The sequence below is a fragment of the Myodes glareolus genome, chromosome 14 (assembly GCF_982192425.1).
Source record: "Myodes glareolus chromosome 14, mMyoGla1.1, whole genome shotgun sequence".
Classification (NCBI taxonomy): Eukaryota; Metazoa; Chordata; class Mammalia; order Rodentia; family Cricetidae; genus Myodes; species Myodes glareolus.
The window spans coordinates 26,456,865-26,601,043 of NC_142039.1; the positions used below are offsets into that span (position 1 = coordinate 26,456,865).

The following is a 144,179-nucleotide window of genomic DNA, read 5'->3' on the forward strand; positions in this document are numbered from 1 at the left end:
AAAAGTTTCTTACAATGCACTTCCAGTTTACTTAGTAATATTATATCCTTGTGGAGTCTTTGATAGAGCTGAAGTCTAGATAGTTAAAATTACAACTTTCCTTAGTTATAATAAAAGATAAATTTGATATAAAAGTTTAGATTAACAAAGATAAAATAGATGATAGAGTATTTTCTTTAATTTTTTCAAATATAAGTAGACTAGATATTGTAACTGTAATTCTTGCTTGATACCTACTTTGTTATATATAACTTGTCTATGTTAAAGTTAAAACCTTCCTTTTTAATAAAACAGAAAAGAGGAGATGAGGTAGGATGTTTATCTATACGCTGTGAATATATGCCTTTCTCATTGATTACCAGTGGCCAGGTAAAATAAAACCAGGCGGGAAAATCCAAACAATGATACAGAGAAAAAGAAGACAGAATCAGGGAGATGCTATGTAGCCACAGAAGGGGTAAAATTCCAGGGAATCACTGATAAGCCATGGCCACATGATGATGCACAGATTAATAGAAATGGGTTAATTTAATTGTGAGAGCTTCAAACAACTACAATTAATATTAAACCTCTGAGTGGTTATCTTATAAGTGGCTGCAGGGATAGGCAGGAGGAAAGAAACAAGTTCAGTGGGATCAAACAAGACAGAGAAAATTCTTCATTTACACACTAATTTAAAGACATACATTTTGAAGCCTTTATAAAAATGCAAAATCAAACTCTGTTAAATAGAATTCGGTAAAGTGATGAAATATACTAACAAAAGCAACTCGGGGAAGGAAGTGTTTCTTTTAGCTCACAGTTCGAGGTCCAGTCCATCACAGCAGGGCATCAGGACAGCAAGAACTAGAAGAAGCTGGCCATATTATGCCAGTCAAAAGAAGAAAGCAATGAATGCATGCATTTCTAATGTTCAGTTTATACAGTTCAAGATTACTGCCAGGGAAATGATGCCATCCATAGTAGGTAGGGTTTGTATCTCAAATAACATAATCACATTCATGATAAGAAATTCATTTACCTAATAGTTCCAGATTCTGTCAGGTTGACAATTAACATTAATTAATCAAAAGAGTAGTGCCTATTTGGCCTTTCCCTCTGAGCAACTGTAAAGCAGTTGTATTATTCAATTCAAATGTCTTTGAATTTTAAAAATATTTGTATAAGTGGATGGAGAAGTGACTCAGGGGTTAAGAACACTGGCTGCTCTCTCAGAGGACCCACACATAATTCCCAGAGCCTACACAGTGTATCTCTCAACTCTATAACTCTAGCTCAATGGGATCCAATGCCTTCTTCAGACCTTCACAGGCACCAGGCATACACATGGAGTACAGACATTCAGGCAAAATCTCCATACACACAAAGTAATAACGTAAAAATTAATTTCAAAATGTAAAAAGAATTCTAGAAAACTTTAAAGTGTGTAAAGTAAATAATTAACTTTTTCCAAAGAGAAGCCTTGATTCTGCTCTTGGGTGCTGGAAGATCTCCTTTCAGCAGGGATCTTTGAAAGTCCCATGTGGCGCAGGTGTCTTGAGTAGCAGAGTCTAGTTCTATAATATGCCATGGGGCTTTGTGTTAGGCAGCTAATGGTCTTCTCCTAAACTCATATTGAATCACAGCCCTGAAGGCCATAGAATAAAAAGGTGTGGGTTGAGGGAGAGTTTAACCCTCACAAATGGATGTGAAGCTGGTTCTCACTCTTCCTTCCCTTCCGCCTTTTGAGGAAACAGCATTCTCCTCTCTAAAGAATGGAGTCACGAAGTGTCATCATGGAAGCAGAGACCAGCTCTCTCTGGACACTAAACTTGCTGATGCTTTGATCATGGATGTCACAGTCTTAATAAGAAATCAGTTTTTATATAGTCAGTCTTATTCAACACAAATAGACTTAGAGATTTGGGTAAGGAAGGACAGCCAAACAGGCTGTCAGCCATATATAAGTGACCACATCCCAAATAACAATCTCTGGACACAATGATCTAGAAGTGTCTCTGTCTGGCAAGACTCCATGCATACTGTCATACATCATCTCTGGGAAAAGTTAGGGTTGTCCTTGACTCTAATGAGAGCTGCCAGTTGGAAGCTCTAACCATGGGATTCTCCACACTCTACTCTCTCTATCTTTTCCTACGGCTGGTTTCATACCTACCCTTCATCTGCAATAATCTCGAACTATGCAACAGGCATTTTCAGTGACTTCTGTGAGGTCTTCCAGTGATTTTATCAAACATGATGGTGGCTTCAGGAATTTGCAGACTCAACAAAGTGTTGTCACCTTGTTGAATATTTTATCCTTTGAAAAATTGTCTTGGGAATAATTTTAAGAATTAGCTAAACAACTTGGTTTTGTGTATTCAAAAAGCTATCAAAGTACATTTCTAGAATTCTCTTCCAGTTTATATCACAAATTTCAGCAGTCTTTGGGGAAAGACTGAGAGAGCATTCTGCATACTGGCATCAACTTATCAACTTTCTTATAAATCCTTTTTTCTCCACCCTGTGAGTCTGTATGGAAGTCATCAATATGTTAGTTAGCTTCTTTGTCTGAAGCTGGTGTGTGTGTGTGTGTGCGTGTGTGTGTGTGTGTGTGTGTGTGTGTGTCCGTGTGTGCTATGACTTTTGGGGTTGTGTTGTTGCTGTTTTGAGAGCCACTTTTTGGTAACTGCCTTTTCTAACTTCGCACTGACCATGAATGTCATTCACAGTGGGACCTCTTACATCAAACTGTAAATGCTGCATTTCCTCACCCCCCAAGAGCCAACCACCAAACATTCAGCCACTCTGTGCTCATACCTAATAATTCGGTTTCCATATTCGTTTGTTAAGTTTGGTCTCCAATGTGAACATTAAGCTCAAATGGCCACCCACCTAGTCAGGATCCATCTTGGCACCTCATCAGATCTCTGTATTTTTGTCATCCCTGCTGCGCCTCTCAGCTCACACTTTGGGGAAGAAATACATAGTCCTTGTCTTTCAGTGGAGCCAAGAGAACTTGCTGGGTGAGCATCCCTTTTTGATGACCGAGAAACCACTTGAAAAAGTAAGTGTCTCTTGCTACAAAGGAAGTCTGTTTACGAATACAAACTTCCAATATATCTGTGAGCATTTCCTAATTACTCAAGTATTTAAAACACCTTAAAAACAGGATGAGTATTTCATTTCTCTAGAAACACATTTTGAAAAGACATAATGTACAGCTTATGATTTAAATGCCCTAAACTCAGGCATCTGTTTCAAACTTGGGTATAAAATCTAGTCTTGTACTTGAGACCCACATGCCTGCTTTGGGGTCCAGATGGAGGGCTGGTGAATGAATATGCCCAAGTGGGTTTGTTCCTTGCTTGCTTTAATTTCTAATTCTCATGAGGTGGTGCTTTTTCAAAATATAGTAATTACTAGGAAAAGAGAATAAATTAAAGTTTATAAAAATAAAGGAAATAAATTTAAAAAATAAAAATAAGTATAAAAACCTTAACTTTTAGATTTAAAGAATATGATAGGAGCTTAGTGATTATGTGCACTTGCAGAGGACCCAAGTTCAGTTCCCAGCAATTACATGGCAGCCAAATATTGTCTATAACTCTAGTTCTAGATATTATGAAACCCTCTTCTGGCCTCTACATGGCACACATGCACATAACACACATGCATACATACAGGCAAACACCTACGTACATGAATAAAGAAAGGGAAAGTAAATGAGGTTCTTTAAAATGCAAATGTTTTCATATTTTGCAAATTTTGCTTCTGTGTGAGGTTTTCCCTGTTCCTCAATTTATAAAGTCTTACTTTCAGCACTCTCACTTCTTTTTCAGAGTTCTTTATTGTAGATCTTGCATTGCACAAATCTGGTCCACCTCTGCACAGCAACACAAATACAGTCTCGTCCACGTGAGGCTTCCTGGATAGTGTGGAGTGCTCCTTTTATAACGTTTGCATATTTATATTGCATATCATTAGAGACCAGGTCTATTGAAAGAAGAGCAATCAAAACTTTTGAAATCCAGGTTCATCTCACGTAATGATGGATGATGAACAAGCAATTGAATCCAGCATTCAAATTAAGTACATTTTATCTCTAAGCCCAGACCATACTTATTGAGCAGTTTAATATCTACCACACAGTAAATGAACTCTGTTGGAATGACTTTAGAAGAACATTATCCTTATGAGCAATTAATTAGATCACCAATTAGTTGATCCAAATCAATTACAATAATAACCAAGAAAGTACATCCACAATCACTCATGGCGTATGTATTTCCTCTAAATATTGGGTTTACATGTACCTCCTTTCAAGTTCCTAAGAATTCAGGTATCCAAACTACCCCCTCAATACAAGAATAAGCTTTCATTTGTCTACAAATATATTTGAAAAGAAACAATTTAGAGGATTGTTCATGAGTCAAAGTATCCTGAACTTCAGGTATATGTTTTAAAATCTAGTACTCCACCTGGCTACCATATGCTTGCTTTTGGGATAAGAAGAGGGTTGAGGAATGAATACACAAAAGCGGTTTGTAGAAATCACACAAAAGCTACTAAAGTTAGTTCTTGCCTTGTTTCTCTGTCCTCTTTGAACTCAGATTTTATATTTGACTTTAGGTCTTCTCACCTCCAAATCAGCCATCACCACACTCACATCCTTGACTAGCTTGGTACATACAACATAGGATTCTTCTTCCTCTTACTACTTCAGAGCGGAAATAGAAGGATAAGAAGTTTATATCCTTTGCTTTATTCTTTGACACAAAATTATTAGGCTCAAACCCAATATTTTCTTAGTGTTTCCTCAACAGGTCATTTCAATATTGTCAGGAAGGCATTGATTTAACAAGAACCGTCTTGGGAGGGGTATTGGTATGAATCTATTACAATGGTGTGTATCCTGAGTCAATAAAAGAGTCTTCTAAGAAGTAACAAAAACTGCTCTTCTCCCATTGGGCTTCATGTTCTGTAAGGATGATGTTGCCTTGTTTGTACTAAAAGGACTTTGCACTACCTACTCTTTATCTCACCGAACAATAATGCAGAAACAGTGCATAAATGCCATTAGAGGCATTTCTTTTCTTCCTCTGTCCTCTTGCATATACACATTTCCCCTTATTACAGACAGAACTTGAGTGTCAGAACTCCAAAATTTAGTGTCTAAGTATTAAATTATCACATTCATTTTTCTCTTCGCATCTAGCACATCAGATTTTCTCCTTCATACAAATAAGCTAGAATACTATAGTTTTTTTTCTGAAAATACCAACAACTTGCACATTTGGCCAGTACACTAGATAAAACTGGACAAGGAAAATTGGGGGGAAATCTGAAAAAAAAATGATCAATTGATAACAGAGAACTAACTTTTCAAAATTATGCGTGTGTTTGTGTGTGTGTGTGTGTGTGTGTGTGTGTGTGTGTGTGTGATGGTAGGGACACATATGTTCCATGGTTCCATGGTGTGATAGTGGGAGACACAGTAGACACAGGAAAACTTTGTTCAGGCTTTCTCCTGCCACCTTATCGAGAAGGGTTTCTCTTGTTTCTGCAATGCTGCAGACTCCAGAAGAGCTGACTAACCAGATTCCTGGGTATTCTCTTATCTGTGGAGGGCCGGACCACATTCTCCATTGCTTCAAGGGACAAAGGTAGAGATTGACCTCTGTGACCCCAAGGTGTGGCAGTACACGCCTTTAGTCCTGATGTCTGGGCAGCAGAGGCAGATTGACCTCTGTGACCTCAAGGCGTGGTAGTACATGCCTTTGGCCCCAATGCCTGGGAGGCAGAGACAGGCAGATCTCTGTGAGTTCAAGGTGATGTAGCACACGCCTTTAATCCCAGCACATGTGCTTGGTAACTCTCTACTGCTGCGTCCCTGCCTACTCCCGAGGCATCATCTGGGATAATGGGCAGTGGACCAATCCAAGAATGACATGTCAGAAGCGAGGACTGTTTTTTTTATAAGGGCTGGGTTCCCCTCATTCGGAGTCTCCGCCATGTAAGCTTATGCTCTCCCTCTCAAGACGCATAAAGCTTTACTGCAAAAGAATCCTAAGTGTCCCGCATCATTCTTGCTGGCGAGACGGTAGCGCGGGACAACTGGTGCCGAAATCCGGGACGCTGAGGGACCCTGACAACTGCTTGCACCACCGAAAACCCCTTGGACACAAGGAGGATTCAAAACTACAGGGTGTTTGCTCAGAGAGATATGACTATTCCTAGACTTTTTGATTTTGGGCTTGACTTGTCTCCACCTTGAAAAGATTTTGTAGAGGCCTTGGTACTTCTTAGCAATTCTCTTATCACTTTAAAATTACTTAGAAGATAAATCCTGCCAGGCTGTTGTTACAGACGGACAAAATGTATTGGAAAAAGTCCAGGATAGCATATCAAAAACTAAATACAATGAGAGGTTAGGCGTGCCTGTAAAAAAAAAAATAAAAAAAAAACCCCAATGGTTCAAAAAATGGGGGAGACTAAAAAAAAAATAAAAAAAAAAACCCCGATGGTTCTAAGAATGGGGGAGACTGACCTACAAGGTCAAAAGCTTTATGTTATGTTGTTTATGTTGTCTTTTATATACCGGACAAAAAAAAGATATTTAAATTTGCCTAAGGATATGATATTTTAAAAAAGAGGTTCTGTTTTTGTCTCCACAAAAAATGAGAGCCTAAGGATATACTTGGGATTTATATGGTTTAAATCACCGAGACCTCCTAAAATGTTATAATATATACCCCCAAAATACAACGGCCCAATTCAACAAAAAATAGTCAAAGAGAGACTAACGACGCCCATATTCCCTAAAAGATTATTTAAATGAGGTCCTTACAATGGTTTCAGAACAGCAAGACTGCTTCTGAGTTCTGCTTTACTCCATACACCAAATTTGGACTCAGAATGAATGCAGCTGCGGCTGGAGGATGGCTGGAGCGGAGCTTTGCTGGATGGCTATGATGGGGGGCACATCACACTGGCTCAATTGATGCCTGGCCTGGAGGATATCACAACAATACTAAAAATGAGAGAGATGCCACAAGCTGCCAGGCCAAAAGGCTTACAATGTGCCTAAAACTATGAGGGGCTCTGAGGCTGAAATGGCTTCTGTTCCGCTTGGCTGAGCTGAGCTATGCTGATCCTAGATAACAAAGGCGGACCAATAGCCTGGGGCAATGGGCGGGACAAACAATGCCGGCTACTAGCCCGAGAGATTTTCCATCTAAATAAGAAACTAAAGAGATAGCTTAGGGGTTAAAAATGCTGCCTGCTCTTCCAAGGGTCATGAGTTCAATTCCCCAATGACCACATGGCAACTTACAACTATTTGGTTTTAAATCTAATGTTTCAGGATCCACAGGGAGATAGATACAAAAAGCCCTTAGATTTTTAAGATGATTAGGTCATTGGCTAAATCTATGACTATGGCAAAAAAGCCCATAGTTTCCAACACGCCTCTGATAGACTTCTTGATACAGCTGGAGAATTGCGCCCCTGCGATCCCAGATACAATGACTAATTATTAAACAATTATCTAGTTATCTTATAAAAAATTAAACTAAAAAACTTAATAAAAAAATAACAAGGATGACCCTCTAAACAATGACAAGGACATGGCCTATACTGATACCAGTTCTTATTAAAAACAAAAAAGGGGGAATAATAAAGGAGCTACCCCCAACGCCAAAAATGGCCATTGCCATGGCTCTGTTCATTATAAATTTTTTAAATCTGGATGATAATGGCCAAAATGCTCCAACACGACATTGTTCGGATCCGCAGCGGCCCAAAGATTTGGTTAAATGGAAAGATGTGCTTTCTAATGAATGGAAAGGCCCGGATCCCATCTTATTGAGATCCAGGGGAGCTGTTTGTGTCTTCCCACAGGATCAAGAAAGCCCACTCTGGCTGCCAGAGCGATTGACCCAAACAGTGAAGAGTGATCCACAACACACGGATTCGCCTGAGGACCTGGCTGCTGTTCCTCCTGCCATTTTGCGGATGGATGACAGAGTACCGATGGAGGACACTCTCAGCTTTCCCGAAGCTGTTACCAGTCAGCCATAGGATGGCGGTGTCTCCTCGATTTTTTACAACCAATAAGACTCTGGGCCTCCTCCCTACCATCCTAGAGATGATTTATAAGCTTGGCCATAGGACTCCAGTCCTGGGCCATGTCTCTCATTCCCCTACTTCAAAGAATGGGTGGGGATGGAAATGTTTTAAAACAGTCCTATGCTATGGATTAATGTTTCTCCTCTGGATGGTCTGCTGACTCAAATCCCAAAATCATAGGGACAAAGTGGTTATTGCACAAGCGTTGGCTGCCCTGAAACAGGGGCCTCTACCGATATATGGTTATCTATGCCAAAGCAATAAGGTTTATGCCAACCAGCTCCTGCACCCCTAGGACAATGGTCCATTACACAGGGTGGAATGCTTGGCTTAGCTAGCCCTGAAGGTTGTCGAGCTAAAGAACATCACACAGAGAATGGCCCTCTCTGAGAGATATGTCGTCCTGCATAAGGATTTCCTGTCATATATTCCCTTTCCCAGAAAAATGGCAGAGGGCAGGCCGGATAGGTTCCAGATGTCATGAACCTAGGGGCAGATTCCGTGCAAGCCCATCGTAATATTTTCGCTCCGGGAAGTGCGACCTCTATCTTTGCCTTCTGAGGGAGCTGCCTTTCTGCAAAGTAAAAAAAGGGGGATATGTGGAGGGCCGGACCACATTCTCCATTGCTTCAAGGAACAAAGGTAGAGATTGACCTCTGTGACCCCAAGGTGTGGCAGTACACGCCTTTAGTCCTGATGCCTGGGTGGCAGAGGCAGATTGACCTCTGTGACCTCAAGGCGTGGTAGTACACGCCTTTGGTCCCAATGCCTGGGAGGCAGAGACAGGCAGATCTCTGTGAGTTCAAGGTGATGTAGCACACGCCTTTAATCCCAGCACATGTGCTTGGTAACTCTCTACTGCTGCGTCCCTGCCTACTCCCGAGGCATCATCTGGGATAATGGGCAGTGGACCAATCCAAGAATGACACGTCAGAAGCGAGGACTGTTTCCTTTATAAGGGCTGGGTTCCCCTCATTCGGAGTCTCCGCCATGTAAGCTTATGCTCTCCCTCTCAAGACGCATAAAGCTTTACTGCAAAAGAATCCTAAGTGTCCCGCGTCATTCTTGCTGGCGAGACGGTAGCACGGGACACTTATCGTCATATACAACCTCAGCATCAAAGTTGTGGGATCACAGATGTTTGGTGTGGGAAGACCTTCTGTTATGTGTTGCTTTTATTGGTTAATGAATAAAGCTTCTTTGCCCTAAGGCAGGGCAGAATATAATAAGGCAGGAATTCCAAGCATATAAAAGAGGAAAGAAGGCTGAGTCAGAGAGATACCATGTAGCCACCAAAGGAGACAGATGCTCAGGGAACTTACCAGTAAATCAAGAGCCTCGTGGTAAAGTATAAAATAATAGAAATGTGTTAATTTGAGGTGTAAGAGATAGCTAGAAATATGCTGAAGTTACTGACCAAACGGTATTGCAATTAATATAGTTTCTGCATGATTATTTCAGGTCTGGGCAGTCGGGAAACGAAGAAGCAGACTCCGCCTACAGAATGGTGCACCAATGTGGGCTGACTACATTCACATAAAACCTAATAGAGCTTGCAAGGGAACTCTAGACACACACACACAAACAACAGTTTAGTGGCATTTTTTTTTCTGGCAGTGAGCAGGGGCCACACAGCTCCTTTAAGAGGGGTCTTCCTGACTCAGCATTGGCAGTGAAGGATGCAGCAGTTTCTTTAGAGGAGGGCTTCCTGGTTCGTGCTAGTTGGAGGAACAACTCTGGCTCTTTTAGGAGACCAAGCACTTAAATGAGGCCTGTGAGCAGCATGTTACACATTGTTTAATGGTGACATGGCCCCACTACAATCCTGAAGCTGGGGCAATGTGCATGACTCTCAGAGAAAATGAACATACCTCTGCCATGTTGGACTGGGCAGAATCAACAAGCAGGACAACAGAGTTGGTCCTAGTTATGCCCGCTTAACTTTTTTTTTAAAAAAGTGCTCCTGGTCAGAAAATAATTACAGATGTGTACACAGTAAAGACAGATTCAGAACAAAAAGACCTCTAAATGGTTCATGGTGTTGGATAAATATACATAGGCTTGGGAGAGAAAAATCGTTATAAAAAGAAGTAATTTTTTTAAAACAAAAAAAGCAAAGTCTTTAAAGAAAAAGAGTACATACAGTCATAGATTAAAGGAGTAAAAAAATAAGCCACATAAAGATAGAATATACAGAGAATATGTTTTATGTATACTGTTGTGGTTTCTTTAAATTTTTTGACTTTGAATGAACTAAGTACAGAGACATTTTATTGTACAGGCTATTAAGCTAAACCAACATACATACTTTAAAAGTATCTTGACTTCAAAATTTGGGTCTAAGCATATGTTGTTTTGGAAAAGAGGTTCGGCTTTTGTTTCCACAGAGGATGAAATCCTGTGTATTCCTTCCAGGCTAATATGGCTTGATCAAAGAAGACACCCTGAAGCAATGGACCAGACAGTCCAACATCCATGACAGCACAGGACTGCTGGCTGAGATGGGTCAGCCACACAGGATACCCCATGAAAGACCTGATTAACAGTGCACCAAATAAGCAGGAAGCAGTCTAGAGAACAATGCCCAAATTCTCTAAATGGTTATTTATAAATGTTTGTTTACATTTAAAGGGGGATATGCTATAGAGATGAATACTTTGCATTGGTATGGATCTTGGTTTATTGATACAAATTTAAGGTCAATTTTATTATATGTATGTTTCTGCTTTTGGTTGAGGAATTGTGTTTGTGTAGTTCATTTAAAAATTTAATGTAGATCCCGGAAGCACGAGCCAGGCCGCCAGATGTGCAGGTTTGAGTCACCTGGAACTCAAGAGATCCACTTGCCTCTGCTTCCAGAATGCTGGGATTAAAGGCATCGGAGGTGGAGGAGAAAGAGATGGACCCCCCGAACTTGGCCTTGAGGGTCTTCTGTGGATGCTTCCTCAGCATGGTGAACACTGATGATGTCAATGCCATAATCCTGGCCCAGAAGAACATGCTGAACCGCTTCGAGAAGACCAATGAGATGCTTCTGAACTTCAACAATCTGTCCAGCGTGCGGCTGCAGCAGATGAGCAAGCGCTTCCAGCACCATACTTGCACCTTGATGGACATGAAACGGGACCTGGACAGCATCTTCTGAAGGATCAGGACGCTGAAGGCAAAGCTGGCCTGGCAGCAGAGGCTTTCAGTCACATCCCAGAGGGCTCATTCCTAGAGGATGAAGATGAAGATCCCATTCCACCCAGTATTACCACGACCATCACCACCTTGGAGCAGAGCACAGGCTCCTGTGACATCAGCCCTGACACTGTCTTACCATCTCTCAGTCCTGGCTTGGAGGACCTAGCACATATTTGACCTGGTTCCTCTGTCATAAACGGCCACAGCCAGACAGATGATGAGGAAGAGACGCATGGAGAATAGCCCCCTTCCCGCCATCCCTTATGAAGTTGGTTAGCCATTTGGGCAAGAAATTGTTCTTGCCTAGACTGCTTGATGGTACGCTGTATAAACTGGACATGCAGGACCCACAGAAAAATGACTGCTGAAGTTGCCTAATGAAGACGAGACTGTCCTTCAGTGTTCCTACTTCATGAAAGAATCTTCCAGACATTAGAAGAAAGTGGCTGACAAACTACCAATAGAGGCAAAACAGTCTTTCAAATTTCCTGCTTCATGGAAAAGTCTGCCAGGCACTATGGGCCTGTAGGCTGAATATGGATGCTTCAACGCTACAAATGAACTTTGGGTAACTGTCCAGCCAGCAGACTATCTCTGACAATTCAAGAATTTTGGAAGTTTCTTTCATTGTACTTCCTATTAATTTAGGTAATATTATATCCTTCTGGGGTCTTTGGTGAAACTGAAGACTAGACAATTATAGTTTCCTTAGTTATGACAAAAGAAAAAGGAGATATAAATATTATAACTGTAATTCTTGCTTGATAACTGTTTTGTTGTATGTAATCTTACTTATTATGTTAAAGTTAAAACCTTCCTTTTTATTTGGACAGAAAAGGGGAAATGGTATGGGAAGTCCTGTATATGTGTTGCTTTTATTGGTTAATGAAAAATTCTGCTTTGGTCTAAGGCAGGGTAGAGTAGAGTAAGGCAGGAATTCCAAGCAGATAGAGAAGGAAGGAAGGAAAGTCAGAGAGACATCATGTAGCCATTGAAGGAGTCAAATGCCTGGGAAACTTACCACTAAACAAAGAGTTTCAAGGTAAAATATAAAATAATATACATGGGTTAATTTAAGATGTAAGAGCTAGTTAGAAATACGCTTATGCTATTGGCCAAACAGTATTGCAATTAATATAGTTTCTGTTTGATTATTGCGGGTCTGGGCAGCCAGGAAACAAACGAGCTGCCTCCACCACCTACAGATGCCCACCATCTTATGAGGCTTTTTATGTCATGGGAGTCAAACTCAGTGGAGCCATCTCCATAACTCCCCAAAGACTACTTTTTTAGAATATTAATCTGTTTCACAACAAATGAACAATACATTACTGTTGTTGCATTAACAAACCTCGAACTTCTAAGAGCTAGAATTACAAGCGTACTACAACACGCCTAGAATCTAATATTTGTTTATAAAGGATCTTCCTGTATTTCATAAGAAACAGATTTTATTTTAGCTTTGCAGAATAGTACCCAAATAAGTCTGCATCCTTATCCCAAGAACCCATGATTACAAAGCCAGGGCAAGTTAAGATTGCAATGATGGTTGTTAGAAATATAGTTCAGTGGGACAGTACTTGTTTAACATGTCCTAGGTCCCAGGTTTCATTCTCAGTACTGGAGAGGAGGAGAACAGAAAAGAGAAAAAAGAGAGGGATGATAGGAAGGGGCAGGGAGGGAGAGGGTGGGGATGTTTTAGATAGAATTAAGGTTGATGATCTGATACTCTTAAAATAAAATTAGCCTTGAAATGTTTGGTCCTGAAATAGAATGAGGCACAGTGATCTCTGGAGGTAGAGCCCCGAGGATGCCTAGGGATTGCTAGCCTTCTAGTCTGGCCAAATTCATGAGCTGCAGGTTCAGTGAGAGGCTCTGTCTCAAAAAATAAATAACAAGTGAGAAAGACATACAGCAGCAACCTCTAGCCTCCACAAATAACACAAATACACACACACATGAATATGTGCACACATACATTATATGCAAACAGATATCATGAACATATTTAGAAACAATAAGAAAATTTAATCAACCAAACTAATTTATATTTCTCTTCCATTTCCTCCCTTTATTTATATGGTCTCATTTAGTGTCTCAGGATGACTTCAAACTCACAATATTCTGCCTCTTCAGTGCTGGGCTTACATGGGTGTGTAAGTTCAAATTAACTTATTTGGGGCAGGTTTAGCACCAGGGTCTCATGTGGTGCAGAATGGCCTCAAACTCACCATCTAGTTGAGGCTGTCCTTAAATCCTGATCTTCCTGCTTCCACCTCTTAAGTTCTGAGACAATTGGTGTGGTGTGTCCTGCCACACTGTGCTGCTCCTAATTTCCATGTCTTCATGGACAATATTCAACAGACAGAAAATAACACTGGAAGTTGGACTTAGTGTCGTCATCAACGCTGCAAGTTTCTTTGTTATGTCGTTCCGTCTCATAATACTACAAAGTAAAACAAAACCAGTGAGCATGGGGAGTGTGTCAAACATGTATAAATATGAGGACACAGTTTTGGTAAGAAAGGTTAACAAGGAAAGAAAGCATATTTCAGGTAAGAAACAATTTTATATAATAAAATCGATTTTGACCTGAGATAAAATTGCTGGACTTTTTCAAAATGGAAAAAGAGGAGTGCACACCCAGAAAGCTTAAGCATATTACAAAGGTCACAAAAGGTCGGCCAAAGATAAATCAAAGATGTTTCACGTGTCGGGAGTAAATGTTATTAAAATTCCTCAGGTCAAAATCCAGGTCACTCACATAAAACTCAAATCTGCCTTTTGTTGAAAACAATAAAGTTTGCCCAAGGTCTGCTCACGGTAACATTTACAAGAATAGACCCAAAGAACAAAGATTTTAGGTTTTTTTTTTTCAAGGTAATTATGTGTGTTTATTCTAGATTTGTTAAACTTTTATCTACTTAAAAGACTGAGACTCAGCTGGATGGTGGTGGCACATGCCTTTAATCCCAGCACTCAGGAGGCAGAGGCAGGTCTCTGTAAGTTCAAGGCCAGCCTAGTCTAGAGTGAGTTCCAGGAAAGCCAAGGCTACACAGAGAAACTCTTGTCTCGAAAGAAAAAAAGAAAGAAAGAAGAGAAATAAAAAAAAACTGGGTCTTACTAAAATAGGTGTTTATTCAGAAATCTGTTGGCTTTTATTTAAACTTTACTTAAATGTTATCCCCAAACGTTAAACTAAAAACCCATTACTCCTCTGTTAAATTGGTTACTGAGTGTTCACCAACAAAAGCTTACAGGCCAAATCCAAAAGAGAGGAGAGAGCTAAAACTAAAGTCAATATTTTGGCATTTGCTCTCCAAGCTCAGGCCAGACGCAAAGAGTAATGAGACCCCTCTCCAGCGGCCCTCCATCTCCAGTAAGCCACTTGTCCTCTTGACCAGAGAGGCTATGGAATCTCCGGATGATGATCTCTAACCACCAAATGCTCAATACCAAAGGATGGCTCTCAAGTCAAAGTGTCTGCAGTTGGTCACTTCTGAGGCTAAGCCAGAACACTTGGGCCTGTGCTAGCTTCTGGTGGCTGGCTGGAAATTTTTGACATTCCTGGCTTATAGAAGCATCATTCTAACTGTCATATTTATCTTCACATTATTTTTCTTTTGAGTGTCTGCCTGCCTACGTGTGTGCGTGCATGCATGTGTTTGTGTGGGTAAAACACAGAGACATAACATAAAGAAGTAGAGCCTACCCCTAATGCCTCCTTTTGGGGATTGATTATCTGTCAAAATCATTTTCTCCCAGTATTTGGAGTCAGGATTCCCATACCTTCTGGTGGCATCACAAACAAACTTCTAGAACCCCAATACTCACTTGATTATCCCCCTAGGTTACAACCGATAATGCTAAAAATAACTTACTGCTAGCCTTAAAAATAACGATTTGCACTGTGATATAGAACTTGCATTTTATAATATTGAAAATTAGAGTTCATGGTTTTCATTTCTACCCGGCAATTGTTTTTGTTAATAATAATTTAGCTTACACACATCTTAATATTAGGTCAAATGCTGCTCGGGATAAGTATTTGTAAATTCTGACTGTGTGTGCATCTAGGTTATCCTCGGTGAGGTTGTGTCCTGTGGGAACAGACTAGCAAGTGGTAATTACTGGATTTATATAGTATCTATTCCATAGAGAGAGGAAAACACCATAATACCCCAGAGCCTCTGATTCCCGAGCCTTCACAACAGGGTTAATAATACCCAGCTGTCTCCCTGGAGATCACAGAGTCGATGTGAAGCCTCATTAAGATGCATCACTCCACTTCTCCTTAGAAGAAAGGAACACAGTGTGTTTGTAGGCACCCATAGCTTCCTATTCTCACCTTTAGTCAAGGTTCATTTGGGTTCGTCAGCAAGAAGGTACTTGAGCTGCAGTCTATGGCTGTTGAGCACAGTATATCACCTTCCATGTTTAAGCTGGAGGCTTTACATGTTTAAATAGAGTCTACACATCTGTTAGCAGCTGTCTTTAGATGAGTAGCTTAAGGTGGGAGTCTTCGTGAATGGGCCAAGGGGCAAGAAGAAGAGTGAAGGCAAGAATGAAAGCTTAAGAAACTGAGGTCTGGAAGTCGGGCGGTGGTGGTGCGCCATTAATCCCAGCATTTGGGAGGCAAAGACAGGCGCGTCTCAGTGAATTCGAGGCCAGCCTGGTCTACAAAGCGAGTTCCAGGACAGCCAGGTCTGTTACAGAGAGAAACCTTGTCTCGAAAAACTAGAAATATATAGAGAGATTGAGATCTGAAGTGTCATGTCATTTTCCTAGTCCCACCCAAACACTTCTTAAGTGTAGTGAACCCCGAATGTCTCTTCCAAATCACGGGAGAGAACCTTGCCCACTCAGGCACTGAACTCCTTAGGTTTCTTGGTTCTGAGAGGGGCCTATGGGGACTTTGCACACCCTAAGACACCAGTGTCTTCTTTCTAAACTCGAAAAAGAGCAGAGAAATGAGAAGAGACACAGTGGACCACGTTCCCCTGCTGGAGCTCTGAGCTGTCTAAGGGTTTGCTGGAGAATATCTGAGAGGAGACCATTCCTAATGGTAACATCGTGGAGTTAGGGACCTGGCTAACGTCCAATGTAGCATCCTTGAAGCCACTACTCCAAGAGGCTGATACACTGTATGAGTACCCATCTGGACCTTTTTCACCAGTCACTCTGGTGAGTGAAGCGACATCGCAGCTTCATTTGAGTAGGCCAAAGAGAATTTCAGGGTTCACACCACCTTGCTCCAGACAGTCCGGCACCATGCTCCGCCCCCTCATGTGCTAAAGCGCAGTGCTTCGCTAGGACTGCTCACCAGCACACGCCCCATCCCTTATCTGCACCTACTTGGTCCATAAACTGCAAAAGCGAGGTCCTTCCTTTGCGACGTCCCAACTCTCACATGCACCTGACCCACACCTTATCTGTCTAGGACTTGTTCCTCATTACCAAAATTCCACCCCCTCATCAGCACGTTTTCCCCCCAGTACCTCCTCTAGCCAGGCGCAAACTCGCCCAAGTACCATTCGCCAGCACACGCTCCGCCCCTACTTGCCTACGCTGTGTTCCATACCCACAGCACGCCCTTCATTAGCTAATGCCCCGCTTTTATTGCTTGGGATTGGTCTTTTCAGCAAAGCCCCCTATCACTTGCCACGCCAAGTCCCTTCCCAGCTCTGCTTCCTTCTCGTCCTCCTCCCACCGGTCCTCCTCTACGGCCCGCCCATCACCCGCCCCCAACCTCGCTCCGACCCACGGCAGGAGGAACCGCCTTCTTCCCCTCCAGCCTATTACAGACGACATTTCCATTCCGCTTGTCCAATAAGAGTCTCGAGGTCGCTCCCCGCCCCGCGCCGTGCGTCAGGTTAAAGGCAGTCCCCACACTGGACCCACGCTGGTCACATGCCATGTGGCGCTTCAGTGGTCGTCGGGGATTGTGCGCGGTACAGCGACTGAGCTGCGGGTGAGACACTGCGGGTGGCAACAGCGGATAGGGAGGGGCGGGACCGGTACAAGAGGTTTCGGGGTGTCTGCCTTCCCTGGGTACGGGTGACAGCCCTCTCTGGAGTGCCTGCATCCCAAAATTTCTTGCAGGTGCCTCAGGTACCCAAAAACCCTCTTCTGGGCTCCCCAAACCATGCACCCCTACTTCCTACGTCCATCAGAGCCTTCTCCGGCACGGGGAAGAACACGCTCTCCCTAAGAAGCTGTTGTCCTAAGAGTTGGGGGTGACACCGGTACTCCAAAGGGGAACCAGGTCCAGGGCACTGTCCTGACCCACTTTCCCTTCTTGGACCTTTGGTGTTCCGAGAGCGAGTGGGTGGTCCTGAGTGTAGTTACCAAGGCTGTTTGAAGTAAAGATAGGCTTTGATGTGGATTTTAACTGTGTAATAATAGAGACAGTTTATGGCTCTCATTAATAGATTTGCGCCCATCTCATTTTTGTTACGAGGTAGAGTCCTTTAGGGCTCCACGAGAAGCTGCAGTTTCCATAAAGTTGTGCCTCCTGGAGTCGAACATTTTGTAGTGAGTCGATTTATAGAAAAGTAAAGATGTATTTAAAAAGTGTCTGACTTTTATTCTGATCCAAACTCTTATTTTATAGTGCTGCCAAAGTCCTGTTAGTCCAGATGAGAAAACGTGGGGGTGTGGGTTTCTGTGAGGGTGTGGGCGTTAAGAGTGTTTGAACTTGATAGCAGCAGTTTTATTTGTGAGTGCAGTTACCAGAATATAAAGAGAGTGGGCTATCCTACCTAGCCTTTTGTCTCTCAGCGTTGTCTTGCAGATCCTGTTCTGATGACCAACTGATTCTCCCAATGACTGAATTGGTGGAGTTTAGGGGTTTGGTTTGTTTGGTTTTTTTTTTTTTTTGGTTTTTAATTGTTGTTTTCTTTTTCTTCTGTACATATAACCTTTAAAAGGGATGTATCAGAAATTTTAATATTGAAAACTTCATAAAACATACAGTTTGATAGAAGAACTATTTTAAATGATGTTATCATTCCTTGTCAAAATTGCCCTGACAAGACTGTAACCCTTTATCTATTTGGGGGTAGTCATTTCTCCCAGGCTTAAAATTTATTTGCTTTTTTTTCTTTTGATTATCCATGTACATTCCTACACTAAATGTCCGCCTGCTCACATGATAGCTGTGTGCTGTCTTTTTTAAAGTCCTTGTGCTTTTGTTAAAACAGAAGGAGCATAGTTAGAAACTAGTCTTTTGGAAATGTCCAAGATCTTGGAAGATTCAGGGTACAAGTTCCCTTTACTTATTTATCTTTATCCTGAGGGGTTATTTATATATGTCACGGCGGTACTTAACCAAACAACTTTCCAGGTTGTTCACTAACTCTGAGACCCTTCCTTTAAACTCCGCAGAGCACACCACAAAGTTTGGAGGGGGAAGAGTGATCAAGCCTGTGAACGAGCTCTGCAGTATAAAGTGGGCGAAAAGATCCACGGCTTCACCGTAAAGCAGGTACCCACCCACCCATCTGCCTTGCCACATTCTTTATGAATCGAGGTTGGTGTACTTTTGCCGGCCGATGAGCGCTCTCAGAGTAGAGACTGCGGTTTCTGTCCTTGCCTCGCCAGGACCTGGCAAGCTTCCTGACTCATGGCAGGTGCTCCAGGTGGCTTCCACATGAAATGATGGCCAGACCTTAATTGTACCCTTTAAAGCCTCAATCATTTCAGATATTAGAAAATGACCCCCATTCCCACTACCAGAGGAGGGCCTTTGTAGTCAGACACACTGACATTTCTGCAGCCAAGCCTGATCCTTCCCTGTGATGAGAACAGATGCTGGTTGCTCTTCCCTTCGTCTCCTCCTTCACACTCTGCCGTCAAGTATTCTTGCCTCTAGACTTGCATAGAACCCTTTGTAGCTGTTTTGTCTTGGAATTACAGAGCAGAGATGGTACACCAGTATTTACTTGATTTACATTAAAAATAGGTTTCGCTGGTTCTTTTTCTTGTCTTTATTTTTTACTTTTAGGTTAAAACCTTCATATTACTTTTTTATTTATTGTAATTATTGAAAAATTGGGGCTGGTCATGTCACTCAGTTGGTAGAATGCTTGTCAAGCATCCAGTAAGCCATGGGTTTGATCACTAGCACCAAATGAAACCCTGTTTGGTGACATATGCTTATAAGTGAATGGCAGAGGCAGGAGAGTTCAGGGTCATTTTTGGATATTTAGCAAGTTCACAGCAACCTGGAATAACCTATCTTGTATATATCCTGTCTTAAACACACACACATATGAAAGAAAATTCCACATATCAAGTTTTTGGTCCCAGGCTTTGTGCTGTGCTTGTATTTAGCAAGTACAAGAAGGCAGAGCCTTTAAACTAGAAAGCCGCATGCAGCGGCAGCACAAACCAGAATTTGGTAAGCAGGAGGAAATAAGCAAGGCCAGGGAAACTGGAGCACTGGTTCCGGGATAGGCCTTGGCGTGATGAGTCACACCGATGGGGTAAGCGCACTGTGAGCTCCCTGAAAGGCCACAGGAGGAATCTGGTGTTGTAGTGTAAGTTGCTGGTAATGAAGACCTGGTTCAGAATGCTGTGGTCTTTTCCTTACGTTTCAAACGAAAGAGAAGCACGGAAGAACTGGTAATTCTTGTTTGAAAATAGTTCCCCTGAGCTGTGGTTGGGCAGGCATCACAGAATCTCCTGGTTTTAAGTACACTGATCATCTATTTGGGTAAATTCGGAAACCTGAAATCAGCTGGAATTACACAAGTGTCAAGAGCCGACTTTATTCATGTCAGCTGTGTATCTGGGCCCCGAAGTTTTCATTAAGAGACTTGGTTCTGAGTATATATAGTACTGCTGGGAACTTCCTGTAGGGAAGTGGACAGGTTACCCTCTGAGAAAAGAGGATAATGGTATAGCTATCATAGTATGGATGGTTTGTGGCTGCATGAAAGAGGACCAGCTGATATGAATGTGTGACAGGGTGCTGTATGTGTGCGTGTGCGCTTGTGAGTGTGGATGCGCGCATGTGCGTCTCTCTCTCTCTCTCTCTCTCACACACACACACACACACACACACACACACACGAGAACAGAAGCTGGCTCTCCTCGCATGTTGAAGCAGCCGTGCTGCATCAGTGTCCTCACTGCCCTTCTCTTCTCAGGTCACTCCTGTCCCTGAACTATTCCTGACGGCGGTAAAGCTCAACCATGACAACACGGGCGCCAGATACCTGCACCTGGCGAGGGAGGACAAGAACAACTTATTCAGGTGTGTGCTCCTTGGAAGAGCGTGCTCTTGAATGTCTCTGTCTAACACATCTGCCATCTGTCCTGAAATGCTACGGAACAGTGTCCCTTTCTGGGCATAGTGGCTTATCAGTAAACCTAGTACTAGGGAGGCAGAAGCAGGAGGATTCCTGTAAGTTCCAGGTGGGGCTAAGCTACATAGTGAGTTCCAAGCCAGGTTGGGCTGTACAGTGAGAATCTATTTCTACCTCCTCTCAAAAAGGAAGAGTGTATGAATTCATCTAAAGATTCTATCATCTAGATACAGTGCAATTCTACAACATGACTCAGTGATTCATACATTATGGTCTTTAGCAAAAGACTAAAATATGAGCATGATTTTTTTAATAATGCAAGGTGGCCACAGATTCCGGAATTCTGTTAGAGAATCTTAGGCTAAGCCTTCACCTGTTTGTCGTCTTTCCTTTCCCTCAGTGTCCAGTTCCGGACGACCCCAATGGACAGCACGGGAGTCCCCCATGTTCTTGAGCATACAGTCCTCTGTGGTTCTCAGAAGTATCCATGCAGAGATCCTTTCTTCAAAATGCTCAACAGGTCACTGTCCACATTTATGAATGCCTTCACAGGTAAGACTGATGTCCTGAATCAAAACCACGTTTGGGCTGTCAGATTTTAGTAGGCGAATTAAATTATTTTCCAAGAGAAAAAGAGGCCTTAATATAGTAGAGTAATTTTTATTACTCCCTGGTCTAGGTGGAAGATGCTAGAAGCTCAGTTGTTTTAGGAAAGCTACATCTTGGTTTAATTATAAAAATGGGAGTACTAGCTACTGGGGAGGTGGCTCGGTTGATAAAGTGCTTGCCATAAAGCATGAGGACAAGGACCCAAGTTCAAAACTCCAGCACCCATGTGAAAGCCAGGTGCAGTGATGTGTACCCACAATCCTACTGCAGGAGAGGTGGAGGCAGGAGGAGCTTTTGTCTTTTCTAGCCAATCAATCTAGCTGAATTGGTGAGCTCCGGGTTCAGTGTTAAGAACCTTTGTCATAATGTAAGGTGCAGAGTGATTGACAAAAGTACCTGCCTTAACCTCTGGCCTCCTTAGTCACACAAGCACATGTGTACATACACCTAGACACACAAGCACATATATACACATGTATGTACACACACAATTAACAAGTAAGTAAATGAAAATTGGAGTTTTAGAACAGTGCGATGGGAGGGATTTTTTTTTTTTTGATAAAGTTCAAAACAAATTTGGAGGTAGCCCTATAGCATCTGCAAGATTGTGTAGTTAAATCAGTCAATCAGTCTTATCAGTTAAACCAGTGGAGCATCCCAGGTCAAGCAGTAAATCAAAGCAAAGCAAAAGGAAGATCACTGAAGAATTTGCTAGTGTCTGTTCAGAGAAGACATTGGGGTTCAGGAAAGGTTAAGGCTCCAAGTGATGAGCTGGGTGGGAATGTCAAGTGTGGAGTTTTCCCTTCTGTTTCCACGGGAGTTAAGAAGTGACGCTTCACAGTCGTGCATTTCCAGAGGCATTTCATATGTTTTAAAATCTGTCTCTTCTTTTTTCCCCAGCTAGCGATTATACGATGTATCCATTCTCCACACAAAATCCCAAAGATTTTCAGAACCTCCTCTCAGTGTATCTGGATGCAACTTTCTTCCCATGCTTGAGGGAACTGGACTTCTGGTATGCAAGGATTATTGTTTGATTTAGACATTAATATTCTGCTCACCACCGTTTTTTATTTATCCACTTACTGTTTATTTAGGCAGGAAGGATGGCGTCTAGAACATGAGAATCCAAGTGACCCTCAGTCTCCCTTGATCTTTAAAGGAGTCGTCTTTAATGAGATGAAAGGGGTGTTTGTAAGTGTTCTTCCTCATTTCTGCTGTATTATAATTATCTCTATAATATTTGTATGATCTCTATAATAATTGTATGTAGCTTGTTCGTGTGTGAGTTCAAGCTCTAACATGCCACGGTGCATGTGGAGGGCCAAGGGCAGCATAAGGTGTTGGTGCTCACCTTCCGCCTTGTTTAAGGTGGGCTCTCTTGTTTTTCACACCAGACAGTCTGGCCCATGGACATCTGCATAGTTTCCTTTTCTCACATCTCATCTTGCAATGGGAGTTCTACATTTACAGTGGGTCACTAACACATTCAGCTTTATGTGTGTTCTGGGATTTGAACTCAAGTCATAAATCTTTTGCACCAAGTTGTTTAAACACTCAACACCCCTCCCCGCCACCACCATCCCACCTTTCTAAAATTTTGAAATGTGTATGCACATGAAATATGGGAGACGTATGGTTATTTATTATTCTTCTAACACCTTCAGTTGTGTGGCGTCAGTACTGAGAGCAGAACCCTTTGGTGGTGGGAGGGCCAGGTGTCATTACCAGCGACCTAGAATGTGAAGGCCTGCCCTGGCCAGCTTACTCTTTCGGAAGCATATGGGATGTTTATATATACCAGGACCATCTCTGATTCTTGCGGCCTCTGTTTTTATACTCCAGTTGGTATCATTTTATTCATGATATCCATGGTAGTACCATCCTTGGGTCTGTATAGTTTGCGGACCAGCGAATTCTTGTACATCCATCAGTTGCTCACCATTCCCTTCTCTCTGACTTCAAACTGCGCTTCTAAGAGAGCCAGCCCTAGGGTCCACAGTTTATGAAGAACTTGAATGCTAACTTAAACTGCACCCATGCGGCTCGTAGGTGGCGTTTGATTTACATTACATTTTCATTAACTTACTTCTTTTCAATTTCAAGACAGACAATGAGAGGATATTCTCCCAGCACCTCCAGAACAAGCTTCTTCCTGACCATACGTACTCTGTGGTCTCGGGCGGGGACCCGCTGTGCATCCCGGAGCTCACGTGGGAGCAGCTGAAAGAGTTCCATGCGACTCACTATCACCCAAGCAATGCCAGGTAGTGTGGGGTGTAGAGATTGGATGGTGGACCAATAGTTGCCTTGCTTGCTTTCCTACAGTTCTTACATTAAGTAATGCAGCTTCTCATTGAAGGACGAAGTGTTTGCTGAACAGATTCATAACTCTGGGTAAGACCGTGTCACTTTAGTTCTCCTATGGGCCCTACTGGGGCATCACTGTCAACATCTACAGCCGTAACTGTCAGTCGGCAGCATTTAGTGCCTACAAACCACCTTTAGAGTCACCTCTGCCGGAGTCCCAACTCCTGGCCCAGGACCGGGTTACATATAGACTGTGAGTCATAGTGTCCACTCCGGGACTGATGTTCGCCTTACTCAGGAAGACTTCTGTCTGTTGTCTTTGGCAGACGGAAGTGCTCTGTCTGGTGAATAAATGATAGGAATTGAACTTTATTTTTTGTTGTGCTTTTGCTCATTTGATTAGTTATGTATACATTTGTGCATATTGATTGTTTGGTTTGGTTTGGCTTTTGAGACCAGGTCTCACTGTGTAGCTCTGGCAGGCCTGAGATTCGCTATGTAGAACAGGTGGCCTCAGACTCACAGAGATCCACCTGCTTCTGCCTACTAAGTGCTGGGATTAAAGGCTTGTGCCACCGTACCAGGCTAATAATTGAACTTTAAATGGCAGCTTTTATTAGAAAAGAAAGATTGCCACTATCGTTTGTAGCCTTTTCTCATGATGATTACATAACATTATATTAAAAACATGCAGTTTGGTAATTGTAGCCTAATGCTGAATTTTATGAGTTTCTTATTTTGAACTGCCAGTCTTAAATACATTCTAATACACTTTGCGTGCCATAGCAGCTTATTTGGTTTTTGCAATGCCTTTATAGCAGGTGCAACATAAAATTAAATAATTTTTGTTGCATTTCACCAAGTCCTCCTGTGTGCTGTGTGGTTAGACTATCTCAAAGTGAAAATTAATCCCTCTATGTGGTTACCATTCATGGGAAGGTTGCCTGTTATTATTACAAGGTATATACCTTGCATCCTCCGTCTCATGCAAAATTCTTCCACGTTGATTCCTGTTCATTTCAAGCAAATAAGATGCTGTGCTCCTTGGAATTTCCAGGTTCTTCACGTACGGCAACTTTCCACTGGAACAGCACCTGAAGCAAATTCATGATGAGGCCCTGAGTAAATTTCAGAAAATGGAGCCAAGTACAGCCGTGCCGGCCCAGCAGCACTGGGACAAGCCTGTGAGTGCCCCGGCCGCTCTTTGTCAGTGTTCTTATCTTTCCTGTTAAATGTACTGAAACGAAGACGTGGATGGCGTCGTACTAAGATTTTGAGAGTTGCCTTGGGGTCTGCAGTGTTTCTACGCTTTCCAAGGCTGAGATTATGGTTATTTGTTAGAAGCTAACTTACTGCCAAGGGTTTGGCCTGTCCAGATGACCAATGGCTGGTCCGTGCTCAGTGCCTGCCTAAAGTATCACGTCATTTTGCAGAGAGAATTCCATATAACGTGCGGCCCAGACTCGTTAGCTACGGACGCCTCTAAGCAAACAACTGTCAGCGTTAGCTTCCTCTTACCAGAGTAAGTACGTGTTGTAAAATGTATACTGGCAGACAGTAAGAAAATAGGCGGATTAGAAGGTTTGATATGATAGTTCACTAATTGGGAGTGATTTAATGGACAGGTGGGAGGATCCAGGAATCCAGCATGTTTTAGCAATAGAGAACAAATGCCAAGTTTTTAATAATATCAGAAATGGGGTTGGGACAATTAATTCTGCCAGACAATCAAGGAAAAATTATGTTTCTATTATATATAATGTTCCTATATATAATGTTATATTATACATGTTCACACAGGGTTTCTGTAGTTCAGTCTGTCTTGGAACTGGCTAAGTAGCTAAGGATGACCTTGAAGTACAGCTCTTCTTGCTTCCTAAATATCTGCCACCACTGCTGGTTTTGAATGCAGTACAGGGAAATGCACCCAGGGTTTCGTGCATGCTAGGCAAGCACTCTACCAGCCGACCCACCTTCCCCTCCCTGCTAGTCTATATTAATGTGAATTGATTCATTAAAATTAAATGCTTCCACAAAAGAGGCTGTTTTCAATTGTTAGCTTTTGGGGGTTCACTGGTCCGCTCCAGGTTTAAGTGCCCGGTGAATGTTATCCTCAGGAGAATGTGCCACAAACAAGACTTTGTAGCTAGAGATTTGCTGAAGAGCAGCATCAGATTCATGCCCTTCAGAGCTCTCGGAAAGGAAGAACGGAGCTCTTCTACGCCACCCCACCCGAGCTCTGGCCGCTGCTTGTGGCTCCCGTCTCTTAACGGTGCTGACATGGTCCTGTTGCCAAACCTGCAGTATGTCAAAAGACACGGCAGGCCATCTTGTGGTAACATTTGTTGTGACACCAAATCAATTTTATGGTTCTGAGCTCCCCCACCTCATATAATTATTAAAGTAAAGTAAAAATTCAAGAATCTTCAGTAGAAATTAGGCTTGATTGGAGATGCAGGTGCTAATTTAAGAGTGGTTTCGAGTGACTTTGAAAGCTCTTAGGGCTATAGAGATGACTCCATCACAAAAATGCTTGCTATTCAGGCATGGGGACCTAAGTTCAGTTCCAGAACGTTAAAATTGGGTATAGTTACACAAACTTGTAATCTAAGTGCGGGAGGTGAAAATAGACAGATCCTCAGGTCGCTGTCCAGCCAGCCTAGCAGAATCAGAAATTTCTAGTAAAAATAAGAGAGCCTGTCTGCGAAAGCAAGCTGAATTACACCCAATGATTGACATGTGAGGTTGTGTCGTGTGTACGTGAACAGCTACAAACACGCATAAGTATGTTTACACACACATCTTAAAAAAGAAAATGTGGGTCAGGTGGTGGTGGTTCATGCCTTTAATTCCAGCACTCAGTGAGCAGAGGCTATAGTATCTCTATGAGTTCAAAGCCGTCCTGGTTTAACTCGTTTAGAGCGAGTTCCAGAATAGATTCCAAAGATACACAGAGAAACCGTGTCTTAAACAAAAAGAAAGAAAGAAAGAAAGAAAGGAAGGAAGGAAGGAAGGAAGGAAGGAAGGAAGGAAGGAAGGAAGGAAGGAAGGAAGAAAGGAAGGAAGGAAGAAAGGAAAGAGTATGTGTGTATCCACCAGCAATTTCCTCTTGTGTTCCCTTCTTACCCACCCTCACTTATTCTTCCCCCATGAAGCATCACTGACACCTTTGAAGCCTTCACGTTGAACCTTCTGTCTTCCCTCCTGATTTCTGGGCCCAATTCCCCCTTTTACAAAGCTTTGATTGAATCTGGACTCGGCACAGACTTTTCTCCTGACGTTGGGTAAGTTGCATTTCTTCGGTTGGATTTGATTGACTTGATTGGGTCATTGGTTTGGCTTATTGTTATGGATAGGATTTGATGTTGTTGAGGGGCAGGTGATTTGTTGGCTTGGTGGAAACTGACATGATTGATACAGTTAATTTGATTGGTTGACCTGATAGTTTGATTGATTGACTGATTTGCCCAGGTTGGCCTTGCATTTTCAGTCCTCCTGTCTCAGTCTCTGGAGTAGCTGGCATTACAGGCTTCTCTGTGTTCCAAGGCCTGGATTTATTGGCATTTTACCTCAATACTTCTTACTTTGTGTCTTAAAATTCATTATTATTAAGTGTTCCTTAAAATTCTAAGTTATTGTAAAACTCAACAGTTTACTGATTCTAGGATTATTTTATTATACCGCAGATAGGCTATGATTGTGCATTTGACTATCTACTAGAAGTGTCTGAGAGCATTGCTTTGGTTCATTGCTTTAATGCATTCTTCAGTGGGATCCTGAGTCAGATGTCTTTAGGTGATATGTCAGGAAGGTACATCACAAACGAAAGTACTTGCCTAATGCATTGTTTGCTTTTGTGTTCTAGATACAATGGCTACACAAGGGAGGCTTACTTCAATGTTGGCCTCCAAGGGATTACCGAGAAAGACGTCAAGACCGTCAGAGAGATCATAGACAGGACAATCGAAGAAGTTATTGAGTACGTGCGAGGGTCCTGGTGACCTGCTTCTGTCCTTTCTTCATGCATGTCCTGCGGGAAGGAGACTGAGCCATCCCCACTGCTAGCACTGACAATCTCCTCTCAATATAACATGTGACATGTGTTGCTTCCATTTAGTTATTTGTATATTTGATTTTTATTCTGGATCTTTTTAGCGTACAAAGTAATGGATGGTCTGACATTTTCATGGGTGTGTATGTGTGCATATGATTTGTTCTTGCTGTCCCCCATCTTTATGTCCCTCCCACCCCTTGCTCCTTCCTTCCCTATATAGTCTATCCTTATATATCACCTGTTTGATTGTTTCAGTATTACCGCTGCCACTGTGTGCTTCCGAGACCTCTTTTTTCACAGCATCTCACTTGTTAATTTGGGTGTTTTTAGGAAAGGATTTGAAGATGATCGGATTGAAGCTTTACTTCATAAAATCGAAATCCAAATGAAGCATCAGTCTACCAGCTTTGGCCTGGCCCTGACATCAGTATGTGATCTTGTTGCTACCTCTGTTTTCCCTTTTCGTTTTGATTTTTCTTCATGAGTTTTTTTTAATTGATATATTTTATTTTTATTTTTATTTGAAACAAGGTCGTGCCATGTAGCCCAAGCTCAGTTCTGTTTCAGCATCCTGGATGGCAGGGTTACAGGTGTGCACCATGATGTTCCCCAGAACTGTAGTTCTTAACAGTACTGAATATATTGATGAACATTGATAATTAATTTTTTATTTGAGCTTTGAAACTTCTGCTATCCTGAATCAAATGGAAATATGTTTATGATTTAGTTTCAAATCATTTACAAATATACTTATAATTTAGCTTTTCTTTCTTTTTAAGTATGTTTTTAAATATACATGTAGGGGTGAATGCCTATGAAAATTTATGTGCGCTGTGTGCATGCAGGAGCCACTGGAGGCCAGGGATGGCACTGGATCCCCTGGGAACTGAACGTGTGTCTTCTGCAAGAGCAGTAGTTGTCTTTACCACTGAGCTGCCTTGCCAGTTCTTTTCATTGTTCTTTAATTACCTTGCTTAATTGGCTGTTAGTTTTGTTCTCTTTTGTTTGCCTGTGCATATGTATGTAAGTGTGCAAGTATATGTGTGTCAAGGTGTGTGTCTGTGAATCTAGATGCCTGTGTTATGTCGAAACCAGGGGGGCAATATCAGAGGTTGTTCCTCAGCTACTGTCCACCATTTCTTTCTTAAGACAGGATCTCTCTCTGACTTCTCACCAGAAGGTGAGGTGGCTTGGCAATGAGCCATAGGGACCCACCTATCTCCGCCTTCCCAACATGTAGCACCATGCTTGGCTTCTGTCTTTTTCATATGGGTCCTGGAGCTCAAGTACAAATGGGTGCACTTGCACAGCAAGTACTTCATCATCTAAGCTATCTCCCCAGCCCCTTGATTGGCTGTTTAGGAATATTCGGCTCTTACATGAAATAGATTTGGGATACTAGGGATTGAACCCAGGGCCTTGAACATACCAGACAAGGACTGCACAATCTGAACTATGTCCCCACTCCTCACCATGGTGTGTCTAAGTAGACACTGGTATTATAATAGACTGTCAACCTTTGGTGCTTACTGGGGTCGCCTAGTTTTTCTGAGGTGCTAACACTGCCTGGATATTTAAATTTCTTTGTTGTAGTATATAGCCTCTTGCTGGAATCATGACGGGGACCCCGTGGAGCTCCTGCAGATGGGAAATCAGTTGACTAAATTTAGGCAGTGCCTTAAGGAAAATCCAAAATTTTTACAAGAAAAAGTAGGGCAGTATTTTAAGGTAAGAAAACTGGAGACACTTTTGTTTATAACTTGGTAGTTAGAGTTCAAGATATTGAAAAATATGAAGTTATTGAAAATGTGAAATTAAGATCACGATTTTTGTAAGTTTCTGTTAATGAATTATATGTGTATGTGAATGTATGCATATGTAATAAGAAATACATGTGCTTACATGCCTTAAATTCTGTTTTCTAGATTATAGTGCATGTTCAGGACTTAGTTCGTTACAGTAATAGGCAAGTATAGAGTGAATTATCAATGCCTGATTTCTTCTTTCTAACAAATTGTACTAGGCTGTGTATTTTCTGTTGTACTCTACTTAATTACTGAGAGTCACACTGTTACCTGTTTTGAAGGATAGCTTTCTCATAAGAATTGCCATTGTTTGGGACAAGGAATATGATCATTTGACCTATGATTTCTGTGTCCTGTATATACCCCTCATAAACACTTCAGGTCTTGGCATACACATCCAGGCTAGGTTCTCAGCCTTTCTGTCTCTTCCTCCTGAGTGTTGGGATAACAGGCAAGTCCACCGCATCCAACTCTTGGTAGTTCTTACTGTATGCTAATCCACAGGCCTCCCTTTGCTGACCATCATATACCCATGCTTCACTGAGGTAAATAACAGAGCATGCTAAGAGCGTCTGCTATTTTTCCTGTATATTTGGTCAACATCTGTTTTGTTCACTTACTTTATAAACTGATGAATTGTTCAGTATTGTGGACATGGTAGCACGTGCCTGTCATCCCAGCACTGGGAAACAGAGGCAAGAGGATCAGGAGTCCAGGGTCATCCCTGGCTGCTTAGAAAGTTTGAGGGCAGCCCGGGCTACCTGAGACCCTGTCTCAAAGCAAACAAAAGATTATATAGTTCTAACCCTTCAGAAATTCATAGTATTAGATAAAAATTAAATTTGAGTTCTCTTATCTCTAAAATAATTTATATTAGAAACTCCAGGTTTTCTTTACAACCAAGATGTACACTTTGGGAAAGACAGTGGTTACAGTTGGCCCAGTGGTAGTAATAGCACCTATGGCTCCTATGCTGACCATATAGTAGATATGGTTGCAAGTGTTTTAGATGGCCTCTGTGCTCATAGCTGCCTGGCAGCCCTAGTGAAATTCTCGTTATCTGAGAGGTGGATAAACAGAACTGTAGACCCAGGTGCATGCTGCTCTTGGATGTTCTAATTCATTTGGATTTAATTTCACTCAATTGTGTTTTAATCTGGGTTGTTGTTGCCATGGTTCCGGCAGAACAATCAGCACAAGATGACTTTATCCATGAAACCGGATGACAAATATTATGAGAAACAAACGCAAATGGAGACGGAGAAGCTTGCGCAAAAGGTGAATTCTCTCTCCCAGGCGGACAAGCAGCAGATCTATCAGAAAGGTCAGCGGGGTTGGGGTGATGCGGCTTACTTGATTTGATGTGATGCATCTGCTTCTCATGATTGGCCTGATATTTCTAGAGCATGAACTTGGGGCGCTGTGTGAACTGGCAATGCATTCCCGCTAAGCTCTGTCTCTAACCTCTTCACTGTTTATTTTGAGATAAAAACTCAACACTGCCTCTGGGTAACTGGGATTATAGGCTTGTGCCTGCAGGCCTGGGAATGTAGTTCATTACATCAGTAGTTCTCAAATGAAAGCCACTGTGCCTGTCTTCCCCTACACCCATTCCCCCAAAAAAGGAACCCAATACTTGATTGACAACAGGACAGTTTTGCTTGTTTTAAATGCCATACATCTGTCTTAATGCTTGCACGTTCTCCACCCTCCATACAATCTAGTGAACCTTTCCTTTCCTCCTAATAGTAGTTAGAGGCAAGGTATTTTTTTGACACCTATAGACTTACAGATATGTCGTGATGGGTTCTAACCATGACATTTGGCCATATCAGAAAATTCGCATGATGGTTCATTCGTTTCAGTTCCCAGTTTCAGGCCATCCATTATAGGGAAGTTCAGGTGGCAGGAACGTGAGCAGCTATCACAGCGTATCCCAGATCAGAGTGCAGAGACTACGCGCGTGCCCGCTTGCCTGCTTGCTTGTGCGCAGCTAGCTTTCTTCATTATAATTCAGAGCCCAGCTCATGAAGTGGCATTCAGGGCAGGTCTTCCTATCGCCATTAGGTCTTTGAAGTCAATCCCTCTCAGATATAGCCCAGTACAACCTGAATCGATGGTTCTTCATTGCGACTCTCTTTCCGATGATTCCAAGTTGTGTCAAGTTGAAACTTAACAGTAGAGCTAATGATGCTCATGTCCAGAGGAGTCTCCGCAGAGCTCTCCTGTAGGCAGGGCTGGTGCCTTTCATGGTTGTTTCCTGCTGTGGGTTTTAAGGCGTGAGCTTCAGTATTCGGCACCTCTAGGTTAAAGTCCAGTCAGAAGATGCCCGGCCATGGGAAAAGGTTTATTAAGTTTACATCAGTATTTTTGGTGTCTGACTGCCATGAGAGACTGCAGTCCTTACCATGGGAGACCTTTTGATTAGAGGAAAGGAAAAAGAAAAATAGCTGAGTGTTTCATATGTCGCCCTGAGTACACACCAGCAAGGGCAGTTGGGGTGCTGGGGTAGTTGCAGACTGTTGCAGTGACGTCAGGTGGCCTAGACACGGTGTGGCAGGCAGGCTATGTGCTTTGATGATCAGGTCCTCTCTCCCTTTGGCCTTGTTGGCTCGCTTTGGATCTTATAGAATGAAGAATGATAGACCAAGAGCATAAAACCCTAAAACTTTTTCAGTCAGCGTTGTTTGGTTTTCATTTTCACTTTTTTTTTTTTTCCTCTTTAGGTTTAGAATTACGGACCCAGCAAAGTAAACCTCAAGACGCCTCCTGTCTCCCAGCACTGAAAGTCTCTGACATTGAGCCCGTCATGCCTTTCACCAACTTTGACATCGCCCTCGCAGGTCACCATCAAGTCCTTCTCATGGGTGCCTGGGTTCTTTGACTGTATTAAGAAGCAGTTTGCAAACAGGCTGGGTCACAGTTGAAATGTTTGCCAGAAAACATCTGAGTGGACAACGTGTTTATATAGCCCTGCTGTTTATACACCTTGTAAATTATTATGGTTTGGTTTGTGCATGTGTGTGTGTGTATACATGTATGTGTGTGCGTATTGCGTGTGCATGCCCATGTGCATGCTCACCCATGTGCATATGTATGCGCATGTCTGTATGCTTGTGTGTGCATGCTTGCTTGTATATGTGGTGTGCGTGTGTGTATACTTGTGTCTGCGTGCTTGATTGTGTATGTGCATGCATATGCATATATGTGCGTGTATGTACGTGTATGTGTGGGGGCCAAAGTTTAAGCTTCTGTCTGCTCAGGTACAATCTACCTGTTTTTCAAGACACTGTCACCACAGTGTCGCTCACTGGGACTTGGAATTTTGCAGTTCAGCCAGGCTTGGGGTTCTCCCAGCTTGGGGTTCGCCAGTGTGCACCACCACTCCTGGCTCCTTTGGTTTTTTTTTGTTGTTGTTGTTGTTGTTTTGTTTTGTTTTGTTTTTTAAAAAAAAAGTGGATTGTGAGGATCAAACTCAGGCCCTTGTTTTCACCAACTGAACTTTTCTCCAGTCCTAGCAAATTATTTTGACTTGAATGATGATAGAGTTCTTCATTCAGTAAGAAGCTTTGTTTCTTCCTGTAAGTAGATTTGATGGTGTCAAGGAAATTCACTGCTGCTGGAATTGGGAGGATATGTTAGCCCCATAGTTGAATTCGGACAGGCTTTTGAAGACTGTAGGAACCCTCTGCCCTTCACTCACTCTAGTTCTTTAGCTTGCCTGTCACCATGGGAGAGGATGTGTGGGGAAAAATTAGCACCTGGCAAGGTTAGGCACTGCGGAGTTACAGAGAAAGGACAGAGTCTGGGGGTGCTCTTGGCCTCCTGTCTCACTGCTAGAGATCTCAGAGTTGCTGTTTTCCTTTGATTGTGTTTGATAGCATGAGAGACAATTGTCTCTCGAATAGCATTTCCCCGGAAGGTGTTGCCATGTGACCTTGTGAGTAGCCATAAGTAGTTTCTTATTGATTGAGAGGTTGGGCTTTACTGTGCACTGTGGATGATGAGATGGGTTTCATCTGGTTTGATTTTTGAACTGGGAGCCTCCCATATGCTGGGCAAGCACTGCCTGCCAACCCCGGGGTAGAAGTGCTGTTCCCTGTGAGGCATCTCTAACCTGCCTTGCATATTTTAACAGTGATTGTCTCACTTTCCATATCTGATTTATTGGCTTAGGTTTGTGTATATAGCTGAGAGGGGCGGAGGGAGGGAATGAGTACTCCTGGAAATCGTTTTAATGTGTGGGTATGGGTGTGTGTGTGAGTGACTCTGGATGTACATGTATGTGGTTGAGTGAACATGTGGGGGGCATGTGCATGTGGAGCTTGACATTGGAAATAATTCTCCATTGACTTTGTAACTTATTTATTGAGGCAGGGTCTCTTAGTCAAACCCAGAGCTGACTGATATGACTAGTCTTGCTAGACAGCCCCTTCCGTGGAGTCCCATCTCTGACTTTCAGAGCTAAAATTGCAGGTGGGCTGCCATGCCTGGATGACATTTTACATGGATGTCTGGAGATGCACACTCTGATCCTGACGCCTGGGAGGCAGCCACTTTAACTACTGAGTAATCCCTTCAGTCCCTCTTGCATTTTTATTTAGAAGTGAATCTCAAGAAGTAGAGACAATAAATCAATCATCCACAAAAGTTTTCATTCCTCTTCAGTGTTAGGTACTGTGCTCGGAGACAGGGGGATATAAAACAGACTCCAGAAAACCTGCCCCAAGAGATGAGGAGATGCCCTGAGGTCACAGTGTCCTGTGACATCGTGAGGGCTTGTAGAGGACAGGGCAGTATGCACTGTTTCTGAAGGGTGGGAGGCCTCACTGGAAAGGGGGACCAGCAGCATTTACAGATGCAGCAATGGAGTCAGGTGCTATGGGAATGACCATCAACACGGACTTAAGCATGCTGATGAAACAAAGCTTTCTTTATAGGGCTCAGATGCAGGTGAAGCTGACACAGATGCTGCTGGAGTCGGCTGTGAAATCAGAAAGCATGATTCTTTTCCATCCCAGTGTTTCAGCAAGCAGGGGCTCCCTTCCTCTGCAGTCTTTCCGTCCCATACTGTAAGGAAGGTGCGGGAAGGAAGCGCGGATCAGCTGTAGGAAACAGTCTGTGTCTGTTCTCTTACAAGCTCTAAGCCTTCATCCTGGAATAGCAGCGGCATGGTTTCTTACAGAATGATGAGGGGCTGGAGATGTAGCTCAGTTGGTAGAGAGCTCACCCAGCATGCACAGAGTTCTGCGTTCCATCCCAACATTGCTTAAACCAGACATGAAAGCCGCCTTACCTCTAATCCCAGCAGGAGAAATCAAGAACACCGGTAAACATCTAGTTCGAGGACAGCTTTCTCTACATGAGACCCTGCTTCAATAACAACAACAAACCCGTTCAAATTTTAGTAATTAAACTAAAAGGATTGCTTTTATCTTTTCTAGCTGGAGACGTTCCCGTGCAGTACTGCCCCCAGCCCACCAATGGCATGGTGTATTTCCGAGCCTTTTCCAGCCTAAACACCCTTCCAGAGGAGTTGAGGCCCTATGTGCCTCTCTTCTGCAATGTGCTGACCAAGTGAGTTTTGGATCATAATAGATGCACATCCATGCTGCTCCGCATATTTTTATGATGTTTATCTGTGTGTGTGCACATGCACGCACATGTGTGTGAGTATTTGTGTTATTTTCATGCCCTGATGGTGTCACCTCCCAGGGAATTATCTTGTTTTTAAAACTCAGTGTTGTCACAGCACGTGCAATGCTATTTGCTTTCTTCTGGTATACTTTCTTACTGTAAATATATTGCAATAATATACGCATCCAGAAAAGCAGGTAACACTTAGGAAGGCATCTGTCCAGATGGATCACCGAAACTCTTGAAGCCAGGGCAGTGCACTTTGTCAGGAAATAGAGCAGTTCCGTGTAAGGAATAGTATAGCTTGAGAGCCGTCTGTGCAGGTGGCCCAGCCTCCTCCTCGTCTCTGCTTTTCTTCTGAGCTAACTCTGCAGTGCCTGTTTTCCCCCACAGGCCAGTGTGTGGATAGATTAGAAATGGCACCTGGAGTTTTTCTTGACAGCTACGGGAAGAGAATAACAGCTGCAGACTTCCTCTCCTGTTATGGGAAAGTAAGGCCGGAGAGATGACCCAGCAGCACTTGCTGATGTTGCAGACGCCCTGGTTCTATTCCCAGCACCCACATGGTGACTCGCGGCTATCTATAAATTCAGTTTCAGGGATTCTGACATCTTCCTCTGATCTCTGTGCACACCAAGACACATATAGTACACAGACATCCATGCAGGCAAATACGTAAACATATAAAACAATAGGATGTAAGAAAAAGTGTAGGAATCCTAGACCACCGGGCACAGTGGCTGGTCCTGCTCCTTAGTCCAATGCGCACTTCATGGACTTAAAGTTGCTTTGTGTGTTTTAAATGCTGCCTGACTCTGGAGCCAGTATGCTAGCTGAGGATTGGATTGCATGGAAAATGTGTCTTTGACTTTTAGGAAGTTCTGTCCCAGTTCTCAACCATGTTAATAGCTCCCAGTATTTGTCCTTTTAAAGCGGTTTTCAGTAACACCTCACAGTAGTGCTCTGGGCTCAGACTGGTAATGTTTTTTCTGAATACATCAGCACACGGGGAATTTCTGCAGATACTTCTCCGTTCCCTCCCACTCCATCACCAAATATTTGAGCAAATGGCGCATGTTTGAAAATATTTAAGGGGAGGAGAGCACTCACGAAAGCTGTCCAAGCTAAAGGCTGTAAAAGCATATTCATCCTGTTATCTTTAGCTGCGGGCACTAACCGCTGAAGGATCTAGTGTCCTGGATGCTGGGCATGAGTTTCCAAATGGAGAAGTGGATTGGTACCTCAGTGAGTGGGCACGTGAGCTGTGTAGAGCTTTATGCAAACACATATTCAGGAACCATGATTTGTACAGGAGATGTGGAAAGTTGTGGTTATGGACTAGCACATGTAACCTGTACGGTCTTTGAAAATAATGGGCAGCTCTGGTAACTCAGCTCCTTCTTGGCTCATCAGGCTGGGTTGTGGCATCCTGGACTACAGAGAGCAAGCCCAGCAGATTGAGCTGAAGACGGGAGGCATGACTGTTTCACCCCACGTGCTCCCCGATGACTCCCAGCTGGACACCTACGAGCAGGTAGCCTTTCCCTCCCCGTCATGGCTATAGTCAAAGGCGTGTCTCTGCAGTGCCCTTGTGTTTATTGGTACCATAATTAATGTCATCCTCTGCGTTTCTTCCTGCTGATGTAGGGTGTGCTGTTTTCATCTCTCTGCCTGGAACGGAACCTGCCAGACATGATGCATCTGTGGAGTGAAATATTTAACAAGTAACTTTACTTGTGCCATGAATTTATACGTGGGAGATGGGCATACCTGATTCTGAAATGCTTTCCCGAGGGATTTTCTTCCATTTGTCAGATTCTAGTCTGATTTTACCTGTAATTAATTCCCAAGCACGCTGCAAATTTTGAAAGGTTTTCTGGGTTACCCTGTAGTAACTTCGCTGCAGTATCAAAGTGAAACCAGGTCAGTCTCCAAGACTTCGCTGTGTTTTTGCAGCCCGTGCTTTGAAGAAGAAGAGCACTTCAAAGTGTTGGTGAAGATGACTGCTCAGGAGCTCTCCAATGGCATTCCCGACTCGGGGCATCTCTATGCATCCCTCAGAGCAAGCAAGACACTCACGCCTTCAGGGGACTTAAAGGAGACCTTCAGTGGAATGGATCAGGTGAGCACTGGCAAGGACAGGTGTGTGTTCTCGATGAGCAAGGCTTCCGGGAATTGGTAGTGTTCTGTAGTAATGAATGACTTTATCTCAGAAAGCTAGCTTTCTAAAAGCCGGGTTTGGTGGCTTCTGCTTGTCATACCAGTGCCAGAGGCAGGTGGATCCCTGAGGACTGCTGGTCAGCCAGCCTAGCCTACTTCAGGAGTCCCAGGCCAGTGAGAGACTGAGTCTCATAAAAATGGTGGGTGGACCCTAAGGAATGATAGCTGAAGTTGGCCTCTGACCTCCACATAAACATGTTTGCATGCATGGCCATGAAAATACATGGCCATGCACACACGCTGAAACCAGAAGGCTAGCTTTCTAACTTAATTCTGTGTTTGTGTTTTTTTTGTTTTGTTTTGTTTTTTTCTCCTGATTTTGGATACACAGACAGGCTTTCTCTGTGTATCCCTGACTGTCCTGGAACTCATTTCTGTAAGCCAGACTGGCCTCGAACTCAGAGATTTACCTGTCTCTGCCTCTGGAGTGCTGGGATTAAAGACATTTGCCACCACTGCCTGGCTTAATTCTGATTCCTGATTCCCAGACTCCATGGATGATAGTATCTGTTTGAGCTCCCTTCCTCTATGTGCCACATACTCCCTCGGCACCACCCAAGTGATGCTGCAGTAAACACACATGTGCACACAAAACCAGGACACATCCAGTGGTCCGGCAGGACCAGTGTTGGGGCTGTTTGCATTTCAGACCTGTCCAGAGAATAAAGAGACAGCTCAAAACTAAAACATGACTACGTTAGTGTAGTAATGTAGTGTAGACAAGGTGCCAAGAAGGTCGCTGTGCTCTGCAACATGCCTTTCTAGGACTCCCAGTTCGAGAGAATCACAAATAGTTTGGTGATAGGTGTTTTCCCGCTACTGTAATAAAGCATCATAGCCAAAGGCTATTTAAGGAAGAAGAGATCTGTTTTAGCTTGTGGTTCCACAGGGCTAGAGTCCATGATGGTGGAAAAGGCATGTCAACAGGAGGCAGAAGCAGAGGAGACATTCTCCTGCATACTCAGGAAGCAGAGAGAGAGAACAGGAAGTGGGTGACGCTATAAACCCTCAAAGCCCACTCCTGGGAACTTACCCCCTCCAGCAAGACTGAACTTCAAGGGGTTCTATAATCTCCCCAAACAGCACTACCATCAGGGTACCAAGTGTTGAAATGCCTGAGTCTACGGAGGGCTTTTCTCATCCCAACCACCACGACTATCACCTAAAATTTGTTTGAATTGTGCAGTGTATTGACTGTCAGTGTGGTCTGACTCAGTGTCTGCCTCCTTTGGATCAGGTAAGATTGATGAAAAGAATTGCAGAAATGACAGACATCAAGCCCATCCTGAGAAAGCTCCCCCGGATCAAGAAATACCTACTAAATTGTGATAACATGAGGTGGGTGCCCCAATTGTTCCCAAACAGATCTTAGGATTCATACCATTTCAGGGCATGCCATTTTTCAATATTTTTTACGTGATGATGTAATTACCTGAATTTATCTTCAAAACAGAAAGTATACCGGTGTAGGTGTAAAGTTACAGGATTGCTTCAGACATCAAAATAATGTTTTGTGAAAATCAAAGGATAGCATTTTTAATTTAATAAAAGTTGGGTGAAGTGGAGAAGAAAGCAACTAATTTTAAGTCTAGAACTACAAAGTAGACTTAGGGCACCAGCTTAAAAGTTTTTTTTTTCTTTTAAAAGTATATATTTCATAAACAAGGAACCAGTGAGACCTAGAGAAGGTTATCTTGCTCAAGACCAGTGTTTTAGTAGGTTTCTGTTGCTGCGATGAAACACCATGACCAAAAGCAACTTGGGGAGGAAAGGGTTTATTTTTCTTACATATCCAGAATCACATTCCACTGAAGGACGTCAAGACAGGAACTCAAGCATGGCAGGAACCTGGAGGCAGGAGATGATGTAGATGCCATGGAGGGATGCTGCTTACTGACTTGCTCCTCACGGCTTGCTCAGCCTGTTTTCTTGTAGAACCCAGGACCACCAGCCCAAGGATGGCACCACCTACCATGGACTAGGCCCTGCCTCTAAATCACAATTAAATAATGCCTTACAGCTGGGTCTCATGGAGGCATTTTTCTCAACTAAGGTTTTCTCAGTTTGGTTGACTCTAGCTTGTGTCAAGTTGACATAAAACTAGCCAGGGCAACCAGTGTCTTCTATCAGTTTGTGCACATTAAATTAGCTTTATGCACTCAGGCTTGAGCGTGAATAAAATTGAAGTATCCATAGATTATATGCAGTGTCTGTTGCTACCACTAATATTGATTTAGTAGTCGCTGATGATTAACAAGAAAACTCATTATTAAAGCTACTGTTTTGCATAGATTTCTGGTTCCTGTCTTTTTCTGCTCTCCCCCTCTCCTGGTACCCTTCTCTAATCAGTTCTTGAAAATCATTAACGGATGCCACAGGGCAGACTACCTGGCAGGAGTGGGCCTCATGTTATCAGTGCTCCTCCTGCCTTGATGTCTTGTGGGCCAGCTTGCATTTCCTTCCCTTCCACTACAGGCCAACAGAATTCATCGCTTACCCTTCCACCCCAGGCTTTATTCACCATGATGCCCCAGGCCAGACTGGCCCAGCATTCACTCTTCCATTCTAGGCTAACCCTCCCCAGGAGTCATACACCCTAGCACTCACCTGTTCCCTAGGCTGGCTCCTTCTGTGTTCACCCTCACACCCTAGACTAACTTAGCCAGCACTCTCTGTAAATATCCAAGACCAGCCTGGGGAGCTTAGAATGTCTGTTTCCTTCTCTACAAAACTGTCTTTGCCAGTTTCTTATATGCAATAAAATCAGTAATATGTACAAGCAGTGAGTACAGAGCCCATACATGGTATTTATTCAATAGTGACTGCTGTGAATTTAACACCGGAAGGAGGAAACCTGCATCAGCTCTGTGAGTTTCTCAAGTCTGGAGGAGTTTTGTAAAAGGGTGTTTTAAAATGTTTTTGGCATCTTAAATTTCTGACTTACTGGAGCTGGAGGGATGACTCAGCAGTTAAGGACATTTGCTGCTCTTGCGGAAGACTTGAGTTCAGTTCCCAGCACCCACACTGAGCAGCTGTAAGTCCAACTGTAGAGAATCTAATGTGTTCTGGCCTCCGTGGGCACCTGCACATGGACATCTGCACATATGTGCCTATACATAGTACATGTAGGCCATGCATACATAAGTTTTGTTTTTAATTCTCTACTTTGCAACAAGTTTGTGGTTTCAAATTGGCCAATGCTTTTGTGGATCGTCACATTCGTGAAGTTTTCTGCTTTTTGTTATAAACCTGAAGGCACCGGTAGAAGCTGATAGAGTTCATGCTCTTCTCTTTGCTCTTCAGAAACTGTGTTAACAGCCGTGAGGCGTGACACGTACGTCACATCGACCACACTGATCCTAAAGCCACTCTAGAGAATGAGACAGCTGCATGATTTCTACATCTGGATAGTGTTTCTTTTGAACATTTATTTAGTATTTTTATAGCAAAAACAAAGTTAATTCACATTTCTATGTCATTTATACAAAATGTGATGAGTTAGTAAAATAAAGGTTTTAGGTTTTTTTTTTTTTTGAGATCGTTTTTACACTTACAGTTCTTCTCCGCAGATGCTCAGTCAATGCCACCCCTCAGCAGATGCCTCAGGCAGAGAAAGAGGTGGAAAACTTCCTTAGAAATGTTGGCCGCAGCAAAAAGGAACGGAAACCTGTCCGCCCACATATTGTCGAGGTAACAGAACCATGTCACTGTTCTCAATAGCATGACATATGTAGGGATTAATATCCTTATGGTTATATTTGGAGAGACAAGTACATGGGAGGATTAAATGACTTAATCAGCCTAGCTAAGTGAATTCAGACTCTATCCCATGTACTTTTGTTCATGCTTGTAGGTAAGCTTTCTCCCGATAAGGAAGAGCAGATTTGGGCCTAGGATGTAATAACATAAAAAAAGAGCCCAAAACCTTGATCTGATGAAAGTGTCCCCTGCATTTTGTCAGGCTTGGAATCAGACACAAGTTGGTAAGAGCCATTCCCCTGTGGCTCATTATTTCACAGATTTTATCCTTGGGCACAATACTTGTCAGTGATAATCTTATCAGTGCGATTGATTTGCAAAGGTTTGTGTTGTTTTTAAGTTTGAGTCCCTAGAAGCCTCACCTGCACTGCAGAAGGCTGACACTTTGCAGGTCTTGTAGGAATTATTTTAGTGCCTTCTCTGCTGGTTCACGTGTTCCTTCTTCCATTTGTTGTTTGGTTTCCCTGTCTGTTTGACATCTTTACCACCCGGTAAAGAGAGACCACACGGAAGTGACTCGCTGCTCCTTTGGCCTCTGTCTGTAGCCTGTGATAGCCCACTGCTCCTTTGACCCTCTGTCTGTAGTCTGTGATAGCCCACTGCTCCTTTGACCTTCTGTCTGTAGCCTGTGATAGCCCACTGCTCCTTTGACCCTCTGTCTATAGCCTATGATAGCCCACTGCTCCTTTGACCCTCTGTCTGTAGCCTGTGATAACCCACTGCTCCTTTGGCCCTCTGTCTGTAGCCTGTGATAGGCTGTTTGTGCTTTGGACGATAGTTAGATACAGGGATACTTTGGTCATTGTTTTTGTTGTTGTTGCTGTTACATTTATTTCTGTGTTTGTATGTGGGGGGCATGGATGTGCCACAGTGTACGTGTGAAGGTCATAGACAACTTGTAGGAATTGGTGGTTTCTTTCCACCTTGCAAGTCTAGGCCCATTGAGTCATCTCACTGGCTCTGAAAGACAGTTTTATGACCAGAAAGTAGCTGATTTTCATCGTCTGTTTAAAATTTCACTTCTTTACATCATGAAGCCTGTCTTCCTTAACTAACCTGTGGAAGGAGCTCTGGGGACTTTTTAACGGCCATATCTTCCTGTTTCAAGGAAGTTTCTCTTGACTCTTGGACACTTTTTCTTTTCAGAAACCTACACACAGTGGCCCCCGTGGCAGTGCGCATGTTAGCGGCTCCCAGATCATCAGAAAGCTGATAACAGTGAGTGACCACGGGCTGTCGGGCTCCTTGCTGCGTGTTTGAGCACACTCTGGTTGTCAGCATTCTACTAGGACTCAGCTGCAGCCATAGACTCGGGGAGTCACTGTCTCTTGCCATGTCCACCCTGAGCCTTTTCCCTTGGGACAGCCCAGAATGGATATCATATTTCTTAGTAAGCCTCTACTTACCCTACCAAATAGTCTCATCACTTTACAGTCTACCCACATTTTAACGTAGTGTATGCTCCTTAAGCCCCAGCAGCTGCCTCCAGTTAGGCCGTGGCATCCATCCCTGTATAATCCCTTTGTACTCATTGGTTTCCATAATGATGTCGCTTGGTCTGGGTCTTTGTAGAGTACGGTGGTTTAATGTATTCCTGGAAAGTCAGCCACAATCAGGAATGCTTTTAATTTAATAGTAATTACCTTTTAATGCATCTCACCAAATGTGGGGTGTTTCTTGTTAGTTCGTAAGTATACTGTTACATGAGTTTCCAATGTGCCGGATTAGCAGAGCCTGTCTCGTGACTCCCTTGGAGATGGAGAGGCTGGGGAGGTGCCGACTGGGTTTACTACCTGTGGACCACATTTGGTTTTGCAGCCCAGTCTGAAAAATAGGTCTCTGCCCCTCAGGACCCCACCTTCAAACCCTGCCAGATGAAGACGCATTTCGTGCTGCCCTTCCCTGTGAACTATGTTGGCGAGTGTGTCAGAACCGTCCCCTATGCCGATCCAGATCATGCCAGGTAGGAGCAGGGGTACAAGCGCGTCCCCTCTCTCACATCTGGACTTCAATGAGAGTGTTTGTCAGCATGATAGAAGCGAGGGAGGGGACCGACTGGGGAGCTGGCTTTGTTGTTAGAGTGTGAAGAGCTGAGTTGAGATTCCCTGTACCCACAGAAAAGCCAGATGTGGTGGCATTGATAACCCCAGTGCCACAGAGGCAGAGACAGGCCAACTCCTGGGGCTTATTGAGCAATCAGTCTGGCTAAATCAGTGGACTCCAGACGCAGTGAGAAATACTGTGTCCAGCAATAAAACATTCTGTCAGTAGAATGGCCATGATAGCTGAACATCCACCTACAAACGAATTAGTTTACTGAGTAGCACACAGCAGCTAGAAGTAAAAGAACAAACAGCAAACAAGGAAGCAGTTGATATCAGAATATCAAATCCTGCACTTACAGTACCCAGCAGAAGTGACTGGATGAACACTGCCCAAGCTGCCAGCCAGCATCCAGATTCAAAGTCTGGGCGGTGTTGTCCCCTTGGGAGGCTTCCAGCTTCTAGAACTACTATGCTTTCCTGCTGTTCTTAGGGCACAATGTTTTTAAAGCCCTTTGGACTGTTTTCTTTTCTCCTTGTCACAGGGAGATAGGGTCAGCCTATCCCAGGACACTAAGTCTCAGGACACTTGAGATAAACACTCTAGTCTGAGAAGAGGGACCCTACTCTGTACCCAGAGTCAGTACTCAGCTAACACAAGCAACACATGACAGTTAAGCGATGTGATTTATAATAGAGACTGAGCGAGGAAGATACTCACCATTCTGTCCCCTATACATGCACGCATGCACACATGCATGTCTACACACACACACACACACACACACACACACACACACACACACACACACGAGGTCCACCTGTGAGTGCGACAGGAGTGAAGGATGCTTTGTACTCACAAAATTTCTGCACTAGCTTCACACACTGGACCCTGTGATACATTGTACCTGTCTATCACCTACATGTTCTGACTATACCAGTCAGCAAGAGTTCATATGCAGAACGCACAGCCCCACCAGTAGTCAATAAACTGCAGCTTTATGGATAAAATGCCCAGTGTTGTATACAGTGTTATTCTTGTGAACTAAGCAGTCCTGTATACAGCAACATTCTTATTCCCCTAAATGCAAATGTCCTTCAAATTGATTGACTTAATCTCCTATTTATTTAACAATTGTTAATTACATCTTAAAACTGTCTGATGAATGTAGAATGAACACATATGCTTACATTTGAGATACACACGCTCTCTCTTGCATGTGTGCACACAAACACACACATATACACAGACACTCACATCCATCAATCACCCTGAAGAATATTAGCAAGAATATCAGCAAGGATCAACAAGGGCATAAAGCCACCAAGAAGAAAAGGCAAAATAGTGTATTAGTCACTGCCAAAGGGAGGATTTATTATGGTTCATGGCTGGAAGCTACATTCTGTCAGGATGAGGAAGCCATGGCAGCAAGACCCTGAGACAGCTCGTACTGTGCCCACAGCCGTGAAGCAGAGAGCAGTGGATGCCAGTGATCAGTTCACACTCTCCTCTTTGTACAGTCTGGGACCTCAGCCCGTGGATGGTGCCGCCCACATTCAGGCTCAGTCTTCTCACTTCAGTAAACTCAGTCTAGAAACTCCTTCACATATGTGCCCCCTCAAGTTAACAGTCAGCATCCGCCATCCTGACAGCTTGGTGTGCAGTATGGGAGAGTTGCAGGGAAACTTTGAAAGTGGCAGATAGAGGTCCTTGGATAGTGTACCCTAGGAGTCCTGCAGAGGGACAGATCCACAAGGAGAAAGACAGGCTGGCCTCTGAAGTGGCAGCCACTGAGACTGATGCATCTCTGAAAGTAAGCGCATCTGAAAATGAAGGGCAGCTCTGGATTCCTCTGAGGAATGGTTAGGCTCTGTGCTCTGCCATCCCTCAGAAGGTCAGAAAGGCGCTCACTGATAGATGTTCGAGGAGGGAGCTGCTTGTTGGTTTCCAGCCGCTGGCTGGCTTAGACCCAAAGTAATCACACAGAAACCATATTATTTAAATCACTGCTTGGCCCATTAGCTCTAGCTTCTTATTGGCTAACTCTGACATCTTAATTTAACCCATCTCCATTAATCTGTGCATCACCACGAGGTCATGGCCTACTGACAAAGTTTCAGCATGTCTGACTCTGGTGGTGGCTCCATGGCTTCTCTCTGACTCCGCTCTTCTCCTCCCATGCCATAGACCAAGCAGGTTCTTTATTCATTAATCAATAAAGGCAACACTTAGACAGAAGGACCTCCCACACCAGATAGAGAAGTCAGAGAGCCTTGGAAGAAGGCCCGCTGCCTGTGGCCTTACAGCCTAACCAGACTTTAGTTTTCTTTGTCAGTTATCCACCCCATTTCTTGGCGTTGCTTCTAATGTTATACTTTCTGTGAATCATGCCCTAACTTGTTTTTTGCTTTCTTCTTTTCAGTCTTAAGATCCTTGCCCGTTTAATGACGGCGAAATTCTTGCATACAGAAATTCGAGAAAAGGGGGGTGCCTATGGTGGAGGTGCTAAACTCAGCCACAGCGGGATTTTCACGCTTTACTCTTACAGGTGAGTCTCTGAGTGGTCCTGTTTCCTGTGTGAAAGCACCCACATTCCAGCCGCTGGCTCTGTTCACTCAAAGTGTCACTATTCCATGTGAACACTGGTTCAGTGAAGGTTACATCTGTTCATTTGGTCCCTGTCTTGAGCAACTAACCTCCAAACTGTGTCCTTCTTGCAGCAAGGATCAGACACAGTGGTGTAAGGGTTGTGTTGTTGCACCGTTTACATTAGACAAAATTCTCGCTTCCTAATCAGATTGTTTTTGTAGAATGCAATCAGCGGCTTCTGAAGGTACTTCTGTTGTAGAAACCTAATCAGGATATGGTTCATTGGGTTTTCACAGGTGCGAGACTGTTGTTACACTAAGATTTTCTGTAAATGTCAGTCTCTCAGGCACTATTTCCTGAAGCCTTGTATGCCAACGTGCTAAAAACAAGGCCTTGCCACTGATGTCGTTTTCCTTGTCCTAACTGGACCACAGAACTGCAGGCAGGGAGAGGCTCAGTGACAAGTCCTCAGTCCTTGGTGGTGAGCTTAAAGGGCTAAGAGGAGATTTAGACACAAGAAAGTACTGCAGAAATCCCCCAGCTCCCACTCATTTCTGGACGTTCTGGGTTTGTCCTGGGGAAACAGGGACTGGTTGAATGTGTTTCTTTTCCACGGCTTTTCTATAAAGTCTCGGTATTCCTGACACCCAGCCATCCATGTGACTTCCTCTCTAGATGAAGTCACAGTCGAGCAGTGGGGTGAGCAAGTGACTGGGGTATTAAATGGAGTGTGTGCTGTGAATTGTTATTTTTATCAGATTTCAATTCCCCAGAGACATTGCTCTGTCAGTGGGCTGTGTAGAGTGTAGACTATCAGATTAAAAACAAAAACTAAAGCTGTTAAGTCCACGTGATTATCATAGATTCCCCCACCCCCATCCCCAATATAATGCTTCAGTATTGGCTCTTTCGGGTTCCCAGGGATCCAAACTCCATAGAAACACTGCAGTCTTTTGGGAAGGCTGTAGACTGGGCTAAGTCTGGAAAGTTCACCCAGCAAGACATCGATGAAGCCAAGCTTTCTGTTTTCTCTGCTGTGGATTCTCCTGTTGCCCCATCGGAAAAAGGTACTTCACGTGCCGGTAACCTGGGTGCATGGTGTCCTGGGGCAGAATTCCAGACAGTTTTCTTAGTCATGGGTCTGACTGACATGAATGAAACACAGTAGCAGCTATGTTCTTTCAGAGTCTCCCATCTCTGTCCTTTGTGTTATGACTTTCACACTTGACCTCCTGAACACTGACCTTAAAAACACCTCCACCAGTAAAGTACTTGTTAAGCCGGAGTTCAGACCTGAGCTGAATCCATGTAAAACTTCAGGCAGGTGAAAACACAGGGAAGTTGAGGACAGGTAGATCCTTGAGGCTCACTGGTCAGCCAGCCAGCATACGTACCCTACTTGGTGAGCTCCCGGCTAGTGAGGGAGACGCTGTCCCAAAAACCAAAGTGGGCGGAGCTGACTGGATGGCTCAGCAGTTAAGTGTGGTTATTGCTCTTGTAGAAGATCTGGGTTTGGGTCTTAGCATCTGACTCTGGCAGTTCACACCCACTTGTAACTTAGCTCCCTGGGGATCTGATAGCTAGTTTGAGTAAAGGAAGGCATGTTGACACAGCACAAGACTGGCCACATTGTTATTCAATGCTGCTTTTCTTGGTAGTATTGTTACCCATGTGACCTATACTGACTCTTCATCGGTACTCTGAGGTGGATGTCAAGTTGAATCTCTCTTGCACACGTAACCTTTTGGATTGAGGAGCACACCGTAAAGTGACATGAGTGTCCCCACTATATTTTGAGCACAAAGGCCCCTGTGCAAGCCATTTCCCCACCCATACTTCGGGTTTTAATTTTCAGGAATGGACCACTTCTTGTATGGCCTCTCCGATGAGATGAAGCAGGCACACCGGGAACAGCTCTTCGCTGTCAGCCATGACCAACTGACCTCTGTGAGCCATAAGTGAGTATGTGTGCCCTGGCTTCCTATGTTAGCTGGGGGAGGGGAACTCGGAAAGGCGAAGGCTTCCTGTTGATCACTGAAAAACTACAAAACGGTCCGATGTGCCATCTTCCTTGCAGGTACCTTGGCATCGGGAAGAGCACACACAGCCTGGCTATACTTGGACCAGAGAACCCAAAAATTGCCAAAGACCCATCGTGGATCGTAAGATAATGAGTTTCACATATTTCTGAGTCTCTGTAAGAAGCCAGAGGCTCTTAAAAACTAAGCCTCTGAACCAAATTTAATTTGAATGATCACAAGGGTTGCTGGTTTTGTTTTCATTGTTGTTCCAAACATCATAGTTATATGAAAAATCTGACCAAAGATGTTTATCAACTTGCAAGTTGGGCAAAAACTCTTCAGAAAATACTGTGACGAAGAAATTCGTTGACACTATCATGCATTAAATGGCAAAAGTGAAAAATTAAAATTCTGAAATGTTACTAAGCCTAGAACATTTATTTTAAAAATAAAAGTCACCTCTGACTTACCTGGGCTTTAGTCATTATTTTAAACATCTTACTACTTTAAAAATAGTTTTTGGGTCTTCATTCTTAAAAAAAAAAAGAAGAATGAATGAATGAATGAATGTTCCTTTGGAGAAATAGCTCAGCAGCTAAGAGCACTTGCTGCTCTTTCCGGAGACCAGAGGTGGGTTCCCAGAGCCCATGGAGCATCTCATATCAATCATCTCTAACTTGTTTCTGGGCGTCTGGTGTCCCGCTGCATGAATTTGGCAAAGCATTCATACACATAGAATAAACCATCTTTTACAAGGACTATATGAAGAGATGTAGAGGCCAGCATGGTGCCTGTGTGATCACGCCATAGACCAGAGGGAAAGTGCAGGCTGTCCAGTGAGCATCCACCCTCCAGAGCTAGTTGCGCTAAAGTCAACTCAAGCTTTTGACCTGTCTTTACTGAGACAGGAAGAAAGTTTCTTTATTGTTTTATCCTCAAACACAATTGACTTTTAATCACCCCTCTTCTCTGTACAATTTTCCTCATTGCTGCTGTATTGATATCTAGAGGGTGCCTTTAGGTAGGAGAACAGCTAGACTAGGGACAAGAGGCAGGGGTGCTTTACCCTGCAGACAGCTCATCTTTTTGGAGCTTAATGGCGTGGAGTGGAGGGGCTATTGCTTAGGACCCCATCATTAACCCTGAACAGTGAGTAGCATCTTTCACAGAGTGAGAGCCTGGCTTCCACTCAGCCCCAGTGCTTTGGAAGAAGCTGCTTTTCATATTGCCCTTCTAAACCCCCTAGTGGCCGCGGTGTACACCTGGGGCTGAAACTGAGAACGTAAGATATCTCACTCTTAATTGTGGGTTCATAGCTGTCATTTTAAAATTCTATGCATGACCTCATTTTAAAAGAACATCTAAGAGTAGCGATGTACGTGTAAATAACTGAAATCATAAACCTGGAGTTAATAATGTTCTCCACCTGTATGATCATCACTGTCAAAGTCCCAGACCAGCACGGTGTGTGTGTGTGTGTGTGTGTGTGTGTGTGTGGCGGGGGGATAATCTGCACACGTATGCATGTGGAGGTCAGGAGAAGACTTCCCGTGGTGGCCTTCATTAAGCATCATCTACCATGTTTTGTTCTGTATTTTGAGACAGGGTCTCTCACAGGCCTGGAGCTTACTAAGCAGGCTAGGACTGCACACCAGCGACATGTCTGTCTCTGTTAGTACATGCTACTACACCTAGTTTTTTGAAATGTGTCCTGGGGATCTAACTCCGGCTCTGACCCATCCCTTTCAGTACAGCCCACAGGAGTGCCCAGTGTGCGCTTAATGGCACACAGCTGGGGTTGATCACAGCGTCTCTTTCCTCTCAAGACTCTGTTTGCTTAGTCCCTATCTGTACCTGCCCCTGGGATATCTAAGGAGACTTTTCTAACCTCTGTCCAGAAAACTGCCGAGGAAACTGTCAGCAAGAAAAAAGCATCCTGAAGTTTTAGCCTCCTACTTAGAACAATGAACTACTGAAAAAAAAAAATAAACAAGAAACAATAAAGGACCATGGGAGTTGTAGCCAAATGTTTAATTCCACAAGACACACATGGTAAAGCACAAGACAGTACCCCGTACAGTAGAAAACAGACACTGGATCAAGCACATGGGGGACTGGGTTTCCTTTCTCTGGCTCTGACGGGTTGGTGGTTATGGCAAGTGGTGCTCTCTGATTATCATTGCTGACAATACCCGGTCAACAATACTTGCATAAAGTGCTGATAAATAACTATGTTACAAAAAGCATGGTCCCTGGGGAACGTTACGGGCTTCCCTAGACAAGTGTGTAGGTCAGGGGATAGCATGCTGGATCAGATGGCTGCCGGTTCTCCCTGGGAGGTGGCCTGGTGGTGTCCCAAGGACTCCAGCTTGCCTGCATCCGACACATCATAGCTCGCCTTGTACTTGGCCAAGATCTTCATGAGAGGCCGCAGTTTCAGCCACCACTGCTCCCTGGGGATCCGGTGCCTGGCAGGAAGATAAGTCAGCCGTCAGGTATTCCATTTGTACTGAAGACAACTCCCAACTGCTACAGGTTGCAGGGAGTTGTTTGAAAAGCCTCCCCCTAAAAAGATGGGCTTGGCTTTGTGGTGCAGTCATCTGAATAAACTCGGGGTGATATGGCAACTCTTTCTCATTTCTAAACAAGGTCTTATTATGTAGCCCAGGCTTTAAACTTGTAATCCTTCAGTTTGTCAATCAAATACTAGGATGAAAAGTATCACACCATACCTAGTATATGTGTGTTTGTGTGTGTGTGTGTGTGTGTGAGACTGTACATGAATGTCTGTGTCTTTGCATGTGTGTTTGTATATGTATCTGTATATGTATATATGCATGTATGTCACTAGAGATTGAACCTAGGGCCCTATACAGCTAGGTACAATTGCTCCACCACCAAGTTATGTCCTCAGCCCTTTATATGTTTAGTGTTTCCAAGTAAGGTCTCACCATGTTGTCCGATCTGAACTTGAATTTAGGATTCTCCTAAAACAGCCTTTCAGTCCTGAGATTGTAGGCCTGTTCTACCACACCAGAAAAGCTCATAGATTACCTAAAGCAGGTCAGTAAGTGAGCTGCATACAGTAGCCAGGGCAGCACTGGGGATCTGTCCTCACAGCTCCTATTTCTCATTCCTTCTCATGAGATTCAGGTAAGGCACATTTTTGACTTACTCAAAATCAGTTTCTTTCCTCAATTCCGCCACTGGTTGAAACAGAAGGTCTCTTTTGCTTATTCCCAGGACACAAATGGAGTCATCGCTAACAAATTTTTTCCCTGTGGAAAGTTAAAAAAAGAAATCTAAGAGCCACTCAGCATACTGGGTGAGCACATCTCACAGCCTAGGAGAGACGAGACAGCGAAGGGAGAGAAACCACCAGAGAACATATCTGGGTATTGAGAGAGACCTACTCAGGAGTACTTCAGAGACCTTCCCAGGAGTGCTCACTCGGTGCCAAGCCTGGGGGAATGTGGAGTACCCCTGAGAAACAGCCGTCCAGTCTCTCGAGGGGCCCTATACGACCAGGGTCCTTCCCAGACTGCCAACACAGCACTGGTCTTTGAGCTCTGCCTCCTTAGGTCCCTTCAGGGTTCCTCCAGGATGAAGTACAAAGAGGGCTAGATTGTGCTGGGGTCTTCTTTATGGCACACACCCAAAGAGGAGCCCTTTACCTGCCTCCCATCTATAGTACACCTACTGAATATCGGCCACTAGTGGGAGAGGTTCCTGGAAAGGAACATTTTCTAGAATGCTGGTCAAGTATTTCATTCACTAAATAGTGTAATAAGAAAATATGCGCAAATTGCAAGAAGATTTCGCTTTAATAATAAACGCTCAGGGACAAACTGGAAAAGGAAATCTAGGAAGAAAGAAAGAATACAAGAGTATGAAGTGATGTAGAAAAATTATCAGGAGAAAAGAAAGCCAGAGTCAGGATTTCAAAAATACTGAAAGCCGGTTGGAACTATATATCCACTTTGTAGATTGCCACTTTGTAACTCACACGTTGATCACCGTGTGGGTCTGTTCTGATGAAGACACACCTAGACGACTGACAGAGAAACCTGAGGGGAGAGGAGGCCAAAAGCCTGGCGCAAACAGCCATTCTGAAAAGCGAATTGGATCTAGGACTGCAGGCCTCAAAAGGGAACGGTGCGAAAAGATTCCTGCCAAGTTTTGATAATGTAAACGATTTTTTTAAAGTGTCCTAGAAAACGTAAGTCACAAAAGTTTTCAGAGAAAGTGTGTTGCTCCATTGAGCAAGAATGAAATCCATGTCACACTCAAATCTTTCCACAAAGGAAACTGGAGGTTTTGACAGATGGTTTCACAGGAAGGGTCTACTAAACATCCTGCAAGCTCAACTCCCATGTCACACAGACTGTAAAGGAAACTGCCCCCCCCCTCTTCAGTTTCAAACATGACCCTATGGAAGATACCAGAGGGGAAACAGCTGGCAGATGGTTTCCATCACCAAAACAAGTGTTCTACCCCATAGGATTGTAATGTCTGAGACGTCTCGGTGTCAGTCACGGGCCAGGTGGCCACAGAGGAAACCAGGGTGCCTGTGAGTGAGCAAAGGACTGCTGAGACTTGCTGGCAGCCTGCGCTGAGCATGCATCTGGGCTGGGTGTGGGGGAGGGACAGACCCCAGACACTACAGCATATTGAGTCCAGCAATCTGGAGACACCTGAAGGGTTAGTTGGTCTGAGCAGTTCAGTTCCATCGTGTGTGTTCATCGGTGTGTGAGCAAGACCATCCCAGAAGTAGAGACAGAAGCACACCTTCATGCAACCTAGAAAGCCGAGTCAAATTACACTGTGAAGGTGTATTCGCTTCATAGTGACATTCTAGAATTCTTGAAGAGATCATAGGAATGGTTCTTATAAAATCCCAGGGTTACCTCTGAAGGAGAGAATTAAGTATTGAAGAAAGACAATATTTAGGACCCACAGCCAGATATTAGTAGAGAGAGAGCCCAGGTCAGAAGTCTCCGTCAGGTCCTTCCCCTTAGAGCTTGGGGAATCCTGAAGAGGAGGGGGAGGAGCCTGTGTGAGTCTGCGCTAGGTCCTCTGCGTATACATTATGGTTGTTAGCTTAGCTTTTGTGGGACTTCTAACAGTAGGAATGGGGACATCTCTGATCCTTGCCTACACTTGGGACTCTTACTGGGCTCCTCACCTAGCCTTGATATGAGGGTCTGTGCCTAGTTTGCTGTATCTCGTTAAGCCACATTCAGTTGATATCCCTGGGAGACCTGCTCTTTTCTGAAGGGAAATGGAGGAGGAGTGGATCTGGGGGAGAGGGAAGGAGAGCCTGAGAGAGGTGAGAGGGGTGGAGGAAAGGAAAACTGTCATCAGGAAGTACTGTATGACAGAATAAAGACATCAAAAACTAATATTTAGAGTTTGAAGAAGGAAAGTAGGACAGCCTTCCCAGTCAGTTGCGCACATTTCCCAGCCCTACTAGAAAGTTACCTGTGAATCAAATCAATGAACAACTGTTAGAGAGCCTAAGTAAAGAGATCCTGAATGTGCCTCATGACACCACAGAAATAAATAGAAGTTACATTTTACAGTCTTGCTAATGGCAAGCAGTGTGTGCCTGACAATCTTCTGGATAACAAGAAAGCTACCGAACTACTTGTCACCCATTGCTAACAACAGAAATAAAACATTTATTTTTATTAATTATGTTTCATTATAACCTTGGGAAGTCATAAATGGTATTCAGTACTCACAGGCAAGGAAGGATAAGACAGTACGCCGGGCATCTCGATGGCAGATTTAAAGGAGAGGGAAAGACACCATAGCTTTTACAACACAGGGTTCTCAGTGAGGAAGCCGAGGCACCTCATGCTGTGCATCCATTCTCCCGACAGACTCCTACCTGTTCCCTGGGACCCCTTCAGTTTGTCTGTGATCCACTCCATAGCTCTCGCAGAGATTTTGGTCCCAAAGTTTCTATCGAATGGAGAAGGTGCTCCCCCCTGTGGTGGGCAAGTTATGTGAAATGTAAATCATACAGCAATTTCTCTAAATTTTTTAAAAATAAATAAATAAATAATACCATAACTTAGCAAGATCCATGTGCTGTTCAGAACTACAAATATGCAAATGTGGCCTGGTTTTGCATATAGAGGACAACAGAATTGCAAGTCCTGGAGCCTCACCTCAGCCTGCCATACAACCTTGCAGTGTTCTCAACTAAACAAGTAAGCCATCATTCTTCCTGCCTCTGTCTCTCTGGGTGGTGCAGGCATGTGCGAATGCAGCTGTGCTCACCTGTATGTCAGCATGCAGTGGGCAGACAAGACACCAGGTGGCTCCCTCTGGCTTTCCACCGATTGCCTTGACGGGGTCTCTCACACGATGAGAGGCTCCCCATTTCGGCAAGGCAGCCTCGCCAGTTAGTTTTCTCCATTTGTCTATCTCACTTCCCAGTGTTGGGGTTACAGGCATGTGCAGCCATGCCTGGCTTATTATGCAGGTGCTGGAGGTTCAAATCCTGGTCCTCATTCTTGCAGAGCAAGGGCTTTTACCTTACCGAGTCATCTTCCCAGCCCACTAAGATCTGGGATGAATCGAAACTTTCTTTACTGATAAAAATTGGTGGACTCACAGAAATGAGAGGGTACATATTTTCTACTCAACTTCAGGAGTTCACCTTTTAAAGGAAGTTAGTGTGGCTCCTAGCTTCAAAGTTCCCTCAAGTGGGCATCTTCACTGACTAGCAAATAGCAATTATCAGCGATCGCTGAATTTGACTGAGGCTCTTCCTCAATGAATAATGTGGGAGAGTCATCATGGCTGACTTCTGCTGTCAACCTTAGGCCTCCACATATAGTAGACAAACATGCACATACATTCCAAAAAAAGGGAAAGGGTGCATGTCTCAGTCAATGTTCTATGCTGTGAAGAGACACCATGGCCACAGAAAACTCTTATAAATGAAAACATTTAATTGTGGGCTAGCTAGCAGTTCAGAGGTGTAGTCCATTATCATCATGGAGAGAAGCATGCAGGCAGATACGGTACAGGAGAAAGGGCTGAGGGTTCTACATCTTACTTCGTAGGCAACAGGAAGTGAACTAACTTACTGGGTGTGGCTTGAGCATATATAAGAACTCAAAGGCCATCCTCACAGTGACTCACTTCCTGCATTCAGACCATGCCTCCTAATATTGATACTCTATTGAATGGCAGGCCAGTCATTCAAACTTGAGTCTGTGGGGGTCATGCCCAAACCACCACAATACATAAACATACATGAGTAAAACACACACACACACACACACACACACACACACAGAAATGAAGATACAGAAAGTTCCCTACAGTGCACACAGGTCAGCAAATAAGGAACAACGGAGCTACTGAGTCCCAGGCTGATTTCCAGTGTCACCTAGGCACACTCATTTTTCATAAATCAAGAGTATTTTAAAAAAGACAAAAAAATGACATTATACTGGAGGCACAGAAGTACTTCTGTATTACCAAATGATCTTGATTTGGCAAAAGTCTCAAATAAATGCTACGGTCTCACATCCAACCTTAATGAAATGCTGATATTTACTTCAACAAAGTAATGAGAGTATTTCTTGTCAAATGGAAGCTGATCGTTTTTCCCTTAAAACTCCTGCTGTGGTTTGAGTATGGAATCTCCCGCAAAGGCGCATGCCTTAGAACATATGGTCCCTTACTGGGGGTGGAGCTTGAGATAGACTAACTGGAGGAAGTATGTCACTGAGGAAGCTCAGCTGATGTCTCTTCGCCCAGCCCCACTTCCTGCTTGCCCTCTGCCTCCAGACTGTAATTCAAAGTGAGCAGCTGCCTCACACTCCTACCTCTATCTATTGCGATTGGCTCTAGCACCTTTAACTACTGGCCCACATAAATCCTTCCTCCACTAAGTTGTTTTTTCTCTGCTGTTTGAGAAGAGCAACTGAGAATTTCCCATAAACCCCGGATATCACAGAAGACAGAGAATCCTAAAGATGATGGCATTTGATATGACTTAAGATGTTGAGTTCGAGGCCAGCCTGGTCTACAAAGGCTAGTTTCAGAACAAGCTCCGAAGCTACAGAGAAACCCTGTCTTGAAAAAAATAAAAGAAAGAAAAGGAAAGGAAAGAAAGAAAGGAAGAAAGAAAGAAGAAAGATTTTAGATATTTAAAATATCTTAGAATTTACTTATGCTCACTTCCACAGAACAGCACCATCTAAAGGGGACCCCTGAGGCGCAGGGATCACAGAAGGCCTCAACCTACCTGCTGCATGTGGCCCAGCACGTTTTTCCTGCAGTCAAACACCCCTTTGCCTTCCTCTGAGTAGAGCTGGTAAATGAAGTCAGTGGTGTAATTTACACTGCAGCTTTCATTTCTGAAATGAAGGTGAAGGATTCAAGTTCACTCAGGGCCAGAGAGGCTGAAGGCTTTCCAAAGAACAGCTCCATCCAGCCAGATGACTCAAGGCTCAGGGTGCCCAGTCACTCCCACACCAGCCCTCTGCCCCTCTGCCCCTCTGCCCCTCCTCTGACTCCGTGTATATTTCTCTTTCTTCCTAAAGGCCAGGAGGGCTTAAGTAGATGGTTGTCTTGAAAACAACAACTTGTAGATTATAGAGAAAAAAGAAACTATAAATAATTGTACCCGTGTTCCTTTAGCATTCATAGAATCAGCAGCAAAGGAAAGCTACTGCTGGGGTTTAGAGCATATGACAGCTTCTGCCCAAGAACCCTCACCTAAAATGGAAGAACACAAATCCTTCCCATTACCTGAGTACCAGGCCCCTCTGGATGGTGGTCTTCATTTTCTCTGTCAAGTGCTCCACGTTGGACTAGAAAAGAATGTCATATTAGTCCATTAAACTGGGTACCTGCTGTAATACCATTTATGCTAGAATGTAACACCAGTTTGAACATGTCAGCTGTTTCCATGGCTTTAATGTTTGGGGGGTATTACAGTACAGAAGAGTATAGTGAGCAATGGGAAATACAATGGTATTGATAGTAATCCAGATAAGCATGGAATGTGTAAGAGGTGGGGTTACGCTAGTGGGTGTATCTATTAGTGAATGAATACGGCCCCCATCCCCAGCTAAGTTTCCCGCTTAAAATACTTACTCTATACATTTGCCTAACACATGCATTCCTTTTTTTAATGTTCATGAGTTCGATGCGAAGTTTTCATGGTCAACCTGTCACAATCCACAACCACCCAAGAGTCTCTGGACTATCAGGCTGGGTCTGTGGGTGTGGCTATGAAGGATTATCTTGATTATGTTAGCTGAGGAGGGAAGACACACTCACCGTGGGTGGCACCACTCCTTAGGAAGGGGATTCTGAACTATGTACAAGAGATGCCTAGCGGATGGCTAGGACACATGCATTTGCTCTCTGTGTTCTTGACTGAGCACGTGACCAGCAGTTTCAAGTTCCAGGTGCTTTGGCCTCCCTGGACTGCTAGACCATACCCTGGAACTAGGAGCAAAATAAACCCTTTCTCCCTAAGTTGCTTTTGCCTGAGAATTTTATCATAAGAATGGTAAACAAAACTAGGACAGAGACAATGTTTCAATAGGTCTACGGGATGTTATTTAAAACACCAGGTCCCAGTAAGCAAGTGATTTATACTAAACATTGGGAAAGCATTTCATCTTTCTCAAATGAATGACCGTTTAAAAATACATACACATACATAGAGGGGGGGGGGAGAGAGAGAGAGAGAGAGAGAGAGAGAGAGAGAGAGAGAGGAGGTTAAGACCCCATAAGAGCACTTTCAGATCTTGAGAGGACCCAGCCTTTGTTCTCAGCTTCAATGAACCATATAGTGGCTCACAACCATCCTTCACTCCAGTTCCAGGGGATCCAGCACCCTCTTCTAGCCCATGAAGTGTGCACATACACACATACTGGCAAAATATTCATTATGTATAAAATATCACACACAGGAAGGACCCTCAACCCTTTCTAGTGTTGGCCACCCAGCCAAAGAGCTCCTAAGACTCAAGTCCAAACATTTGGATTTGGAGATGACAATTGAAACGCAAACAGCGTGCCATGTTTTCCAACACCATCTCCAGCCTTAGGAAATAAGGCTTCTTTACTCGGCACTGTTAAACGAGGTACTCTCAGAGTCACGCACGGATTGACGTACCTGTAAATCTCTGATGTCAAATGGCTCTTCAAAGATGTAGGCGGCATCGGCTCCCGCTGCGAGTCCCCCCATGTTGGCCAGGTAGCCACAGTATCCGCCCATGGTTTCAATGATGAACACCCGACGCTTGGTCCCACTGGCCGACTGTTTGATTCGGTCACACGTCTGGCCACAGACAAGGAGATCCGTCATTTGAATCCAGGATCTTAGCCAGTGCCGCACGTGCACTAGCCCAGGGCCTGCTCTCCCCACAAGCTGCTGGTCCCTCCACCAAACCTGAGCGTGCAGTAGCAAGCATTGGGTACAGAGAGGAGCGGTAGAAAAAAGTGCTTAGCTGCAGCCTGGGAGTCAGAATCTCTGTGATCACCTGCGGTGGAGCCTGGCTGGGCCATTACCCTGGAGACCCAAGTCAGTGTTCGCTTGCTTTTCTGTCTGAATATGTCCTCGCTGAGAAAGGATTTTTGCAAAGCAGTATTTAGCAGGTAGAATTTATATTCCCAAGAAAATGTTGATTACCTGGTTTTTTAGATGCCATCTTTGCTTTTCTGATCTTGCTTTGTTGTGAAAAGCTCTTTGTAATATTAGGTTTAGTTTACCTTAGGTATATGCTTGGGTACCTCTGTCCACAGAGAACAGCGTCTTGGACAAAGGCATCCAGAGACATCTTCAGGCCACTGGCACCAGGTTTCACACGGAAACACAACCCACTGCCTTACACCCGTGGCACCAGTGTAGATGCCACTCATTTCTGCTCCGTATCTGTTCTGTACCCAAGAAACTGACATCCATGTATGCAATCCAACCAGATTGTGTTCTTGCCCTCTTCAAAACCCTGTGGCACTGAACTTTTAAGTATGCATTAAAGCCTTTTTTTTTTTTTTGAAACAGGGTTTCTCTGTAGCTTTGGAGCCTATCCTGGAACTAGCTCTTGTAGACCAGGCTGGCCTCGAACTCACAGACATCTGCCGGCCTCTGCCTACCGAGTGCTGGGGTTAAAGGCTTGCATTAAAGCCTTTCTATGGAATGCACAACCCTGCCAATTCCCATCACCATGTCCAACTCCCAGCTCCAGTTGCTGTCCTAACACAGGGATATGCTGTTCTCTGAGCCTCCATGGAACTGTCATACACAGGGACAGTGAAGAACTGCACATAGAAGCCCCCAAAGGGATTCCATTCATATGCCCTGGAATGCCATGAGCCATCTCTTATACAAGTTAAGTAAACAATCTTGAGATGGGATTATTCCAGATTATCCAAGAGAGCCTTGAGTGTCATTGTAAAGGGAGCAAAGGAAGCCAGGGCACAGGCTACTAGACAAAGGAGCGAGAAACGTCATGCTGGCTCAGAGGACGCAAGAGTCAGGGGTCATGGCCTGCCAAGGATGCAGGTCAGGAAATTAGAAGACATAACAACAGCCTCTGTCCTGGAGCTCGCACCTTGACTTCCCTGACCTCTGCCCCAGACAGCCATGAGCAAATGGTACTCTGGCAACACAACACGTGTGCAGCCATAGGAAACTCACTCAGACTGTGTCCTGCTCTTAGGTGCAAACTGTGACCCAGTTAAAAAGTCATTTCCTCAGGAAGACACTACGTGACCTCCAGGACTGGATAGTCCCTGTGGTAGGGATCCTCGTGACTCTGTGTCCTCACTCTCTTCACCCAGTATTCTTCCTGCAATGTGTGTGTATTAGATTTGGGTATTTCCTCCTCTCTGGATACCATTCCTTTAAGAACAGGAACCCCGGGATGGGATAATGCCACTCCACTACCCTTCACAGCCAGCTGTGCCTGCAACGCAGCAGATGCTCAGCATTGAATAAAAGGGCATGAGCTACTTGCCCTGCCTGTCAGTAGTCCAGAGTTAAGAGGACAGTGACAGCATGTTGGAAGACAAGACACTGGGACTGTAACAGCCACAGATCTATAGGAGGAGCAGAAAGTGAGTCTTCGCACCAAAATCTAATAACTCTCTGGTCATTCTTACATGATCACTTTGAGTTACATTTAACAGACTGTGCTTAAGAACAAACACAGCTTTTATGAAAAGCATTCCAATCTTCAGTTTCTCTTGTAGATCTCCCTGCCCAAGAGTATTTACTATATGCTTCGGTGGGTGGGAAGCTCTCAATCCCTAGGCAACAGAGATGATGCAAGGTGAAGGAAAGCTGCAGATCTGCATGGCTGAGCTAAGGCAGGTGGCCAGTCAGGGAGCAAAATCACACGGGCTACCTTTCCAATTTAATCTTTCCCAATATGCCCAATCTATTGCCCACTAATCCATAGAACTAGTCACTTGATGATACAAGAATATTACTAAGAAAGATGCCTTTGGACACAAGGCCCATTTATACAAATGTCTTAGCTCTGATCCAAATGGATTGTTGACGAAACAAAAAGAAACTGATTGGACTATATCTGACATGGAATAAAAGTCCAGGCTTTCTGTGTGCCACCGGCTGGAAGAACAAGGAGATGGGTTTGGGATGGTATGCTCTTCCTATACGCTCTCATTACCCAGATTGAATCTGAGGACTTCAATTAGCTTCTTCTGAAAATAGGAAGACATCGTAGCCATGTCTCATTCAATTATTAAAAGTAGTACTGACATGAAAAGGGCCAGCCTACCAATGCCATCTGCCATGTGCTAAGGGGCCGCCCTGACTTTTGGCTGAGAACAGGAACCATTTGTGGTTCTCATCTCTTACGCTACAGCAAAAGCCTCATAGCCAAGTTCAAGGAGTTCCGAGAGCACAGAGTAGCATATCCTCTGGGTGAACCTCTGGGAGGAAGGTTCTTGGACGAAGAAGGTCAAGTCGCAGTTCAAACATCATGACCACTCTGCCACACATACTGTCCCTCCAAAATGTAAATAAAAGGTAAGACAGTAAGGCTGAGTTAATCACAGAGCTCCTTTTTTTTAAAAGAAAATCAATAGACATTAATGTGGGAGGAATCATGTCTTACATGTTAAGAGGTTCCCTCTCCACTTGGCCCCTGACTCAAGGGAAGGTATTTCTTCTGAATACTCACTGAAGAACTTAGGTACCCAGATAGGGAAGGAGGTAGGGAATGGGTCAGGGAAAATCCTGTCCTGCTGTGTGCCAGCAGAGAAATGACTGATCCTCATTTTCCTGTCAGTGAAGCCAGTGTCCAAGACAAAAGGCTAATGTATGTTGGATCATCTAGGACTTCTGCCTGTGATAGCATCTGTCCATGGAGGTATTTAGAAGGGAAAGCTCAGGGCTGTGCCTGGGCACTAAGGCATTCAATGACTAGGGTTCAATTTATAGGCTTGTTTGTGAGTCTGTTTAACACACAAAGAAATTAAACTCCAAAGAAGTCTGAATACAGGCCAGGGGAGCTTCCACACTGGTCATGAGCTATATCAACAGAAAGGCTCCAAGGGAGATCCCAAGGGTATGGCAATCTGTTAAGTCCCATGCTAAGATCTTAGTGGAGAATTCAGATGCTTGACCCAACTGGGCATCTCCCCTTTTCCTGCAATTTAACTTAGAAGAAAGAACTTGGGATCTAAGAAATCTCTCCAACAGCTGTAAAATCAATGCAAACTCTAGAGCAGTGCTTCTCAACCTTCCTAAGGCTGCAATCCTTTAATACAGGGCCTCATGTTGTGGTGATCCTCCCAAGCATAAAACTATTTCCATTGCTACTTCATAACTGTAATTTTGCTAGTTATGAATCATAATGTAAATGTCTGATATGCAGGATATCTGATATGTGATTCCTGAGAACCACTGCTCTAGCACCAGCTTGGATGTGAACGTCTTTAGTCAGAGGTCTGCTTGCCGCTCTTGGGTCGGGGTAGGAGGAGCTGAGCACGATGAGACACTAACTCCACATGCTTGACCACCATCTCTGATGCGGGAGAATTGTCTGTATTCTGTCCATCATATTTTAAATAAATGCTGATTGGCCGATAGCCAGGCAGGAAGAAGAGGCGGGAAAACCAGACAGGAAGTAGAGGTAGGGCAATAAGAACAGGAATATCCTGGGAAGAAGGAAGCTCTTTCCACTGTCCTGCCCAGATCACAGAAGAAACAGAATATGACCTGCCCTACTGAAAAAGGTAGTGAGCCATGTGGCTAACATAGATAAGGATAATGGGTTAATATATGTTATAAGAGCCAACACGAAGCCTGAGCTAATGGGCCATTCAGTTCATAACTTATGGAGACCTCTGTGTGATTTTCTTTGGGACTTGCCAGCTGTGGGAACTGAGCAAAACAGTAACCCCAACAAGTAAGCCCACATGTTATACATCCCTTCTGCTGCTGTATAACCACTACCTGCGGCAAAGGACTTGGGAGCAAGCAGACATCTTCCTGTCTCAACAGCACCGAGTATGTTAAGTTCTTTACCTGTGTTACAATGTGGAAACTAGCACCAGCTGGTCCATCTCCCCACAGTGTGTGGCAGGTAAAGCCACTTTCCTCTCAGAGAGTGACTTTGTCTCCTGGAGTGTCTCTCATCACACCAGGAAGTCTTTCCAAGCAATGGCCTGGGTCTGCCTTTGTTTGAGCAGCTTTATTGACCATGCTTAATTCTGAGAGCTATTATACTTACTTGCAGGGCATCTAGATCCAATCTACTGTGCTCTCTCCTTTGACCTGTTCTCTCACCCTCCTCCAACATCACAACTCTAACAATGGAACTTTGGATAGAAGCAGTTGACCTTACCAGCAGGGATGTCCACAGCTCTCCTATTCAGATGGTACAGAAACACTATGGAGAGGCCCGCATAGAGCATTTTATCTTGAGTTAATGGAGAAAAGGTGCTCACCATGAAAAACAAGGAGACACTACCCTGTTATCAAAAACGTGGCCAAAAGGTAAACATACATTTTGGCTTATTCCTTCTGAAAAACATGAAAGGGTTTCTGTCTCAGTTTCCAATTAAGCTCAGACAGGAAAATGTTAAAGACCTTACGTGGAAAGTTGGAGCTGACAGGCAGGCTTAGGGCAGAAGAAAAACTCATTAAGGCTAAAGAAGCAAAATGTAAGCAGAAGCAGAATGTCTCTTACCTCGATAATCACACCCAGGCCAGTATCAGCACCGATAGAAAAATCTGTGCCCGGGACATTGTTACTAATAGTGGCAGGCAAAACGCATATCGGGATGCAAAACTCCTCATGGCTGTTTCGAACATCAGCCATCATGACCGCAGCTTGGAAAGCCTGAAGCAGCAGGGCCATGACAGTTAGAGGGGTGCCAGTCCATCACTGGCCAAGGCACCGGGCAAAGGCAGTAACTTCAGGAATATGACAGGGAGGAGGGAACCAAGTAACCAGCAGGAAGTTTGTCCGCTTGGGTCAACAGAGGCCACGAGAGGCCTGGATTGGTGTCTGAGCAGGTGGAGGGCAAGCCGCAACTATTCCCGGGCTACTAGGTGTATCCCTCCGCCTTGTTCTTCTTGTCCCACAGGAAGAAGACACAAGTGGCAGAGTCAAGGTGGTGCAAAGCAGGCAGCAAAGCAGGCATCAGGCCGAGGGGAAAGAGGTGCATCGTGGGTTAGTCATTAGATGAAACAGCTGCTCCTTTCTCGGCATTACAGTGGAGGTGGAGAAAGAAAATGAAGGCGGGGGGAGGGGGTGTTTAAGCATAAAGCCAGTCCCAACACTTCTTTAGGTGAGGGTTGAGTGTTGGGAGGAGCATATGGCTGCAAGGATGACATCAAATGACTGTTATCACCAATGCAGAGCTGGGTCACTGCACCACCGCCAACCGCTGACAGGAAAAGAGACATGCATTTGACGTTACCTGCAGGTCCATCACAGAACCCACACTGGCTTCTGTGTGTCCCTCTGCTCCCCATTGGAAATACCTGTTTCCCTCCTGGAGGGAGCAACCTTTCTGGGCCTTTGATAGTGCTTATATGAAGCGAGACAGCTCATTTGGAACCTCAGTCACTGCTTCAGAAGGATAACTAGAAATGTCTGACTCGGTTGTACAGAAGCCTCCTAGCTGCTGTACAGAGGTTTCAAATGCCTACCTCAGGTAGTAAAGCCAGGTTAGTGGTAGGATTCAGGTCTACTCACCCACAGTTCCTAAATCCAGGCAGCCCCCAGAGTAAGGCAGTGTATTTTTAGACCAGTGTGGGTGGCAAGTCTGACCCATAAATCTTATTTACCCTCCTTAGTATAATCATCCACACAGGTTGCTGTATAATTATTGCTAGACTGTAGCATGGGACTCTGTCTCCCCACAAGGCAGCTGTAATGAATGCTGTATGTTTTTTTCTGCAACCAAATCATCCTCAGATTTAAAACCTGTATGCTCCAAGGATTCTGAACAGTGGGTCAAGGACCTATAGTAAATTAGTCCATAGAGTGTTCAGCCTAAAGGTCAGACAGGGTCGCCAGCACAGGCCAGGGCTCAGCTTTCCCTTATTCCCAACACAACCAACCCTCCACCTCCACCCCTAGTTGGCTTTGAGCCTTTTCACTGCTCTCCAGTGCTCAGCCATTTCTTGCTAAGGTTGTGGTTGTTATAATTGATTGAATTAAAAATCATCTGTTATGACAAAGCAATCTGGGTTAACCCACTGGTCAGTGCCCCCACACATTTTCTAGACCCCTCAGAATTTTCTAAGAAATAGTTCTCATTTGCTGAGAACTATTTTAGCTAGATGTTTATTAGGAGTAAATTATACAGAAAGAAGCTGTGTCATTAAAAAGCCTCCCACTGGAAATCAGAGTGCCTGGCAGCCCAGTCTTCCCTGTGAGTGGGGTAGGGCCAGGGATATATGAGGAGGGCAGGTGCCAACGGAGAGAGTTAGTGCTAAATTCCATTCTGACATTTGTAGTGATAGTTTTATTGCTGCAAGAGCTTTCTTCCCAGCATTCCTCTTTTGTTTCTGTTCCTCTCTAATCAACTGAAAGGAAAATGCCAGGAGGCCAGCCCTACCCAGGAAAAGCAGCAAACTGAGGAAACCATCCAAACAGTCTTGCTTCTAGATCCTGCAGCAAGCAACAGCAATTTTTAAAACACCAATAAAGCCGCAGTAGACATTTTGACTGTACACACTTCAGAAGACGATGATGCTACACAGTTATGAGGACCTAGAGTCAATTTTCTATATCCCAGTGTTCACTATTGGAGGAGGGCTATCCTCAGGGCTATGTCATGTCACCTTTGTGGCCATTTGCTGGCAGTTCACACTTAACTTGCTTTGGTTGTATTTTTTGACTAAAACAACGCTTGGTGTCAATGGTAAGGAATAAAAACAAGTCCCATTGTAAAGCCAACACTGCAACACCAGACTTCTGAAGTGCCTGCTTTGAGATGTTACCCAGAGGACTTATCCATTACCTTGCAGATACTGAAAACCATTCAAGGAATGCCCCTATACCTGAGTATCATTGCTGGCAATGGGGCGAGCGATTAGCCAAGACAAGGATCAGTTCTCAAGGGCAATGATGTTGTTTAATCCAACTGGAGAGGCTCGGGTTTGCTCACCTCAACAAGCCAGACATTCTGAGACTAATATGTCCCTGTTGTGAGGACTGTCCCCAAGACTGTAAAGCAATTAACAGCATGCCTGACCTCCACTCACTACATGTTAGGAATTCCTCTCTCCTACCTCTGATGACATAAAATGTCCTTCATCACTGCAGCTGTCTACTAGATATATAATCACCCAAAGCTGAGAACTGCCTGACTTTCCAAACCTAAAGAAACAGTTGGTTCTGGGAGACAGCCATGGATGGTAAGCTTGGATGTTCTCCAGGGCCCCGGAAGGCTACTATCCCCTAGAAACAGACAAGTGTAGAGAAACAAGTGACTTAGTGCATAGTTGTTTTTTAGACATCTGCTTAAGTTACCCAGTGAGGTTAGGCAACTACTCTCAGCTTCCTGCCCGCTCTATACAGGGGCTTCCTAGATGCAGCAGCAGGAGGCATGGGCGCTTTGGGTAGAGTCTCCTCAAGTCCTCTTTTCCTAGACACAGTGCCAACCTCCCCTCATTTTTGTGGTCAACCTAGACTAATTCTGGTCCAACTTCCAACTATTAGAATAAACCTTCATTTGTCTTCGCGCCTCTTCACATTCTAGTCCCTTTACCTTCGGGACACATGACTGAACTCTGGCATGTTTTCTCATCCTCACTCGGCTATTAGCTCTCCAGAGCGACGGTAACATTCACTAAGGTTATGTTTCCTGGCCCAGCTTCAGTCACCCACCTTGAGATCACAGAACCAAGACGACCCAGCTCCCTGGAACCTCAGAAGCAAGGAGCAACAGTGACCACACATCCACACCCACCAAGCCTGTAGACCTCAGCAATGGCTACCTACCCACAACTCGGATTTCCTTCTCACGCACTACCACTAGCTTTGAAAAACTCAAATGAATAAAAAAGAAAGAAAGAAAGAAATTAAAGAAAAAACATTACAAAATCTCTTTAAGGCAAGTAAGAGGGAATAGATAACTTTTCTCCCTCCTTCCTATTTTGAGTTTCAAATTTTCAACAGTATGTATATATTAAATATTCAAGTCTGGGACAAAACAATTATTAGTACAAGAGCTAAGAATCATAAATTATAATTATGGGGAAACTATAATAAAAAGAGAATCTTTCCTTCATGCCTGACAGTGCACACTGGTATCCACAAGGAGATAAATACCCACCTTGGATGGCATCTGCAGAGGCTCCCACTAACTGTGACTGACAGTATGCAGGAGTGTCCAACCTTTCACCGTTTTGGCAGGATGCTGCCATCTCCAAAGTTCACACTCAAGAACCATGCAATACCGTTTCCAAAAATAATTGGCAGAAATAATTCTCATAATATTTCAAATGCCTTCATGATTGTTCTTGGCTAGGCCACATTCATAGCTGCTCTAGGGCACAGGCCATCCACAGGCTACTGGCCAGAAGCACCTGCAAGCGGACTTCTAATTAGATGACCAGGAGCTTGTGAAGAAGAAACTCTAATTGCTTCCCCTGCAAATTCCTCCTATGTAAACTGTAGGCTGTAATTCAGCATCTGGGATGCACAGAGCCCTGGGTTTCAATCCATTTTGTGACAGATACCCTTCTTTCCATTCACAGAGGAAGATCCATCAAGAGCCCGAGTCCAGCAACAGCAACAGCAAAAGCAATAGCAGCAGTCACCAGACAGCACATGCAACACAGAAGGAGAAGTTAGTGACCGAAAATAAATAAAACGGACATTGCTTCCGAGACACACCAGGCACGAGCCTCATTAAACAGAAAGAGAAACGTTTCCGAAATTGAGAAAAGCAAGAAAGCAGCGCTAAGCGTTACTTACCATTCTGTGATATATCATAAAAGCATCGGGGCGTTTTATCTACCAGTACTAGAAATGAGTTTGGTGTCAAGAGCTTAAGAAAAATCAAAACCCTACACAAATATGTATAAGAATTAGTTCTCCCGTAAATAAAAAAGGCTTAAGAGTTAATGAAAACTGTTGGAATTCTGACTTAGTGATCTTCAACTCCCCAAAAAATGAACAAGTATAATTTACTAATGTAACGCTGAAATGCATGTATTTTGTTACTTGCTTTCTACAAAGAGACAAACAATAAAAAAGCATCAGTACTTTTGACTTAAGATTGCCAATTTATAAAAGAGGGAAACAACAATAACAAACGTAGCCCAAAATCCAGTGAAGTGCCAACAGGCGCTTCAGAAAATAGCATTATGAATTATTTAGCTCAATCTCTACCCTTAAGCATAGAGTAGAGAATGTTGGACACGGGATTTCAGTGCAATAAGAGGCTTACAGACTGAAAGGAAATTATATTCACCCAAAACTTAGAAAACACTACACTGAGTATCAGATCAGAAAACACAGTGGTTTAGCACTGCTTGAGCTCAAGCGAGCTGTCTATCCACAGGTCTTGGCAACAGAGTGACACCGGGCTAGCAACTGCTTGGGAGGACTTTTGGAAAGAATTGGAGTGGGAGTAAAGATCAAGGACTTTCAGAGTCCTAAAGAACTTTTAAAATGTGCTTTCCTGAAACAAAAATATTTAGGTGCCCAGCTGGTAGCTGGTAAAAGGCTACTTCTAGTGCCCTGGTAGATAAAAGGGTCGAGGCCTTGGGTTAGCATCAGCTGCACCTGCTTTGCTGGCACACGCGCACTTACGTCTGTGATAGTGTTCAGAGCCGTGTCTGCCCCGATGCTGAAATCGGAACCCGGCACATTGTTGGAGACAGTAGCAGGAACCATAACCATAGGGACACAGAACTCCTCGTGTTTCTCCCGGGCAGCTGCCAGCTCTAGGAGTCCCAGGTAGGCCTGTCGGACAAGTGTGTGTGATTGTGGGGCCAGGGACGGAGAGGCGGACATGGACACTATGTGCCTGGGAGAGTCTCAGGGAACTACTGCCACCACGGTGCACAGGGTACAGTAAGGAGACCAGGGACTACTGAAAAATCAACACAGGTGAGTTAGAGGAACAAACAAGGACAAGCAGCTTCCCAGGCACAAAGGGGAGACGCTGTATTAGCACAGAGTAGTAAGACTAAATGACTCTCTTAGAAATTTGAGTCTAGTTATGTGAAGTTCATATATGTCTTTAAGTAAATCAAGGTTTTTGTGGGACTCATCCCCATTAATTAAGGACTACAGTCCAATATGACTTCTTGAAAATTCTGAAAAGAAAAACTAACCCTATAACCACCTTCCTTTCTAAATCATCAGTGTATTTCAAATGAATAGTATGGAATTATATTTACAGGTTGATAACAAATCAGAAAACGTCAAACTAAGTCCCGGTAGATTGGTCAAATATGTGCCGGTGTGGTTAATTTACTTCATCAGAACTGGACCACGTTTGTGCTACATCTCACTGATCTGCCATTCTGCACTACGGGGCTACTAGGTTGGGTATTAAAATCCTAGTTCCTGAAGAACAGTCAATAAGACCAGATACATGTGAAGCAAACATGGGACTACAACTTAAACCTCCAAAACCAACATGCGGGGAGACAGACAACAACGTACCTCAAATCCACCAATGATGAGCAGCGCATTGATACTGTGGGAACGCATCTGTTCGGCAATTTTCTCCAAGTGCTTTCCAGGTAGGGTGCTGAGGACAGACAGAACAAGAGGTGAGAGCACGCCCACATGCTGGGATTATCTCTACGCACCTGTTGGGGTCTTGTCTCCCAACTCCCAACTATGTCTGAACTTGGTGGCATGTAAGGTACAGTGGACAGTTGGGCTACTTTCCTATGGCTCCACGGTTGACAGCACCTAGGATAGCAGAGTCCTGGAGAATGACCACTAAAGGCAGGAACAGCAAGATATTAAGTCCCTAAAGAGCGTTTTTGCAAAAGCAGGAGAGCTGGGGATTTAGCTCAGTGGTCAAGTATTTGCCTAACATGTGTAAAGCACTAAATTGAATCCATACTACCAAATATAGGCAGACGGAGAGAAATGATGCTACCCCAGAGGACTTATGCTGCCTCCACAAGGTGTGGCGGTGCACACCTATAATCTCAACACTCAAGGTGGAAACAGGATTGGTGAGTTCAAGACCAGTCTGAGCTCCAGGAGACATAGTGAAATCCAGAACAGACTGAGCTACATTAGGACCCTGACAAAAGAGCCAAAACAATTGCGCTTGATCATGAGGAAAAAGAAAATATACAATAGTTTATGATATCGATAGCAATTGTTGACATAGAAATTTCCACTTTCCAAAGTATATGCATGTGCATATGTGTGTGTATATATAGTATAATATATTTTGATATAATTATGTGTCTATAAATAATACAATAATATATAATATGTTAACTGATATATATTTCCTTTAATGTATGCTATATATATATGCATATACATCAATTTACTTTCTTTCAAAACCACATTCACCTACATTCCTCTTCTATACTGTCACCTATTTCCAAAGACACAGTCAGCAGGGACACCACTAAGCAATGGAAAGTGACTCACACCTGATTCTAGTATTTTATCTGAAAACCACCCCGATCTTACTTTTCATGCTTAAAGGAGAAAATGAAGTACTTATACTGTGGCAAAAAAAAAATATAGGTTGACGATGAAGTTATTGAAATATGGAAATAAACACTGGAAATAGAATATAGAAAATTGCAGCAAACAAATGAATATGCCCAAGGGGCAAACTGGGAACGCGCAGCAAGTGTCTCCATAAGTCACAATGACATAGAGCCCAATACCTAAAAACTACTTTCCTTCCACACAAAAGAAAAAAATGTAAGTCACAGTAACGGCTGGTACTAATACTTGCATCCTGGAAATAACCAAAGATAAAACAAAGTTGGACCTAACATAACACAATTTGTTAAAATGCCTTAATCACAGCTTTGTAGATAAAAGAAGGATTTTTTTTTAAAGTCAGAAAAACATGATTTTAAATTAGCAATACCCAGGTCATTTCTTCAGCTATGCAACTTAGCTTGGAGTCACTATGTCGCTCAGTTCGGTTAGACCCAGACACATTGCACCTCTCACAACGCTGAAATACGTGCTTGTTCACATGATAGTACAGGTAATGACAGCTTTGTAATCATCCCTCATTTTCATGACCAGAGTGAGCCAGAAGCTTTTCACATATGGCTTTGCTCTTCAAGTATACGGAAGCATGGAAAAAGGAATTTTAGAGTGCCTGGAATTGAACCTAAGGCCTCGTGGGTGGGAAACAAGTGCTAACCAGTGAGGTACATATTCATCCCGATCTGCACCCCTCCCCCCATTCCTGGCACTGAGCTCCCTACAACATGACCGAGTTCCTGGAGCAATGGCAGACAGATGTCCCTGCTTCATTAGGTGTCCCGCTCTCGACACGGACATCTAGCCACCTCTCTCTAGGAGGTACTTCTTCCATCTTTGTTAACAACTACTGAATGACTCAACAGTTAACAACACTTGCTGCTCTTGCAGAGGATTGGGCTTTGGTTCCCAAAACCCACACGGCAGTTCACACCCATCTTTAATTCCAGCTCCAGGAGAACCAACGCCTTCACACACGGTGCACATACATAGAGACAAAACACTCATACACATAAAGTAAGCAGAACTTCTATAAGAGTTAAAATTTGGAAATTACCGTTTTGTCCCAAGAATGGACCCTCCTTGTCCAGTCCAACCTCCAACATCTCCCCATTTGATTTCTTTGACCTAAATTTCAAACACAGAGTGAAACAGCTGAAATTGGGGGTGGGGGGGGAGGGCAGGAACCAAAGGCTCTGAAAACAGCGCAAGGTTCTGAACTCTCTCAGGCTGAGTTCCCAGAGAGATGGGTTAGGCTGCAGCTCTGACCCTCCCCCCTCCACACACACACTGTGGTGCTAACTCAGAGAAGACTTGGCGTAAAGCCTCAGTAAAACTATTCTTCCCTGCCTGTGGGGGACGTCCACACCTAACCCTCCCTAAGCATGTGTCCCAGGTGAACACCTTAGATGACCAGAATCTGTCACTAGAAAAGAAAACTGATATCATGGTTTTTAAATTGGTAAAGGTTAAAAATAATTTAGCACTGAAGGCAAAGAAGAGAGAAACGTGAACATAGTTTGGCTAAGCAGATGTAATCAATTGTGGGCGATTCCCATGTTAGGTGAGGCATGAGTTAGTCACAGAGCAGAACACAGTGGGCGAGAACTCCAGGTCTGCCAGCTTCCAGTCATGTGGTTTTTGGAGAATGTATTCTGGTAGGGTCCTTAGGGAAGTTACAGACCTCTTCCAGCTTGGCATCTCCAACCTACTGCCATCGTACCAATGACAGCAGCTCTGGGATCAGACATGTCTCACCATCTTGCTTCAAATCCTACATCAGTAGAAGCACCACACAATCCTGAATGAGTAGGTGCTGCGATGAGTCTGGCATACCCATGTGCATACTCTCACTTCTCTAGGAACACCGGGGAGACTCACTTGGCCTTTGGCGAAGCCATCAAAGCCATCATAGACTGCGTACATCCTGTGACCATCTGCAATGCCGACTCGAACAGCGGAGCGCACGGCTGCATTCATTCCAGCTGCGGGTGCCCCTACGTTGATGACAGCCACATTGCAATTGCTCTGAAAACAGAACAGGGCAGTGTCAAGTCATCAGACAAGAGCAAGGTCCCATTTGCACACTTATAAGGGATCATACTGTGTCACGTTTGGCAGGAGGTGGCCATGTTATGATTAAGGTCACAAGGGAGAGGTGACGATAAGCTTCCAAGGATTCACACTGAGAGGGGTATGGGATAAAAAGATCCCTGAGTCAGTCAGAAGACTGGGTCATTGTTGGAAGCTGGCTAATACCTTGGGGATCTTGTCATCAGGAAGCTTCACGGCAAGACGCTTGTAGGTCTTCAGGTTTCCCTCAAAACTCCTTAAGAAAAATGACAATTTAGTTTTAATTTAATATGGGTTTGTGAATATCAGTGCAGTGCCCATGGAGGCCAGAAGAAGGCACCCCCAATTCCCCTGGAGCTGGATTTACAGCAGTTTTATGAGCTGAGGGACGCAGGTTCTGGGAACTGATCTTACTTACCTAGTTCTCTAAACTGCTGAGCCATCTCTTCAACTCAACCTCTTTTAATTTTTATATTGAGACTAACTACAGTCTCAAGGACCAAACAAGGACCTAAATCTCTAGCAGAGTTTTATTCTTGATCACTCACCTCCCTCGGAGTTGTACGGCATCCTTAAATCTCCTCTCATCCATTGCTTTCTGTACATCCTGGGTCTTTTTAAAAAAAAAAAAAAGTAATAATGAATGAATCAAGCCTGAGATGCTCTAAGGTTGAATCTTCACAGTCTGACCCCATTGTTAATGGTCCCCAAATTGACAGCTGATGTGGCCGCTGTGAGGGCAGTGCCCCAAAGAAAAGGAGGGACACTTTCTGCTCATGGTCACAGAATCACAAAGATCGAGTTGCACAAAGGCAAGATTCACGGAAATGGGTCTTTTCGGAGGACAGATTAATCCTCAGTGCAGCACATTTAAGGAAAAAGAAAAACAGAGCTAGCTCACTGCCTCACTGAGGACTGCAGATCTCCAGTATGGGTCACGGGTGTCTGCGGAGAACAGAGGGGTGAAGGCGGCCTCAAGACAGAGAGCTCAGGGCTGAACACCCTTACTATCTCAGCAAGTGGCTCTCTGTGGCTACTTGCTGAAGCCTCTGAGATCATTTGAGAATCAGGTAAGTTACAAGTAATCCATTGTCTCCAGTGAACAAAGACACAGGGGATGAGCAATAATGCCCCAAGAAATGCACCACACGTGGTTCAGGGCTTTGACCTTTTAATCCTATATCTCTCACACGGTTCCAGACACTTCTTTTATCCTTCATCCCTAACGATACACAGGAACACACAGACACAAACACAGACACAAACACAGACACACATCACCACACGTATGTATATATACTGTCTTTGTCCATATTGGCTTCTGGGAATTAAGGTTATTTTCAACAAATTCCTTGACACACTATCATTGTGAGTGTGTCTGTATGTATATATGTCTCTGTCTGCCTGTCTGTCTGTCTGTATGTCTCTCTGTATCTGTCTCTCTCTCTGTGGTGTCTGTTATAAAAGGCATAAATGTCAGGATCATTCAAAAGCCCAAATACTGCAACATTTCATGAAATTTTTTCTTGGAAAAATAAAAAGTAATAGCAATTTCTAATGCAGCAACTCCACTGCCACTGCATTTACTGAAAAACTGCTTTGCAAAGCAGAATCCATTTTTCTTTCATCTATCAGTAGAAACACCTGAAGGAACGGGCCTCTCTTGCCATTACTGGAATCTGTCCCAACACAGATCAGAATGTTTTCAGGAGCAAAAGGACAGAAAACAAAACTGGAGGAGCTTAGGCGTGTCACACCTACAGCACCAATTCCTGGCAGGACCACCGTCCGGCACTTAGTCTTGCTGCTCCTGCTGCAGAGGGGCTCCCTGGAGCATCTGTGACTGTAGGTGGAAACAGTCACCCACTCTACCAGTTCTTGGTGTAGAACACTCATCGCTAGGAGATACAATCACAGGAAATGCCTCATGGGTGGCAAGAGAAAAGAAGCAGAAGATGGAGAAGCTTTTACACACTATACAGCGACGCCGGGAGCTTGTTGCCGTCATCCACAGGGCACATAGATCACCCCACCCTCCAAAAGGCCGCTTGACCGAGTGCTCAACCGAATCTGAAGCAGACCACACAGTCTGAAGCACCCACTTGTTCCCACAGGCGGCCTAGCCAATGTCCATGCCCACCCAATACCGGAGCTCACCATTTGCACACACTCCATCAGAGGCAGGCGCACAGCATGGTTTCCTCTCAGGGATACCACACAGGCCGGGGTCTGAGGAGTAGCCTCCATCAGGGCAACGACAGCTTCCACCCCCATGCGACTGGCCTGCCAACGATAAGTACAATCAGTACAGACAGTAGCCCTTGCAGACACCACTGCAGGGTTCACTCTGTGCCTGCTTTCTATGCTGTAAAACAATGACTCAGTCAGGGGTTTGCCCTGCTTCTGTCTGGCTTATCTCTATTCATCTCTGCAACAATAAGAATATCGACTCCATGAAGAAATACCAGGTAACACTAAGACCTTAGGGTGTGAACTCAGGATTGCCTACTGTACTCTTGGCTTAGGTTCTGGAAGCTTACACTTGGGAGACCCATTGCGACAACCCGACTTTTACTCTCCTGGCACCCATGACTTCCCTATCAGTAGCATCCTGACTTCCCACGTCAGCTGTGACCTCAGCCCAGGAAATGATCCACGTCAGTAAGTCTCAGAGGACCTTTAAATAAGGACATGGGCCACTATCGTCTCGGGGGATGAGGCTGCTGGTCATCTAAATTTCTTTTGAGGCGGTCTCATGAAAATGTCCAGTACTTTCCATCCCCACTCACCAAAATCCTGTCAAATGCAGAAGGGGTCCCTCCTCGTTGCACGTGTCCAAGAATGGTCACCCGGGTGTCAAAGCCTAGCTGCTTTACCACAAGCTGTGGAGAAGGGTGTCCATCAGAAAACAGAGAACCAAACAGACCTCACTGGTGTGGCCACAGGGTGCTGGCACTCACGAAAGGGTGATCCGCTTGGTCTTCAGATGGAAATGCTAAAACTGATCATTGCTTCATTTCTCCCTGCAGGAACAGCTAGACACGATGCTAAAACTAATTTTTCCAAATAATGCTTTCACGGCAAAGTAAAATCTTTTCCATGTTGCTGCTGTCTGTTTATTTTGATTTGGTTTTGGTTACTGGAAACAATATACTTAGGCCAGGTTGGCCTTGAACTTAACAATCCTCCTGCATCAGTTTCCTGAGTTTGAGGGTTATAGACAAGAATGGCCACACTCAGACTACTAAAATTAAAATCTCTATCTCCTAACAAGCAGATAAAATTAAGCAACACAAAAATGTTGCTTCAAGTAGCTGTGTTTAAAGCATGATTTACATTACAAGCATTTCCCTTGATGGAAAAGAAAGGAAGGAAGGAAGGAAGGAAGGAAGGAAGGAAGGAAGGAAGGAAGGAAGGAAGGAAGGAAGGAAAAAAGAAAGAAAAAAGGAAGGAAGGAAGGAAGGAAGGAAGGAAGGAAGGAAGGAAGGAAGAAAGAAAGAAAGAAAGAAAGAAAGAAAGAAAGAAAGAAAGAAAGAAAGAAAGAAAGAAGACTTGTAAAGCCAGATTATTAATGCCTGTGGGTCCTGACTCAGGGCTGGAAGAACACTGCCTAGCTTGTGGTTCCTGAGTGATTCTGAGATCCTAGTGAATGTGTCCAAGTCCTGTAGAGACGAGTAAGCACCAGCCTGAAGGAGTAGCCGAGTAGCAGCCCGCCAGACCCTGCCCTTCCTCAGGGCCATGAGGAACCAGTGACTCACAGCCAACTAGGCAGGTTTACTGGTGGGAACGTGATCAGTGATGCTCCAGGTCAGAAGGGACTTAGCGGGAAAACCGGACCTCTCCTGGTCTGTTTTTCCGAACAGAGAAGCCCCTAGACTGTGCTGGTTGCCATGTAGTCAAGGCTCCTTACTTCCAGTGCAAAGTCTGCTTAACAGCTGGTCCTTTCTAACCCAAGGACATGCTTATCCTGTCACTGGCTCTCCTCTATTGTTAGGGAAGTTATCTGTGGAGCCATTAGGACCACTGGAGACTTGACCCCAGAACTCCTGGCTACTCATCTCAAGCTTCATGCCCCACATACTATGAAAGTTGACTTAATAGTCTAGATCTAAGTCCCATCCATCATTCTGACAAGTCTTATGTCCAGCAGGGCAGCAGAGCAAAGGTGAGGCATTACACGTGCTTACCTCCTTGATTTTCTCAGAGCTGATTGGCTTATTTTGGGTATCGATTGCTCCTTCAGCCACAATGATAATATTCAGCCTCTTTTTTTGGGCGCGGTTCTAAGGAAACAGAAGATTCAAACTCCTAAAATTTATAATCTGTATTTAATGACAACAAACCCGCGAAATGTGTCCGAAATGGAACTGGCTTCTTTCCAAGCAGAAATCATTGCCGAACTTGAAGTCTTTCGCAGTAACCACCAAAGTAGGTGAAAGGTGCCATATGACACCTGAGTTAGTAGTCAAGGTGGCATTACAAGTACACATGAGAACGTGGCTACGGTATGGTATATAAACATGTTGACTGATAGTGATCCTCACAGCAGTTAGCAAACACAGGCTGGACTCCTCAAGTTTTGCCTGCCCCAAACCATATTTTCTGTCTCCTTTATGTTTGAGATTTTTTTTCCAATCTTCCCATGAGACCTCCCTAAACTCCGCCTTGTGAGGTCAACAATTCTCCCCCATCATGTTAGATAATACTGCACACTAACACGGGTAGCTGACAGGCAGGTACAGATAAGATATCAGGGAAGAATATTGGAGTGTCATAAGACCCAAGCACTGAGTGCTTGTCCCCAGCCATGGAACTATTGGATGAGAATATAAGAGATGGAGCCTAGTAGAAGAAGGCTAGGTAATTGGCAGATGGTGTTTTGGGTGTGTGGGGGGGAGAGGGAGATGTTATAACCCCCTCCTCCCTGGTGGTAGTTTAAATATAACTGGTCCCCATAAACTCATAGGGAGTGGTACTATCAGGAGGTATGACCTCATTAAATAAGTGTGACCTCATTGAAGGAAGTGTGTCAGACTGGGAAACATATGCTCAAGCTGCATCTAGTTCAGTTCACATCCTGTTGCCCACAGATCAAGATGAACACTCAGCTCCTTTTCCAGCACCACACCTACCTCCACACAGCCATCACGCCATGATGATAATGGACTAAACCTCTGAACTGGAAGTCACTCCAATTAAGTATTTTTCTTTTCTACGACTTGCCATGGTCATAGTGTCTCTTCACAGTAATAAAAACCCTAGCTAAGACTCTATTAGTCCTTTTCCTTTCTTTTCTTTCTGATCACCATGAGGTAAACAGACCTCTTCTGTCCCGTAACTCTGTCATGATTCATGATATGATCACAGGGCCAACCATGTGATGAGACAAAATAAATGTTTTCCTTTACAGTTGACTTACCTCAGATGTTTACCTCAGGAACAGAAATCTAACACACACAGAGGTCACATAAAGGGTCTGACACACACAGTTACACTTATTTGTTATTTCCTGCTCTGGTACCCTGAGATCCAGATTTATGAACACTCTGGGACCCTGTCTTGTGTATTCACATCCCAGTACCATTTTATATAAACTCATAAAGTCACTCAAGGCTAAAATAAACCTAAGAGCACACGGCAACTAAATCATGGAATGGGTTAGCTCATTGTCAATGGATTTGCTTTCTATAAAATACCAAACAAAATATGGTCCCTTAGAAAAGTAGGGCACGAAGGAGTAGACTGATACGGATCAGAAGTATATGGCATCAAAGCCATAAATATTTTTTTCTGGACTATGTTAGTTATGAAATGTGGCATGCTTTGAACAATGTGCTGACAAGAAATACCTTCTTTAAAATATAAAGGCATGACTACAGAGTAATTACCTTAGCATTGCTTCAAAGAGTACAGGAAGAACAATTCCTATAAATATGGGGCGGCTAAATAGGTGTGCTTAGTCACAAAACAATATTCTGCAGTGGTTAAGAGACAATGGAATCTGTGGCCTACAGAAACAGCTCTTTTGGTGAAACCCTTGCCTTTACAAGCATAACAACCTGTAGTTGATTCCCAGAACCTGTTTGGAAGAAAAAGGATGGAGAAAAATAATGGGTCAAGCTGGTAATTCTAGAGCTGGGCAAGGAGACAGAAGGAAGATCCCAGGGATTCACCAATTAGAGATCGTCCTTAAATGAGAAAAAGGGAGACAGCTTCTGAAGAACAAGACCCAAAGACATTTTCTTGATTGCTAATTGAGGTCGCAGGGCTATGACCACTGTGGGCAGTGACATCCCTTACATCCCTGAGCAGGTGGGTCTGGCCTGCATAAGAAATGTAGCTGCATATGATCCAGTAAGCAGCCTTTCTCTGTGCTCTCTGTCTCAGTTGCAGCCTCCAGGTTTCTGCCTTGAGTTCTGATCTAGACAATGGATTGTAAGCTAAACCTAACCCTTCTCTCCTCAAGTTCGTTTTGGTGCAGTGTTTTATCACAGCAACAGAGAAAACAAACTACAATATCTTCATACCTGTGTGTACCTGTACACACATGAACATACATGCATGGGGAATGCACACACAAACAACGGGATCTTCAATATATTTAAAAAAAAAGAAAGGCACCATGCCACTACAACTTAATGAGTGCCTCCATGTTTCGTATCTGAATTAATTGATCCACCGACTTTTACAAAGTCACTAAGGAATATAATAATTTTCCCATGTAAGAGAGGAGCACCTTTGGACACGGAAAGGTGAGGTTATTTGATCAAAGTCATCCTATTTGTAGTACAGTGCATATCTAGGCCAAGGAATTCTATAGCCTTGCAAAGCCCTTTATACATTTTACACTTATGTGCATATTATGAGGACTGTTTCTTAGACTAGAAAATCTTCTAGAATCTCGGGCAACTTCTGGCAGTATCATACTGGTAACCCATAAAAACAAATAAGATGTACAGAGATAGCAAATGTCTGCCCTAACTTAGCCAAAACTTGGGGGGTGGAAAAGCTATGCATCCTGGTCTTGTCCTACTTGAGAGCACACTGTAGGAAGTCTAGAATAGGTTTTCGGAAGGGATTACATGAAGAAATAGTCTTTAAATCTAAGAATATCTAGAAACTGAATGACCATTCCAACCACATAGACTGACTGCGCACTTCCTGTCAGCCAAGCCCCAATAGTCTTTCACATCTCTGAATCACTGCCCATACATCTGTGGCCTGTGACAATTCACTGCACAATCAGGCTTCAGGTAAGTCAGGAAGAAGACATAAGTGGACCAGATATGACTTCTAAGGAGGTAGAGACCACTGAGGTGATGTCCTGCGTGATGGCAATCCTCCGTCTTTGGGTCATACGACAGTGGCAGTAAATGGGATAACCTATCTTAATTAGGTATCTAAGTAATGCCCCCGGATAAGCAGGACCAAAGCCGAGGAAACTCTCTCCCCACGGCAACAGCCGCATTCTGGCCATCTACTATAACTGGCTTATTTCAAGTTAAGGATGCTGAACCTCATTTATCTCACCATGATATAACTTTAATCAATAGCTTGCCACATAAGTTTTTATTTCAGCAAAACCTATTTGGTCCATGACTTGAATTATTGTCCTCCTTTGAGGCTGTTATTCAAAAGCAATGTTTTATTGCCCCCCCCCACACACACACACAGCCTTTCCCAGACAGTGCTTCTGTGCTTGCTGGCTGTAAATAAAATTGATCTGTGATATAATGCTTACATAACTTTCTTGTAGAGCAGTGATAAGATTGTTTCAAAAATAAGGGCGAGAAAAGTAGCGTCCTTATTAATATCTCTGCCCTGAAAGCTATGCATGCTCTTAAAGAGGCCCTCCCACATTGTATTAGGTCTTCATGGCGGATATCTGCCCTACCCTAATAAGCAACTATACTTCGAAGAACAACATACAACAGCCTCCTAAAAGGGAAAGAGAGGAACCTAGGTCAAAACAGTTAGGAAACAGAAGAATCTAAAAGTCCCCACACACCATGGAAAGAAATGTCACAACACCTCACCCCATCTGGAGGCGGGCGGGGAGAGGAGCAGGATTTAAAACTAGAGAGTCCAACACATGTCTGAGTTCAGTGATGAGGAAGTCTTGAACGGCAAACAAGAGTTGTCTCTGTTATCCTGACTTCACTTAATCACCACGATTGCATCTCGTGGTGCGAGAGCCACCTAGACACAGAACTACTGCTTTGAATGAAAGAGAATCAACAGCTCCAGCTGTTTCTCCATGGTAACATTGGAAAGAAAACTATACAGTCACAGGCTGCGTAGGCAGATCCTCAGCAGCAGGCTTGACCTCATTTTATGGGCAGCAAGCAAGTTTTCAAGTGTTCAAAAAAGCCATCCAAATTGGCCACCCCAAAAGGCCCTGTGGATCCTTACCCAAGCAACATATCCAGACTCCCAATTACCTCTGAGAGCTTCAGGCACATGTTTTCCTCCCAGCCTTCCTCGGGTGGAGACTCCGGAAGGAACACCCAGTCGGCACCGCAAGCCAAGGCGCTCACCAAGGCCAAGTAACTGCGTGGGAAAAGAGTGATTAATATCCAGGGAGGAAGGAGCCTGCTGGTAAGGCTTGTAGGCCACCCATGCTCAGAGACAACCTTGGGCAGCTCTGGCCTTTGCAACCATGGGCTTTATGGGCCCTCTGTGACTGCCCCCATAGCAACCAATGCATGGGGCAAAGTGCAATGTGGAGCCCTCACACAGGTGCTATGTAGGCTGTACCTACCAGGATGGTGTCTGCAGATACCTACCCACAGTGTCTCCCCATCACCTCCAGGACGAAGGTCCTCTGGTGGCTGGAAAAGCAGTACAGGGCACACGTTACCATTCACAGCAAGCAAGTGTACTTACAACCATGGCTGACAGACAGCCTGCTTCTCAACTACGGCTGGCACCAACTTCCCAAAAGCTGACTCACTTTCTACAAAAAGCAAGCTCTAATGCAAATGCAAGTGTTTCAGACCTAAGAAGTAATGAGGCTTCAAGAATAACTGCATTTGGAGGGAGGTTTTTGTTTTCTGAAACATGCTTTGAAACACACTGACACTGAACTCTCTGTGTAGCCAAGGGTGGGTGACCTTGAGCTTCTGATCCTTCTGTCTCCACATCTAAGATGCTAGGTCTACAGGCAGGCAGTACTCCCTCCAGCTTATGTTGTACAGAAAATCAAAGCTAGGGCTTCCTGCATGCTAGGCAAGCACCATATGAACTAAACTACATCCTCAGTACCTGCTTCTAGTCACATATTGACACCCATCACTTGTTCCCAAAAACATCTTTATTCTTTTAAGGTTATTTCCTATGACCTTTTCTAAAAAGCATCACCATATACTAAGTTGGATACTTCTTCTTAAAGTCATGGGTCGGCCAGGTTCATATCTGCCACCTCAAAACTGGAGAGGCAACAAAGTTGGGGTGTCAAGTCCATTCTGGTCTACAGTGGGAAACGTAAAGCCATAGATTAGCTATATCCACATGAGCACATGAGCATGGATGCTCCTACAAACCAACTCCATCAACACATAGTGACTGATTTTCCTTACAGTGGAAAAATCCAACTGTTCTGAGCCATTCTTCCAGTGCTAAAGAGGTGATGGGTTTTCGCAGTGCCACAGAGTTCAGTGGACAGAGGGCAGCTAAGAACCAGACATATATACAAAGGACCCCTTGAAGCCCTAGCCTCCTTCAGTAACGCTTGTTCCAATGTTCCAAGCTTCACACTACTGATTCAAAATAAAAGGCCTATCCGACTTGCTATTTCCCAGGATTGTCATGAAAAGGCTCCCAGGACCTCCGTGATGCTCTAGAGAGATGTTAGTGATGCCTCCTTGTGGGTCTACATCACTGCAGATTAGAATGAGTGCTCTACTCACACTTCAATTCATCTCATCTATAGCTTAGAATCCTAAAAGTGACATTATAATGTCTCACTCCACTAAAGAGTGTGCCGACCTCACTGAATGACTCTCTTCTTGTGTTATTCCATGAGAAGAGCCTGGGGGAGGGGGGCTTTAGATCATTATCGTTTCCTTCTGTTTTCCAGCTTCTTGCCCATAAGCACACATAGAAAAATACGAACATGTCATCTGCAGAATGTGCAGGAGCCAGCAGTAATCACCTACTAGCTTCTCTAAGTCCTTTTACCTCTGGGCAGTGGTCATGATGGCATCAACAACTTCAATGATTCGGTGCAGAGCCGAATCTGTACCAATGGTCATGTCTGTGCCGCAGAAGTCATTGTCGATGGAGCCCACCATGCCCACCACATTGAGGTAGGAGTGCTTCTCCACTGCTTCCTTATCGATCTCACCTGCATTGGGGACAAAAAACACACTTCACATTCGGGAAGAGCTGCCAGGTCTCCTTGTGCTCCGCCAGATGTGAAAGACAATGGCCACTGGATAGAAATCAAGTACTCTAAGCTCTGCTTTCTTATGAATTTCCCCAGAACTATACACACCCTGAATCAGTACACTGAAGGGATCACAGAAAATGTAAATTGGCACTGGGCATTAAGCAAGAACACTGAATTACTTTTTAAAAAAACTTTAAAAAAATCCAAAGTTTTCAATTTAAGATAAAAACTTAAATTTTTGTTAGCAATGGCTTTGGACAGTAATGACTTTCAATAAGGGTGCAGTGAGACAATGGTTTTATCCCGTAAAGATTTGTTTCTTGTACTTGTTTAATAAAATGCTGATTGGCCAGTAGCCAGGCAGAAAGTGTAGGCTGGGCAACCAAGCCCAGGCAGGAAGCAGAGGTGGGGCAATGAGAACAGGAGAATTCTGGGAAGAGAAAAGAGTCAATCTGCAGTCGTCATCTAGACATAGAGGAAGCAAGATGTGACTGCCTCGCCAAAAAAGGTACCAAGCCACGTGGCTAACACAGACAAGAATTGTGGGCTAATTTAAGTTATAAAAGTTAGTAAGAAGTCTGAGCTAATAGACCAATCAGTTTACAATTAATATAGACCTCTGTGTATTTTATTTGGGACTAAACAGCTATGGGACCCAGTGGGACAGAAACCTCGGTCAACATAAGGGCACATCATAATTTCATAATTAAGTACTTTAGAAATTTATGGTCACTTTAAAATCAATTTCTTAAAGATGCCCATAGAACTAGTTGGTACATGTGAAGCTAGAACACCTCTGAGATAAACACACCTGGTCAGGTAGTTCTGCACAGATGAGATTAGCATAGTGTATGTATGTGTGTGTGGAGGGTGCCTAGGCCTTTACCAATGGTCACCAATGGGTTAGTGAATTAAAAGATGGGTAAGGTCTCTCTGTTCTATTTCCTGAGTAGATTTGTCTGTCTGTTTTTCAAGGCAGGATTTCTCTGTGTACTTTTGGCTGTCCGAAAACTCGCTCTGTAGACCAAGCTGGCTTCTAACTCACAGAGATAGATTTTTGAAGGTTTCTTTTTGTTTTTTGATCTTTTTTTAATGAAATTTGAGGACGTGTTATCTAAAGCTTTCAATTTTCATGATGTTACTATTTGAGCAACACACCCTTGCGGGTTATACTTGATATAGAATTGGAACTATATAATAACAATATATTATCTTTAAAGAGACAGAGACAACATTTCATACAGAGTTCTCAGACATCCTTTCTTAAGTAACAGCAAAATTGATTTAAAATTAAAAATAAAAAAATGAGCAAAAACAGATCAGCATCTTCTAATTAAACTCTTGCAACAAGTAAGTTTGGAAACATCCCAGCATAGCAGGAGGGACCGCAGTGTGAAGGCGTGGAAGTGTGGGCATTGACATCAAAGAGCCGTTATGCACCCAGACCATGGTCACAGTTGCTTGGCTTCCCCTGGGCCATGTCAATTGGAAAATGGGGGTGTATATGGCTGCCATCATGAGGGATTCCATAGGCCTAGCACACAGTAGGGCTTACTGTCATTACTGCTCCTATCTGAGGTACAGATTTAAATCCTGTGGTGCCAAATCCTGAAATAAGACCACAGCCACAATTCGACTACAAGAGAAAAAAAACCAAAATGGGACCGGGTATGGTGCACACCTTTAACCCCCAGCACTTCGGAGGCTGATACTGTGCATCTGTCTCTATGAGTTCAAGGCCAGTCTAGTCAAGACCCCATCTCAAAAACTAAAATGAAATAAAAATTAAAAAGTTGGTTGGTCCACCCACTTAGACAGTGTGCCTGCTCTGGTAGGTGCTCACCAAATCCAGCTGGACTGGGACTGTATGAGCATGTGATCAAACCAGACTCTCTGAATGTGGCTGACAATAAGGGCTGACTGGGAAGCCATTGATAAAGGCACTGGGACTTGTTTCTACTGCACGTACTGGCTTTTAGGGACCCTAGTCTATTTGGATGCAGGGCTTCCTGGGCCGGGATGTAGTGGGGAGGGCCTTGGACTTCCCACAGGGCAGGATTCCCTGCCCTCTCTTAGGGAGGGAGGGAGAGGGAGGAGGGTGATTGGGGGAGTGGGAGGGGATGGGAGGAGGGGAGGAAGTGTAAATTTTTGAATGGAAAAAAAAGTTTTGCTAAAGCAATTTAGTCTTAAGCCTGTTTCGTCACAAACAGAAGTTTTTGGTTAAATAAACATTCTTTTAATTTAAAAAAAAAAGTTGGCTCAAAAGTATGTATGCTCATGCCAATTATCAATAAAATTACTTCTATTTTTGCTCCCTTAAAGAATGTGTGACTTTGCAAGTTCCTGAAAAGCAATGGCAAGGAAAACGTGAAGCAGGTAACTCCGTGAAAGGCGTAAACAGAAACGGGAACATACCATTCTTAGCCAGCTCCTCCAGCAGTCCATTCCACTCCTTCCGAAAGAGGTTGGCTCCTGTGAGACTTCCGTCCCCACCGATCACGCATAGGTTGGTGATGCCCAAACGCACCAAGTTACAGGCAGCTTTCAGGCGCCCTTCCCGGCTGCGAAAGGCCTGGCAACGGGCACTGCCGATGATTGTCCCACCCTGGAGAGGACATAAATTACACTCACTGACAGGAAGCCCAAGGGATCGGCACAGGAATGGATCGACTACATATGTAGAATGTTCCACGTGTTTCCCTCATTTTCATCTCTGCAATCAGTCTACTGTCAAAGTCCGAGTGCCCCACTGAAAATCCATGAAGAAACGCGCTGGCCTAGTGCCCATGAAAGATAAATGGGGGGACAGAGCAAATGTCTACAGGGTCACCGCAGCCTCCCAGCTTGTCTGAGTCAAAGCAGTCCCAATAGGAGATGACCAGGTACACACAGAGGGAAAGATATGCCAGCACTTCACTGGACATCAGTCATTATCTGAAGAGCAAACCTGCCCTGCCTCAGTGACCTGGTTCTCCTGTGTGTCAGACCAACGAACCAAAGGATTATGAAAGGTGTGCAGCACCCATGATTGCACCTAAAGCTATAGTCCTGGAGTGACTGCCCCCACAAGGGTCAGGACTATATCCAAAGATGAGAATGAACCTGTGCCTCTCAGCAAACCTGCCATTCACAACCACGAGTGCATTTCCTTGTTTGCTATCTCTATCGCAACAGCAAAGTGAGAATGTTCTGTGTTGGTAACGAGCTAATGTCTGGGAAGCATTACTGGCCTAATTATGAATGGGTCAAACGTCTTTCACTCTCTTTCCAGGTACGTAGCAGAGCTAAGAACTTGCCAAGTGCAATCTTAGTCTTCGACAGCTGTTGAAGTGCACACCCCCTTAGCACCTTCAGTGTGGTTTTGCCAATTTTACTTATACTAAAAAAGTATTCAAGCCGGGCATCGTGGCTCGCACCTTTAATCCTAGCACTAGGGAGAGAGAGGCAGGTGGACCTCTGTGAGTTCCAGGGCAGCCTGGTCTACAGAGCGAGTTCCAGGACAGCCAGGGCTACACAGAAAAACCGTGTCGTAAGAAATGAAAATAAAGACTCAAGATGAGTCAGAGATTAATCCTTAGGTTCTAGAAGCTCAAGTCACAAATAATGAGCTTTTTATAGTCTTTTCTTTCTTCAGCATCTCTTTTTCTCAACTAATTTGAACCTTTCTTAAGTCAAAATGTTTCAGGAGTAAATGAGGCATCCTGGACAGATTTCTTTTAAATTCAAAGCAAGCAACTGTTTTGCCTGAAGCAGCGATTACTTCTTCCTTGTGCACAACACAGAGATTAGCTGAGTCTACTTCAAGCTAGAGCAGGGATGAAGTGCCCTGTTAAATCCAACTCTAGGGGGCTGCCAGGCAGAATCTTTCCCCAGCTTTGTTTCACTCGGTGCCAGGAGATATGTAAAAACCCACTGGGCACAGAGATTTGCCAAAAGCACATGGCACCAGCAAATTGAAGTAACCTCTACATTCCTCTGCTCAAAAAAAGAAAGAGAGAAAGAAAGCAAAGAAAAAGAAAAAGAAAGGAAAAGAAAAGAAAAGAAAAGAAAAGAAAAGAAAAGAAAAGAAAAGAAAAATTCCAGAAGTAACACAATGAACAATAGCTGAGGCTGAGACATACAAGCCATGTATTACAAGGATACTTCCTGAGTTAAGGTAAAGCTGATGTTTTTAAGACTTAATAAAAGGGCCTGGAAGATGACTCAGTGGTTAAGACTGCTTGCTGTGTAATCATGAGGACCAGAGTTCAGATTCCAGCTTCCATGTAATATGCCAGGTATTCTGCAAATGGCTATGACTCCAGTTCCAAAAAATCCAATATCCTTTTCTGGCATTCCTGTGCACAGGTGCACAGACAAGCACACGCACTCATACAGGTACACACATACCCACATGAAATATATAATAATGAAATGACCCATACTGTTGATTGAATGTGAAATAGATCCCACAGGCAGCTGTGTCTGAAACCTTGGTCCTCAAGTAGTAATGCTACTGTTTGGGAAGAATTGTGGCTGCTTTGACACTGGCTGAGGCCCAAGTGGGTGATAACTACCTCAGCTTCTGGCCCCGGCTCTCTGCTTCTGATCTGCCAAGGTGTGAGAAGCCATGGAAGAATCTGCCTCTGCTACAAGCTTGGCCATGAGCCGCCTGCCACCATGGGCTGCACTGCTTGGCCCCTCAACCTTGCTCTCCTGAGGTGAATCCTCTGAATCATGGACCAAATAAATCCTCCCTCAAGTCCCTTCAGTCAGATATTTGTCACAGAGACAAGAAAAAGGAACACAGTAAGCAATGGGTGTTTTCTGTCCTTATAATTACTTTACTGCTTATAATTGGCCAGCTAATAACAATTACATAATAATATAATAGTTTGTTAGTTTATAATTAGCTAGCTGGAATGGGAACCCACTTTAGAACTTACTGAAGCTTAATCATAAAATGTTTCAAACGAAAATGGTGACATTAATACAGAGAAATAAAGAACAACATGGTACCTACCACTTGTAGAATGCTGGAGACACTCTCCCAGTCAGCTTCCACAATATTAGAGCCTCCATCCACCATGCCTTGGTAACCCTGGATGTGAAAAGATAAAGGTCTACTTAAAAAGATGCTGGACTTCACATGAACTTACATAGACCCACAATTTATACAAAACAGAAAGACAAGTGGCAATGAGCCTAGTTTTCAAGGTGACTGTTAGGAGACAGTGCAATGCAAGTGCAATGCAAGTGTTGCCTAAAAGTAGTAAACCATGGTTTTTTAAAAAAAAAAAAAGATAAAAAAACAAAGAAAACTATCCCTAGAAAATTCGCTTCTACGAAGCCTGGAAGCAGTGGCCCGGGTGCATGATGGGTCCATGTGTTAGATCCTAGTCTGCACTGTGAAGAAATGGAGTCTACCTAGAGTGCCAGGGTCTTCATCCAAATTCACATGCTTCTGAGCCAGAAAGAAAACAGTGAAAGGTGCAGCCAGAATGGCAGCCATAACTCAGGAGCAGTCTCAAAAGACCAGGACACAGCATTGTCCCCACTGAAGGACTTTGACAATGGAACATGAGGACCCGCCAAGTTCCCACACAAAGGGCCATTGCAGCAAGGTCTGACATTCAATGGTAGGGTAAAATAAGAGACCCATGGAGAGAAGGTGGTCACAATTTGCACACCAAAGAGGACCAGCTAGAGGTCAAAAAAAAAAAAAAATTCTGAGTGGACAGCCTTGTCTTGTTCCTGATTTTAGTGAGATTGCTTTCAGTTTCTCCATTTAATTTGATGTTGGCTGTAGGCTTGCTGTATATTGCCTTTATTGTGTTTAGGTTCATCCCTGGTATCCCTGATCTTTCCAGGAGCTTTAACACGAAGGGATGTTGGATTCTGTCAAAGGCTTTTTTCAGCATCTAACGAGATGATCGTGTGTGAGAGCTGTGGTGGGGTGTGTGTGTTTCAGTTTATTTATACGGTGGATTACATTGGCTGATTTTCATATATCGGACCATCTCTGCATCTATGGGAGGAAGTCTACTTGATCATGGTGGGTGACCTTTTTAATGTACTCTTGGATTTGGTTTGCAAGAGTTTTTGTGTCTCTGTTCACAGGGAAATGGGTCTGTGATTCTCTTTCTTTGTCAAATCTTTGTGTGGTTTGAGTATCAGGGTAACCGCGGCCTCATAAACTGCATTTGGTAATTTTCTTCTGGAACAGCTGGAGGTCGAAGAGCATCCTGAGATTGTCTCAGAGCTGGATTCAGGTAAACCTTTTGTAGCATCACTGTTCACAGTATCCCTGCAGCATCCACACTCACAGAACTGCTCCTCACACAAGACACTACAGGCTATTTTACTATTTAGTCATGCCACACAGTGAACAGAAATGTTCCCTTTCCTCTTACGCTTTTCATTTAAATGTTGGGTTTTGTTTGTTTGTTTGTTTATTGACACAAAGTCTCACACGGCCCAGATTGGCCTTGGATTTACTGCGCAGCTGAGGATGGCCTTGAACTTCTGATGCTTCTGCCTACAGCTGCCAAGTACTGGGGTTACAGGTGTGCACTGCACTGGCACACCCAGTCTTATTTGGTGCTGCGAATTGAATTCAGGGCTTCCTATGTGCTAGGCAAGCATTCTCCCAACTATTTTACATACGGGTCCTAAATACTGATTTGATATTTAAAATGTGTTGGATGGTTTGCTTAGAAAACAAGGGAAAATGCTCTACACACCTTAACACATTTAAAGGTGCTTGCAATAATAATTTAAATATTTTGCAAAGTCTAGATATGTATGGTGAAAGAAGCAATCAGAAATCCCAGAGGAGAATGATTCAACTACTCTTGCATTTAAATCATTTAAAGTTACCACTGTACACGTGGTAACTTGCTGGGAAATGACTCATTCTTTAGTTTGCAAAGTCGTCGTGCTCACGTCACATCAGAAAAATAACTGCCACCTGCAGCTTTGAGCTGCTTTTACTCAAAAGAAGCGACTGCCAATTAGGAGAACTAATTTTACCCTAATTTATTATCATGTAGAAAGTGAGTTCATTTTTTTTTCTATTGGGAAAAACACTTATCCTAATGTCGCCAAACCACTTTCTAAAATTCCATTTTGTACTCTGCCTTCAAAGCCAGTTTCATGACTCACCTAAGAAAATCAAACCATTGAGCCTTTCAAAATCATACTAAGTTCTTAACCAAAGAAGCCACTCTACCAGCTTTGTTTACTCTACTTCAGAAGATGATCCTAAAGAGACCCATCACCCACCAGAATTTCTCTTATCACATCATTCACTGCCATGACAACACGGGTCACGCACAGGCTCTGATTTATACTGAACAGCACTTGACTGAACATCAGTGGCCCCCAACCGACTCTGAAGAAATGCACTGCTTTATTTAGGAGACCTTTGTGGTCACTATGCTTAGCCACGTGTTGACCCCACCATGAACAAAGCAAGACCCAGCCCACTCACTCCAAGTAATCAAATTATTATTTGAAAATTAAAGGGCCATATGGAAAATTATCATCTAATATTAAATCAGGCCTTTTCCTTTCTTAGTCTTGTTGGATGGATCTATGGTCAGTTAAAGTGCTATATTATTTGTGTTTTAATAAATAAAGCTTGCCTGAAGATCAGAGGGCAAAGCAGCCACACTAGTCAGCCATAGAGGCCAGGGAGTGGAGGCACACCCTTTGATCCCGGGACTCAGCAGACAGAGGCCCACAAATCTCTGTAAATTCAAAGCTATCCTGGGCTACACAAGATCAATCCAGAAACATATCCAGGTGGTGGTGGCTCACACCTTTAATCCCAGTGTTTGGGAGTCACACACTTTTAATTCCAGCAGTAGAGAAGTGAAGACAGGAGCGATATGGCTGGGCAGAGAGAGGAATATAAAGGGGAAGAGACAGGAATTCACTGGATTATGGAGTCTGAGGATTTGTGAAGACAGAATCTCATCCTTTTGGTCTAAAGATTTGGTAGAAGCAAAAAGTCTCTCTAGTAGTTGGCTGCTTTGCTTTCCTGCTCTCCAACTTGAACCCCAACATCTTGTCTCTGGGTTTTGATTATTCATGTGACAGTAGGTTTCTTGTCACCTGACAGATTCACCTGTCTCAATGTGAATTTCTAAATTTTTCTGCTACAAAAAATGCTTGAGGGCAGGAATGTTGAGAGTCTCTGAATAGCTATTTGATTTTTATATTCATATATTTATATTAGTAAAAACCATTGGTCAAAACTAGCTGCTCAAAAAGGGGGGGGGGGCACAAAAGTTCCCTATGTCTATGGTTTTCTTTTTTCTTTTCATGGTTTGAGACAGGCTTTCTCTGTTGTAGCTTTGGCTGTCCTGAAACTCTGTAAACCAGGCTGGTCTCAAACTCACAGGGATCCACCTGCCTCTGCCTACGGAGTGCTGGAATTAAAGGCCGCATTTTTCTTTATTTTTAAGACTTTGTTCCGTGTGTGTGTGTGTGTGTGTGTGTGTGTGTGTGTGTGTGTGTAGGTGTGTAGGTGTGTAGGTACTCTTAGAAACCAGAAAAAAGCATCAGATACCCTGCAGTTGATGTTAAACATAGTTGTGAACCTACTGAAGTAGGTGCTAGGAACCGAACTGCAGGCCTCTATAAGAGTAGTAAACACTGTGTGGGATTTTTAATTTAAATATATATTAAATTATAATTTCTTTATTTTCTTTCTTCCACTGCCTCCCTTCCAATCCACCCCTCCTATTGTTCTCTCTACATATTTATATTTGTGTATATGTGCATATGTTTATGAATATATATATACATATATTCCTAAATACATAAATATAACCTGCTCAGTCTCTACATTACTAGAGTGTACATAATTTCAATAGACATGCTAACACAAAAATTAGAAATCTAATAAGGCCCCAACCTTACACAAAGAACTATAGGCAACTAAGGAATTCAGAGAGTAGTAGTCTTCCCTAGGGAATAGCCTCCAAAGTGGTTGCCCAATACCATGTGCTCAGTCCTGAAATCATGCACTTATAAGCAAGTGATGGGTCATTTCTCTAGTCCCACCCCCCTTTTTTTTCCCAAGATAAAATCTCACTCTGTATCCCAGACTTGTCTGAAGGTCAAGTTAGCCTCAGTATTATCTGGATCCTCCTACTTCAGCTTCCTGACTTCAGATTCACGGGAATCCTCCTGTTTCAGATTCCGAGCTGATGGAATTACATGCATGAGCCAGGGTTATCAGTGATTTTTGAAATTCAGGGCCGAGGCTTAATTCTGCACACAGGAAAGGTCCACACAGAATCTGAGACTGTAGAGTCTTTCGTTGCCCTGCCTAGAGGGCTGTGATCACCTCTCTGCCAAGGCTCTGAACTAAAGTAAAGAACTTCACAGTCAGCCCATTAAAAAATGTTCTCAGTGGCTTAATTACTTCACGGAAAATTCCTACAGAGAAAGAAGCCATAGTACTTGTCCTTGGTAAGGCTGGGTCAGCTCTAAAATAGGTTAGAACATGGCAAGCCATTATATAGCCCTGTACTTGGAGCATGAGCAAACAAACCGCTAATACACTGACTTGATTTATTTCGTCCTCTGGCCTCATTAGATTCCCTTAAGCCAAAGCTAACAGTGCCCAATTTCGAGAATGCTATCAACCTAACCGTCACAGCAGGAAGGAGGCAGGTCATCCTTCCTCCAGGATAGCAGTCAAATTTACATGGGGTGATTATGACATCCTCAGTGGACACTCACTCAGCCTCACTGTGACCACCACGGTGACAGGGGAGATGGCAGCACTGGGCGGAGGAAGTCCATCCTCTTTTGCAATGTGACAGTGCTGTGTGTTTGGACTGTCTGAAACTGTCACAACAATGAGATGGCTATGGGGATGATCAGGTCAGAAATGACATATGAATTTAGCGTAAGACCTAGCATAGTTTTAGCACTTATTAAAAAACGGTACTTACACCTGCAACTATTATCATTACCAAGACATATCCTGGCCAGTGTTCCAGGCAAAAGAGCAGGAATTCATCATATGGATTGGCCTTTTATAAGTCAGTGCAAGTCAACCAGGGCTCTTAAGAGTCATGCAAGTAGGGCTGGAGAGATGGCTCAGCAGTTAAGAATACTGGCTGCTCTTCCAAAGGTCCTGAGTTCAATTCCCAGCAACCACACGGTGGCTCACAATCATGGGAAATGAGATTTGATGCCCTCTGCTGGACTTCAGGCAGACACACAGACAGAATATTGTATACATAATAAGTAAATAAATATTTTTGAAAAAAGAGTCATGCATGTAGGTACAAAGGCTGGGCCTGGCAGAGTGCACTGGTGACCAGCCTACAGGAGGCAACGTGTGCTGATGCAATACAGTTCCGCCTTCAAAAGCCACTGCTAGTAGTTTTAGGCAGATATAGTGGTTAACTAGTTTGGGTATTAAGGAAGTTCGAAGGCACACAAATGATTATGTTAGAAATCCTTGTGAGATGCTTGAATGAGCTGTTGATAGCATGGCTTGGACGTTGAGACACTGGTGGGGGCAGTGGAAGCCAGCATCAGAACAGGAGTCGGATTGGATGACAGCGATGGACAACCAAGAGATGATCAGAAGAGTCAGCACTGGTACTGTGACCTGCTTTCTGATCAAGGAATCTTACCAGCTGGCAAAGTCCATGCATTTCAAGAGCATCAGCACTACCCAGACTACAGCAGGGGACAAGAACTCACTCTTCAGAACAAAACAGCAGAGGCTAGGCAAGGGTTTCACAGATTTTTCTGTCATAGCTCAGCATCTCTTGCTTTTAAACACCAAAAGTTGGGAGTGCATTCTTTTGGGGAACAAGAACAATTGCTCTTCTAGCCAAGGAAACAGTGAGGAGGAATGTCTATCAGGAATCCACTAGTTAGCATACAACCTTCTTTCCTTTCATTTCTTCAGCTTTTACCTATTTTTTTTATTTTTATGTTTTAGTTTTTTTTTTTTATTTCTGGGACAGTCTCCTGCAGCTTAGAATGGTCTGGAACTTCGAGGATGCCCTTAGGCTCCTGTTCTTCCCGCCGCTACGTCCTGAGTGCTGGAGTCACAGGGACTCGTGTGAGTTTGCTGGGCTGGGATCAAAGGCAAAGCTCCGTGCCCTCAGCCATCTGTGCCGCATTCCAACCCCAAACCGCCTCTATGTGGATATTAAGTCAGGCAACAGTACTCAGGGCCTGAAACAAGAGAGGCCAAAGTGACAGGCTAATCGTTCAACTTCAAGAAGAAAAGTCAGTCTGGTGAAACCAGAAATAGACATGTCAGCTGGACGTGACAAGGACAGCAGAGACCCTGCAGGCTCTGGAGCCACAGAGAAGGCGACAAAGGAACCCTATGGGTAGATCTGTGAGGACACGGCAGCATCAGCTCTCCTCTTCTTTGTTTCTTCACATCTAACACATTTTCAGTTGAAATTGAAATTTAGAATAGCAAGAGTAGCTGCTAAAATGGCGTTCGTTCCCATATAGGCTGAGAGACGAGCTTGGACAGCATGTATAAATGGCTGCCCATGTCCACTATCAAACTGTTAAATCCTTCATTTAAAGGCAAAAGACATTTAGGTGACATTTTTTGCAAACATCTCTAGGAACCGTTTTTTCAAAATCTGTAGAAAACCTTTGACAATAGGATAGTAAACCTACACAATAAACTAAAAGCAATGAAACGCCTGTCTTCTTCAGCCACGATGCTCCCAGATTAATTTCACTTTTTCCTATCCTGGGTTGGATCCGCCTAATCCAGGGCAGCCTGCTCAGGGTGTGGTCTTTCCTGAAGACTATTAGTCTTGTCTTATCACTACTGAGGAGGTATGGCCTTCTGTGGGCTCTTAAAGAAAGCACCCAGCTTAAGAGCAATTAAAACAAACAGGAGAGAGAGAAAGAAATGAGTGATCAGCTCATTACATAGAAGAGAACTGGGTTAACCCACCAACCCCTTCCATCTCTCCTGGAATGGAGCCCAAGGGTTACACATGCATCACACGTAGGCCTGACCCAGATCTACGAGCCTGCAAGTAGCAGCTAGACAAAACAGCTCATACCAAGCAGGTGCCAGGCTTTTGCCGGAAACACCAGAGTTGCCAGGCTCATACATTTTCAGGAGAAATGGGGGAAGGAGCAAAGAGGCTCAGGAGGGTGAGGATGAGGATGAAGAGTGGAGGAGGAGAAGAGAGGAGGAACAGAGGAGGAGAGAGGAAAGGAGGGGGAAGGAGAACCCATGATTTAATGACTACTAATCCGTTTAACTGTTCTAATCTGCTGGTAACATTGAAAGTTCTAGGCAAACTGGAGTACACATGAACAAACGTGTTGGGATGAATCACTAAATGATGCTTAAAAACACAATACCGGGAACCTTTTAAATTCAAATCCAATTGGTTGAGAACAGCAGTCCCTAATGAGAGGAATTGTGCCTCCAGGAAACAGTGCCACCTGGAAACAATCCTGACGGGCAGGATTATGGGAAGGAGGTGCTTCGGGCATCCAGTGGGTAGAGTCAGGATGCTTCTTAAACCTGTAATGCACGGGATTCCCATTCCCCACCCCTGATATCCCATCCCAAACAGCACAGGGCTGGTGATAGTGTGGCTAATAAAGAAGCCTAACTATTAGGCAACTCATGATTCCCAGAAGGTCACAGAGTGCACTGGTTCAGTCACATGCCTCAATTCTGTGCCTGGCCACAACCAATGGGGTCAAAGGTGAGCATGTCTTCTTGTCTTGCAACCAGGCAGCAAACAGCCCCTTTGGGGTTAGTACTCAAAACTCTTCCACATTTTCTACCAGTGAGGGAGAGACACAGATTTGTTTTCTTCCGTCCCTTCCTCTTTTTTCCCCTTGTCCACCCCCATTCTTTTTCTTTTAGGGGTTTTGAGGCAAGATCTTAAGTCGCCTAGGCTGGCCTGGAAGGCAATAGGTAATCAAGAATGACTCTGAACTCCTAAAGCTTCCATGCCTCCATCACACCCAGCACAAATAATACTCCCTTGGGTCAAATAAGGACACAGGATCAAAGGGTTATTCTTTCATTTCCAGGCACTGGGCTGCTTGTGAAATTCCACAGTTCCTCACCTATTCCCTAGAAGAGGATTCTAAAGGTTTGCATTTTCAAGGCCATGTGGCTGTGACGAATGATGTGACCTGAGGCAACCAGGAGCTCGGTGGAGGCCATCCTGTAGGTGTCACTTTCTGTACAGGAAAGTACAGCCCCTCACCCCAGGTAGGCTGAGCCATGATTATACTCAGCCTCCTTCTAGGCCACCAGGACTTTGCTGTCAAGCAAGTGACACAAAAGCTTATAGATTTTCTGGATCTTTTTGGATTTAAAAATTACAGAAGCAAAAGTTTTACATCTATATAGATGATGACACTCTCAATTGATTTAACTCCAGTAATACTTACTGCTACTGAAGAAAGACTCCGACACATATGCCAAGTCCTACAGCATCATTGACCCCTCTCGCATACTGAGGCTTCCAGCTCCTTAGACTGAACTTCCATCTATTCATTTCCTCCAACTCAACAGAGGAAGGGAGCCTATGAGTGTGTGAGCCAATCTAATAAATCCTGTCTTATGATTACATATTGTTGGTTCTGTTTCTCTAGAGACCTCTAAAAACAACAGTGTGGAGAATAAATCTGGTTAACCTCAAAAGCAAGATCAAAAGTCTTTCAATGTAGGCCTATAAGAGGATCTCCCTATCAGTTGTTTAATTTTTAAATGTGCAGAGTCTGGTAGACACAGGTCTAGAGCTAGCTAGTATCAGCAGAACTCAGACAGACAATCACAAGATAGGAGACATGAGGAAGAACAAAGTACAAACACACAAGACATGGTTACTGCATACTCCGAGCATCTGAACAAGCACTAAGAGTTTACCAGTTTCTAGCACAGGTTAAAGCACAGCCAACATGTCTTCGCCAACTGAATTCTAGTCTCTTCCCCAACGAACAATATTCAAGACAGAGTTGGCTCTTCATGGAACAGTGGGTTTCTCAACATTGTTTGGGAACAATTGATTCTTCAAGGACTGTCTTGTCTGATTTAAACAGTGTTGGGCAGGATTCTACCATCTGGATGACAGGAACAATTCTCCCTCTAACAATGAGATCATCAAAAGTGTCGTCAAGCAGTGGCAAATGTCTTTGGATCTAAGTCACCCCCACAGGGCTCAGCTCTTTCTGGCCCTACAAAGGACACAGAGAACATCAACCGTTTGGGGAAGAATTCAGTTTGACTGTGAAATAACAGAAATAACTTCCGTCTTAACCTCAAACACCCTCAGAGCAACCGGCCAGATCAAAGAGACTCATGGGGGAACTTTCTCCTTTCTAAGGTGCTTAGGTGCTTAGCTGCATACAGCAAGAGCAGAAGACACTAGCCCTGTGGCCTGCATGAAAATCACATAGGCTCCTTGGGAGACCGTTCTGTAGACTCTAAGTCGCCAGCAAATGTGAAACCATTGCTAATTTTAACAGGAAACCTCATCTGGCACTGCTCCAACCCCAAAGAGCTCATGAAAACCACATTTGCTAATTAGGAACTGTTCTCAGGCCATGAGCCTTGAGCCTGCTCTCAAGGCTCAAGACAGGAGAGAGCAAGAGAGAGAGGCTGGGGAAAGGGGAAAAGAATACACCTCCTATTCCCATGCAAGCCCTGAAACAAAAGCAGAAGGAACAACTTAAAGGCCCAGGTGAAATATGGTCGTGGCACTTGAAGCCCAGTGGCTGAATGGCTAAGTCCATGGCCTCCCTCAGAGACCCCGATACACAAATGCAAACTCTCGGGGGAGGAAGAGGATAAAGAGGGCTCATGTATGGATCCTAATCTGCACTTCCACCTCACGGAGCAGAACAAGGGATAGCAGCAGTCAGGACCAGAGGCTGGACGTGGAAATTCACAAGGAGAATTTGACCTTCACACGCTCCAACAGTAAATGTTAAAATGGTCAGGACGGACTAAGGGTTAGAGCCATTTATCACACAGCCACAGGCTTTGAAAAGCAAATTAAAACCCAAGGGATGAACAAAGGAATACAAGTGCAACAATTTCACAAAAGGGAGGATGCTTTAGCAGACACCGGTGTGGTAGTTTGAAAGTACTGGCCCTCACAATCTCTTAGGGAGTTGCTCTTTGAGGAGGTGTGGCCTTGTGAAAGGAAGTGTGTCACTCTGCAGATAGTCTTTGAGTGCTCAAGATGCTGCCCGGTGTCACAGTCTACTTCCTGTTGCCTGCATATCAAGATATAGGAAGCACCACGCCTGCCTGCGTGCTGTTATGCTCCCTGCCGTATAATATACCGAACCCCTGAATATGAAGCCACCCTAATTAGATGTTTGTCCTTCATAAGAGTTGTCATGGTCATGATTTCTCTTCACAGCAATAGAAACCCTAACTCAGACAACCAGCTGTCTGCAAAGATAAGAAGTTACCACCTCTTCTACTCCTTTGTATGTTTTCTTCCCACCATGGTCCCTTTCTTGTTTCACACACACACACACACAAACACACACACTAAAATCTAAGATCTGCAGGGCAGCACACATGCTTGTCTTTCTAAATCTAGTTTATTTTGTTTAACATGATTTCCATTCCCATTTCCAGGCAAACTCATGACATCATTTTTATCTGTGCACTAATAAAATAGATTCTTCACTGTGAAGCCAAGACATGAGCAGACGCTAGGGAGTGGTGTCAGCTTCACATTAAAGTTGGAAAGCTCAAAGCGGCCGTCTTTCCATCTCTCAGACTGTTCTTTGACATCGGCTCACACAGTTAACACATTCAGGATCATTATTAACCCAGCAATCGAGACCAGGAAGTCGATACCAGCATGACTTTTGTGCTGTCTTATCTCATTTTCCCCAGCACCTCTGGCGCTCAGTCAGGACAGGCAGCAAAAGGAGAGACCTGTGAGCTGAGTGAGCATCAGGGCTATGAGCCAGTGGGCGGTCCGAATTCCTGAGTCAGAGAAAGCACAAATGGGAAGCAGGCACTGACCTCATATATAAAGTACACTTTGGCCCCCACGTATATTCCCATGCGCACCACAGCACGGACAGCAGCGTTCATACCTGTGGAAGGAACAGGAACACTTGTCAGTAGAGAGCTTGAGGCCAGGTCACCAAGACCTGGGTAAACTTCATAACTGCCTGTGCTGTTTCCTCATGAGACATGAGTATGAACCATACCTTAAGGATTAGTATAGTAAATATAAAAAAACTGTTAGAAATCAGGGTACCCTGAATACTGGGGTTCATCTAAAGATGAGTTACATTATAAAAGAACCTAGGGTTTTCTTTCAGTTCAGAACATCACTCAGAACTTCCTTTTCTGAGTCTAGCTTGAGGCTGAGTAGAGCTTGCAACTCCTTAGCCTCCCGAGTGCTGGGATGGTGGATGTGTGTGTGCTCTGCAGTATAGAGTGTTAGACAACTTCAGACAATCACTAAAGAAAACAGAGGGCAGACGTAGCTAGCCAAATTCAAAGAAGCTAATAGTGAAAGGGGCAATGGTCTTAACCACAAAACCAACAAAACAAACCATGGCATTTTTGCTAGAAGAGAAGGTAAAACAAGTCAGTCTACTAGAAATCTCCATATGTTTTTAAGATAGACCAGGGATATTTTCCACACTTAAAGTAAGAGTCACAGTGCTCAATAGAATGCAAGGTCGGAAGCTCAATTTTACTCTCCACTGAGATAACATTTCGGGAAGCTGAAAGCTTGCTTTTGTAGCCTACCTGGGGCATAACACTTGAAGAACCTTGTACCATCTTAGCTCAGTATCCAGCTTAGCTTAGAACGAGCAGGAGAGAGGAGACAAGGAGAAAGGGCCATGCCAAGAATGGATGTAGTCCTCAGCCTCAGAATGAAGAGCAACTCGGCTTTCAGCCAGGTTCCTCCCAGGCTACAGCTTTCTCCAAATCTCCCATCTTGGATCTTGAAATTGTGGGAAACAAGTAACGAAAGCAGACATGCTGCAATACAGAGGGATGACAAGTGACATCCTTAAATAAGTACAAAATTAGTTGGGAGCTGGGCAATGGCTCCATCCACAAAGTACTTGCTGCACAAGCATGAAGACCTGAGTTCTGGTCCAGGCCACCCATGTAAAAAGCCAACCACGGCAGTGTGCTCATGGGGATTGCTCAAACATGGAGACTAACTATCCTGTCCAAGTCAGTGAGTTCCAGATTCAGTAACAGACCCTCTCTCAAAAATAAATGATGAACAATGAAGGAAAGCACTAGACCTCAGGCCTCCACAGAAATGGGCACATGCCCACACAAATATACGTGCACATTTTCCTCATGTTCACTTCCGCAAACCTCTTAGAAACATACACACGCCTTTATCACGGAAACTCAGTCTCAATTTTACCTTCCACTCAAATCATGTTTTATAAGCTGAAGATTTAATTTGAATAGTCCTCTTTGGCAAAACAGCTAAAGAATCCTGTATCATTGATTTTTAGCTCATAAACACATATAAGGCAACAACCACGTAGGGCCCCCACCCCTTAGAATACGTGGTAAAGCACTTAACCGCTGTGTCCTAGAGCCTCAATGTTCTTGGACTCAACAATGTTTGAAGAGCTTTCTGCCAAGAGAACGACTGTTTTTGCTAAAGTGTACAGACATACATATGCCACGCTCCTCCTCCAAAAGGATCCATGGGAAGGAAAACCAAACTGGCATGCGGGAGGGGGAGATGCCTGGCCACATCCTGAGGACTGACTGTCCTGCTAGTTGGTGACAGTGAGACATTCCTGTAACATTCTTGGAATTTCAGCATCATCCCCACCCATACTTTCCCCCTGCAGCCCTTCTTTAACTTCCTAGCTCTGCACCTCCTGTCTTCCGCTTTCCCTGCCAGACAGAGCTGCCTGCCCCTCTCAATTCACAGCTATGTGCTAATGACACAGGCATCTCTCCACAGGAAGGATGAGCTGTAGGTTGGAGGTTACATTTTAGCTGCATGGATAACAGCAGCACTTCGTGGTTCCTGCAGAACGGCTGTGGTTCTAGGGCTTTGTGCTCCGGTTGGAATCACTTAATCGAGCACTAGGTCGATTGTACTGAACTGCACAACCCCTGGAAAACGGGTCGATGCAGTACCCCAAGGAATGATGATGCACTGGACCCTTTTGCACCTCTCTTCTCTGAGGATCTCATTTCCACAAGTCCCCCCACCCCCACAGAAACATGACCTCATGAACAACCTTGGGGGTTTGAAAAGAGTGTGTGTAAAAGAAGAGACAGAAGGAGGGAGATTGCTGAACGCTGGGAGTGATAAGAAAAGGAGAAAGCTGAGTGTGGCCAGAGTGAGCGCGATTTGACTGGGCTGCGGGGGATGAATAAAGAAACGTGAAACCACTCCCTGCTGCGGAGATTATCCTGACAAACTAACTCACCAGGAAAGAGGTGTGATTACACTCCAGCAGTTGGCCCCAGCCCAGGCCCGAGGCAGACTCCTAAAACTGGGGCTGCAGGCTGCCTCAGGAGCTTCTCGGGCACAGCACTAGAGTCTGTACCTCTCCGAGGCTAACAGCTGACCTCCACCTCCACCCCCACCCCACTCCACCAGGCTTCAAGAGGCACAGCCGGAAAGCTTCCATTCACTTGCAAACTAATCTTAAGAAGTTAATGGCTAGGGATCCTACTCGGCCCTTTAGGTGGGATTGCCTCTAAATTCAGCACTTTACTCTCCAGTGTTCCGCATGACTGAAATCACCTAGGGAAGCCTGCTGAAGTCCAGATACCTCTAAGGAGCCAGGAGAAGGCTGGGGCTCTGAAGGGTACTGCCCAGGAAGGGGTAACTAAATTCATTAAATGAGAAGCTGCGACTTGAGCCTCCCTTGAGCTTTAACAAGGCCAGTTTCGGAAGACTACCTACTGGGGCCAGATTCCCAGGTAACGGTCACGGAGATTTTACGCTGTCAGAGGAAGATGAGCCCCACGAAGGTTCTGGGAAGAGGTGAACAGGGATCAAGGAGGAAACAAAGAAAACAATAGGTTGACAAGTATCCTTACTACTTGGGGCTTACAGTCTTCCTGGGTAAACATCTGTCATTTCACTTGGGGCTGACCTTGTCCTCAGCCACCTGGTCATTTGGGACAAAGAGCAGATTCAAGAGTTTCCCTCACACTCAGCCTACTGTTTTTCCCCGGAACAACTACAGCACAGTGTTCTTTCACACATTTGTTTAGGTTTTATGGTCTGACCTGGGACTCAAAGCAACCTCCTTGACTATTTCGTCACCTTCCTTCTAAACAACAATCTTAGTGTTTTGTTTTTTTTTAAAGAAATCTAAATCCCAGCCCAGTCCTCCCGGAAGGCTTGGAACAGGAATAAAGACAATCTAAGAAGACATTGGTGTACCTCCCTTTGTCTATCAGATTTTTGAAACAATGGACCTCAAGGAATTGGAATTTCCCCCAGGAATCTCATGCTGGGAGAAGAAAAAGACTGGAGCGTGGTGCTGGCCAGAGTGACGCTTTCTCTCAAAAGACAGGAATAGTTCTGTTAAATTGTCGGAATACCTTGCAAGTAGCTGGGCTTGGCCGTGCATACCTTTAATCCCAGCACTAGCGAAGCAGAAGCAGGTGAATCTCTGTGAGTTCAAGGCCAGCCTGGTCTACAAAAAAAGTTCCAGGACCCTTGGGCTAACAGAAACCATATCTCAAAAAGCTTTAAAAATAAAATAAAAATGAAAAACAAAACAACAACAACAACAACAAAAAAAAACCACCTTGCCAGACAGACTGTAGCCCAGACAGTGGTTAAATCACTGTTGGGTATGAACAGGCCGGACCAGAACTGCTTACTTAGTTACACATTCCTCTTGTCTTCAAGTTAACCTAATCGCAGAAGGATTCAGACCTGGAAGGTAGAACTGGGGTGAGGTGGGGCGGTCTACGAACTTCTTCATTTCTCTTCTCAGGTGTGTCACTCTGAATAAATCTCCTTTTTCTGTTTTCACTATGACTTTGCATGTTTAATTGACATATTGAGGGCTGGTGGCAGAGCCCAGCTCGTCAGGCCTGCCAGACCCAGGCCCTGACCCTAGCAACTCCAGGAACAAGTGCAATCTTCTTATAGAACTGAAACTAGTTTACCGTGGAGAGGGTGCTGTTGGTTGGGAAACCTGTGACTGAATGGAAAGGAGGGATGTGTCGCCAACGGTTCTCACTAAAGGGACAGTGGAGGAAAAATGGTGGCAAGCTCACTTTTTCCTTGAGGCCATGCAAGGAAACATTAGGTAAATCTTTATTTTCTGGCTACTGTGAGGCAAACCTCACCCATTGCAAAGGCTGGCTTTGAAACACTGCTCTGGCAACACTTAAACTGTCAGTCCTGTGAAAGTAACTATTTGAGATGAAAGAACTAACCACCCTGATTCAACTGCTGCACATGATCAATGGGTACCTCGCAACAAACCTATGTACCATATCTCTAGTTCCCACGATCCTACGCCCTCTTCTGGTCTCTGCAGGAACCCACACACATGTGGCATTCATTCACATAGACACACACATATACAGACATAAAGTGCTTTTAAAAGATGAACATAAACCATGCCCTATATTATTCTTGCTGCTGTAGTTATTCATTAAGCTCTGTCTCTAAATGATGTTGATAGGGAAGGGGTGTAGATGCAGGGACAGAACCCAGGAAAAGCCTGGCTCCCTCACAGTTATCAAACTGGAAGCCACCTTGACCCGAGGTCCAAGAGTCAACATCAGAAGGGCTCAGATAACTCTATAAGGACGTTCTTCATCTGCCTAGACATCACATATACCGCATGTATGTGGATTGAGTGTCTACTCTTTTCCAGGGACTGTTAGGAGACTTTGCTGACATAAGAGCAGAGACCCTGGCCCTCTGGAGCTCAGAGAAGTCAGGAGAGGGCAAAGAGCGGTAACATAAGTATCAATAGTGCCCACCGACAGGATCTGGAAATCCAGTTCAGTGGTAGAGGACAATTTGGAGACCCTGGATTTGGCCTGCCATGGGAGTAAATAAAGAAATGAGGAACTGAGAAGATGGTTCTGTGGATGAAGGCTGGACACAACAGCACGCATATGCAAACCCAGTGCTGACCAGAGGGGCCCCTGAAAACAGACAGCTGGATGGTGGGTTAGCCAATCTAAATGAAACAGTGAGTTTCAAGTGTCTCACCATGGTGGCGTGTGCCTTTAATCCCAGGCAGGCAGATCTCTGTGAATTCAAGGCCAACCTGGTCTACAAGAGCTAGTTTCAGGACAGGCTCCAAAGCTACAGAAAGACACTGTCTCGAAAAGCAAAACAAAACAAAACCAAAAAAGAGTGTCTCACAGAGTGGAGAAGTGATTGGGTAAGATATCTGATGTCCATCCCTGTCGTCCACAGGTTTCCACACAAGCAAGAGCACCCACACATGAGTGCATACAAGACACACATGCACACATACACACACACACACACACACACACACACACACTGAACAATATAATAAATTAGTAGCAAATAAACACATTAAAGTTACTACTAAAAAGGCATAAATGTTAGGGAGATAACTGTCAAGCAGAGTGGTACAGGAGAGCGTGGAGGATTTAGGAAGCACTAGGGTGGTTCACCAGGGCTTTGTCGAAGACAAGTGTTTGAGGAAGAAACTGAAGTGGAAGAAGTTAGCCAAACAGACAGCTGGAAAATACTACTGGCCCTGAAACTACAGGGTTCAGAAACTGTGAGTGTCCCAGTGTCCACAGCAAACACTGAGACCACTGTCACCTGATCCTGTTTATACTCATAGAGTCCATACAAACATGTAGAGTTCTTTTTTAAAATAAATCCTTTTTTACTTTCATATATATGTGTGTATGTATGTGTGTATGCTTATGTATGTACATGTGTATGTATATGTGTGCATGTGCATTTATGTATATGTATGTAGTTGTGTGTATACATGTGTGTATGTATATATGTTTATGTATGCATATATTCCTTTGATCAAAGTTCCTCACACATTATACTCTTATCATCTTCCTCTCTCAAATTCCTTCTTCTCAAGTCCCCTTTCCTACTTTTCATGTCTTTGTGTATAATGAGGTAAATTTATTTGAAGATCTCTGCATGCACAAGGTGGGTACTTGCTTGAGTAAGGTCAAGTGGTTGTATCACTGAGGAAAATGATTCCCCAGCCCTGCACTTTCCTTGTCTATAAGGCCCCTGAGAGTTGGGGGTCTTGTGAGCCACACTCCCATCGATGGTGGGATGTTGATGGGCCAACCCTGTACAAGTCTTGTGCAATTCCACGCTGAGGCCGTGAGCACATGGACAGCATCATTACTATCAGGGCAGTTTTCGACACCCCTCCCATCTCCAGTTTTTACAGTCTCTCCATCTCCCTGAGGAAGAGATGCCCTCTTTAGATAGACTCTTTTAAATGAAGGTGATGACACACAGTTGTGGCTCTGTGACATCCATCCATCAGGTGTCTTGCCCACACTTAAATGTGCTATAATGGCAGTACATACAGATTCCTGTCTTAATTCAGAAAAGAGAGTATCAATAACCAATACAACAGTTATGATGAAAAATATTGAACTACACACACAATTATTTCACCTCTTTCTATTACTTTCACTAATATGGTTACTACATCAATAACCACAGGCTACTAATCCAAGACTCTTTTCTTTTTTTCTTTTTTTTTTTTTTTTTTTGGTTTTTAAAGACAGGGTTTCTCTGTGTAACAGTCCTAGCTGTCCTGGGAACTAGCTCCTGTAGACCAGTTGTAGACGAGACTGGCCTCGAACTCACAAAGATCTGCCTGCTTCAGCCTCTCAAGTGCTGGAATTTAAGGCATGCAACAGTCCTGGAACTAGCTCTTTTATAGACCAGGATGGCTTCAAACTCACAAGGATCCACCTGCTTCAGTCTCCCGAGTGCTGGGATTAAAGGTGTGCACCACTGCTGCCTGGCTGCAAACCTTATTCTTAAGGGACAGAAATGCTCTTGAAATCTACTCACTAATGTGTGAAGTACTGAACACAGCCTGGTACATAACTAGGTCCTTATTAAACAATGGTGAACACTTTATTCCATAGGACCTACTTCCTATGGACAATTTTTCACTGACTTCTTTTTTTCTCTTTATTTTATTTGCTGCTGTTACAGGCACCATTGAAAAGAATGTATTCTCATTAGCCTTCGTATAGCTACATTTTCGTACACTGTCTTTATAGTTTCAGCAGATGAGTTCTCGTCTATCTTGTGCCCCCCCATTCAAAAGCCCTTCTGCTCCTTCCTAGGCTGTGTGTCTGCTGTAGCATCCTGTCAGTCACATTCCCCACCCTGCCTCCCCAAGCCTCCATCTGTTTCTTCTGAGTCACTCAATCCCAGTTCTCTGCCTCTCCATTCCACAAAATGACCTTTATCAGAGGCAGCCAGTAACCTCAGCATGGTTTCCCAGTTCGCACAAGGTAAATCCAAAGTTTACACACAGCCTGTGATGACTAGTACCTACCCAAAACCACTTCCTCCCATCCCCCCCCATAAGGAATCTGGCTCCCTGGCCTTGGGCTACTTCCTGTTGGCTCCTCCCAGGCTTTCCAAGGTTCTGCAGGCCTCTGTGAAAACCGTAACTCACACCTTTCCCTGCTTCTGGTACAGGATCCTTCTCAGCTTGCAGCAGCCTCTGAGATACACAATCCATAGGTTCATGTCGTAATAGGGATAGAAAGGACTCCCGGGTTCTACCTAAGGCTTCACACATTCCACAACTTGATCCTGTGGTGGAATGGTTATAGAAGAGCATAAACAGTCTGAATAAAAGCAGTATTAAATTTGAAAAACCATCAGACAGACAGAATGACTGCTTGGGGCAACTATGTGCCCACCCCTTTCAATTATTTCTAATCAGAAAACTTGTAACTAGGTCACATTTTTAGATAATGGACCCTATGTTATGAAATCCGCTCAGACAAAATGTTGGCCAAGCCGAGAGAACAATAACATAGGGGCACCGGATTGATGTATTAGGGAAGTCTCCTGGGAGCTTGGGCTTACCAACAACAGCCCCTTTGATCCCTGAATCTTGGGTGGTCTGTAACCCACCTGGGGGTGGAGGGATTAGGGAACTCTAGTACCATTCCTAGCCTTTGGCAGAGCTGCTCTATCAGCATAGGCATCAGTGCAACATCTTTCAGTGGCAGTGAGCATAGTGAGGAGGGACAAGGAAGTGATGGGGGGCAGTGATGTTAGAAGGCCAGAACGGTCCAGCCCTTCTTCTTTGGCTGTGTCCCATTTTTGTCTGATGATGTAAGGAGGTAAGGAGCTAGGGGATCCAGGGTGGAGGGTGGGGAAAGGAAACGGAGACTGGCAGAGATGAAATATTCTGACTGCTTCACCTTGCAAATAAGAAAGAAACTCCTGTTGCCCTTCTAGTAGGTGGAAGACAGGGCTTATAGATAAGTCTGCGTCTAGGGAACTGTTCCCTATGTTTAAAGCTGCATCCATCTAGACAGGCACAATTACTGTAATTTCAAACAACATACAAGGTGGCAAAGCCTCATTGTGAGGAAGAATCCAGCCTGCATGGAGGGACTTGGTAACAAATAAAAATACAAGAGTGTACTCCAAAAGTGACTCAGCTCTCCGCTGAGTACAGCCACCTGCCCTTCACTCCTGAGCACTGTACTTAATGTAATCATTCGTGTGGTGACTATGTAGCAAATGAACGCACCTTTGTATTCTGACATCTGTCTCCGACATGTGGGGACTTTATATTTCTAATTCTGGTGGCTTTTGACAGTTAAACAATAGATCAAATCGTCAACAGCCTCAGATTCCCTGGATAAAAGGCTCCTTCACAACCAAAAGCTTTTGGGTTCACATGCCTCAGGTTTTCATCTTATTTACTTACTTATTCTGGAAATCAACAAAATATCTGGCTTCCAAAAAAAACCATAGGAATGCATGTCACAGAAAATACCTCACAGAAAATGATGCGCTGGGGTTTGGTGAGAAACCCAACTGATCACTTGCCTGGCATGAACAAAGCTCTGGTCTGATCCCCAGCACCAAGGAAATAAACAAATACTGCACTGTCGTCCTGTGATAGACCTGCCCTATATTTTTGCTTAAATTATCATCTTATTATCCGAGTGACGCCTTGGACCAATGTACTCAAAGAGCAGGCAAGAGTTTTAGGATAGTAAACACAAGTGCCTGTGTGCTTTGCTCATACACAGACACGCACGCGCGCGCGCACACACACACACAATGTATGTGGAGCTGTGTGAGGTCACATGTCTATTGTTCGCAAAATCTGCATATACTGCTGTCCCATACAAGCACAGTTATGGGTAAAGAAGGGGCCCCACCAGGGCTCTCATTTGGGTGTTCAAGGACTGCAGACTTGCTTTGTGATTTTCTTGGAATCGATTCTTGTATCCATCCTTTCAGAAACCAATCCAAGGACTTGGAAGTTCATGTATAACGTTGACAAAAGTTTTTATATAATTCAGCACATCCTCCCATAAGCCTTGAAGCATCTCCGCATTTTATCACAGCCAGTACACTGCAAATGGTTATTATGCTGTATTGGTTGGAGGGTGATGACAGCAAAACAAGTTCATGGATAATTTAGACCATGCTACACTTAGAAATAAATGTTCAAGCCATGTTTGACGGCATTTGCAAATGTGAAGTTCACAAAGATGGAGGGCAGAGTGAATCTAAAAATAGAGGAACCAATTCAGCACCTGGGCCAAGTCTGTGGGCGCCTCTGGCTTCTAAATACAATCTTCAAGTTCTTTACAATTACTAGTGGTTGGTACCTATTGCTCAAAGGCTGACAGAGCAATTTTGATTAATGAGGGTCTAATTCACCTAATGCTCCTAATTCACCTAAATGCAAATTTGCTCCCTGTCACTTTACTGGTGATTCCAGGTCGGGGGACAGTCAACACGTACCTCAATGCTTGGTGTCTGCCACGCAGGATGTGCGAGCTACAGTTGCACTGAGAGCTGTCAAGAGCACAGTGTATCTGCATCCCATCTACAGCCACAAGTTCTGGCCCTGACACTCACTTCTGTGAACTTGAGAAAAACCAGAGCATCTTCAACCTCAGTGGCTCATTTAGCAGATTAACCTGGCACCCGGAGTACTTCAGCCTACCACATAACAAGCGGTCTTTAATGGCTAGTTAGTTTCACAGAGCCTGGAGAGATTCATACAAAATCTAAGTAGGTGTTTGGTAAATATTGTATTAATGTTGATGTCTCCAGAGACAATAAACAACTGAGCCTACCCTAAACACAGATCATGGAGTCTGACTAATTTGAATGCAACCATACACCAGACCCACAGAGGCCAAAATCGAGCTTATTAATTATCACATTTATTAATTGATTTATTTGTATATGTGGGAGGGGGACAGGCCGTGGTGCACATGTGCGAGTCAGAGGACAAATTTCATGCGTCAGTTTTCTCCTTCCACCATGTGGGACTCAGGGATTGAACTCACCAGGTTTAGCAGCAAGCACATTTACCCAGTAAGCCATCTCAGCGATCTGCTGCAGTGTATCTAATAGCATTAATCATTTTTGTGCAGGAAGTAATACTGCCTGGATGTGGGCACCCAGTCACAGTCAACTTGCTTGTCTAGCAATGTGGAGTTCATTTTAGACAAATGTGAAAATAATGGTGAATTTTCAGTTTCATTTTAGAATGAAATGTATAAATTGCTTTGGAAAAGAAAATTTTCTGCTGCTTTTGTGTTGAGTGCTATGCCACATGGTTTAAGCTACCTTGCTGTTACTCATAGTGTAAAAAAGGCATTTACCTGCTCCGCTAACAAAGTGGCCCAAAGAGAATCTACGTACATTTGAGAAAGCCGGGCTTCATTCACTTTTGAGCAGTAACTCGACCAGTGTTACAGAGAGAGATCCTATGAAGACATGGTAAGGTAAAGAGAATTTGAAGACAAGATTTCATAAAGGATCACTTAAATCCTGCTACCACCAGGTATGTGCCTTATGGTCTTCCCTAAGTTACTTATCTCTTGTGAGTCTTTCTCCCTACCTTCAAAATGAAGAACTCAGTATCTTGTAGTCTTATCATTAGGAAGAGAGAGAACTACAAGGCTTTAGCATATAAGATGTATACAATATGTACTGTACTAACTATGCCATTCCGATATTAAATAACATTCTGTTAGTGTAAGATTTAAATTTGCCTCCGACCTCTGGCTACGAACAAACCCCTCTTTCAGGAAAAATCAGGTACTGATGACGTCAAGATGGAGTAGTGGAAGAATAAGAGTACAATAAACACCATCTGTCCAAGGAGTAGTGACACTGTTAAGTCCAGGTCATCTGAGCATCTCAAGAAGTTTATCCAGGAAAAACAAAATGCATGCACCCACTCCAACAGGTCCAATATAGTATCACAACAAAGCATGACTGTTTATACAAGTTCTAAGAAAAACCAGGCAGAGAACCCATACAACTGGCTCTGACTTGCTTCCCAAGAAACAGCTCAGGTGTGACAGGACATAGTTGGTGCCCGCTCCTAAGGCGAGCACCACCTTCCATGAACCTGATACCATACTAACCCAGCGATGTTCAAATACAATTTTGGTTTTGAAAGTATCTTTTTTTCCACTGAAGAGACAGCAAAAGAATTTTAAAATCAGATTCCCCACTTCTCACCTGTTGAAGGTCCAAGATAAACAGAAAAGAAAATGAAGTTTCTGCCAAGTACCAAAGAATCTCAGACTATTGTACACAGGCTAAATATTACAGGAAACGTTTTTGGCCAGGGACTTCAAAAGGATAAGCCATAAATATTGGTTTTCTAATCAACCAGGATGTTGATTCTAAAATAAAACCTTTCACCACTTCACCTTGCAGCCCTAGTGGCCATAAGCCTCTTCCTGTAGTGGCAGTTTCTCCTCTGGCTGCCCAGGATAAGATCCAAAGTACTTCCTATTTTGCCTTAGCACGGTTCTGGGTAAGGATGCAAGCACTTTTGAAACCCTTGTATTTAGATGAGAAACCACTGAATGTCCTGGTACAGATGACTGACTGCCCCAGAGATGGATACCTTAAGGTGTTAAAATTTGAGTAACTCTGTTAATGTTATCTCACATTTCACTGAGCTGTTTTTCCAGCCTCCGATGCATCACAGCGTTCTATGTCTCTGGGAAACCAGTCCTCCGTGAAGAAATGTTTGTACCGAGGATCTCCTTACTAAAATACTAGTACTGCTGCAATCCTGCTTTCTGGGGAGGAAGGAGGGCCTGGTGACTGATGTTGCCATTGGCTCCTTTAAGATAATGGGAGGGAGAGCACTGGGGACCCCTCACTGGGCAGACCTAGCTTCCGGTGTCTGTGAGCCTGATGCTCGGAGCATCAGAAGCAACATTAAAGTGAGCCTAGCCGGTCTTGGAAACATAAAGCACACCGAAGACTACGGGCGCAGCATCACGTAGGCTCCCTGAGCCACGCCAGGGCGGGGCGTTGCCCTAAGTCCCAACCTGCAGCACCAGCGCTGGCCCCTCCCCGCTCAAGGGCAAAGTGAAGGTCATCTGTAAGGGTGGGCAGAAAGCAAGGACACCGGGCTCCAACCCTAAGCCTCTCCGCTTGTGATAATAAAACGTGTCTTTTGGACTTAACTAGGGCAGAGGGAAAAACGGAAAAGCAAAAGCAAAACTCAGCTCAGGGAACTGTCTGCATCCGGCGCTAATCTCAAGACCTGGAGAGCGTGTACACTATGAAAATGTAGGTCTAGCTCCTAGAGAGTGTTTCCATCAAGGAATTAGCATAGGAAAACATACTGTCTGGGAACCCCAGTGCCCTCACGTGTACCTTGGGAGAGAGACCGGGGGCGTGATGTGGTCACCCCCATCGCTTTTACGTTTTAAATATTCTCTTAGCTTATCAAGTCCAAGGGTCCTGGAATTACGTCTCTACAGCTCTGAAATCCCGCCACGGGGAGAAAAGGGAAGACAGGAGCCGGTGCTCTAGAGAGTACCGGTGACGTCTCGGAGTCCCCGCTTCCTGGTCTTTCCCGTCCTGGGGAGGCTGGCAGGGAGGGCCTAGTAACCCATTTTAGTTTTCAGTTTTGTTACGAGCAGGAAGGCGACAGAAAACCTTTTAAAGAATCTCCCTAGTGAAAACACGAGGCGCCGCCCGACTGTCAACGCCACACCGGGAGAGACCCCTGTGCGTACCCAGCCATTCTTCCCGCATTGCAGCAGCGGGGAAGCTGCCTGAAACGCGTGGGAGGCGGGACTGGATAGGAGGCGCTGCGGGAACCCCGCTGTTTTTTCTACGATGCCCAGGGATTGGGGTGGGGCGAGTGCTATGCCATCCAAATAGTCGCCCTGCACCTAATTTCACGAAAAAACTCCTAGCTCGATCATATGGCTCAGACAGTAGACGACCCCATTGGCTAACTCATTTAATAAACCTGTGGATGGAAATTTTTTTCATCTTGCGAATAAAGGATCTTACAACCATACCCCTCATCCTCTGCATCTCATCTGGCAATGGAGCTCCACCCTCTATGGTCGCCCCTCAAGCACCCTAGTTGCTCCTAGCATAGGGCTGCCTCTTCCGGCTCTGGGCCACCAGTTCGCCTAGAATCTCACCCGTCATTTTCACCCTTGTCTCATCCTTTCTCCCAGATTCACATTATAAAACGTTTCGCTCTAGCTCTCCCTCTCTTCTCACCCCGATTATCCTCTTCAGTAGCCCTCTCCGATAGCCCTCCCCTCCGCCCCTGCCCGGGAGGCAGGCTAGAGAGCCGGTAGGCGCGCACCTTGGGCATCCCCGCCGCTGGTCAGGACACCGATGGCTTTGCCATCCCCAGAGAGGTGCTCTAGGTACTTGGGAAGGGAGCCGCTGGAGCCCGAAGAGGAATCCACGTCGCCCATGGCGAGAAGATCGAGAGATGTCGGATAGCTCCCGCTCCGGTGCTCAGCAAGCAGTGAAGACCTGGCCCACGCGCCGGAGCCTTGGAACCGCTGCCCCGCCTGCACTCGCCGGAGCCGCCCACGCCCCGCCCGAGCGCCAATGGGCGGTGGCGGGAGGCGGGACTCTGGCAAGGGCGGGGCCTGTCGGGTCTAAGACTCCAGCAAGCAGCCGGGTGGGCAAGGAGGACTGGGTGCAACGCCATATAGTCTTAGGGATGCGGCGCTGCAGGCCCTGAAAGGTGGAGTCGGATGTGTGGCACCATCTCAAAAGAGGAATGGAGGGATCATCGCCCGGTATGGAGCCCATAAGTGGATGGCAGCGCAGCTGTGGGGATGCTTCCGCAAGTGGGCGTGGAGCGGCGGGCCCACCACGTGGGCGCCGAGGCTCGTGGTGGGCCCATCACCCAACCTGCTCTAGCTGTTAGGGTGGCGGTTGAGGAAGCCCAGAGGTCTGTGCAGCAGCAGAGGCACGCGCCTTGCTTCCAGTCAGATTCAGCCTTTTTGTGCAGGGTCCAGAATCCACAGGATTCCCCAGGTTTCAGCTCCATTCCGAAATCAGGAAGGAAAGATGTGTGAATAGGTCAAGTTGTATCTCTGACTGTGGAGAAGGGATTGTTTATAGAAGAATGTGGGAAGGCCACACCCTCAGCAGGCAGGTCTGGGTTCCGAATAATCCAAAAGAAACCCTAGAAGGTGCAACAAGAAAGGTTTAACAAGCAAGTATAACGAGGCACAGTTCCCATCCAATGAAAGCCCTGTTCTTGCTTTGTTCATCAGAACCCCGAAGGTTCTACTAGAAACGACAAACGCCAAAAAGGGGGTATGCAATCTGTGTTTGATTATTAGCTGTTTTGGAGAGCCACTTCCTGCAGGTTCCTTCAGCAGCCACCCCAAGAATAAAACTGCATAAGCAACCGAACTGGATGGCCCCTCAGAAGGGGTGGCGGCCCTGGGCCCCTTTCCTGTGCAAAATATGAGAAACAAAAATAACAAAACTAAGCAAAGACAATACAAGTAATGTAACTTTTACTTGTCTTTTTACTTGTGGGACAACCCTAAAAAAGAGATGGGGGCACACAAAATTTGGGTCTTCCAATTCACTCCCTAAGCAGCAAACATTTAGAGGAAAGACAATCCAGTGTAGACAAGGATGAATGAGGTCTGATCTCTGCCTTCCAGAATTGATTGAGCAATTCCTAAACTCCCGTGATCAACAGAAGTTGGCCATCTTCAGGTCCCTCCCTCCACCTTCCAACTTCTGGGAAATTAGCCAGGAAAATACATATTTTAACAGGGCTTCTAGATTTTTCTGATGAGCTCTAAATTCAGCAGCAGCTAATCTAACAGCCTACTAATGGATTGTTCCCGAGCATCATCTTAAAAGGGAGAAGGAGATACTACTGGGTGCTTTGAAGGTGAAGTGGGATTCCCGGGACCTTCCAAAGGCAGTGTGTATGTTTTGGAGGCCAGGTGTGTCAGACTCCAAGCATTTCTGCCCACAGGGGGTTCTGCAGCTCAAGGCCCAAGGTGAAAGCTCCGGGAATTTTAAAAGATGCCCTTCTGGAGCCGACAACACTCTAAACCAGTGGTCCTCAACCTTCCTAATGCTACGACACTTTAATACAGTTCCTCATGTTGTGGTGGCCCCCATCCATAAAATTACTTTCCTTGCTACTCCATAACTGCAGTTTTGAATTACTGTTATGAATTAAAATGTAAATATCTGATATGCAGGATCTCTGATATGTGGCCCCCGTGAATGAGGCATTTGACTCCCAAAGGGCGCTCATTACTGCTGACAGCACCTCATGAGACACAGCTGCTCTGTCTTGCTCCAATCCTCTCAGGATGTTTTCGGTATTAACCCCTCCCACCTGTGAGGATCCTGCCTAAGCTTAGATATCTTCATACCCAGTGCATACACCTTTCTTCAGGCTTCTACATCTCCCTCCTGGGGTCTCTATTATTCCAGATGTACCGGTCAAAGCCTCGGGTGTTCTTGTAAAGTCCTGACATCTAAGACCAAGAGGCCATCCTTCTGGAGTATTCTGGTCTGCTAACCAATCACCTTAGTGCCACCTGGGCTGGACAAGCGTTAGTGGTGCTGTCTAGGGAACAGGTTCCTTTCTAGTCCCTGTGCCCTCTGCCTCCCTGCCGTGTATCCTCAACACAGATGTCAGCATGCATCTATTGAAAAGTAATTTAGAGATTAAAGCGATAGCTCAGTAAAGAGCTTGCTTCGCGAACATGAGGACTTTGAGTTCTAGCCCCAGCGCTGTATAAAAAGGGTGAGCATAGAGACATAAGCTTGTAATGCCCCCAACTCTGGCAACCTTAAATGGATCCTTGGGGCTTTCTGGCCAGCTAGCCTAGCCAAATGGGTGAGCTTTAAGCTCTGACTCTCTGAAAACAGGTTTAAATGCCACATCAGAGGTTGCCTTCCCACATGAACCTACACATATACGAAAATGGACACAAATACACATGCAAAAGTTTGCTTTGTTTTGTTTGTTAACATAAATTCAGGGCCTTGTCCATGCTCCAGTAACACCTGTTCCCTCAGAGTGAAAGCTGTCCTTCACATTTGGAAGGCATTCAGCTTCCCTATCCACTACCCCCTTGGCTGGCCAGGTTACTCGGGTTACTCGTGTAAGGCCCTGCTCTTCCCTGAGATCCACCCGGACAAAGGCTTCCCAGCCTCTGGACCTGATATTTCCAGTCTGCAAAGCTCTCCTCTCCCACACCCTGCCTCCTTGCCTTAAGGCCTTAATCAAGGTCACCTTCTTTGTGAGGTCTTCCTGGAGAGTCCTCTTGGAAACTGTAGCTTCAACACAGATATTTTCTGTTTTCTCCAAAGAGCAAGTTAGTGAGTCACGTATGCCTGGTTCTCACTGCACCTACTTACCTTGGGCTTTGGCAGGTTTTCTGCACTGGACTCCAAGTGCTTTGAACAGTGAGGACTTTGTTATTCATAGCTGCTTCCCCGAAACCTCCAACACAATCCAGGCAATCCATGAGCACATGTTGAATGAAGGAAGGAACAAATGAACACATTTATCTCTCACAGAAGGAAGAACTGGTATTCTGCCTATAAATGCCACAGCGGTAATGGCGAAAGAAAAGGAATTGGCGTATACCTGGCAGAGACAGATGTATACTTTCACCATATGGCTCTATTTATGCCTTCTGCAACCACAGTTCACAGGCAGTTGCTCTTTATGGATTATTAAAGATATTTCACACATTTAGGGATACTTCTGGATTTCTTTTTACATCATTTTCCAGTCTTAGAATCTTCCACTTTTGTCTCCACACCACCATATTCTCTTACTTAGGAATCATTTCAAGGTAAAAGAATCAATGTAGGGGGGCTGGAGAGATGGCCCAGTGGTTAAGAGTACTGACTGCTCTTCCAGAGGTCCTGAGTTCAATTCCCAGCACCCACATGGTGGCTCACAACCATCTATAATGAGACCTGGCATGCGGGCACACATAGAAGGAATGCTGGACACATAATAAATAAAAAAATCTTTAAAAAAAGATATGAAACAACATTTAAAAAAAAGAATCAATGTAGGATGGAATGACGGCAAGGGCAGGATGGGGTGGAGCTCCAGTGCCACCTCCTCTTCACCACCATTTTTCTTCCTTGAGTTACCCTTTGTGCTTTGGTTCAGATACACCAAACATGGGTAAACAACACAAGCATTTTCAAAGTCAGTGGTTGCTAAGGAAATCACCCTCGGTCCTGCTCTGGCCCCCACCAGTGCCCAGACTTCCTAGGAACCAGACTGCGCCTCCACCCTGCTGGGCCAGTTCCTCCTCTTCCAACCATTTGGTGGACTTTAGACTCCTCTGTAGCTGAAGTCATACAGGAACCCTCCCTCCCTAGCATCACGTCTTCCCTCCTCTTCATGTCCTTGTCCTCGTCCTTCAGATTTGGGGAAGTTTAGGAAGAATGGAAACTGTGTGTTGGTCTACAATTTCTTTTTCTACCTGGGCCTTTCCTACCGATTCCCTTTCAGACTCCTGTATCTTATTTAGTCGTTAAACTTTAAGTTATGTGTTTGGATACTACTTGCGAGTTTGAAGCAGACCTATGATGCACTGGAACAATATCTAGAAACTGGAATAAAAGGAAATCAAAACACCAAATTATTTCTGTTAAGCATCCCATCACTATTAATTTTAGTTTCTCTAGGGCACTGAATCAGTGATGTGTACTAAAGGATCTTTTGGAGGACAACCTTTTCTTTTTCTTAGTACTTAGGTCGAATAACAGAGACTACCTTTTCTCCCAGCACCCAGTGAAATGAGAAAGCAGAAATAAGCATTCTGTTAAAGTGAAAAAAAAGGGATTTGCTCCTTTAGGACTACCTACTGGATATTTTGGCAATTAATAGTATTACTTAGAAAATGGAGAATGATAATTTATTGGAAAGTAAGTTGCACTTATTACCTACCCTGGTAGCAAAAGAGATCACTTTGAACTTTAATTAACTTAGGATTTGAAAACAGAGAGGGGACTATTTGGAAAGAGGAAGAGGACCAGTAGCAGGTGGGCAGGTTGGGGCGGGAGAAGGTGAATATTGCATGAGGCTAGGGATGTAGTTTGAATATCAGAGTTCTTGTCTAGCATGCATTAAATCCTGGTTCCACCCTGTGCCTAAAAAGAAGAGAATGAGAGAATGATGTTGCACTCCCACTCAAGAGGTTAAGGTAGGAGATCAGAAGTTCAAGTTCATTCTCGGGTTCACCGTGAGTTTGAGGCAGTTTGGCCTCCAGCAGACCTGTCTAGATGTGGGCGAGAATGAATGAGCTGGGAAGGTGTATTAGTGGGTAAAGTGCTTGCTGCTTAAGTTTGACAAGCTAAGTTTGATTCCTGGGGCCCATAAGAAACTGATGAGCTGGACAGTGGTGGCACAGGCCTTTAATCCCAGCACTCGTGAGGCAGAGGCAGGTAGATCTCTGTGAGTTCGAGGCCAGCCTGATCTACAAGAGCTAGTTCCAGGACAGGCTCCAAAACTGCAGGGAAACCCAGTCTCGAAAAACTAAAATAAATAAATAAATACATAGATAGATATAAATAAATAAATATTAAATTAAAAGCTGATGATGTGACATGAATCTGCAATCTGTAATTCTGGTACTGTTACAGTAAGAAGGGAGGCAGTCAGGATAAGTCACGTAAAGCTTGAGGGTCAGCTAACATGGAGTATACTACACAACAGCAGAAAAAAGAGATACCCTGCTTTAACACGGTGGGATATGAAAATAGACCCCTGAAAGTTGTGCACTCTCCTTGATATATGTGAGAGTACACACATACATGTGTGCACGTGCACACACACCAAAATTTAATCAATTACATTTATAAAACAGAAATACATTATGTGTGTACACAAGAATGTTACAATGAAACTCATTACTTTGTACAATAAACTCTTTAAAAAGAGAAAAGAAAGATGTGATTTTTGATAGTGTTGCAGTCTGAATAAATGTGTCCCCTCGGCAGCTGTGAAATGCTGCAAATGCATGAGTCTTTGTGTGTGCAGACACAGACCTGTGGCACTTGTTGTGGCTTACAAGTGCGAACTCGTAACTACCAGCTCTTTCAATTTCCTCGTACATGGAACTGTCGTACAGTGTTGATGAAAATGGAAATTAGCACAGCGTTATGGAAAACAGTCTGGAGGTTCCTTGAATAATAAAATAGAACTTGCATGTCTTCCAGCAACCTCATTACTGAACTCACTTCAGGAGGAAATGAGATCGCTATGTTAAGAGACATATTTACCTTTTCTTCATTGAGGCAATCGTCATAAAAGCTGAAACAAAGGTCAACCCAGGTCTAGTCCATCAATAAGTGAATGGATAGAGAAAATCCAGAAAAACAGACACACACTTATATACAAATACAGACATACACTGGGATGCTAGTCAACCCTAAAAATAAAAGAAAATTCTCTCAATTATGGCAACTTAGTGAAGCTGCTAAGTGAAAAGGACAGCACAAGACCAAGCATCAGGCGATCTCATTTATACAAACAAGCAAACAGTAGCATCGACAACAAAAATCACCCATACTCCACCAATTAACAGGAGCAGAAAATAGAATGATGGTATTGGAGGCTGGAACAGACTGGAGAGATGCAGGTCAAAGGTTTAAAGGATTCATTAAGTAACAGGAATAAGTTTCAGAGACATATCAACTGTCTGCAGAATGCATTGATTATTACTGTGGCTGAATCTGGAGTGTCCCCACAGACTTGTGTTTTGAACATCCAACCCCCAGCTTGTGGTTCTATGCTGTTGGATAATGCTCTTTTACACTGTAAAGATTTGTCACCCATATTAGTTTAATAAAATTCTGATTGGCCAGTAGTCAGGCAGGAAGTACAGGTGGGGCAACCAGACTAGGAGAATTCTGGGAAGAGGAAAGGCAGAGAGTCAGCCACCAGCCAGACACAGAGGAAACAAGATGAGAATGCCTTACTGAGAAAAGGTACCAAGCCATCTGGCTAAACATAGGCAAGAATTATGGGTTAATTTAAGTTATAAGTGCTAGTTAATAATAAGCCTGAGCTAATAAGTCAAACAGTTTACAATTAATTAAAGCCTCTGTGTGTTTCTTTGGGATTGAACAGTTGTGGGACCAGGCGAGACAGAAATACCTGTCTACAGTCCTATTTTGAAGGTTGCAGAGTCATAAAGCTCTTAGGATATGGAGTTTGGCTGTCAGAAGCAGGGCTCCAGGTGGAGACCTTTAAAGATAATTTATAGTTCAACTCCATTCTGGTCTAGTTCTCTGCATCCAGTTTCACCCTGATACTGTGAAGCTGCTCTGACAGAAAGACCCTCCCTGGCATGATGGATTGAACCCTCTGAAACTCTGAGCACAGAAACCCTTTCCCCTCCAAGGAGAGATCCCCAGATTGTTCTCTGGACAGAGGAGAGGGTGCCTGAAACGACCTTGGCCCATAACCATACTGATGAATATTTTGCTTATCACCATAGAATCTTCATCTGGCGATGGATGGAGATAGAGACAGAGACCCACATCGGAACACTGGACTTAACTCCCTAGGTCCAAACGAGAAGCAGAAGGAAAGAGAACGTGAGCAAAGAAGGCAAGATCAGAGAGAACCTTCATCCGACGATGGATGGCGATACAGACGGAGACCCACATTGGAGCACCGGACTGAGCCCCTCAAGGTCCAAATGAGGAGCAGAAGGACGAAGAAAATGAAAAAGGAAATAAGGACTGCGATCACCCACTGATACAAGGGGATGGATCTAATGAGAGTTTACCAAGGCCAGTTGGACTGGGACTGAACGAGGACGCAATCCAACCAGATTCTCTGAATGTGGCCGGATTCTCTGAATGTGGCTGGCCCGGAGTCTTTCTGAAAAGCCATTGACAATGGCACTGGGACTTGTTTCCTCTGCATATACTGGATTTTGCGGATCCAGTCTGTCTGGACACTCACCTTCCTGGACCTGGAGGGAGGGGGGAAGAACTTGAACTTCCCACAGGGCAGGAAACCCTGACTGCTCTTAGGGATGGAGAGGGAGGAGGAGAGGGAGTGGGGGGAGTAGGAGGGTAGTGGGAGGAGGGGCAGAAATGGAAACTTTTATAATTTAATAAAATTACTTTAAAAAAAAAAGAAAGAAAGAAACCCTTTCCCCCTTAAGCTACAACTGTGAATACTTTGGCATAGCAACAGAAAGGTCACTAACCCATCAATGTATCATCTGCCTGAAATCATTGGGAGAGGTATTACTGTACTCACTACAGACAGTACTCCAGGGAGATGATGGATATACACATCATTCCATTCAATTGTTTTATAATATCTACACAGCAAACCTTGCATAGTACAGCACAAAACACATCCTGATTTATCAACTAAATTAAACCTATGCTTTAAACTAGCTTGCGAAGTAACTTGTTTCCGTAAGATGTTTTCAACCATGTTTTAGTTGATTCTTGTAGCAAGGAGCTGCTTGTTCGTCCCGGCCATCAGTACTGAAATAGTCACACAGAAACTGTATTAATAAAATCACTGCTTGGTCCATTAGTTCTAGATTTTTAATGGTTAACTCTTACATATTAATTTAACCCATTTCTATTAATCTGTATATCACCACAACATCATGGCCTACCAGCAAAGTTTCAGCACATCTATCTCCGGCAGCAGATCCATGGTGGCCCCTCTCTGCCTTACTTCTCCCAGCATTCAGTAACATTTTTAATGTGTGTGTGTGTATATATATATAGTATTGATATATATTTACCATATTGCAGTGTACATTTCTACTTCTGATTAAGATATTTATATATATTTTTTATGTATTGATATATATTTACCATATTACAATGTATACTTTGTGTACATTGTTTACATTTGGAGGTCATTGTCCTCATTTATTGGACAGTTGTTTATTGTCTTAGTCTTTAAGTTATATCAGTATTAAGAATTATAGATTAATAGTCATTTGTGTTTGTCATATTTATAGTTAGATATTATAGTTTTATATCTATATTATATATATAATATAGATATCTATATTATAGTTTTATATCTATAGATACTATAGATATTATAGTTAGATATTTATAGTTTAGATACATAGAGATTATATTCTATATAAATAATCTTCAACCTCTTCAAAGAGCTGTAAAAAATGGCATTTAATCTAACTTAGAGTTCTGTGGTAGTGAGACACAATCACTCCTGGCAACACCGATCTATTCCCGAGAGATTGTTGAGCACCAAAGACACTCCACTTGGAGTTTGTCTTCTTGGCAAAACTGGCCTCTGCAAAAAACTGCCCATACCTCAACTACTGACAAAATACACAGTATCCGGAAATGGATAATCAGAACTGTCAAATCTTACCAAGACAGGGTAAGATGGTTTTTAAAAATTTCTTGCCTTTAAAAATAATCTGTCAGTTATTCTAGGTCTTAGCCAAAGTTGGTTGCTTCAATGCTGCAAGCATGACTTTGGGTGATTGCCCAGGTAACCAGCTGTCTCTGTGATTTGTTGCATATTTTGAAAGTTGTTTGATTGCACTTCTTAATTGCTCAGGTAATATTATTTCCCTTCTCAGATCTTCAATGGGGCTAAAGACTAGATAAATGTAGTTACTTTCCTCTCATGACTTGGCCAAGTTATTTATTATACAAGACTTAAGATAGTTAGAATAGGATGTTTGTTCTTACTGTATATAATTTTGTAGTAGGTTTAGAATGCTCTTACTTAAACAAAACGGGGAGGTGCTACGGGAGCTTCTTCTGCTCCTTCAGCCAATAGTCTTTGAGATACCAGCCCACTGGGGCGTGGTATCTTTCACTTTAAAAAAGCAGACGGCAGCCCTCTGCTCATGCTCTTGCTTTGGACTCTGCTTCTGGCTTCCAGTCACTTTTCCTGGTCGTGTAGGAGGCTGTTGTCTATGACAGTGATCTGTAAAACTTTCCCTTTAAATAAATAGCCCCTTTATTAATCATAATTACAAACTGGTGTGGGATTGTTTTGTGACTTACTTCATTACTCTGCCTACTTAAGCTCTGCCCTATCAACAGGTCAAGGCAGTTTATTTATTCATTAACCAGTAAAAGCAACACATAGACAGAAGAACCTCCCACACCAGATTCTCTCCCTTTTTAAATTCTTCTTTAAAAGGAACTTTTATTTATAGTATTTATTATTAAAAACTTAGTAGTGAATAAAAATACCACACACCAAAATTAAGCAGACCCAAAGTCTATACAATTTAATGAACTCATACACTGAGAATTGGTATTAAAACAGAAGTTGTAAAACCTCACATTAATTTTTTCCCTTTTAGTGTCAAATGAATTTTATGTACATATTCACCAGCAAAATTTCCAGTGAAACTTTTATTGTCGAAAGCATTTTCAAAAACAGGTTAAACCTTTCTTATTTCATTAATAAAACTAGCACTGCTCATAGCAAACTAATAGAAAATGAACCTATAATAAAAGACCTTTTCAATCTGCAGGAACGTCTGTCTATACCCGGAGCCATGTTCCTGTTAATGGTACATGTCAGTATGCCTGGGTCCAGTTGGAGTTTTTATCATGTTTGAGTCTAAACTCTCAGAGATTCTTTGAGAAGCACAGACTTCTCCCTCTACCCTAAAGTTCCTTTTCACTTATCCCCTGCTATTGCAAAGCCTGGCAAATGAAAAAGGAGAGGTCAAGAATTGACAGAGGAAAAGCCCAGCCATGGTTCAGGGCAGAATGGAGGTCATGGGAGGACATCTTAGTTCTCTGTCAGTGGCCAGGATGACCTTGTTGCATCGGAGCTGGTGGACTGTGAGTCAAGTAGTGGTGAGTTTTGGCCCAGAGTCAAAGAAGCCTGTCCAACTGGTTAAGAACCCAGGGTTCTTGGATCAGTTTGGGGGCCAAACCTGAAGGTTTACTCTGATTCATCTCCCTGTCTTCCCTTGAGATGCATTATTTGGCAAGTGACCATGGCATAGTTCTAGTTGTTTCTATGACTTAAGCAGTTGTCGTTTGAACACTTCTCAGGAACAGATTATTATCTTGGTATACACACACACACACACACACACACACACACACACGTACATCCCTCCTCCCTTTGCTCTCTCCCTCCCTCTCTCTCTGTCTGTCTCTCTCTCTCTTTCTCTCTTAAGCTTTCTGCCACAATGAGCCAGTCCTCCTGCGCTACACACCTGCAATGCTGAGCTACTGCTACTATGGATCAAATGCTGACCACTTTTGTCACTTCATGTATTCTGGGGTCCCTTCGTTTTGTCCTCCATCTGTCTACCTGCCATAGAACCCATAACCTCTCTGGAGACTACTTCTCTCACACAGACTAGGCTCACAATGGGATATCCTGGCCAGCCTGACCAGTCTGGGAGGTGAATCATCCCCTTTGCCCTGGCCATGGATAGGTACTGCATAAAGCACTGTGTATTGGTTTGGTTGCCAATAACACTAAGAGCTGGTGGGAAAGACAGTTCCTGGGCTTATATGAACATCAGAGAAAATTTGCACAGAATAGCCAGAGAGAAGAGGGAGGGAGGAAAAGGGGGAGTAGGAAGGGGGGGAATAGAAAATATAGGGAAGAAGACAGAGTAAGCAAATTACAGAATTCCTAGAATTTGCTTCCCCACGCAAGTTCCCATTCTATTTTTATGTTTCTAATAATAGATATATTTGAAGTCATAAATTCTTCTTCCTTCCAGATAGTCTCACACAGACATCTGAATATCTACCTTCTCAATTCTGGCTTCTCTGAAATATCTCCCTGACAGGGTATCAGTTGATTTTCTAAACAACTAAAAAGAAAAAACTTGAAAACAATCAACCCGCTTCTACTCTTTCCTCAGATTTCGACATTGCATGATGTTTTCTTAATATTCTCCTCTCAAAACTCTCCCCCTACCAGTCTCTCTTCTCTCTCTGGTAAATGAAACCGAATTACTTGATACATTCTATTATTTGTAATTACTCTGGGTTACTAATTCCCACTTCCCACCTTACAGAGTTTTCTGGACGGAAACCCATGTGGCAAGGCACAGGACTATCAGCAGCAGCTTCCTGCACTTCAGGAATCTGGGCGTCCTGAGCAGGCTCTTTCCCATAGCCTGCCCACTGGAGACCTAGTCTAGCTCAAAGCTAAGTAAGTCCTGGGAAACCTTTTGGAATGTGGATGCTCACTGAAGCGTTGAGCTGCTCAGCCTCACAATGGGTAAGAGGTTGGCTGTAAGGCCATAGAATGAGAGCCATGGGAGTAGCTTAGTGTGGGTAGAGAGCCTGACTGGCAGGCAGGAAGTTCTGGGTCTGCTCTCCGGCACTGAGTAAAACTGGGAGCTTTGTGCACATCTGTAGCCCGACACTCAGAAGGTGTCGAAGATGAAGGCAGCGCAGTTAAAAGCTAAGGGTCGTTCTTAGCTACATAAGTTCAAAACTAGCCTGGGCTACATGAGATCCCATTTCAACACAAAACAAAATAAAACACAACAAAACACAGTGCTTGAATGCTGTTAGCTTAATTTCTCCGAATCCTATAGTGTGAGATCCTCAACATTTGTTCTCTCTTCTATTTTACACATGTTTCTTTCCAGGTCTTAATAGGTCGCTCAGCTCTGCAGGATCCCTCAGAAAACAGACTTATCACACAAGATCCCTGTTGTCTTTCAGAATTGTTCATGGAAGGCTACAACAGAAGCCCACTGCTCTCTACTCCAAGTGCTACTAACAGCATCTGGAGAAAGGACTCTGAACAGAAATCACCTTGAGCTATTCTCAAATGCGACTTCTCCCCATCCCGCCAAAGGCTTGTGAGATGTAGTGTCTCCCTTCTGCAAATCCCTGACACCTGCTTCCTGTTTGTCCCCAGCACAGCTGTCATCATAGATTCAGCCCTGCTGAAGCTGCTGCTTCAGGCCGGGTGTCCTTCTAGACTCTGGTACACTCACCGTATTTCACGTAGCCAAGATGAAGGACTAACTGACGGGTGGCTCTTCGCAGTCAAGCAACAGAATTGGAAGATTCCCTGAGTCCTGATGCTGCTCCACCCTACATTAAGTCACATGCGAGAATATCAGTTTTACTAATATTATCGTGTGCCAGTTCTTTTTTCAGGAACTTCAGCTTGTTAGGACCAGTACCTGCTTTTAGCAACAATAAAGGTGTTCCAGAGCCTTTTCTTCTACAAAGTTTGGATTGGTTTTTTATTTTGTTGTTGGTGGTGGTGGGGTTGTTTGTTTGTTTGTTGTTTTTGTTTTTTGAGATAGGGTTTACTCTGTAGCTTTGGAGCCTGTCCTGGAACTAGCTCTTGTAGACCCCTATGGCCTTGAACTCACAGAGATCCAACCGCCTCTGCCTCCCGAGAGCTGGGATTAAAGCGGTGCGCCACTACCACCCAGCTAGATTTTATTAATTTTTACTTTAGTTCTTCAGCATCACCAAAATCGTCACCGCCACCACATCACCAGCACCACCACCACCAGCACCACCACCAACATCTTGTTGTCAAGTTACACAGATGAGGTAAGGTCCTGTTGTCCTGCAGCTACACAGAGAGGGGACGTGCTTTTTTGAGACAAAGAGTTTTGCATAATGGAGAATAACCTTAAATGCCAGGTCCTTCTGTCTCCTCCCCTCCCCTCCACCAGCCAACTGCAGGTATTACAAGCATGCACCACCACAGCATGTACCACCATAGCATGTACCACCAACAGCATGTGTTTATGTCATGTCGGGGATTGAACCCAGGGCTTCATGCAATCTAGATAAGCACCCAACCAACTGAGCTGCATCCTTCATCCTTGTTTTTTTTATATTATATTTTTCAGTCATGGCATGTAAGTAATGGGTTTCATTATGCCCTGTCATTGTCTTTTATGTTGTATATGTGAAATATTTAATGATGTTTATGTATGAGATACATATCTAGCATTAAGCTTAAGTTGCTTGGAATTGAACCTAGGGTCTCATATACCTTAGGCAAACTTTCTACCTCTGACCTATAGCCTTGTTTTACTACAGTTTGCTACAAGTCCCTTTCCCTCTGCAGTTTCTTGTGTCTCCGCTCTGGCTGTCTCCATTTCCTCCACAGTTCTGCCTTCTGCTTTTGTGAAAGGGCCATCCTCGTGAAAGGACCGCACAGTGACAGACCTGGCGAGACCCACGTCCAAGTGTTTAGAGCCCTGACCTGTGCAATGAGAAGATACCCGGAGTCTACTGGTAGATTCTCCCTTCTCTTTAATTCAGACTTCACTTAGAAATGTGTTTTGGACACACTCTCTTCCAATGTTCTAGGACCCTTTTACTCTACTAAGTTGTCTCTTCGCTGCTGTAGAATATGCCTTTTGTCTACATAGACTTCGACGTTCCGAGACCTGTCTTCTCCTGTGTCAAGGGGACTTTTTGGATGATTTCTTCACGCAGCACTCTCCCCTGCCCAGTGTCTGGTGAGCCACAACGTGCCACTGCCAGCTCCTCTTCCCCATGACTCAGAATTTGCACATCTTCTTGGCAGATGCACTGTGGCGTGGAAGCCAGCTCTGCAGAGGTGGGGTCTGCAGCTGCCTGTTGGCTTGGCTTCCTGAGGAGGTGGGTGGAGTCATGAGGATGACACTAGGTGTGGAGTGGGAGGAATCCTGATGTCGGGTCAGTATTCTGTTTTGTCTGTTTACAAGGCTTTTCCCCTCCAGGTACCGCTCCTGTATATTCCTTTCCTTCTTTCTTTGTTTTTGTGTGTCCATGCGTGTATACATACTTGTTTGCATGTATGTACACACACTAGTGTGAAGACCAGAGGTTGCCATTGTCTTTTTTTTTTTTTTACCACTCTCCACATTATTCTTTGAGGCAGGGTCTCACTCTCCACTTCAATTGGACAGGATGGTTAGCGAGCCCCAGGGATCCTCTTTGCCTCCTCTACACTGGAATTACAAGCATGCAATGACTGTGCCTGCCTGTTTTATCTCTGTTTTGTTTGTTTGTTTGTTTGTTTTTGAGACAGGTTAATTTTATGCAGCCAGGGCTAGCCTAGAATTTACTGCCCTCCTATCCAGGTGCTGAAATTACAGGTACACCTCCCCCTTCACACACACACACACACACACACACAGTTTGAAGTCACTTTTTATGGTATGAAAAATACAAGTGAAGAGGAAAAGCTTAGGGCTTTGGTTTTAGGATGAGCTTTCAGCCTCATTGTCTTTGGCCTGCCCGGATCAATATGCAGATCAAGATATAGTCGGTTTATCTTTTCATGTGCTTTCTTACATGGGATGTCAAAGCCTGTTCTCCCTACCTCTGGAGAACAGGACTGTGTTAGTCAGCTCCGGTTGTTACAACAAAACAACACAGGTTGAGTGTCTTAAACAGCAGATACTTATTTTTTAAAATAATTTAAAGTATGGTTTTAATTGAAATAGAATTATATTACTGTCCCTGTTCCCATTCCTCCTTCAGTCCCTTGCCAGCTGTCCCATCTCAAACCCCTCCCATGTTTCCCTGACTTTCACACATCGATCGCTTTTCTTTATTATTGTTGTATACATATAGACATGAATGTTTGCTTGTGCATGCACAAGCACATGAAAATACAATCTGTTAAGCCCATTTTTGTTGATGATATTTATATGGTTCCAAAGTTGACCACTCTTCATTGAACAACTGCATTTGGCAATCAATAAGGGGTTCTTTCCTAGGAGAGGCTAATTCGACACCCATAGTCATTAGATGCCCGTGGTTCTTAGTCTAGGGGTGGAACTGTGAAATATTCCCCCTTCCACATTGACATGTTTGTTGTGGTGCCCAGTTTTGACACAAGCTATAGCCATCTGAAAGGAGGGAAACTTGATTGAGAAAATGTCTCCATGAGTTTGGGCTGTAGGCAAGCCAGTTGGGCATTTTCTTAATTAGCGACTGTGAGTGGTGTCACCTCAGGCCTGTGGTCTTGGGTTCTATAAGAAAGCAGGCTGAGCAAGCAATGAGGAACAAACCAAGAAGCAGCACCCACCCATGGCCTCTGATCAGCTCTTTCCTCCAGGTTCCTGCCCTTTTTAAGTTCCTGCCCTGGCTTCCTTCAGTAATTGTCTATAGGTGTGGAAGGATAAGTCAAATACCTTTTTCTCCCCAACTTGCTTTTGCTCATGGTGTTTTATCTCAGCAATAGAAACCCTAACTGTGCATGTGTGCTTATGTGAATGTATTTATTGTGCATGTGTGTACATGTGTATATACATTTGTGTATATGATTTGACAAAGGGTGACAGATTGTGTATGTATGCATGCATGCATGCATGGTTTCAAGTTTGGACATGTGCACTATGTAAATGTGTTTATTACATAAATGTGTGTGCGTGCTTGCCCATGTGTGTTTGCTTGTGAGATGGAGTATGTACAAACAGGCAGGTATGTGTGACTGGTTACATGTGAGTTTCCATATAATTTGTGTGCTTATATGTGCAGGTTTGCACATGTATGTGCATAATTGTGTGTGATCTGCATGTGTGACTAGTGTTTTATGCATTCATTTTTATGTGACTGTGCACATATGTGCCTTTGAGTATATGTGTTAATGCATATTTGAGTGAGTCTTTTCAGAGTTCACATATACATGAATGCAATAGTCTGTGTGTATACATATGCGTGCATTTTTTGCATATTTGCACATGAGATTGAATTTTAAACCATTCACATGTATGTGTGCTATCTATGTGTCAATGAATTTCTGTGACAGTATTTGAATGTGCTTGTGAGGCTGTGCGTTTGTGCATCTATTCATATATGCTTTGCTTTTTATATCAAGTATGTGCATAGGAATGTGTATATGGAAGTTTGTGTGTGCATGTTTACAAATTCATTTGGTTACATGTTTTTGAGCATATGTGTGATTGTGGATACATGAATGTGCATGCATTTGTAAGTGTGTACATGTGTGCTTGTAAGTGTATGTATGTTTTTATGTAGGTGATTGGATCCATGAGGGCCCATTTGTGAGTATGAGTGAACTTGGGTGTGCATTGGGACTTATTTGTATGTGTGTGTTTCTGTCCCTATGTGAGTGTGTTCATCAGTGTATATGTGAGACTGCATATGAGTGAGAATTTGAGCAGATGATATGTGTGTGCTTGTGTGTATATCTCAATGTATATGATGGTGTATATGTATGTGCTCATATGAATTTGTGCAGATATGTGTAAGTTTTAATAGTCCCATGTGCCTGTATATGTGTATACATAGACATGTGTACATTATATGTGTGTTTGCATGTATACTCCTTTGCCCATGTGTATGCACGCATATGATTGTGTGTGTTTACATGTGCACAAACATGCTTTCATTTGTACTAGTTTACATGTTTGTGTATATGCTTCTGCTTGCATAGCCATGTGTATGCATTTATATGTATATGAGTGCGTACACACATATGGGTGCACATGCTGGAGTTTGTGTGTATGTGTGTGCTTGAGATAATGTGTGAGAATGTGTGCATCTCTACCTGCATCTTTTCTCATATCTAACATCCACATAGATCCACTTATACCCAATAAGAAGGACAGAAAACATAATGAGGAAGTGTACCGATTAACCTGGATAAGAATTCTAGGCACAATTTGATTAGCTTCTTGGAAACACTAAGGTGATTTGAAACACTACTAAATTAATGAAATCCAGTAAGTGCCAGTATTCAAACTAATCAATAACTTCCATGCATTAGCAACAGTCAGACAGATCAAGAACAAGGGGTTTCCATTTACAGTGGTACTGATCTTGGCAGAGATGTCCCTGGATAGCTCTAGCACGGATGTCCAACTGCTGACTGTCACATTATCCTGTGACAAGAATCGCTGTGGTTCAGGCCCTCACTCCTTTCCTGGGTCATCACACTGGTTCCTGAGCTGGGTCAGAACCTCCTTTCCTTTCGTATTATTTCCTCCCTTGGCCTCTGAATCTGGCTCAGACACATTCATTCTTCAAGTGCTCTGGCTGACGCGCTGCTCTGGTCATCTGAGAAGGCCTTTTTCTATTTGCCTGTGGTGTCCGGCTGAGGACTGCCAAGACTTGGCTTCCTGGCTGGGGCTGCTTCTGCTTTGGCTTCAACATTTTGACTCAATTGGAAGAACATTCTTTTAAACTTTTTAAAAAATGTTTTGAAGTCAGACACCCCCCCGCCAATCAGTAAGGGCTACACATACATATATATGTATATGCATATATATATTATTGATGAATTGATGAATATATTATTGATGAATGAAGTGGAAAGGTAGAGCAAACAGAATATTTATGTTTATTCACAGAAAAACATCTATAGGCATCCTGTGTGTGTTTGAGTTTCTAGAAGCCCAGACCTGAAGGAAAGGAACGAAGGAGAAAGGGAGGGAGGAGGGAGGGAGGAAAGGAGGGAAGGAGAGAAGGAAAGAAGAAAGAAAGAAAGAAAGAAAGAAAGAAAGAAAGAAAGAAAGAAAAAAGAAAGAAAGGAACGAAGGAAGGAAGGAAAGGAGTGTCAGAGGGAGGGAGGGGAGGGAAGGGTGAAGGATAGCATCTTGAAGCTTAACATCCCACCTTTTGGTTAATGGGATTTTATGACTTTATTTTTCCTTTTTTTTTTTTTTTTGGTTTTTTGAGACAGGGTTTCCCTATAGTTTTAGACTCTGTCCTGGAACTAGCTCTTGTAGACCAGGCTGTCCTCGAACTCACAGAGATCTGCCTGCCTCTGCCTCGTAAGGGCTGGGATTAAAGGTGTGTGCCACCATCGCCCAGCCTTTTTTCTTTTTTCTGAGACTGGGATGTGTGGACTCAGTACAGAGGCTACTGGATGAAGATAGGAGATTTTTCCTGCCAAAGTATCTGGGGGTGGGATGGGGACAGAGAGGGAAGAGAAGAAGAAAAAAAGAGAGAAAGAGAGGAAGGGACAGGCAGAGAAGAGGGAGAACAGGACCAGAAATAGCGACGCAAATAGGAGGAGGAGCTGTCAGAGGAACCAGGGACAGTTAATTGTCTTGAACTATTCGTTAGAAGCCAGGGAAGCCCTGGCTGGTTTTAGTTAGTTTGTTTGTTTTTCCAGACAGGGTTTCTCTGTGTAGTCTTCGCTGTCCTGGATCTTGCTTTGTAGACCAGGCTGGCCTTGAATTCACAGAGCTCCTCCTGCCTCTGCCCCAAATTGCTGGGATTAAAGGGTGTGTCACCACTGCTGGGTTAGGGCTGTTCCTCCTGTAGACACAGATGCTCCCTTGCCTGATCTATTTCTTACTCTTCATTTTGAAAAGCAACATTTGCAGGAGAGCTTGCTTTCCTGCCTTTGAAGCCAAATCTTAGCGTCATTCTGGAAACTATTTCAATTTTTCGGAGTGCTGGGCCCTCAAATCTCTGCCTATGAAAACTGCTTCTGAAACTCTTCCTGAGGAACTAGCTCCAAATAGTGCTTATGAATTTTTGAGATTCTTGATCAAACGTAATTTGTCTTCACTGGTTTTACTTTCTTATTTCTAGCTATTTTTCTTAGCTCTTCAAGATACCTGTGTCTGGAACCTGTACTGTCCTTTAGATGACACATAGTTGTTATGAATACCTGGAAGTGTGTGTGTGTGTGTGTGTCTGTGTGTCTGTGTACACACATGGACACACACCACATTAGGAGCTTGGGAAAATGTATCTGTATACCTTGCTTTCAGGAATGTGTTATCAGCATGCAGTTGGAACTATTTACTGTTATTAGCTTGCATTCCTCATTGGTGACTTCAGCCTATCAGTCATGCACTAGCCTATATTGTCAAGAAAATGAATGGTTTTAAGATTCCAAATTGTTGCCGAGGTCTTGACTTTCTCTCTTGAAATTGATTCTTGTATCTTTAATACAGCTTCTTTATATGCAGCACTTGTTAGACTCAGTTCAATCCTAAATGTCCCTAGTGTGAAGGAGCAGTGACAGACAGTAGATGTGATCAGGTTAAACGGAAGTGTATGGAAGGGAGCCAACTGAGCCCCAGGGGACTAAGCTAGTTTCCTGGAAATGGCAACCTGCAGGATGGATAAAAGTTCGAAAAATGAACTGGGCAGTACATGCCTTTAATCCCAATGCTCAGGAGGCAGAGACAGGTGGATCTCTGTGAGTTTAAGGCTAGCCTGGTCTACAGAATGAGTTCCAGGACAGCCAGGGCTACAAAATGAAACCCTGTCTTCAAAAACAAAACAAAACACCAACCAGCCACCAACCAACCAAACAAACAGAAAAATGAAGATCTTGTTCTTGGAAACTATAAGAGAGCAGAATATGTGTGGGAAGAAGGTCCAGTTGTGTTGTACCAGGAATCAGTCTGGGAAGGAACAAGGAGAGAGAAACAGGGAGCAGAGGGACAGGGGGAGGGAGGGAGGGAGGGGAGGGGAGGGGAGGGAGGGAGGGAGGGAGGGAGAGAAAGAGAGAGAGAGAGAGAACTACTGCTTAGCAAGTGGAGGGAAGAGGTAGAGAGAGTACAGGGGGAGAGAGCAGAGCAGACAGAGAGAAAGTAGACAGCAAGCACCTGTGAATGTCCAACTAGAACAACACAGAGGCTTGAGTTTGAAATCAAAGATGGCTAGAGCAGACACCTGCTGTAATTCCTCAGGAAGGAGACCTTAGATGGTGTCATCATGCATGTCTACATCTGTTCTTCCAACAGCAAAAGCTAACCGCTCTTTTCAGTGAGTTAAAACATTAGTGGAGACCTTGGTTCTTAACAGGACACTCTCAGAACCCCCTTGGTATGATGACTGCCAGGAATAGGCCAGTTTCTGCTACCAGAGCTCTCTTTGTCTGCATCCGTAGCTTAGTCACCCTCGTGTGGCCTGGACTTCCTTGTATGGTCAGACAAGGAGAGCTAGAGGGTGGTGATGGATAGCCTGACCCTGGGCCTCCTGCAGTATCTGTCTGGGTTGCTTTGGACAGATTCCAAAGAGCAGACAGGCTGGAGAGGAAAGGAGAAGGGCTCTTAAAATAACCCAGGCTGTTTGCCCTTCCTTACAAAAATGAATTAGAGCTGGAAGCTCCATGGGGCCTTGGAGGAAGCACAGCCTAGTTAGGGGCTGTGCACGCACCGTTTCACAGCAAAGAGCAATGTTTTTGCTTAAGTAAAAAATACGAAGTAGAAAACCATGTATCTGAATATAGCACAGTTAGCAATTACTGTGAGATGAAGCATTTTACTTATGTGTGCATCAAATCAAATTCATTTCTATGTGTGATTATTATTATCTGTTTTATTATTATTATCATTATCATCATTATTATCATTATTGAAGTTCGACGGATTGAACCCAGGGCCTCACCCAGGTTAGTGATTCATGTGTATGCTGTTCTTTGGGAGCCGTTCACCTGTTTTTTGAGACAGTGTCTCCTACTGGCTCACAGCTTGCTAATGAGTGAGGCTCTGGGCAACCAGCCTCAAGGAGTCACCTGTCCCTGCCTGTCCAGCACTGCGATTGCGACTGCCTGGCTTTTTATCTTTTCTGTGTAACATTTTGTTTTCCTGTATAGAAAGGACCAAGATATAAAGTGGGGAGGGAAGAAGACAAGACATATTTTTTTTCTCCATTTTATAAAACCGGGTTTCTCTGTGTAGCCCTGGCTATCCTGGAACTTTTCTTTATAGAGCAGGCTAGCCTCGAACTCAGAGATCTGCCTGTCTCTGCAGGTGTGCTGGGATTAAAGGTGTGTATCACCAGGCCCAACTACACACCCTAGTGTAGAAAAATAGGAACACAAGAGTTAAGACTCAGAAGGAGGGGCGGGATGTTATTTAGGGCATAAAATATTCTCTGAAAGTCGGAAGGAGCATCCACAACTTCGGAAAAAGGCAGAGCCACCTTCTCAGCGATGTTCTGTCCTCCCAGGTGACAGGAGGGTAGATGGTTGCCACTCAGCTGTTCACCCCACCTCTCCTTCCTCACAGAGATCAGAACAGTACGGGGGCTTGGCAAGCTGATTCCCTTCTTTGGGCTAAAAGTCAGCCTTTCCAGCTGCTGCTGCGCTCCAGGCTCCTCTGACTCCGTGCTGTTGTATACTCTGGGGGAAAAAGGCTCCTGGGGGCAGAGATATACCTCACACCAGTCATCCTCCAGAGCAGTTCAGATAAAGATCTGCCTAATTGGACAGTTGTAGAGGTTCCAGAGTAGAGGGGTTTTCAGGAAAAAGTCTCTACAGATGTTATCTTCCATGCAAGATAGTTACCCACAACCACGCTGATTAAAATAGAAGAATCAGCCTGCTCCCACCTTAGGCTTAAAAGGCATCTTTTAAAAAAGAATGATATTTTTTTTAATTGATTCTTTGGAAATTTCACTTCCTGCACACCAATCCCTCTCATTTCCTAGTCCTTCCATGTTTGCCCTCCACCCTTGTAGCCTCCCTGACAAAAGAAAGAAAAAAATCACTTCACTCCTCCATCTTTCTCATGTCTCCATCAGTTATTCGTTCATTATACTGGAAAGCAACATTTCTCAATTATTTTTGTTTGTTTGTTGTTTCTTGAGACAGAGTTTGTCTGTGTAACAGTCCTAGCTGTCTTGGAACTCACTCTGTAGACCAGGCTGGCCTCGACCTGACAGAGATCCTTCTACCTCTGCCTCCCAAGGGCTGGGATTAAAGGCTTACGCCACCACTGCCCAGATAAAAGCCATCTTATAGCAAAGTCTTTTCTGATTATGATTAAACCTGTTTCTCAAAGATTTGGCTATGCCCACCTGTAACCTTAACTCCAAATGGTTCTGTACTGTTCCAGGAATGGCAATCATGTCTTTGTTTCAAAAGGTTATATGACCTCCTACAACTGACTACCTTGTCGTGGTTACCTGTTGTCACCACCTTTTTCTGACTACCTGTTGTGTCCTGCTTCTGTAACCCTGTCTATTTTCCCCCATTTGGGACCCCCCCCCCACCCCTGAACTCTATAAAACCCACGTCTTCTTCACATCTAATGCTGACCTCTCAAATTTCACCTTAGGGGGAGGCAGCCTGTGTATATGAGTAAAAAAGTTTATCATTAAAACAAGCAAGCAAGCAAACAAACAAACAACAACAACAAAACAGGAAAAGCTGGAGACATGGCTCAGACGTTAAGAGCACTGGTTGCTCTTCCAGAAGTCCTAAATTCAATTCCCAGCAATCACATGGTGGCTCACAACCATCTATAATGAGACTTGGTGCACTTCTCTGGCTTTAGGCATTCATAGAGGCAGAACATTGTGTACATAGTAAGTAAGTCTTTTAAAAAAAACTTTTAAAAATTAATTGCTAGCTTTAATTTTTGATTAATTTGGGCATGATGATTTGGGTCAGTGGCCTTTCTCCTCCTGTCCTTGGGACTAACAAGACAAAGCAACAAGTCTCTCCCATCGTCACGCTATATCCTCCCTTGGATGTGAAAACTAAGTCTAAGATTTGCTGTGTTTTGGAGGACTCCTTGAGAACCCAAGTGTCTAATATACACATCTACCTGATGTCTTGTCTGTTGCAGGCCCATGTCTCCTCTGATTAGGACTACAGTACTCCGGGCAGCAGCTCCTGCCAACCCCATTCCTACCATCACTGGAATGAGAAGAGGGGAAGCCCTCCTGTTCCACCACTGGGCCAGCCAGAAGGGGAATAAGAAGTGAGTCCCTTCAGGTTCTGAATAAAAAATACACTTAGGGAAATATATGTACAACACAACACTTGTGGTTTAGGCAAAACAAGTTTCTGTAGGAATGAAACAAACTTCTGAGTTGAGAGTAACCATGAGATTAATGTTACAAGAGGCAGAAACCGGTAATTAGCAAGGGGGTAATTTGCAGTGATAAGCCAGGAGGCATTTCTTGTCACTATCTCCCAAGGTAACAGTGGTTCTGGAACTGGACAAGCCGACAGGTGGGAGGGTGTAGCTGTTGGAAGTTCTGCTCCTAACCCCACGTATTAAGGAAGCCTGACTTTTTAACAGGTCCAGCAGTCTGTGCCAGCTCAGGCTAGGTGTAATTTGGGAGGAGGTGCATTCCCTGAGGCATAATAAAAAGGTCTGGTGAGGCAGGGACCTCCTTAGAAATGGAGTCAATTAATATAGGCCCAGGGCTTGGTATATACCTTCCAGCAGCCTTGGGGAACTTTGGGTTCCCATTTACCTGGACAAGGAGGAGGATGAGCAAAGGCAACCAAAGGTTTATCCAACTGGGCTAAATGGCTAGTAAGGTAGAGGGGGGTCAATTTAGTCTGTTTTGAATGATAAACAAACCCTCCTGCCCCCATCACATCTAGTTAAATATAGTATTATTCCCCATGTGGATCCAACAACCCAAGCAAAATGTAGAGGGCTGTTTACTTGTAGGTGCACAGGATTACTTACTAGTCACAGAGTAAGGTTGGAACAATCCCTTGTAGTTCCCCTCCATACAGATGGAAAGGTTGTATTGTTTGGGCCTCCTGAATAGTTGGCAATGTCTACACATATATCCATTTGGTACAGAAGTATTTCTCCTCTTTGGTTACATTGTGACATTTTATCTGGGACTTTTTTTTTTTATCATCTTCCTGGTTACCGGAACATATATAAAAGCTGGTTTCTTTCTTGCTCCTATAGTCCTGTGGGATGAAGGCATTCCCCACAAACCTGCCAAAATTAGCTTCCATTTGTGATGGTGGGAAGGTTTAAGTTTCATGAGATCAATTTTAGCTTGGGCTTTTTTTGTCCTTTGGTTCAGTTAGTCTTTGTGGGAAGGAGGTAAAAGTAAAGGAGTAAGCAGACAGGCTAGCCATATTAAGTGAGGATATCTAAACAGACAAGAGTTCTATTTGCTACAGAGTCTTAGCCTGAGTGGATCTCATCCAGGTGAGATGGTCCATTTCCTACCCTGGTCTGGAAAAGGCTTGACTTGGGAATGACAGATCCAGTTGGGGATCCTGTCAGGCTTGATGACAGTCTGCATTGTCAGGACGACAGTGGTAGGTCCTTTCCAGGCAGGTGTCCCTCTTTCTGAAACTTCTTGATGTGCTCTTGGTCCCCAGGTAAGATTGAATGAAGAGACACCAAGGAGGGAACTAGATGAGTGTCTTTAACTATAGAATGGGCTGCAGTCTGGACCTATTGGAGAGACTGAGGTAGACACTAGAGAACTAGGGTTTCTATTGCTGTGAAGAGACGCCATGATCACAGCAACTCTAATGAAGGAAAAAACATTTTATTGGGGTGGCTTACCTTTTCAGAGGTTTAGTCCGTTCTCATCATGGTGTGACATAGTGGCATGCATGCAGACCTAGTGCTGAAGAAGTAGTTGAGAGTCTCATATTTTGACTTGAAGGCAACAGGAAGTGGTCTGAGACACTGGGAATAGTTTGAGCATAGGAGACCCCAAAGCTTACCTCCCAGTGACATACTTCCTCCTAAAAGGCCTTACGTACTCCAACAAAGCCATACCTCCTAATAGTGCTACTCCCTATGAGCTTATGGGGCCAATTACATTCAAACCTTCTCACTGGGGATTTAAGAGACTGTTATAAGTCATCTCAATGATAGGGTCTCTCAAATGGGGCAACAAGAGGGATGAATTTATAACCATAATTTCATAGGGGTGAATCCTATTTTGTAAGGGCCAATTTTCAACAGTTTCCAAAATAAATTTCGAGGGTGGTTTTAATAGCTCAATCTTTCCAGAACTCTGAGATCAGTAGGCACAGTGGAGTTAACATTTAAGGCCTGACTGACCTTTTGAGCTATGGACAACGTAAAGGCAGGTCTAATATCTCATCCATCTGGCAGGGGCAACCCAAACCTAGGGACAATTTCATGTAGAAAAGTCTTGACTTCTTAGAGCAGAGCAGTCTCTCTTCAGGTAGCAAAGGCTTCTACCCATCCCAAGAAGGAATCTTAGGGTTTCTATTGCTGTGGTAAAAGACCATGACCAAAAAGCAAGTTGGGGAGAAAAGGTTCTTTTTTTTACTTACTCTTCCACGTTGCCGTTTATCAATCAAGGGAGTCAGGACAGGAACTCAAACAAGACAGGATTCTTGACACAGAAACTGATGAAGAGGTCATGAAGAAGTGCTGCTTACTGGTTTGCTCAACCTGCTTTTTTTCTTTCTTTCTTTCTTTCTTTCTTTCTTTCTTTCTTTCTTTCTTCTTTCTCTATTCTTCTTCCTTCCTTCCTTTCTTTCTTATTTTTTTCCTTCCTTCCTTCCTTCCTTCCTTCCTTCCTTCCTTCTTTCTTTCTTTCTTTCTTTCCTTATATTTTATTTCTTTTAAAGAAAACTTTCTATCTTTTTCCATTTCACATACCAATCCCAGTTCCCACTCCCTCAACTCCTCCCATTCCCTCTACCTCCCCATCATCTCCTCAGAGAGGGTAAGGCACATTTCTTTGGGGAAGGTCCAAGGCCCTCCCTACTATATCTAGGCTGAGCAAGGTATTCATCCAAAGAGAATGGGTTCCCAAAAGCAAGTACTAGCAATAGAGATAAATCCTGGTGCCCCTGCCAGTGGCTTCACAGTCTGCCCCAGCCATACAGCTGTCACCCACATTCAAAAGGTCTAGATTGGTCCTATTCTGGTTTCTTCCCTGTCCGGCTGGAGTTGGTGAGCTCTCATTAGCTCAGATAAACTGCTTCAGTGGGTGTCCCCATCATGGTCTTGACCTCTTTGCTCATATTCTCACTCCTCCAGTTCTTCAGCTGGACTTGGAAGTTCAACCCAGTGCTCCACTGTGGGTCTCTGCTTCTGTTTCCACCAGTTGCCGGATGAAAGCTCTATGGTGACATTTAAGATAATCATCAATCTGATTCTGCTCTATTGTTTAGAGTCTTACCTGGGTCATCCTTGTGGATTCCTGGGAATTTCACTAGTGTCAGCCATGCTTTCTTATAGCACGCAGGACAACCAGTTCAGGGATGGCACTCTTCACCTTGGGCTGGGCCCTCCCCCATTGGTCACAAACTGAGCATATGCCTTACAGTTGGATCTCAAGGAAGCATTTCCTCAAGTGAGGCTGCTTTCTCTCTGATGACTCCAGCTTGTGTAAAGTTTCTACAAAAAGCCAGCATGTTCAGAAGGCATCCACAATCATTAACATATTTTTATTCCCAGTGTAAGGATGCTCAATTTGTGTGAAGTTGACTTTCTATTTCTCACCAGAGGCTAGCCCCCGCTCATGTGACCAGTGGGAACTTCTTTTGTCCCTTGCCTTAGATTGACCTATGTGCAGGAGAGACACAGAGAGGCTGCCTGGGTTGCCATCGTTCAGAGATGTAAAATAGGATATCTGGAAGATAACTCAGTCAGCCTGGGTACAGTTGATGCACCAAAAGGCATTCAAGGGCCACAGGGAAGATAATTTTTGAGTCTGGCCCTGGATCCTGTTTTACATCCTTGAAGCTTGCCTTGTCTTCTTCTTCCTGGGAGTAGGTGGCTTTGAGAGGGAGCTGCAGATCAGGAAAAGCAATGGGCAAGACAGAGAGCAGCTCCACAGGCATTGTGGTTATGTGTCAGACTGGCTGCCTGATCTGCCCTCCAATTTCCTTAGACTTCAAGTGTGTTGGTTGTTTGGTAACCATTGCAATGGATAACAGTCATCTCCTCAGTGAGTCAGACAACTTCAAGAAGAGCAAGAATTCCCTTTTTGTTTTTTAACAGTTTTTTTTTCCTTAAGCAGTCAATAGGTCTCTCTCCTTATAAATCATGGCATGGACATGAAGGGTAGCCAAAGCATACCTGTTTCTGTATAAATGTTCACTCCTTTGTTCTTTTTCCCAGTGTAGGACTTGAGTGAGCTCCATCAGCTCTGCCTGTGGAGAACCAAAAATGTGAGCCTATTCCACCTTGTCTGAAGGTTGAAGAGTTTGAGTTTATTTTTGCTCTCTCAAAGTTATTGACAGTAAGTGTGGCTACAGACCCTGACCTAGGGTGTGGTTAATTGGTGTTTTGGACATTAAGATGGCCCATAGGGGTGGAACCGCTCCACCCTGACCAAAGGTCAAAGAATTCAAGAAGACCTCAGCTTCTTCCTTTGAAATAGGAAGTTTGAATTAGGGAGTGGCTGCCTACAGGATACTTGTTCTAGGGTGTTTTCACTGACCCAAGCATCAAATACTTTTCTCAAGAATTAATGGCTAGATGTCTCAAGTGTTGGAGCAAATGACTGTTCTGGTTGTCCTCTGTATCACGTTAAGGCAGTCTTTTGTCTTCTTTCCCCCTTTTGTATTGGGGTATAAAAGTGTATAGAAAATAAACGTGGGTGAACTCAGTACACAAGAGGCACTGAGTTTGCCCTCCTAATACTATCTTATGTCTCTTGTTTCTTTCTTATCTCTGTTCTTCCTATTTCTAATGCTCAAGCCCCTACCTTGGAATGTACAAGCCCACCACGGCTAGGATCAAAGCAGAAGTCACTCCAAAAAAGTGGCTTGAAATATCTGACCTTTGCACTTCCCTGTGGCAAGGCTTGTGTCTATATGGTGGTCCATTGGGTAGTTACTGCTGCTCCTGCTCTCCTGACTCCATTGATGACCAGGCTATTTCTTATGATGCACAGTGGCAAAATTCTGGCAGGCTTCTCTGCTGGTGTCGGTGACCACGGCGGGTTGGAGACAGACAGACACACCTTACAGAGAGAGCTTAGGTATAGAGTTTATCTAGTGGGTATTAGGAAGGGTAAAAGGGTAAAGGGTTATGGGAAGGAGAAGAAAAGAGAGGGGGGGCAGAGATAGAGAAGAAAGAGGAAGGGAGGATGGGAGAGGCAGAGACTACCTCTTCAGAGGAAAGACAGACAGACAGAGAAAGAGAGAGAGATGTAACTTGCCTAGGTGAGAAAGGGGGTGGGAGATTGGGGGTGGGTGGAATTTAACTCTTAAAAGCACAGGGTACCCAGGTGAAGGCAGGCCAGCAGATTTATAATTACAACATTCCGTCTTTTTCTTATAATAAAAAGGCAAGGAGTTAGGCATGGCAGGTTAAGGGGATAAAGGCATCAAGTTCTCAAAACTGCTTCCTGCTGATTTGTGGGCAACAGAGTCTTGGGGGACCTGAGAAAGCTGGATGCTGGTCACAGGATAGCTGGTTGCTTCACTCCTGTCAAGGACTTGTTGTGTGGAACTGTCTAGGGTCTCTTCTACCTGGTAAGGTATTGGCAAAACAGAGGACAAGCTTAAGTTTAGGAAGAAAAAATTTTTCTTTAGGTTCTGCTATTTGAGGAGGAGGGTGTCAGGACCAAGGAATTGAGAAAGAGGTACATTTGACTTGTTTAAGGTGAATCACTCAATTTGGCTCCCCAGAACTCACAAGAATATTCTGAGTTTGTGAAAACCCAAGTCTTAGACACATACATTGTATGAACAGTAGCATATTTATGTCAGAATAACTGTGACAGATGTTTTTGTACAAGGAAAAGTATCTGCAGAAAATGATCAAAGAGAATTGAAAATCTTGATCTTGCAACAGTGGTAGTGGTAGTACTCTGCCAGAGTTGGATTAGTAGCTTATCAGCATTTTATTGATAATATTAAGACTATGAACGGCAACACGAGAGAGAGAAATCTGATAATTTTTTTTGTCCTCAGATCTTTATAACTTGTAGGTACACAATTAATAATGTGCATTTGTATATCTTAAAACATCTTTTATTAGACTTGATAAGAGGTTATGCTGAAATTTATGAGGTTGCCCTTTTTAAACTGACAAAACCTCTCAGCTGTCAAACTGCATCAGAGATCTTTGAGAAGGGTAAAATTTTATTCGAGTTATTGATTTAGAAACCGACAGAGAACTTACTTGGTTGGCTCCCTAGAGCCACTCGTCAGGGTCCTCCATGGTCATTGAGGACAGGGGCTTTCGGGGCTGTATTTATCTTCTGTTGTTAGCACAGTGCCTGGCAGCCTTCAGAAAAACCTGTGTATTAGGAATCTGTAGGAAGACAAATCTACCTTGCCTTAAACAGCTAGGCCATCCATTCCAGTCGATTCTGTCCTGGAGATCTTCAGGAGTTTAGATGAAAGGCAGTTCTGCCCAGTGGTTAGCACTTTCACTTGATGAAGCAAATTGCAGATGGATGTTGTTCTGTGCCCATTTGTCTTCTGTCTTCTTTGGAGGAAAAGGGGTGCTGCTGATAGCAGTCAACCTGTCTCTCTGTTATGAAGTCTTTTAATAATTAAACATTTAAGTGCCATATTTCCCTCAGATCTCTGAGCACTTGAGGACTGCTTATTGGGTATAGATAAGTTATGACTACAGTATAGGATCTGCCTGGAGAGCTGGGTCCAAGCTTGACTGTATTGGTTTTTAACTCAACAGGTGAGATTTATAGTTGTGAAAGACAAAGAAGAAAAAATATTTGCAATAGAAACTTAACAGTGTAACTGAGAATAATGAAGAAATGTACAAATAAATGCAGTTGAACTTAAGTTTTATACACATATACACACAGAGTTAAAACTAGCTTATTTTCACACATAAAGTTAAATCAAAAGTTACAAGCATGCACACACACACATATATATTAAATAAGAGTTGGGTGGAGTGGATGCTCTAGTGAGCACTACCAAAAGCATGCCATTGCACAAAACACACATGCAAGTAAGTAAGAGGAACTTAGAGACAAAAATGTAAGTAAACAGTGAGATCGGCAAGGCATACCTCAGTAAAGATGGGGACTTGGTTACCTGACTTGGTCTTTGTCAAGATGGTGGTGGTCATGTGGTTGCCCATAGCAAAGATGGTGGTGAGGTCGTTTTGACCTTAGTCCTCCTTGACTTTAGTCAAAATGGTGACAGTCACGTGGTGCATAGAGAAATCACATGATTTTAGAGCCATGGTGGGAATTTTAAATAGATACAAATAGCAAGAGAGACATGCAGAACATATAGAACATACATTTGAAATAGAATCACATTCATGTGGCCACACTATTTGCACATTCTCTTTTTTAAGATTTATCTATCTATCTATCTATCTAGATATCTATCTATTTATTATGTATACAGTATTCTCAATATTCTGTCTGCAATTATACCACAAGCCAGAAGAGGGCACCAGACCTCATTACAGATGGTTGTGAGCCACCATGTGGTTGCTGGGAATTGAACTCAGGACCTTTGGAAGAGCAGGCAGTGCTTTTAACCACTGAGCTATCTATAAAGCAGACAGGAAAATTACTCAGCACTGCCAGCCCAGTGGCAGAGCCCACAAGTAGAGAGGGCTGGGACTGGAACAGCTGCCTTGTGAATTCAACCAGTTTTGCCAGTTCCTGTGGGACCTGCAGTGGTAGCTGTGGCAGAGACAGAAGGGCAGAGGAAAAGTGGACAGGCATGAGATGCTGGCAGGACAGAGTTTAGCATGGCAGTGTAGCAACTTTCCATCTGCCTGTTCACTGATAGAAATCAGAAAGCTCCTGTACTGGGGTCTGCCATTAGGTAACCAATTTATGTTGTTATTTAAGGGGTGTGTAGGCCATTTCACAGAGCTGAGGAAGGGACAAGAGATAAAATCCAATAACAAATCTATTTATAAAATAATGGGAGGATCGAACAGATTGGCCAAGCCATCCTAAGGCTCATCAGCACAGAGGGTGGGGACCAGGACCAATCTAAGTGGCCCAAGGGACTACAGACTGACATGAGAAATGAGATGAGATCCAAGTCCTCAGCTGTGGGGAAATCACCAGAGATGAATGTCAGCGAAAGCTGACTTAGAGAAGGTGACCTTATCATTTTTAGTCAGTGTGTGTGCAGCGATGGAGTGGGAACAGGAAGCCGGAAAGTGTTCCAGGTTCAGGATCTCCCTGTGGTCAGCCCACCTGCTGATGGGTGGTAGGAAACACAAAGAGAGCCTATGGCAGCATGACCCTAGCAGGTTCCCCAGTTGATGTGGGGGACCACGGTGGGTGGGAGACAGAGAAGCCATGCAGAGAGAGCTTGAGTATAGAGTTTATTCAGTGGGTAGTGGAAAGGGTATAAGGGTAAGGGGTTATGGTGGGGGAGGGAGGGAGGGAGACTGAGAAAGAGAGGAAAGAGGAAGGGGGGAAGAGAAAGGCAGAGACTGCCTCTTCAGAAGAAAGGTGTGTGTGTGTGTGTGTGTGTGTGTGTGTGTGTGTGTATGTGTGTGAGAGAGAGAGACAGAGACAGAGACAGAGAGAGACAGAGAGGAAAAGGAGGCATGAGATCAGCTTTCCTGGGCAGGAAGTGGAAGATGGGGGTGGGTGGGGTTTATCTCTTAAAGGGACAGGGTACCCAGGTGAAAGGGCAGAACAGTAGATTTATAATTACAACACGATTTCCATCAGTAAACAGATTAGCTTCTGCCCCAGGCAAAAGAGTGTCCTGGAGGTTGGATGACTGGCCTGAGAAATGTCCCATGAGTCCTCACCATCGTGAAGAG

The 144,179-nt window shown here is 44.0% G+C and overlaps 2 protein-coding genes and 1 pseudogene across 3 annotated transcripts; 2 read left to right on the forward strand and 1 right to left on the reverse strand.

Annotated features, from left to right (window-relative positions):
- Positions 1-10,908: 10,908 nt before the first annotated feature.
- On the forward strand, positions 10,909-11,818 carry LOC125417656 (kxDL motif-containing protein 1 pseudogene; annotated as a pseudogene).
- Positions 11,819-17,157: 5,339 nt separating this feature from the next.
- Pitrm1 (pitrilysin metallopeptidase 1) lies at positions 17,158-48,122 on the forward strand. The gene is made up of 27 exons (XM_048460903.3): positions 17,158-17,266; positions 18,682-18,781; positions 20,448-20,554; positions 21,007-21,158; positions 22,116-22,230; positions 22,313-22,409; positions 23,322-23,482; positions 24,583-24,709; positions 24,959-25,047; positions 26,681-26,809; positions 27,391-27,504; positions 27,910-28,006; positions 29,173-29,307; positions 30,570-30,708; positions 32,111-32,227; positions 34,829-34,961; positions 36,435-36,555; positions 36,669-36,745; positions 36,978-37,143; positions 38,479-38,579; positions 40,811-40,931; positions 42,147-42,218; positions 42,851-42,963; positions 45,466-45,591; positions 46,554-46,699; positions 47,488-47,590; positions 47,710-48,122. Exons 1-27 carry the CDS (start codon positions 17,211-17,213, stop codon positions 47,801-47,803), a joined length of 3,108 nt encoding a protein of 1,035 aa, XP_048316860.3. The 5' UTR covers positions 17,158-17,210; the 3' UTR covers positions 47,804-48,122.
- Positions 48,123-49,669: 1,547 nt separating this feature from the next.
- On the reverse strand, positions 49,670-112,352 carry Pfkp (phosphofructokinase, platelet). Of its 2 annotated transcripts, none has more exons than XM_048460796.3 (22): positions 112,142-112,352; positions 98,328-98,401; positions 87,312-87,389; positions 84,725-84,914; positions 82,099-82,264; positions 80,706-80,750; positions 80,361-80,469; positions 76,107-76,202; positions 74,709-74,801; positions 74,077-74,202; positions 72,468-72,532; positions 72,106-72,175; positions 71,728-71,874; positions 70,904-70,974; positions 68,809-68,896; positions 62,860-63,012; positions 57,813-57,977; positions 56,432-56,493; positions 55,926-56,037; positions 53,547-53,646; positions 50,829-50,931; positions 49,670-50,121 (listed from the first exon to the last, which is right to left on the reverse strand). In XM_048460796.3, exons 1-22 carry the CDS (start codon positions 112,254-112,256, stop codon positions 49,965-49,967), a joined length of 2,385 nt encoding a protein of 794 aa, XP_048316753.3. In that variant the 5' UTR covers positions 112,257-112,352; the 3' UTR covers positions 49,670-49,964. The 2 variants fall into 2 exon arrangements, with proteins under 2 accessions (XP_048316753.3, XP_048316752.3); XM_048460795.3 differs by lacking the exon at positions 62,860-63,012 and adding an exon at positions 67,948-68,100 and having other exon boundaries at positions 112,142-112,351.
- Between the last annotated feature and the right edge of the window lie 31,827 nt (positions 112,353-144,179).

Bases quoted from the DNA above. Each gene is read 5' to 3' on its own strand.
- Pitrm1 (XM_048460903.3), top strand. From the start codon at position 17,211: ATGTGGCGCTTCAGTGGTCGTCGGGGATTGTGCGCGGTACAGCGACTG. The intron at 21,159-22,115 runs GTAAGACTGATG...TTTTTTCCCCAG, and splicing joins ATTTATGAATGCCTTCACAG to CTAGCGATTATACGATGTAT. The intron at 22,410-23,321 runs GTAAGTGTTCTT...TTCAATTTCAAG, and splicing joins ATGAGATGAAAGGGGTGTTT to ACAGACAATGAGAGGATATT.
- Pfkp (XM_048460796.3), bottom strand. From the start codon at position 112,256: ATGGGCGACGTGGATTCCTCTTCGGGCTCCAGCGGCTCCCTTCCCAAG. The intron at 68,897-70,903 runs GTAATTTCCAAA...GTCTGTCCTCAG, and splicing joins TCCATTCTTGGGACAAAACG to CACCCTACCTGGAAAGCACT. The intron at 63,013-68,808 runs GTACGTTGTTGT...CTGCTGCTTCAG, and splicing joins TCATCATTGGTGGATTTGAG to GCTTTCCAAGCTGCGGTCAT.